Here is a 144,179-nt window from a genome sequence, read left to right on the forward strand (position 1 = left end):
GAATACAAGACCAAAAATAAACTGTCTTTCTAGCAAAATATAATTCTTTGATTATTTTAATTTGTAACGAGTAACAAGGTGGCAAATGTCTAAGTAACGAAGTAAAAGTATATTTAACTTTTAAATGTAGTGAAGTAAAGTAAAAGTCCTGATAAAAAACTTTACTTTACGTTATTATACACCTCTGGTTAATTTACATGTGCAAAAAGGAGTAGGAAGAAGTGTTAACTTATTTAATCCTACCCTCATTCACTAATCATTTATAAAACAAGTATTTATATAACTATACTATAATTATACTCACACACTGCACTCACACTTAGCTATACATACTCACACGTGGTTGAATATTTCTATATATTTGTATTTTGTACACACATATAAATATGTATATAAATATACTTATTTACACCGTACTAAATCTCTATATTAACTCCATCTGCTCTATATCTACAGGACTGTCTCAGAAAATTAGAATATTGTGATAAAGTTCTTTATTTTCTGTAATGCAATTAAAAAAACTAAAATGTCATACATTCTGGATTCATTACAAATCAACTGAAATATTTAAGCCTTTTATTATTTTAATATTGCTGATTATGGCTTACAGTTTAAGATTAAGATTCCCAGAATATTCTAATTTTTTGAGATAGGATATTTGAGTTTTATTAAGTTGTAAACCATGATCAGCAACATTAAAATAATAAAAGGCTTGCAATATTTCAGTTGATTTGTAATAAATCCAGAATGTATGACATTTTTGCATTACAGAAAATAAAGAACTTTATCACAATATTCTAATTTTCTGTGACAGTCCTGCATATATGATGCAAAAACAAAAATGTGGGATTTTATTTTTTTATTTAAAAGGGCTAATCAACGTGTCCAATTAAAAAAAAAAGACTTTTCTGTTAATTATTTCATATTATCTTCAAAATAAAAAAAAACTAAAGGTTTGACGCTTTCAAAAGAACCAATTAAACGTTTTGGGATCCAGGACTTTTGTTCCTAGAAACCGGTCCGACCTCAGGAGGGCAGTGGGAAGATTTACAACAAAACTCCCCCAGACTGACGTCTGTACGATGTTGATTTCGTACAGAAAAACTCAGAAAATCTGGATTTGAGACTCGAGGAGAGAAAAGCGAGGCCTTAATCCTGGTTTCCATGGTTTCACCATCAATCCTCTGACGTTTCATCATCATCATCGTAAAAGAAAACACACAAGCAGATTAAAATCTGAACATTTTATTGAACAGTCAAGTTTCACATGAGACAAATAAATTAAAAGTCATGTCATGTTTTCAAACTTCAAGTTTTAATAAGATGCCACCAGAATCCGCCCTGACGTCACCGGCGGCGGTAAACTTTGGGTTTAACTTTCACACAACAATTATACGGAAGAGTATCAGGGCCAGGCAGGAGAAAAATAAAAATAATATTTAAGAGGAGGAAGATTTTCTTTCCATTACGCACTTCGAGAAAAAAGTCGATATGTCGAGGAAAAAGTTGAGAAAAAAGTCCAAATCTCGAGAATAATGTTGAAGTACAATTTCTAGAAATAAAGTCGAAATGTTGAGAAAAAAGTCAAGAAAAAAGTCGAGAAAAAAGTCGAAATCTCAAGAATAATTTCGAGAAATTTCGAGAAAAAAGTCTAAATGTATTTCAACTTTATTCTCGAAATTTCGATTTTATTCACGAAATTTCGACTTTATTCACGAAATTGTATTTCAACATTAATCTCGACATTTTTCTCAAAATTGTATTTCCACATTAACCTCGACATTGACTTTTTTCTCAAAGTGCACAATAAAAAAAATCTTCCCCTCTCAAATATTTTTTCTCCTGCATGGCCCTGATACTCTTCCGTACAATTAAACTAAATAGTCCGGTTAAAACGTTCCCGTAAAGCCTCTCTGTCAGGTAATACCACCTGTGGCCACGGGGGGGCGGTATATATCAGGGGCCAGGCCTAAATCACAGGAAAGTTACCCTCCAGTGGAATAAAGTGGTATTACAAGTCTGTGCGCCCCCGTGTGGCCACAGGTGGTATTACCTGATAGAGCGGTTTCAGCTGCAAACAGTGCAGATCATGAAAATAATGCCGTTTTATCTGCTTTTCTTCACGTTTCTTACAAATTCAGAAGGTCAGACGTCTGGATTGTCGGAGAATCAGTGATAATAAAAAGGTTAACAGTATTTAAATCATCCGTTTGCTGTGTTTGAATGTTGAAGTTAATGAGCAATAAAGCTGAAAAATAATAAGTCAAGTGTAAATAGTTTAATTTAAAGCAAACTGGGTCAAAGAAATTATGGAAGAGTATTAGGGCCAGGCAGGAAAATATTTTTTCATTATGCACTTCGATAAAAAAGTCGAAATGTCGAGAAAAAAGTCAAAATTTCGAGATTAATGTTGGAGTACAATTTCGAGAAAAAAGTCGAAATGTCGAGTAAAAAGTTGAAATGTTGAGAAAAAAGGCGAAATGTCGAGATTAATGATGAAGTACAATTGCAAGAAAAAGTTGAAATGTCGAGAAAAAAGTCAAAATGTTGAGAAAAAAGTCAAAATTTCGTGGATAAAGTTGAAATGTTGAGAAAAAAGGCGACATTTCGAGAATAATGTTGAAGTACAATTTCGAGAAAAAAGTCGAAATGTCGAGATTAATGTTGAAATGTTGAGATTAATGTTGAAATGTTGAGATAAATGTTGAAATGTTGAGATTAATGTTGAAGTACAATTTGGAAAAAAAAGTCGAAATGTTGAGAAAAAAGTCAAAATTTCGTGAATAAAGTTGAAATGTTGAAAAAAAAAAGTGAAATTTCGACTTTTTCTCGACATTTCGACTTTTTTTTCAAGGTGCACAATAAAAAAAAATCTTCCCCTCTCAAATATTTTTTTTTCCTGCATGGCCATAATACCGTTAAAAAAAAAAAGACAAAAACCACGAGGAAATTAACAAGCTCGTTTTTTCCCACTACACCAAAGAACTTCGTGTAGTCGCCTCCACCTCTGCAACAACCCAGAAACCCCAATAACAGTTGATGAAAGCATCGCTGCTCCGTCCTCAGGTGTTCAGATTAAATGACTGAACCCGAGAACATCGGGAGTTAGTAAGTTAGACGTCTGACCTTGTGCATCTTAAGTTTCATCCAGTTGCCTTGACAACAACCACAAAGTTTTGTAAGATGAAGTACGAAGTGAATCAGCCTCCAAAATATAAATAAAATGCCCTTAAAGTGCAGTAAATGCATCCTACTGACCCATTTACCTCAGAGGAGTGTCTGACTCCGCCCCCTTTAATCAGATGCATTGACGACATCACACACGGCTGAAAACAGAGCTGTTGTTCTGATCTCTGATCTGCAGCAAACTAAAATGTCTCCTTTAAGTCCGTTTACTCGTCTGAACCGACCCCAGATTTAGAAATAAGTCCAGCTACCCTGCGGCGGTGCTGCGGGCCTCGGTTGCTAGGCAACCCGGGTGACAGCCGGTCCCAGCTGAGTTCCACCGGTCCTCGTCTCAGCTATTAGTGGCATCAAAAGTGAGGTTTGATCAGGATGAACTGAAGGCAGCGACGGTGATCTGCTGCCCCCCGGTGGACCGAGCTGGTACTGCTACATAGAGCAGCTCAGAGGGAGATGATTAAAGGTTTCCGTTCATTTTAAATGTCCTAAGAAGCTTAATAAATATACTCTAAACTCTATAAAAAAGCAAAAATATATATCCCGTCTTCCACTTTTTAAATATTCCACACAAAAAGCTTTCAAATGTTAAACATCTGCAGAGAAATTCAGTGCAAATAAAACCCCCAGCGATGCGTCTCGGTGACTCTGAGGGCAGAATAACGGCGCGGTGACGCCGTCACCGACCCGTCGGGGGGTTCACCTCTCAGGTACCGACCCGTCGGAGGGTTCACCTCTCAGGTAACGACCCGTCGGAGGGTTCACCTCTCAGGTATCGACCCGTCGGAGGGGTCACCTCTCAGGTATCGACCCGTCGGAGGGTTCACCTCTCAGGTACCGACCCGTCGGAGGGTTTACCTCTCAGGTACCGACCCATCGGAGGGTTCACCTCTCAGGTACCGACCCGTCGGAGGGTTCACCTCTCAGGTACCGACCCGTCGGAGGGTTCACCTCACACAGGTGAGGCCTGACGGCTCTAACGAGCTCTAACGAGGGTCCCGTGGAGCCGCTCCGGCGCTACTGGGTCAATGTTTCAGTCCTGGAGGAATATTCCTCCTGCTACGACGACGTTGACGTAAAAATGACCTGCTGACCCAAAACCCGGGAAGAAGCAGAACTGCAAGAGCTTTTCACGTCTGACTCCAACCAGGCCGTTCATTTGAAAGCCGGCCGTCTTGTGACGAGATGATGTTCATCCCTCATTACTGTCTGAGTGTGTAACATGTTGAATGTTGCATTTAGTATGTAGCATGTAGTATGTAGTACAGGGGTCTGCAACTTGCGGCTCTTCATCCTCATTGTAGCGGCTCCTTTGGCCTTGAAAAAAAAACCAAACAGGGAGGATGAAGGGGGATGGCATCCCCCCCTGAAATAAAAACGGTCCAAATCATCCCCCCTGTAAAACTGCCATCCCTCCTTTCCATCCCTTATGTCATTTCATCAATAAATGTGGTTTTACTGCTATTTCAACATTTAGAGTCATCACCAGAAAAATAACACCAGAAAAATAAACTTATTTGACAATTTTCACCTGTTTCAAGTACATTTTCAGTTGAAATAAGTAGAAAAATCTGCCAGTGGGACAAGATTTATCTTCTCATTACAAGCAAAAAAATCTAGTTCCACTGGCAGATTTTTCTACTTATTTCAAGTGAAAATCTACTTGAAACAGGTGAAAATTGTTGTTTTTTCCAGTGATGAGTCTTGTTTTAAGTGTAATGAGATTTTTTACCAAAATGAAACATTTTAACTAGAAATAAGACAAATATTCTTGTTAAGATTGTGAGTTTTTGCAGTGATCCATGTTACTTATCCTGTGAAGGACAGAGTCATATTGATAAGTTCAGAAAAGTGTTTTTTATTGTTGTGTTTTGATGTATTTGATGTAAGCCCAGTGGATATTTAAAGCTTACAGAAGGCTGCATTTAACTGCTGCTATGTCATTCCTGCAGTATTTCTGCAGGTGTTTTGGTCACTGCTATTATTTGTAATATATTATATTATTTGTAATCAGCACAAATTATCTGTCCCCATACGATCAAATCCACCATCCCCCCTGATTTTTTTTTTACAACTCGAGTACTGGTAATAATGTTTAGGTAGCACTAATAAAAATCTCACATACTATTTTTTTGCATACTCAGGGTGGAAGTGTGGGATTTCGGACGCAGCCTTGGTTTTATTTTACCATCCCCCCTGATTTTATTTTTACAACTCGAGTACTGGATATTTCTGAATTCATTTTTAGTCATATCATTAGTTTATTTTGTAGGGCAGTTATCTTGGAGTTTGAGTTGATGCCATCTAATTTTAAAATAACTTTTTAATTTCTATATTTATTTTTAAAGCTGCTTAGCTGCAGCTACATTTTTTATTTATATTAAAGTGGGGTGGTTTTTATTGTATTTTTACACAAATATAGACTGAAATAGTCCTACAGTTTGCAGTTTAATTCATTTCAAAGTTCGCCTACAAATGCACACTGCACTTCCGTTGTTATTTTAGGGGCTGTAACAGCTAAAATAAATAAAAGATGAAAACTTTTACAATCTCTTATTTCTTGCGGCTCCCGACAATATTTTTTTGTAGAAGTGGGGGCAAAATGGCTCTTTTGATAATAAAGGTTGCAGACCCCTGATGTAGCATGTAGCTAGTACCATTTAGCATGTATGTAGTATGTCGTGTGAATAGACATCTCTACGTAGACGCCCCATCGAGTGTTCTTGCCCGCTGCTGCGATACGTCAACGTCGCCGCCATATTGGATGTTCAAGACTGTAAACTAATACAAGTAAATGGACTTATTTTCATAAAGCGCCTTTCTACAAAGAAATGTACGTTTTACGTCTCATTTATTCATTCACACACGCACTAATATACTTGGGAAACAGTTAGGCACCAAATATAATATATTTAATTTTCTCAGATGGCAAAAATAAGAACTTTATTGATCCAAGATAGGAGTAATTCATGTTATATCAGCTATAGAGAACAAGGTAGTGCCGAAAAACAATATCCCCCCTAACAAAAATAAGAAAAATAGAGAAACATATTTTCTCATCAACAAAGCATATTTTACATAAAAAATTTTCAAGTAACAAAATAACATATTTGAACCATTTTTCAGATTTTTTCAGTTATTTTATTGTCTGGAAAATGGTTCAAATATGTTATTTTGTTATTTGAAAAATGTAAAATATGTTTTGTTGATGGGAAAATATGTTTCTGTATTTTTCTTATTTTTGTGAGGGGGATATATATTGTTTTTCGGCACTACCTTGTTCTCTATAGCTGATATAACATGAATTACTCCTATGTGGGATCAATAAAGTTCTTATTTTTACCATCTGAGAAAATTAAATATATTATATTTGGTGCCTAACTGTTTCCAAGTATATTAGTGCGTGTTTGGATGAATAAATGAGATGTAAAATGTAAATGTCTTTGTAGAAAGGCGCTTTATGAAAAAATGTACTTGTATTAGTCTTGCCACATCCAATATGGCGGCGACCTTGACGTATCGCAGCAAGAACACTCGATGTGGTGTCTACGTATATATATGTCTATGGTGTGTAGCATGTATTATCTAACATGTATTATGTAGCATTTATGTAGCATGTAGCATGAGCTGCTGTGTTTATAAACCGTCATTCTTTTATAATCCGTCAGTTTAAAATAAAATCTTCAACTTTGAGATGATTCCGTCGACCGTCGTCCACATCCAGCCCCAACCGTCCCTGAGCAGGTCGTCCTGGCCCGTCCCTCCTACCAGGGGTTGGGCCTCGTGTCCGGTGGGTCCTGGGGGGCGTGGTCTCCCCCAGGGGCCCCTCCCCCGGGGCCCCTGACCCGGGGGAGGGGCTCTAGCCCGCCCCCTGCTGCAGGTTCTGCTGGTAGTTGTCCTGGCAGACGGCGACGCGGCGGGTGAAGTATCCGCGGTCGGCGATGGCGCGGAGCAGGTCGGTCTGGACCAGGCTGACGTCGTACAGCTCTGCGGTGGCGGCGGTGCGGGTGTCGGCCCCGCCCGGCTGCAGGAACACCTACGGACAGGGGACATCAATGTTTCAGTCATATACGTCATATTCCAGCGTGACCCGAGTCTCTGGGTCCTCCTGCTACGACCTGGACGTGAAAATGACACAAACGACACAAACCCGGGAAGAAGCAGGACTCGAAAAGATTTTCACGTCTGACTCCAACCAGGCCGTTCATTTCAGAGCCGGCCGTCTTGTGACGAGATGATGTTCACCCCCATTACCGTCTGAGTGTGTAGCATGTTTCATGTAGCATGTATCATGTAGCATGTAGCATGTATCATGTAGCATGTAGTATGTATCATGTAGCATGTAGTATGTATCATGTAGTATGTATCATGTAGTATGTATCATGTAGTATGTAGTATGTAGCATGTAGTATGTAGTATGTAGCATATAGTATGTAGTATGTATCATGTATCATGTAGCATGTAGTATGTATCATGTAGTATGTAGCATGTAGTATGTAGCATGTAGCATGTAGTATGTAGTATGTACCATGTAGTATGTAGTATGTATCATGTATCATGTAGCATGTAGTATGTATCATGTAGCATGTAGTATGTAGTATGTATCATGTAGTATGTAGCATGTAGTATGTAGTATGTAGTATGTATCATGTAGTATGTAGCATGTAGTATGTAGCATGTAGTATGTATCATGTAGCATGTAGTATGTAGTATGTATCATGTAGTATGTATCATGTAGTATGTAGCATGTAGTATGTATCATGTAGTATGTAGCATGTAGTATGTAGCATGTAGTATGTATCATGTAGTATGTAGCATGTAGTATGTAGTATGTATCATGTAGTATGTAGTATGTTGTATGTAGCATGTAGTATGTATCATGTAGTATGTAGTATGTATCATGTAGTATGTAGTATGTAGCATGTAGTATGTAGTATGTAGCATGTAGTATGTATCATGTAGTATGTAGCATGTAGTATGTATCATGTAGTATGTAGTATGTAGCATGTAGTATGTTGTATGTATCATGTAGTATGTATCATGTAGTATGTAGTATGTAGCATGTAGTATGTAGTATGTAGCATATAGTATGTAGTATGTATCATGTATCATGTAGCATGTAGTATGTATCATGTAGTATGTAGCATGTAGTATGTAGCATGTAGCATGTAGTATGTAGTATGTACCATGTAGTATGTAGTATGTATCATGTATCATGTAGCATGTAGTATGTATCATGTAGCATGTAGTATGTAGTATGTATCATGTAGTATGTAGCATGTAGTATGTAGTATGTATCATGTAGTATGTAGCATGTAGTATGTATCATGTAGCATGTAGCATGTAGTATGTATCATGTATCATGTAGTATGTAGCATGTAGTATGTATCATGTAGCATGTAGTATGTAGTATGTATCATGTAGTATGTATCATGTAGTATGTAGCATGTAGTATGTATCATGTAGTATGTAGCATGTAGTATGTAGCATGTAGTATGTATCATGTAGTATGTAGCATGTAGTATGTAGTATGTATCATGTAGTATGTAGTATGTTGTATGTAGCATGTAGTATGTATCATGTAGTATGTAGTATGTATCATGTAGTATGTAGTATGTAGCATGTAGTATGTAGTATGTAGCATGTAGTATGTATCATGTAGTATGTAGCATGTAGTATGTATCATGTAGTATGTAGTATGTATCATGTAGTATGTATCATGTAGTATGTATCATGTAGTATGTAGTATGTAGCATGTAGTATGTAGTATGTAGCATATAGTATGTAGTATGTATCATGTATCATGTAGCATGTAGTATGTAGCATGTAGTATGTATCATGTAGTATGTAGTATGTAGCATGTAGTATGTTGTATGTAGCATGTAGTATGTATCATGAAGTATGTAGTATGTAGCATGTACATACCTGCCAACACTCCCGATTTAAGCGGGAGTCTCCCGATTTTCAACCATTTCTCCCGCCCTGCTCCCGATTTGTAATTTCTCCCGCTTATCTCCCGATTTTAAAGAGAAATGAGTCAATGGTGTTTCACGTGTCGGGGTTCCTGCATGGATGTATTATATTAACGGCTTCCTGACAAACCTGGCAACCCAACCCAAAAGCACTGCCTACGTCCAAGCTCCGCCCCATGGAGCTGCCAATACGTCAACGTCGCCGCCATATTGGATGTGGCAAGACTGCGCTGTAAACTAATACAAGTAAATGGACTTATTTTCATAAAGCGCCTTTCTACAAAGAAATTTACGTTTTACGTCTCATTTATTCATTCACACACGCACTAATATACTTGGGAAACAGTTAGTCACCAAATATAATATGTTTAATTTTCTCAGATGGCAAAAATAAGAACTTTATCGATCCCACATAGAAGTAATTCATGTTATATCAGCTATAGAGAACAAGGTAGTGCCGAAAAACAATATACACTGTGTTCCAAATTATTATGCAAATGATATTTTTCTCAGATTTTCCTAAATAGTCAATGCAAATGACAGTCAGCTTAATTTTCAAGTCATCAACCATTAGTTTAATGAATTTGAATGTTATTGAACAAACCTCCCAATGATAACAGAATTTCTCAAAAATAAAAAACTTAAAATGCACTGTTCCAAATTATTACGCACAACAGAGTTTTATAACATTTTATAGGTTGTTATGAACTGAAATGCTCATCTTTAGAATTTACAGCATTAGGAGGTCATATTTACTGAAATCAAAAGCTATTTCAATCAAAAACATCTTAACAGGTCAAGTTACATTTTAACATAGGACCCTTTATTTGATAGCAGCTTCACAATTCTTGCATCCATTGACCTTGTGAGTTTTTGGAGAGTTTCTGCTTGAATTTCTTTGCAGGATGTCAAAATAGCCTCCCAGAGCTGCTGTTTGGATGTGAACTGCCTCCCACCCTCATAGATCTTTTGCTTGAGGATGCTCCAAAGGTTCTCAATAGGGTTGAGGTCAGGGGAGGATGGGGGCCACACCATGAGTTTCTCTCCTTTTATGCCCATAGCAGCCAATGATGCAGAGGTATTCCTTGCAGCATGAGATGGTGCATTGTCATGCATGAAGATGATTTTGCTACGGAAAGCACGGTTCTTCTTTTTGTACCATGGAAGAAAGTGGTCAGTCAGAAACTCCACATACTTTACAGATGTCATTTTCACACCTTCAGGGACCCTAAAGGGGCCAACCAGCTCTCTCCCCATGATTCCGGCCCAAAACATGACTCCGCCACCTCCTTGCTGACGTCGCAGCCTTGTTGGGAGATGGTGGCCGTCCACCAACCATCCACTACTCCATCCATCTGGACCATCCAAGGTTGCACGGCACTCATCAGTGAACAAGACTGTTTGAAAATTAGTCTTCATGTATTCCTGGGCCCACTGCAGCCGTTTCTGCTTGTGAGCGTTGTTTAGGGGTGGCCGAATAGAGGGTCTACGCATAACTGCAAGACTCTGGAGGATCCTACACCTTGATGTTCGTGGGACTCCAGAGGCACCAGCAGCTTCAAATATCTGTTTGCTACTTTGTAATGGCATTTTAGCAGCTGCTCTCTTAATCCGATGTTTTTGTCTGGCAGAAACCTTCCTCATTGTGCCTTTATCTGCACGAACCCGTGTGTGCTCTGAATCAGCCACAAATCTCTTTACAGTACGATGATCACGCTTAAGTTTTCGTGAAATATCTAAGGTCTTCATACCTTGTCCAAGGCATTGAACTATTTCACGCTTTTCAACAGCAGAGAGATCCTTTTTCTTTCCCATGTTGCTTGGAAATGGTCATCTGCTTAATAATGTGGAACGCCCTTCTTAAGTAGTTTTTCCTTAATTGGGCTCACCTGGCAGACTAATTATCACAGGTGTCTGAGATTGATTTCAGTGATCCAAAGAGCCCTGACACACAATACCATCCATGAGTTTAATTGAAAAACAAAAAATGTAATCTTTATGACACTTAAATACAATTTGCATAATAATTTGGAACGCGGTGTATATCCCCCTCACAAAAATAAGAAAAATAGAGAAACATATTCTCTCATCAGCAAAGCATTACATAAACATATTTTAAAATTTTCAAGTTACAAAATAACATATTTGAACCATTTTTCTGATTTTTTCAGTTATTTTATTGTTTGGAAAATGGTTAAAATATGTTATTTTGTTATTTGAAAATTTGAAGATTTGTTTTGTTTGAGAAAGTGCTTTGAAAAAAGGCTGAGGGAAGAGTTGGTGGAGTATCAAGTCATAGCAAGCAAGGATCTCCCACAGGAAGAGAGAGTTGAAGGTTCTGGTTCTTCTAGGGAAAGAGGAGAGGTTTACAAATCTGGCATCACTGATGAAGGCAAAGCTCTGCATCCCTCACAGCAATGCAAGCTCAGAGAGCTCATTCAGCATGGTGAAAAAGATCCTCACAGAAAACACGATGAGTATGGATAATTCTACTCTTTGCGCACTCCTTTCTTGCTAGATTAACCATACCAGCCCTGGCCACAAGTATGTTCCTCCAAGAAAGTGATTGAAGCTGCAAAGTCTGACACCTACAACTACAACAGGTCCTTGGGGGACAAAGGGAACCTGGAAAATTCTACAAATATTGCATTTAATTGTTATTAATACTAAACTTATTTGGCTCCAAGAAGGCTGTAGAGTCATTTTGGGAGGTACATTTTAGCACATTTCATTGTAGCTATGGATTTAAAGCTCATTAAAAGTCGCCTTGTTTATATCAGGGCGGGGATGTTGTGAGTGGAGCATTCCAACCACTACCCCAGAAAATCTCTCTCTTTTTCACAGCCCAATGTTGGCAGGTATGCATGTAGCATGTAGCATGTAGCATGTAGTATGTAGCATGTAGAATGTAGTATGTAGTATGTAGCATGTAGCATGAGCTGCTCTGTTTATAAACCGTCATTCTTTTATAATCCGTCAGTTTAAATAAAATCTTGATCTGCAGGAACTCCTACGAACAGACGGGTGTGAGAGCGGGCCGGCCCCCCCGGAGACCCGAACCCCCCCAGACCCGGCTACCTTGGGCTGGACGACGGTGTCGGCGGTTGGATACCTTGGGCTGGACGACGGTGTCGGCGGTTCGATACCTTGGGCTGGACGACGGTGTCGGCGGTTCGATACCTTGGGCTGGACGATGGTGTCGGCGTCGTTCTCCCGGATGTTGTCGTCGATGAAGACGTGCTGCACCTGCGGGTCGAACGGGTCGATCCAGAGCGGCTTCCCGCCCCGGCTGGAGAAGGTGTTGGACGCCCACCTGGGGGGGAGAGAGAGGTCAGCGGGGGTCGGAGGTCACCGGGCCGACCTGAGGACGAGGTTCTGGTACCAGTCAAAGTGGTCCTGGAAGCCCCCCAGGCCCGTCACGGCGCTCAGGTACCGGTACAGGCCGCGCTCCCCGTCCCGGCTGGAGACCCGGTCCTCCCCCCGGGTCAGCACCACGCCGCCCCGCCGGCTGCAGCGGATCTTCCCCGGAGTCGAGTTCACGCTCAGCTGAGGAGAAGAGGAGATGGTGGTCACATGACCTGGAGACGCGGGCCACATGACCCGGAGAGACGCTGGTCACATGACCTGGAGACGCTGGTCACATGACCCGGAGAGACGCTGGTCACATGACCCGGAGAAGCCACTATGGCTGGGGATTCATTCAAATGTCAAGAATCAATTCGATTCCAATTCTTAAGATTCAGAATCGATTATCACCATTTGATTCGATTCAATATTGATTTGGGTTAGTGTTATTAAAAATGTTTTTTGAGCTGTCGCCTGAATTACAGGACTGTCTCAGAAAATTAGAATATTGTGATAAAGTTCTTTATTTTCTGTAATGCAATCAAAGATTTTCAGAGTTTTTCTGTACGACATCAACATCATACAGACGTGAGTCTGGGGGAGTTTTGTTGTAAATCCGACTCTGAAATCTTCCCACTGCCCTCCTGAGGTCGGACCGGTTTCTAGGAACTAAAGTCCGGGACCCCAAAACTTTTAATCAGTTGTTTTGAAAGCGTCAAAACCTTTAGTTTTTTTTTTATTTTGAAGATAATATGAAATAATCAACAGAAAAGTCTTGTTGTTTTTTTTTTTTTTTTTTTTTTTTAAATTGGACACGTTGATTAGCCCTTTTAAATAAAAAAATAAAATCCCACATTTTTGTTTTTGCATCATATATACAGGATTGTCTCATAAAATTAGAATATTGTGATAAAGTCATTTATTTTCAGTAATGCAGTTTAAGATTAAGATTTCCAGAATATTCTAATTTTTTGAGATAGGATATTTGAGTTTTCTTAAACTGTAAGCCATGATCAGCAATATTAAAATAATAAAAGGCTTGCAATATTTCAGTTGATTTGTAATGAATCCAGAATGTATGACATTTTTGTTTTTTTAATTGCATTACAGAAAATAAAGGACTTTATCACAATATTGTAATTTTCTGAGACAGTCCTGTATTTGTTGCTTTGTTTTATATTTTTATTTTTTATGTGTTTTTATTGTGCCTGAATTTGAAGTTGGACATGATCCCCTGACCCCCGACCCACAGAGCAGAAACATGGTCCAGACCCCTGTATCTGGGGGATTCAACCCCCCGACCTCCCCCATGTGGACGACGGCTCCTCACCTTGAGCTCCGGCAGGTCGGGGAACAGCGGGTGAACCCCGTCGCTCAGCGCCCGGGACACGGCCCTCAGCACACGGGGAAGGTCCGACCCGAAGGTTCGGAACACGATGGCGAAGTCCCGGCCGTCCCGGACCAGATCCTGCAGCAGCTGGAAGAACGAGGGCAGGATCCAGTGGTAGCTCCGCCCATCCTCACCCTGGACCGACAGCTCCTTGTCGCCCTGCAGGAAACACAGGGGGAAATCTCTAAATCAATAGCAATCATAAACAAAACCAAAGACATGCTGAAGCTTGAGTTATGGTTCTGCGTCAAAACGACACCGTGCCTACGGCGTGTGCTACGCGTCGACACGTACCACACGTGTCGAGGCGATGCAGACCACACGCAGACAAGAGGGCTGTGATTGGTTCACTTGGTAGCAACGCATTTCCGGTTTACGGTTTGAAGCAGTCGTGAACTTTCAGCGCTCTTTTCTTTGTGTTTGTGTGATTTTTTTTGGTTTTGTTTTTTTGCACAATAGTTGTCCTTATTTCTTTGATTCACTGTGACCGGAAAAGTCGGATAAACCATTCAGGAAAAGATCGCTAACTAGCGGTCACGGGGGGAACTGCACCGCGGAGAAATGGAGTGACGGAGAAGTCCGAAGGTTCACGGCGGCATCACGGCGACGGCGTGTGCTCTGCGTTGGTTTCTCAACTCAACTCAACTTTATTTATAAAGCGCTTTAAAACAACCACAGCTGAAACAAAGTGCTGTACATGAGAGGACACACAATCAACGATAAAAGACAATAAAAACAATTAAATAAACAAATCAAATTACATAAAACCACTAAAAACAGAGCGAGGTCTCATACTGGGTTAAAAGCCAATGCGTAAAAATGGGTTTTGAGGTCAGTTTTAAAAGCAGACAGTGAGGAGGCCTGTCTGATGTGGAGAGGTAAAATGTTCCACAACTTGGGGGCAGCAACAGAGAAGGCTCGGTCCCTTCTGAGCGTTCGTTTGGACCTCGGTACCCCAAGGAGCAGCTGGTCAGCTGACCTGAGGCACCGGGCGGGGGCGTGGGGGTGAAGAAGCTCCGAGAGGTAGGGAGGAGCAAGACCATTTAAAGATTTAAAAACAAATAAAAGAATCTTAAAATGGACTCTAAAACGCACAGGCAGCCAGTGGAGGGAGGCCAGTATGGGCGTAATATGTTCTCTCTTACGCGTTCCAGTTAGCAGACGAGCAGCAGCATTCTGAACTAACTGGAGACGCTCAAGAGAGGACTGGCTGACTCCAAGATACAGAGAGTTACAGTAATCCAGCCGAGACGTGATGAAGGCGTGGATTACTGTTTCAAAGTGCTCGTGCGATAAAAAAGGCTTCACCTTAGCCAGCCGCCTAAGGTGGAAGAAACCTGACCTAACTACTGCGCTAACTTGGCTCTCTAGTTTAAAATCACTGTCCATTTTAAAACCTAAGTTAGTCACAGAAGACTTTGCATGAACTGCCAAAGGACCCAGATCGACAGAGGAGGAAGAGCAGAAGCTGCTAGGACTAAACACAATCACCTCTGTTTTCTTTTCATTCAAATTTAAAAAGTTTAGGGCCATCCAGGCTTTGATGTCATTAAGACATGCCAGCAGGGGTTTGAGGGAGAAGGCATCACTCTTCCTAAGGGGGACATATATCTGGCAGTCATCGGCATAGCAGTGAAAGTCAATACCATGCTTTCGTAAAATCGATCCTAGAGGAAGCATGTATAAAGAAAAAAGCAGGGGTCCTAAAATTGAGCCCTGTGGAACCCCATATAAGAGCGGAGCAGGGGAGGATTCAAAGACCCCAAGACTGACACACATAGACCTTTCTGCTAGATAAGACCTGAACCAGTCCAAAGCGCTGCCATCAACACCCACTAGCTGCTGTAGACAATTCAACAGAATCTTGTGGTCTACAGTGTCGAAGGCAGCGGTCAAGTCAAGCAGAACAAGTACTGCGTAGTTGCCACTGTCATTTGCCATTAAAATGTCATTAAAAACTTTTAAAAGGGCAGTTTCCTCACTGTGCAATGTTTTAAGAAGCTTAATTCAGCCTTCAGTCATAAAAGTTTATACTTAAAGGGGACCTATTATGGCATCTAATACCTATTTTAAACAGGCCTTGAATGTTTTAAAAACAAGCTTTTGATTGTTTTTGCTAAATAAATTAGAAATTCAGCCTCTAAATCATGTCTTTATCTTCCCATTCTCTAACCTCATTATCTATGCAGGATTCTGAGTGGGCGGGGCTATGATAATGAGACTCTGTGCTGATTGGCTGAATGAATGACGCGATACACCGCTACGGAAAAATGGAGGAAGCTCCGGCCGGTGGAGTTAGTTGTTAGTGGTTTCACACATCGGAGGACAACTGATGTAAATTGCATTTTGGTTACGTAACGACGGGAGCAGAATCTTATTGGCTCGTAGATCCACATCACACTGGACGATCATCCGGGCGGCTGTACAGACACTGCAGAATTTGGTTGCTTTCCTCCTTCTCTGAGTTGGCAGGCTGAGGGGAGACCACTTTATATATGTTAAAGCAAGAAAAAACCTGGTTTCAGAATAGGTCCCCTTTAAACTACCTAACTAAAACTAACATAGCTAGCTTAGGCCTCGGTCACCACGCGGTAGCGACGTCAACACCGCGGTTCCTCCTCACCTTGACGCCCTCGGGCCAGCGGAGCAGGTCCAGGTGCTCGTCCAGAACAGCTTTAAAGCGCCGACCGGCCCCGGAGGTGAAACCCGCCGTCCGTCCGAACTGGGAGTAGTAGCTGACGGCGTCGCTGGAGGGAGGATGGAGGGACGGGGAGTCGCTCAGCCACTCCCAACTTCCTGCACGGAAGTAAAGACGATTAAATAAATACTCCGACAACGACCCTCAGATACCCCAGTGCAGCGTGGGTAATACCAAGTACCCCCTTTCTAGATGATACTGGCGGTGCGTCCAACACACCATACTAAACAGTATATACTCAAAAAGTATAACGTATTGTCCCGAATATAAGACGACCCGGATTATAAGACGACCCTCTTTTTCAAGACTCAAGTTTGAAAAAAGACTTTTTGAACACCAAATTCAATTTTTATACAGAAAATAATTTCAGTACATCTGAAATAAATGATTATAATAATATATTCGAGAGAAAAAGCATGTTATTTTGCCTCATTGAAATCATCATCTTGAAATTTGCATCATAACTTCTCCCGAGCTGCCGGTTCACCTGCCAAACTTCCACCCACTTTTCTCCAGATTGTCGCTACGTTTCTCCACTTTCTGTTATCTCTTCTCTTATTTCCTTCTCTTTTCTTTCTTATACTATTTTTTATTTTTCTTCTTCGTGACAGGGGTTCCTTTGGCCTGGGGAGTTAAATCCAGCATTCGCTTTAAAGATATCTGGCTCCATCTAGCGTTGTGAATGGGTATAACGTCTAGACCCCGAATGTAAGACGACCCCCACTTTTTCAGTCTTATTTCAATGCAAAAAACACCGTCTTATATTCGGGCCAATACGGTACTTAAGTTCGGCACACTTTTGAGTAAATATCAGTAGTGTGCATTAATTCGGACGTACTATTAAGAGCCACACGTCACTTCCTGCTGTAGGGATGTACATTTCCCGTTTATTCTGGCCGAAACAAGATGACATTATATAATATTATTAAATATGAATATTATAATATTATTATACTTAAAGGAGCTTGGGGCTGCTTTTAAGAAATGAGACTCTCTATCACCACGACGGCCGTTGGGGGTACTGCAGCCAACAGTGAAGCCGGCACAGGACAACGGGGAGAACGTGCATGCAGCGTCATGTGACGTCACATCCGCAGCCCAGCGCGGGAAAATCGGGACCGACTTGCATTACATTTTGCAAATAAAAAAAACAGCCTCAAGCTCCTTTAATATTATACTTATGCAGAGGTGTCAAGTAACAAAGTACAAATACTTTGTTACCTTACTTAAGTAGAAATTTTGGTTATCTATACTTCACTGGAGTAATTATTCTTCAGATTACTTTTTACTTTTACTCCTTACATTTTCACGCAATTATCTGTACTTTTTACTCCTTACATTTTAAAAACAGCCTCGTTACTCTATTTCATTTGGGCCTTTAAATAAAAACTATCCAGTTAAATTGCTCCATCCGGATAGAGTGAATTTGGTTGTGGTTGTTTCAGATGTTCTTGTCCAGTTTTGTTCTTACATCCGTTCCCTCAGATTCCTGCAACTAAACTTGGATGTACATTCCAATAAAGGTTAGGATAAATGATAACATGAACATGAAGTTTGACTTTTTGCACCATTACAATACTTATAGGCAACTAGTCATCATATCTCCTGCTCTCTGAAACACATGTTAATGCTCAATAGTACACATATATGCTTCTTTCATATATTTATATTATACTAAGATACATTCATTTTCAATGGCTTTTGTCCTTAATGGCTTTTTTCCCCCTTACATTAATTTTACTTTTATACTTTAAGTAGTTTTGAAACCAGTACTTTTATACTTTTACTTGAGTAAAAAACTTGAGTTGATACTTCAACTTCTACAGAGTATTTTTAAACTCTAGTATCTATACTTCTACCTGAGTAATGAATGAATACTGAAGACACCTCTGTACTTATGACTATACGTATACGTGAAAAAAAAATACTTGATTGATAGTGTAATGATGTGCATAACTGACTTTATTTCTCTAATAAAAAGTTTAATAAAAAGAAAATAACATGAAAGCCAGAGTTGGGTAGTAACGAGTTACATTTACTCCGTTACATTTACTTGAGTAAGTTTTGGGAAATATTGTACTTTTAGGAGTAGTTTTGAATCACTATACTTTTTACTTTTACTCGAGTAGATTTGTGAAGAAGAAACTGTTCCTCTTACTCCGCTACATTAGGCTACGTTGAGCTGTTACTTTTCTTTTATCCCTTTTATCCACGTACACGTCAATCTCATGACATCACTGGGTGATTCTTTGGGAAAAATGTTTGTTTTTGCATGTTTTGTCACATTTACACAGACTCAAACACACACAGAGTTTCTATGAGTTCATGTTTGTTCTAGTTCTGGTTAAAAAAGAAAAGTACAAAGGCTGGAAATTTTGTGCTACTTGTGCTTAATTTATTTTTTTATTCTGTTATTATTTTATTATTTATTAAAGTACTTGAATTTACTTTAAGATTATTTTAATTTAAGCAATTTTTATTAATTTTAATTTATTTTATTGATTTAATTTGCCTGAAGATGATTATTTTTTACTTTTGTCTGCTTGAATGGTTGTGTTAAAAAAATAAATCAGACGTTACTCAACAGTTACTCAGTACTTGAGTATTTTTTTACTTTTACTCAAGTAATTATTTGGATGACTACTTTTTACTTCTACTTGAGTCATATTATTCTGAAGTAACAGTACTTTTACTTGAGTACAATTTTTGGCTGCTCTACCAGCTCTGATGAAAGCACAAAAAACCTTTATATTGGGGATAACTGTCACATAATTACAGGCTGCCCCCCAGGTCTCGCGATACTTCGCGGTAGCGTGCTGGTCCAGCCCCCTAGGTCTCGCGAGACTCCGTTACCGTGCTGGTCCATTCTGCCCCAGGTGACGGTGGTCAGAAAGTAGTCCAGCGCCGCCACGGTCCCCTGTCCCGTCACGGCGTCTGACACCAGGACGGTGTTGTTCAGATCCACGTGGAGGACCAGTTTCCTCCCGTCCCGGGCCTCGACACCCCGCGGAACCGAGCCGGCGAGCTCGGAACTGGCCGCAGCGCAGCGTCCCGGGCCGCCGTGTTCCTCCGCGCCGAGGCCGGGGTCCTTGTTGTTCTCCGCCACATCCTCCATGCGAGAAACGAGAGTCTCAACCGATAAAAGTCGTTATTTTACCGGCTTATCTGATTCGCGTGTTTGTGTTGTTCCGCATTCCCGGTCCCCGTCTTCTTCTGGAGGAAGAGAAAGTAGACCCGGCAGCGCCCCCTGCTGACGCCTCCGCCGGTGAACCGGTCGGACCTGCCGGATCTTCCTGCGACCTTAAACTGTAAACATCACTGTTGCTAGGCAACAAGTATGTGATGGCTGCGTTGGTTTTTACATTTTATTTATATTATAAATAAATGATAAAAAAATTAATATATATAAATAAATTATATTTATATTATTTTATTTATATATTTTTTTATTTTATTTTATTTTTTTGGTTTTTATTTTATTAGTCTAGTTTTAGTTTTGGTGACATCTTGGATCGTTCTATTTACTTGGAAAATTAGAATATTGTGATTTTCTGTAATGCAATTACAAAAACAAAAATGTCATACATTCTGGATTCATTACAAATCAACTGAAATATTGCAAGCCTTTTATTATTTTAATATTGCTGATCATGGTTTACAGCTTAAGAAAACTCAAATATCCTATCTCAAAAAATTAGAATATTCTGGGAATCTTAATCTTAAACTGTAAACCATAATCAGCAATATTAAAATAATAAAAGGCTTGCAATATTTCAGTTGATTTGTAATGAATCCAGAATGTATGACATTTAGTTTTTTTAATTGCATTACAGAAAATAAATAACTTTATCACAATATTCTAATTTTCTGAGACAGTCCTGTATGTGTGTCTGATTGAGAGTCTGCAGCTGCAAATGCTGGACAGAATTAATCAAAGATGTGTTGAGAAAATTAGTTCCATTTATTGAAACAGTACAAACTGTAGTTAACGAGCCTTTGGAGTAATTAAAGTGCAGTTTTACAATAACTGAAACAATAAAGTTGTACTGGATTTACAACCCGTTTGAAACATGATTTATTTTATTTTTTTAATTGATATTCATATTTTGAATATTGAATCGGCCAGAAAAGTATCGCGATTCATATTCTATTTATCCATCTATCCATCTGCTCCATCCATCTATAACTGGGTTTTTTTGACCTGATGGAGGGAAAGTAAATTATAAATGAGACAAACTATCATAAAAATTGTTAAAAAAGTTACCAGTCCACGTGATAAATAACCTATTTAATGTCGTCCAGCTCTACGTCACATACTGTATGCGCTGATGAAGCGTGATGTCACATGACCCAGTGGTACACAAGGAGGAAAAACCAGACCTTTTAAGTTGTTTTTGATTGAAGTTGATTATTATCTCAAGTCTCTTAAGTTAATTACAAATAAATGTATATCACTGATGGATATGCATTCTGAAATTTTCAATCATTAAGCTGTCACAAATATAATTCTCATTTTGTGCGAGATATTATGAAGTCTGTCACACCAAGGTTTTGTTTCTTTTATGCATTTATTTTTTTCTTTTTATTTATTTTCTTTCTTTTATTTATTTATTTTCTTTTATTTATTTATTTTTCTTGTTGCCATAATTTCTTGCCAGGATAAAGGGGAAAGAGCGGAGCTGCTGCTGCTGCTGCTGCTGTGACAGGAGTTGTTACCATGGTAACAACTCCCCCTCCCAACGGCAGGAAAGTGACGTGTGTCTTTGAGTAGTACGTCCCAATTAATGCATATTACTGATATTTACTCAAACGTGTGCCGAAATTAAGTATACTTTTGGAGTATATACTGCTTAGTATGGCATTTCTGACGCACAAAACTGACCTCAGTAAGCCCCGCCCCTCAACGGCAGATGGGCCAATGGGTGTTGAGCATCACCTGAACTGGGACCAGAACTGGCACACCTGTACTTTCAAAACAAAAGCATGACATATACCTATTACCGTATTGTCCCGAATATAAGACGACCCCGATTATAAGACGACCCCCACTTTTTCAAGACTCAAGTTTGAAGAAATACTTTTTGAACACGAAATTAAATTTTTATACAGAAAATAATTACAGTACATCTGAAACAAATGATTATAACAATATATTCGAGAGAAAAAGCATGTTATTTTGACTATTTGAAATCATTATCTTGAAGTTTGCACCATAACTTCTCCTCAGCTGCCGGTTTACCTGCCAAACTTCCACCCTCTTTTCTCCAGATTGTCGCTACGTTTCTCCACTTTCTGTTATCTCTTCTCTTTTCTTTCTTATACTATTTTTTATTTTTCTTCTTCGTGACAGGGGTTGGCTTTGGCCTTGGGAGTTAAGTTCAGCATTCGCTTTAAAGATATCTGGCGCCATCTAGCGTTCTGAATGGGTATAACGTCTAGACCCCGAATGTAAAACGACCCCCACTTTTTCATTCTTATTTCAATGCAAAAAACACCGTCTTATATTCAGGCCAATACGGTAAGTCCAAACTAGGAAAACATGTGATAGAGGAAAAAAGAAGTACAAAGTGTGGAATATTAATAAAATAGAAGAAACATAACTACTCACAGATCCAGGTACACGGTACCTGTATATGCTCAAACTACCATACAGGTCATACTGCACAGATTTGAGTTTTTAAGACATAAAAACTGAACATATTGGACAGTTTAAAGTAGAAAGGTGCGTCTCCAAGCGTCTAGTCTGCATTTATTACGTTTTCTTTGACTTACCTGTGAAGATAAACACAAATGAGGTTAGAAATGTGGCAGGAAACACTTTAATCTGAAAGTGTCCCTGCAGCATCCTGGCACCGGTGGACGATTTTACTTCCAGCTGTGCAGTAATAATACTTTTATTTTACTTTTTTACACTGAAATGTTATTCTGGGTGGAACAAAACCCAAAGTAAAAGCTCAGTTCTTCTCAGAAAATAAAGAGAAATCATTGCAGGCTTCCCCGACAGCAATTCTAAACAGTTTTTTTTATTTATATTAACCATTTATAGTTTCCACAGCAGCATTCTTAATGGATTCCAACTTTATATACGTAGTCGAAGACGAAGGAGTGGAGGGACCGGACGACTCACGCAGAAATAACAGAAATAAATGGAAGCAACATTCAGGGGGAGACGAGGGGGGGCATGCAGTCATGCACATTTCAGTTGATACTGAAGCCTTCTGATAATTGCATCCACGGGATCAAATATCTAAACAAAACAAAAAAAAGTACAAAAAAAATAAATTTCAAAATAAAAGCCTAACTCATTTTATTCAAATGTGTTCCCTCAGCGTTTTGGGGGGAAAAAGAAGGAAAATAAGAAAAAGAAATCTGAGGTCAGCGACCTCTCTTTAGTCCTCTCGATCCCACGTTACGGAAAACGCCACAAATGAGTCAAACCAGGCTTAAAAAAACGAAGGAAACAAAGAAATTACACACAATTAAACAACAACCTCCACTCAGACTCGTTAACAGTAGCTGCAGCCGGGGCGGCCGTCGGGACCGGTTCTGGTTCCTGGGGGGGAACCGGGTCCGGTTCAGGTTCCTGCACTGCAAAAACTCAAAATCTTACCAGGAATATTTGTCTTATTTCTAGTTAAAATGTCTCATTTTTAGTCAAAAAATTTCATTACACTTAAAACAAGCGACATCACCAGAAAAACAACTTCTTATTTGACAATTTTCACCTGTTTCAAGTAAATGTTCACTTGAAATAAGTAGAGAAATCTGCCAGTGGAACAAGATTTATCTTTTCATTACTAAAATCTTGTTCCACTGGCAGATTTTTCTACTTATTTTAAGTGAAAATCTACTTGAAACAGGTGAAAATTGTTGTTTTTTTCCAGTGATGAGTCTTGTCTTAAATGTAATGACATTTTTTTTTACTAAAAATGAGACATTTTGACTCGAAATAAGACAAATATTCTTGTTAAGATTGTGAGTTTTTGCAGTGTGGGGGGACCGGAGGAAGCGGACACGGTTCAGGCTCCTGGGGGGAAACTGGAGGAACCGGACCTGGTTGATATTTCCTGGGGGGAAACCGGACCTGGTTGATATTTCCTGGGGGGAAACCGGACCTGGTTGATATTTCCTGGGGGGAAACCGGACCCGGCAGAGTTTCTGAGCGCTGAGGTCGGCAGCTGAAGCAGCTGAAGCCGGAGACGGGAGAGTTTGTTAACGTTTAGCTGGTTCCGCTGGGCCCGGCTAGGCCCGGCTAGTCCACCTCCTCCATGTTGCTGTAGGACGGAGCCGTGCACTCGGCAGCGTGGGCGAACAGGTCCGACGGCACCTCGGGCGTCAGCGTGGGCGGGCCCTCGGGGTCCAGCTCCGGCCCAAACAGAGACTGGCCCGACGCCTGCAACACAAAACCAGCGGCACGAGGAAATTAATGAACGTTAGCTTTATTACGAACACGAGAAAACAAAAAAACAACACACAAGTCAAAATAACGACGGAGTATTAGGGCCAAACTAAGACAAAATAAAAAATAAAAATTGGAAATTACGAGAATAAAGTCATAATGTTGCGAGAATAAAGTCGTAATAGAATAAAGTTGTAATATTATGAAAATAAAGTCGTAATATAAAGAGAATAAAGTCGTAACATTACGAGAATAAAGATGTAATTTATGAGAATAAAGTCGCAATAGAATAAAGTCGTAACATTACGAGAATAAAGTCGTAACATTACGAGAATAAAGTCGTAACATTACGAGAATAAAGTCGTAACATTACGAGAATAAAGTCGTAATAGAATAAAGTCGTAACATTACGAGAATAAAGTCGTAATAGAATAAAGTCGTAATATTACGAGAATAGAGTCGTAACATTACGAGAATAAAGTCGTAATAGAATAAAGTCGTAATATTACAAGAATAAAGTCGTAACATTACGAGAATAAAGTCACAATGTTGCCAGAATAAAGTCGTAATAGAATAAAGTCGTAATAGAATAAAGTTGTAACATTACGAGAATAAAGACGTAATTTATGAGAATAAAGTCGTAACATTATGAGAATATAATTTATGAGAACAGGAAGTCTTCTCCCCGTGTTAAAATGAGGAATATTGAGCATCTTGTGAAGTTATATTTATATATTTATAATATATTTAATATTACGACTTTATTCCCGTAATTTTACGACCCTATTCTCATATTATTATGACTTTATTCTCGAAATTTCCTTTTTTTTGTCTTAGTTTGGCCCCAATACTCTTTGACTAATAGTCAAAACAAAAACAAAAAAAAACAATATTACCATGTCCGAAAAGGAGTAGAAAGAAGCTTGTGCTTATTTAATCCTACCCCTTCTCAGTAACTAACAATCCTCAGTTGATTTCAATATCCCGTCTTAACACATATTCACAAACTACTGCATACATTGTACCAACACCTCAGGAATATACATAGTTTACCCAAACTCTTCCACAACTTCACTCCACATATGGAAATAGTAAATGTTTTTAGAGTTGTGCGGACACAAAGGTGTTTTAAATTGTTCTCCCCCCTCAAATTATAATCCCCATCTCCGTTAAAAAACAATTTCTGAATATTTCCAGGACACGTTTTTTGCTTTGTACATAGTTTGTGCTGTTTGAAAGTGAACCAGATCAGTACATTTTAATGTTTTGGATTTTAAGAAGAGTGAATTTGTGAGCTGAAATGGGGCTGATGGGAAATCTCTCACAGAAAAACACCATGAAAACAGATTCAGATCATAAAGATGAGATTTTATTTCAGTAGTTCATATATTAAAGCAGCATTAAGACGGGAGATGTACATTATTGCAGAGAAATTAAAACAGCTTTTCAGTCCGTCAGAGTCCTGGCAGCTAGCGGAAGCAGTTCCACCTCCGACCACAAGGGGGCGAGCAGAAGAACCACCGACAACACCGTTAGCGACCGTCGTGAACCGGCGCCCCCGTGTGGCCGGAGGTCGTACTGCTTCAGGAGAGTCGTCAAGACATCCGACTTTATCCTTCAGCTCAAGCCACGAACAGAAACTCCCGAGAGCTAAAAGACTTCGGTTACCGGACGGACTTCCTCGTTTGCATTTATCCGAGTCAAAGTTAGCGGTCGGGGAATTAGCATTCGAGGGAAAACTCGGGGGAACCAGAACAGATTTCCCTGAGAACCGAACGTGACAACAGCGGGAAACACGACGCCATGCTGAAAACGGTTACGAGGAGAAACCGGGACGGGCTTTTCTGTTTCGTACATTTCAATTTTAAAAATCATCAAAATTTCAGACTACGAGATAAGAAAACCGGTTTGGTGGAGGAGGAGCCACAGGAGCTTTATAAAAGGCTAAAAGTTCCTTTTAAAATGAAAATTTAAATTTTTTGAAGCCTTTAAATCATCAAACTGTCTGAATATTTGTCCTCAAAACTGTAGCATCGAAAGGTGACAGTTAATCCATAAGTCATAAAAATCAACATTTTGTTTAAAAAAAAAAACCAAACAAATAAAAAACAAACATCACTTCCTCAACCTAGAATATTTCACTTGGATGCAGCATCGATTCATCAAGAAATAACAGCTTTAAAAACAACAAAGCAGCCACTGCAGGTTGCAGTACCACGTCTGACCACAGGGGGCGACAGATCTCTCTGCTGCCCCAGTGTGGTCAGAGCTGGTATCAACACAGAAAGAGGCTTTAAAACACTTAAATAAAATCAATACGGGATAAATAACAACTATGATTCGGAGCAATGATTCTACACAGATTGATCGGACGGAAAAAGGCAATTTATAGGTTTAAAAGTTGATTTTTGACATCTCACACAGAATAAAACATGAAAAATAAAAGCAGCCTCTTCTGGCGGACGGATCAATTACTTACAGACTGTAGTGCACAATTATCCTCACAATTATCAGCTTTCCCCCCGAAAACATGAAAATATCGAGCCTCCGACTTTCCCCTCCGACTCCGTATAAGAATAAAACTTTGGAGGTTTTATCTACACAGGTACAACAGGAAGTGTTAAGGCTGTCAATCATCTGGATAATAATCTCTGAATAAATAGGCTGAAAAGTCCAACGACGGAGAAACTGCAGCTCCCGGCGTTTCTAGAAGAGTTTTACGTAGGGTCGCCACCCGTCCCTTGAAATATTGAAATATGGAATAGTTACGTAACTGGGAAATAAAAGTAGCGTTCCGTATTGAACCAATACGGACATAAATTATGCTCTTATTTATTGATGTCATAATCTACAGGTGAAGGTCGGAAAATTTGAATATATTGCAAAACTTAATTCGTAGTAAATTAAACTAAAAGGTGAAAATATTATTTCCCACTACATTCAAAGTGAGATATTTCAAGCCTTTATTCGTTATAATTTTGGTGATTATGGCTCACGGTTTATGAAAACCCCAAATAAAAAATCTAAAAAAAAATTGAATATTTTATGAAATCAATAAACAATTTAATCATCAAAATTATACCAAATAAAGTTTTTTTTTTGTCTCTTTGCACATGTATATATTATTCATTTTTCGGGTTTAGTATTTCTTTTGTACATTGCTCATTTTATTTTTTTATATTGCTGTTTTTTAATTACTTAGCTATTTATTGGTTATTGTTTCTAGGATATACTTTTTTATACCTTTTCATACTTTCGTGTATATTTGTATATTTTGTAAAAATTGTTGAGCGTGTGTACGTTTGCTGCTGCACAGTGAAAGTGAATTTCTCCTCTGGGGGATCAATAAAGTTTTATTCTATTCTATTTTAACATATCTTGCTTTGCATTAATGAGACTATGCAATATTCACCTTTTAAGTTGAATTATTGAAATAAATAAACTTTTACACCATATTCTAATGTTCCGACCTTCACCTGTAGCTAATATTCTACATCCTGGCTGATGTTACATACGTAGCATAGACAGGGTTCCTACACATTTTTCAAGGCCAAATTCAAGCACTTTTCCAGCACTTTCAAGGGTAATTTTCAAAATCTTCAAGTAACTTAATCGCTGGGGTAAAATATCTACAGGAATATATATACTCATAATTATTTTTTCTGCTTTTTATCACAATTATTTACATTGTATCGTGCTGTAAACCTCTAATTATGTTTCATCTTACTGATTTTATTTCTCCTTGTAATAACTAAACTGTATAATCTCAATTTTGTGAAGAACACAGTTATAATTTCAAGCACTTTTCAGGCCTTGAAAACACAACATTGAAATTCAAGCCCTTTCAAGGAGTTCAAGCCCCCGTAGGAACCCTGAATATTAGTTTCACCTTTTAAGTTGAATTATTGAAATAAATGAACTTTTACACCATATTCTAATGTTCCGACCTTCACCTGTGGCTAATATTCTACAGAACTGTCTCAGAAAATTAGAATATTGTGATAAAGTTCTTTATTTTCTGTAATGCAATTAAAAAAAACAAAAATGTCATACATTCTGGATTCATTACAAATCAACTGAAATATTGCAAGCCTTTTATTATTTTAATATTGCTGATCATGGTTTACAGCTTAAGAAAACTCAAATATCATATCTAAAAAAAATAGAATATTCTGGGAATCTTAATCTTAAACTGTAAACCATAATCAGCAATATTAAAATAATAAAAGACTTATAATATTTCAGTTGATTTGTAATGAATCCAGAATGTATGATATTTGTTTTTTTAATTGCATTACAGAAAATAAAGAACTTTATCACAATATTCTAGTTTTCTGAGACAGTCCTGTACGTTGCATAGGAAGTTATTTCAGTTTCTATATGGTTGTCTGTCTGTACAATCATGCAAGTTCAATGCTATTAAAGCACTTTAAACTTTAAATCAAAGTATTTTGTTTTTTCACATAAAATAAATACATTTCTATGCAGTTTAGAGGTTTTGGCGCCTGCGCTGCTGAAATCGGGGCGTCCCTTATTTCTATTTGTGAAAGGTGGCGACCCTAGTTTTACGGGTCCAGTCTGAGCGGTCCGGTTCTCTGGTGGGGTCCGGCCCAGGACCGGCTCAGGTCCACCTGACGGCGTACAGAACCGGGTACAGCAGGTTGACCAGCAGCGCCGCCAGCGCCGCCAGCGTCCCCAGAACAAAGTATCGGACGCAGTCGTCGTCGGGGAAGTCCTGGCCTCTCCTCCGGCGGCGTAGCCGGCGCCGCGCCGCCGCCGGCCCGTCCTCCTCCTCCATCGCCCGCTCTTCCTCCCCGCCACGGCCCGTCCTCGGCGCCGGCTGCCGTCTCCGCGGCCCAACGGGCCCTTCGTCCAGACCCTCCTCTTCCTCCTCCAGTTCCCGCCATATCAGAGAGGCCTGCGATTGGCGGAAACCGGTGTCAGCTTCTGGGAACAGGCCACGGCTAACAGACATGATTACAGGGTAAAACCGGACACTCATCCACTAACGTCGACGGAGACGACGCACTTCCACCGCTCCAACAACCGCTTTAAACAGGAGACGTTTTCTGCAGAAATGTATCCATATCAAAAACTCTGCAAGTTCTATACAGAAAATTATGTTACCGTTCAGAAAATCATAACTACGGAACAAGACAGAGGGAACTTTACTGCCAAAAATAAAGACAAACTCTGGTAAAACGGTGATGTACAGAGCTACGTCTGCATGGAACTTCCCAAACTCTTTAAACTATTAACATAAAATAATTCAAATTGGTAGTAAAGAAACATCTCCTGAATAAACATATATATATATATATATATATATATATATATATATATATATATATCCATCCATCGTCCGCCGCATATATATATATATAAATATATATGTATATATATATATATATATATATATATATATATATATATATATATATATATAATATTTATTAAAGTGGTTATTGGTGCAAACTATGATAACTATACGTGGTTTGAATTTGTTGATGTTATAAAATGTATGAATATGTATTGTTCTTAATGCTTTAGTTTTGTCTAAATGGAATTACTTTTTATTTTTTCTTTATTTTTTGTTTTTCCTTTCTTTTTTTTATATGCTACCTCTTTAGGTTTGCTTTTAATTTTTTGTTGTAATGTTCTGTGTATTATGTGTCGGACCCCAGGAAGAATAGCTGCAGTTTTACTGCAGCTAACAGGGATCCAAATAAAACTATATAAAAAAAAAATTATTCTACACCTTCTCCACCTAAAAGTTGAATGTTTCAGAAAAGAAGTGAAACTGGATGGCTGGTCCTGCTGTGGTCTGGGTTTGTGATGTCACAGAACCCTTTGACTAAACTAAACTGGTTTCGTTTACACGCCCCTTCAGCTGATTTAGATCATTTTATGAACGGAAACCAAGGAGAAAAAGAAAAGCTCGGAATAAGACAGTCTTCATATCAGTGAACGCTTTAAAAATAAAAATGATTATAAAAACAGGACAAAAATAAATAAATACGCCGGATGAATGGAATAAATTACGCCTCTGCTAACGTCAGCTACGTCTCTGCTAACGTCAGTTACGTCTCCGCTAACGTCAGTTACGTCTCTGCTAACGTCAGTTACGTCTCCGCTAACGTCAGTTACGTCTCCGCTAACGTCAGTTACGTCTCTGCTAACGTCAGTTACGTCTCCGCTAACGTCAGTTACGTCTCTGCAAACGTCAGTTACGTCTCTGCTAACGTCAGTTACGTCTCTGCTAACGTCAGTTACGTCTCTGCTAACGTCAGTTACGTCTCTGCTAACGTCAGTTACGTCTCTGCTAACGTCAGTTACGTGTCTGCTAACGTCAGTTACGTCTCTGCTAACGTCAGTTACGTCTCTGCTAACGTCAGTTAAGTCTCTGCTAACGTCAGTTACGTCTCTGCTAACGTCAGTTAAGTCTCTGCTAACGTCAGTTACGTCTCCGCTAACGTCAGTTACGTCTCTGCTAACGTCAGTTACGTCGCTGTAAACGTCAGTTACGTCTCTGCGTTTGCGTGAAAGTTGCAGCAACAACCAGGTATCTGCTCTAACAGGACTTGGTCCACGTAGCTCCTCCGTGGACACATCTCTAAAAGACAGGTTGTCTCCTCCTCCTCCCATGATGCTTTGCTGCATCTAGATTCATTCTTATTTGAAAATGTCTCCGTCTCCCAGTCCTGCTGTTGCCGTTGGTCTAAATAACCCCCCCCCTCCGCTTACGTAAGCGGTTCTTTCCTCTAGTCCAAGGGTTGGCAACCCACGGCTCTAGAGCCGCCTTAGTGGCTCCTGGAGCTTTTTCAAAAATATTTGACCCTTTTTCCTTTTTTTCTTCTTTTTTTCCTTTTTTCTTCCTTTTTCCTTTCCTTTTTAATCTCGACATTTCGACTTTTTTCTCGACATTGACTTTTTTCTCGAAGTGCATAATGAAAAAAAAATCTTCCCCCAGTTATAACTAATATACCGTATTTTCTGGACTATAAGCCGCTACTTTTTTCATACCGTGCGGCTTATACAAAGGTTATTCTGTGGATTTTTCTTCCACCGCTCGGGCGCTCTAACCGGAATTAGAATCAAAACTAAGACAAAATAAATGCAAAGAAGAATCCGTTACTTCTTCTTTAGCAGATAGACGTAGGTAGACGCAGATTTCAAACAGATAAATAAATACTGGTTATTTTCTCTTGGTTCTGTCCCGTTCTAATCAGCAAAGTTGCTGCCGTGTTAAAAGACACTGTTAGGAAAGATCTATTTAGGTACAAACATGTACATCATTTACAGTTCAAAATCCTTCTGTACATGTAGTAAATATCTAATCTAACAACAGAAATATCTGCGGCTAAATATCTTTTTTTTTTTTTTTAATAGAGCAGGTGCGGCTTATACACCAGAAAATACGGTAGATACATGCAGCATGTGTTGTCTTCATTATAAGCCTTGTACAAGACTTTTAATTTTTTGCGGCTCCAGACATATACGTTTTTTGTTTTTTTGGTCCAATATGGCTCTAAAACACCGACCAACCGACCCCTGCTCTGGACCAGTAAAGAGTTGGTGCTACCTTGGACTCAGCACTGAACCAGAACCAGCCCAGGAACCAGTTTTGTGGAAAAGGGGTACCAGGGTCATCAATGATCGCCACTGGATCAGCCGTGGGGGCGGTTCCTTGTTCAGGCTACAGCCAATGAGAGAGCAGCTCGTGAAGTCACTGTGACGTTGGGAATCCAGAGAAGTGTCCGCCTTCGCTCTTGGCGAAGGCGGACACTTCTCTGCTCCTGTCCCTTCTCTATCTGCCCTGCTACTGCTTGTTGTCTCGTCTTCAGAGTCTCTCCTTTTCACTCCTCCGAAACTCTACAATCATGGAATTGATTAACTGGTCTCTCAGCACAATTGACCAAATTTTTGCGACGAGAAGTCTGGGGGTAAGGGAGCCCTCTTGCCCCGATGGCACATTTTTTGCCGGATACATTATGGATTCCTGGAAGCATTGGAGACCGTTGTGTTTGGCGATCCTGTCTGTCGAGGACGTTGAAGATGCTTCATAATTGGATTTATGATAGCAGGATTTCTCCTAATTGGAGCGGGGGGATTCCTAGTCTACGGACAAACGTGTAAGTTGTCGACAGCTGTTCTGGCTCTTTCAGAGCTGCCGGACGTGGCTGAAGGGATAAGCGCTGCAACTAACACTCTGACTTTAACGCTGGAGGAGCAAAACCGCAGGCTGGATGCGATTCTTGAACAGAATCGCAGGCTAGCGGCGGTCTTTGAGCTCATTGGCAAGATGGAGAGGACCTTGGAGAAGTTGGAAGCTCGGCTTGGCGGGAATTGATCACAAATTTGTCTGTTTGGAGTCGCCATTGATGAACCAGAGACTAAAGGCAGACGGAAAATTACTGGGATCTGCCTGTTCTTTTCAATAAAATTGTTGATTTCTTTAATCTGGCCTTGACACAGCGGTTTGCCTGATCGCTGTAGTCACAATCTTCCTGGTGGAATGTAAACAAGGTGACTATGCCCCCACTAGCCCTCCCCTCTCCAGATCATCCGCGGACCCGTTTTCAGAACTGACCGAGCCGTCTGATATCACCAAGGACATTGGCTGAGGCCGCTCTGAGCGTGTTCATGGACTCACCGCCACACATACATTTGCTGATAACCACCTCCCTATTTTCAACGCCTTCCTGGCTATAAGTCTTGTGAAGTTGATGTAAATGTGTCATGTGCTTTCTGTGCTGAGGTGTTTTTTTGCACTTTCACACTGTGTATATACACAGTGTGAAGATTCCTTTTTTTCCCTCCTCCCTCCCCCCCACCCCCAACGTCACCCTTTCTCTGCTTTGTTCCGGTTTCGGGTCGCTGCTCGTTGTGGTCGACCGGCCGGCAGCTGAGCAGATTTACTGTACTTGTATTGCTGCTTAGTTGTCCTGAATTGCCCCTCGGGGATGATTAAAGTTTCTCTGAATCTGAAAACCACGATAAACTCACCTTCGTTTCTTTGTAGCACAGAAGCTCTGCTACGTAAACGTCTCCTTTACCCAGAATATTAGATTTTACTGCACACCGCTCGTTTCCAACCATCCCACCATTGATTGTGTTTTTCTATCCCATAATAAAGCATCTGAAAAGGCCCCAGAACAGGTTCAGAACCAGATGTGTTGATGCAACACGAGGCTTGCTGAGCAGACAGGTAAACACAGGTATGTCCAGCCCCCGACAGCTGCAGAGATTAAACATCTCGGTGACTGATCTTTCCATTACACCCCCCACCCATCAGGCTGCAGCCAATTAAAATCCTTCCAGAGCAAGACCTCTCGTCAGGACTAATTATCTCCACTTTCTCAAGAAACAACCACCAATCCTTCTCTTTACAACCTGACAGATACAACCGACTTCCTGCCACCGACGGACTCGTCCATCACATCCCAGCGGTCTGGGAAAACCGGTCCCAACGGCACAATTAAGAAAAAAAAGTGTGAAGAGGGAAATCCGTCGTACAACAACCAACACTTCCTCTGAGGCGCTAACAAGGTCAAAAACCACAAACCCAGCTGAGCGGCTTTAATAACTCACACAAGTGAATAGTTTAATACATTTGGTGGATGTCACAAGAACGTCGGAGCGGCGTCTCTGAAACTGGACCTGGTTCTTTAGTAAACGTACGTCTGTGACCCCGACGGACCTGCGTTTAGGTGGTTGCTAGGTAACGGGGGCGAAGTCTGGGATGACACGATGCCCCCTGGAGGCCGGTCAGGGCAGTGCACCCATACACATTTATACATATGGTGCTTTTACACTCGTACCTACTCAGCCCGACTCACCTTGCCTTCGTTTCTTTTCAATATCCAGATCAGAAATAGGAGGTTGGAGAAGCTGCTGTGACGTATTTGATTGTGTATCTAAAGGAAGAAAACAACACTAAAGATGTAGAACCTGGAGGAGATGATAGATGTGCTGCTGGGTCTGTGGCTTGTGTTCAATATCAAGTTAAAAAATGAGTGAGAGAAGCTTCAAGTGGCAACGTTTTAAAAAAAATGTTTGTTTCAGCGCTGCTGAAAAATGTGTTGGTATCTGAGCAGCTATGAAGAGACAGAGCTCCTGGTGGATCTGGTCGTTCCTTATCTCCGTCTAGACCAGGGGTCGTCAACCCGCGGCTCTAGAGCCGCATGCGGCTCTTTAGCGCCGCCCTAGTGGCTGCTGGAGCTTTTTCAAAAATGTTTGACTTTTTTTTTCCTTTTTTTCTCTTCTTTTTTGACTTTTTTCTCGACATTTCGACTTTTTTCTCGACATTTCAACTTTTTTCTCGAGATTGTACTTCAACATTAATCTCGACATTTCGACTTTTTTCTTGAAACTTCGACTTTTTCTCAACATTTCGACTTTTTTCTGGAAGTGCATAATGAAAAAAAAAAAACCTTCCCCCACTAATATAGAAACATGCAGCATGTGTTGCCTTTATTCTAAGGCTTATACAAGACTTTTCATTTTTTGCGGCTCCAGATATATTTGTTTTTTGTGTTTTTGATCCAATATGGCTCTTTCAACATTTTGGGTTGCCGACCACTGATCTAGAATGAACAAGCAAGAAGACGTCTGAGTCAGGATGTGACATCAGAGAAAGAAACTGACGGAGATTCTGGTTCATTTTATTCCAGCAGCAACGGCAGCAGAAGTCTGTTTCATGATCCAACTCTGAGGTGCAGATGTTCATAAACCTGGTGCTGAGGAGAGAATTAAAAAGATCTAGACGGAGATAAAGAACGACCAGATCTACCAGGAGCTCTGTCTCTTCATAGCTGCTCAGATACCAACGCACTTTTCAGCAGCAGAGACAAACTAAAAACATTAAAAAGCGTCGCCGCTTGAAGCTTCTCTACAGAAGAGTATCAGGGCCACGCAGGAGAAAAAATATTTGAGAGGGAAAGATTTTTTTTCATTATGCACTTCGAGAAAAAAGTCGAAATTTTGAGAAAAAGTCAAAATGTCGAGAATAATGTTGAAATACAATTTCGATAAAAAAGTCTACTTTTTTCTCAAAATTGTATTTCAACATTATTCTGGACATTTCGACTTTTTTCTCAACATTTTGACTTTTTTCTCAAAATTGTATTTCAACATTATTCTGGACATTTCGACTTTTTTCTCGACATTTCAACTTTTTTCTCGAAATTTTGACTTTTTTCTCAACATTTTGACTTTTTTCTCAACATTTTGACTTTTTTCTCAACATTTCGACTTTTTTCTCAACATTTCGACTTTTTTCTCAACATTTCGACTTTTTTCTCAACATTTCGACTTTTTTCTCAACATTTTGACTTTTTTCTTGAAATTGTACTTCAACATTATTCTGGACATTTCAACTTTTTTCTCGAATTTTTGACTTTTTTCTCGACATTTTGACTTTTTTTCTCGACATTTTGACTTTTTTCTCGAAATGCACAATGAAAAAAAAATCTTCCTCCTCTAAAATATTATTTTTATTTTAACTCTTGCCTGGCCCTAATACTCTTCCGTACTTCTCTCACTCTCATTTTTTAACTTGATATGGAATACAAGCCACAGACCCAGCAGCACATCTATCATCTCCTCCAGGTTCTACATCTTTACTGTTGTCTTCTTCCTTTAGATACACAATCAAATACGTCACAGCAGCTTCTCCAACCTCCTACTTCTGCTCCAGGTGCTGATTGTAGTGGAAAAGAAACCAGGCTGAGTAGAGTTGAGTAGGTGCTGGTGGAAAAGCTCCATATGAGTGCGCCCCCTACAGGCCGGTCAGGGCAGACTGAACCCTGCCCTCATCTCGTGGTTTCCTCACCTGGCTGGCGGCGGCTCCGGCACCGGCCGGCGACTCGGCCCCCATGGGTCTGAGGAAGCGCGGCGGCCGCTCCACCGGGGAGTTCCGGCGTCGGTAGAAGAGGACGTAGGCGTAGCGCGTCACCACCTGACTCTCCTCCACCATGGTGACGGTGCTGTCGTCAAACAGACGCCAGCCTGAAGGAGAGAGGGAGGAGGAGGGGGGTCAGAGGTCAGAGGCACTAGCGACGCTGGCGCGGGTTTCCGGGTTATAAAAACCCAATGTCAACAACATTTCAAAGTAGAGGGCCCCCCCTCTGCCCTAAGGGGGGCCCAATGAGAGGGCCCCGTTTTGTGTGATACGTTCATATATAATCGTAAAATTTGTAGGTTATAATAACGATAACATGTGCATTGTGCGGCCAGTGTAGGTTCATTCTTACTTTACAACTGTCCTGAACGCATCAGGGCTGTGAGCCAACCTGATTGGCTGGAACTTAACTTGTTTCGTTTTTTTACATTTGAACTAACTCATCTTGTATGTGAGACTGCGGCATTTTGGAGGGAACTTTGAAAGAGGAAAAATGGAGAAGAAAAAGCACCAGTCTGGATCGTTAAAAAGAAAGGTAAAAGAGAGAAAGGAGAGGCTAGTTGCTTCCTGTCCGCCGCTCTCCTCATATTTTGCAACGGCGCCGGTGGCTGATGAGGAGGCTAGTGTTAGCTGTAGTGGCCGTTACATTGTTTTCCACGTTACTTGGAATATATTGTTCGAGCCGAGGTTGATGTTCTGGAGTTCGGAGTCTGTGAATTGGTGCAGCGGCAACAAGCGCAGAGACAGCAATCGGTGAGCACATAAATAATGATCAGAATGTTGTTATTGCCTTGACCACCTTAATGTACCTTGTGTTGTTGTCAACTGTAATAGACCGCCGAGTCTATTTTCTATTTTCTATTTGAATGCATATTGTGTGCAGTTGATACATTTTTAATAGGCTATGCGTTTTGTTGTGTTTAGACCGCCGTGTCTATTTTCTATTTATAGATCTCATTAATGGCTTATAGACAATTGTGTCTATATTCTATCTGAATAGATTGTGTAATTGTAGTTTACATTTTATGTTTTAAGTTGTATTAAAGTTTGGCTCAGACCCTGTGAGTCACCGTCACACCAGCACTGGACAGCGATGCGCTCAGAGTGACGGCTGTCAGGCTGCGTGGCGTGTGTGTGTGTGTGTGTGTGTGTGTGTGTGTGTGTGTGAACTGGTTTGTGGCACCTAGGCTTGCTTGGCTCAGTAAACGTGAGCATTTGTGTTGTTTGCTGGGTATGATGAGGTGTCCGTTATCTTTAAGTTGTTGAATAGTAAAATAATTATCATAAGGGCCCATTGAGAATGCTCCGCCCCCTCTGTGCTGAAACCCACGCTCTGCCACTGAAACGAAAAGATAGAAAAAGCCATTGTAATGGCACCTTAAGTTGTTTTATTGTTATTTTATTGAGTATGTCAATTTTATTTATATGCTGCTATGTTGGTCAGTCATGTGTTTTTTCTTATTTATTGTATTTATTTATTTTGCCATTTTGTATAAAATACCAGTCTGAGATGGATGTTTGTTTAGCCCTATATGATGCAGTGAGTTGGAACTTGGAGGTCATTGGTATTTTGCTGAATGCAGCAATAAAATGAGGATAATAATTATAATTGTTGTCATGACACTTTCTTTGGCTTTCTCGTTTCTCATTCAGTTTTTACTCCTTATATTGTCTAAAATTGAATAGGGGAATACACAGAGCTTTGCCCTGTTGCACTATTCACCACCCTGCAGTTATTATTATCCTGTGCTATGCATTCATCTGCTGATCTGGAATGGTCTTTTTTGTTATAATCATTGAAGCTGCTTGTGGCTGTCAATCTGTTTCTAAACGACTTAAAGTCATGCAAAGTTAACCAATCCGACCCGTAAGATCCCAAAAATTTTGCGCGCGCGCTTTGCGCGCGCACACAGTTTAGGCCTCCGCTATGCAGGGGCCCCTTTGGGCTCAGAACCCATAAGGGGTTACACCTGGCGACGCCCCTGGTCAGAGGTCGACCCGTCCCACCGGTGAGCAGAGACATATATACGTAGACGCCGCATCGAGTGTTCTTCCCGCTGCTGCGATACGTCAACGTCGCCGCCATATTGGATGTTCAAGACTGCGCTGTAAACTAATACAAGTAAATGGACTTATTTTCTACAAAGAAATGTACGTTTTACGTCTCATTTATTCATTCACACACGCACTAATATACTTGGGAAACAGTTAGGCACCAAATATAATATATTTAATTTTCTCAGATGGCAAAAATAAGAACTTTATTGATCCCACATAGGAGTAATTCATGTTATACCAGCTATAGAGAACAAGGTAGTGCCGAAAAACAATATATATCCCCCTCACAAAAATAAGACAAATAGAGAAACATAGAGAAATAGATCAACAAAACAAATTTAAAAATTTTCAAATAACAAAATAACATATTTGAACCGTTTTTCAGACAATAACTGAAAAAAAATCTGAAAAATTGTTCAAATATGTTATTTTGCTACTTGAAAATTTTTAAATGTGTTTATATACCGTAAAATATGCTTTGTTGATGAGAAAATATGTTTCTCTATTTTTCTTATTTTTGTGAGGGGGATATATATTGTTTTTCGGCACTACCTTGTTCTCTATAGCTGATATAACATGAATTACTCCTATGTGGGATCAATAAAGTTCTTATTTTTGCCATCTGAGAAAATTAAATATATTATATTTGGGGCTTAACTGTTTCCCAAGTATATTAGTGCGTGTGTGAATGAATAAATAAGACGTAAAAGGTACATTTCTTTGTAGAAAGGCGCTTTATGAAAATAAGTCCTTTTACTTGTATTAGTTTACAGCGCAGTCTTGAACATCCAATATGGCGGCGACGTTGACGTATCGCAGCAGCTCCATGGGGCGGATACGGATACATGTCTCTGCCGGTGACACCACAGAGCAGGCGGCGTCACTCACCGACGTCGCTGCGCTGGCTGTTCCTGTCGCTGGGCAGCCGGGCGTAGGCCGTGTAGTGGCCGCCGATCATCCCGCCGTAGTGGTTGATGACGGCGTACAGGTCGTACACCGGAGGCTGCTGCATCTCGTCCTTCTGGCCGATGCAGAACTTGCTCAGGTCCAGATTCCTGAAGGACAGAAACAGAAATACAAACCGTGAAAATGTTCTTATTTTATTTTTGAAGATCAATCAAAGGATTCTGAGAAATGAAGACGGATTATGAAGATTTCCACAGTTTTACTACTTTACTCTATTATGTGATATCTCAAAACGATTTAATGGATTAAGACTCTGGGACACTAAATGCAGGATATGGAAGTGAAACTCTTGTTTATTTGGTTGTAATTGTACATGTTGAAAATCAATATGCAAATGGAAGCGCTGGCGCTCCAGACGGTCTTAAAGGGTTAAGTGAGAATTAATAATTAACCCAGACTCTGCCTGTTCTGTTCTGTTCTTGCTGTTGGATTTTATAAAGTAAATTTCCCTCAAAAATGCGACATACATGTTTTTTCCTTCTTTATTATGCATTTTATGGCTGGTGGGACTTATAGTCGGGAAAATACGGTCGTCATGTTGTCATAAAGCTGTTTGTTGATGTATCAGGAAAAACTTGAGCAGCTTGTCCTGATGCATCATGGAACAAATTTAGGTGGTATTGGCCCGAATATAAGACGACCCCCTCTTTTTCAAGACTCATGTTTGAAAAAAGACTTTTTGAAGACCAAATTCAAATTTTATACAGAAAATAATTACAGTACATCTGAAACAAATGATTATAACAATATATTTGAGAGAAAAAGCATAACTTCTCCTCAGCTGCCGGTTAACCTGCCGATCTTCCACCCACTTTTCTCCAGATTGGAGAAACGTAGTTTCTCCATTTTCTGTTATCTCTTCTCTTATTTTCTTCTCTTATCTTTCTTACCCCTTTTTTTAAATTTTTCTTCTTCGTGCTAATGATATTTTTTTATTTTTCTTCTTCATGACGGGGTTTTGCTTGTACGGAAGAGTATCAGGGCCATGCAGGAGAAAAAATATTTGAGAGGAAGATTTTTTTTTTATTGTGCACTTGGAGAAAAAATTTGAAATGTCGAGAAAAAGGTCAAAATAATGAGATTAATGTTGAAATACAATTTCAAGAATAAAGTCGAAATTTCACCTTTTTTCTCAACATTTTGACTTTTTCCTCGAAGTGCATAATGAAATAAAAATCTTCCTCTAAAATATTTTTATTTTTTCTCCTGCCTGGCTCTAATACTCTTCTGTACGATTTGTCCTGGGGAGTTTAGTTCAGCATTCGCTTTAGAAATATCTGGCGCCATCTAGCGTTGTGAATGGGTAACGTCTAGACCCCGAATGTAAGACGACCCCCACTTTTTCAGTCTTATTTCAATACAAAAAACACGTCTTATATTCAGGCCCATACGGTACCCTAGGGATTGATGAGCTGAACCCACCTGACGGGGAAGTCCACCATGTCGTTGATCTTGTCCCTCCAGATGAAGCTCCTGAAGGAAAACCTCTTGAGCTGGATGATGAGGACGTTGGGCAGCCGCCACAGCAGCAGCTGCTTGGACGCCTCGCGGTGCTGCTGGCACTTGGGGCAGTACCTGCAACCAGACACAGAACCGTCAGGACGGAGCCAAACCCTCGGATTCACCTAGGGCTGCAACCATTCGTCCACTTTGTCGACAAAAATCCATAATCTAAATTGTCAACTATGAATTCCATTGTCGACAATTGTCGCCAGACGTGTTTTTCCAGTGGAGTGAGGCGTTTCACTTCAATACAATCTCTGCTGAGAGTCGTGCAGCACGATAGCGTCTCAGCAGCTGCAGGTAGTAAAACTTCAAAAGTTTGGGAGCATTTTAGCCTCGATACAGCGAATAAAAAGATGACTTGCAAGGTTTGCAAAGCCGACCTGCTTTTCACGGGAGCACGTCGGTAATGCATTTGAAGAGAAAGCACGTCGGGGTGTCGAACGAAATGGACTCGCCTTGGTAAGATATTAAGCCTATTTTCATTTGTTAAATTAATTTGTTTCATTCGTTAACTTTGTTTATTTCATGTTATTTATTAGTATTATTTGAGCCACTCACAGCTACTCTCACTTTAACCTCAATCATAATTGATGATGCGCGAAAGGTGAAAAAGCTTGTGATGACAATGATGGATTTGCATCTAACTTTCAGTCAGGTCTATGAACTGTTAATTATCCATCAAACTCCACAATGATCATGTTAACATTAAATCAGATAGATTTGTCCAGGACATTTCTCTTGCGGGGCGAGAGAAGACACTAAATCAATGCATCTCTATTATTGTGCAGCATGAATTCTCAGAGTTTAGCGGAGGCAGGCGGGAGCCGGATGAAGAAAACAGTCCTGCTATAGCAGTTTATTATCATTTGCCACATAATTAAAGCAACCTCATACTAAATGTAAAAAAATTTACTAATTATCGGATGGTTTCAATAGTCGGTGACTAGTCGACTATTAAAATAGTGGTTAGTTGCAGCGCTAGTTCCTACTGTGTTTCACCGGGACTCGTACCAGGCCTCCTCCGGCGCCAGCACCTCGGGCCGGGTGAACATGTTCAGACACTGCTCCAGGGTGAAGTGTCCGGCCCGGGCCGTCTCGCTCAGGGAGCCCGGGTCCTCCTCGTACTCCAGCTCCTTGGAGCTCACCAGCACGTACTCCTTCAGACGCTCGTTGTTCTTCCACACCAGCTCCAGCGTGGCCTCCTCGGGGAAATCCACCGGGAAGTCTTCTGCAGAGACACGTGGGTCACCAAAACAAACACTTGCAGGATGGAGACTGAAACTACGACCTCCTCACAGCAACAAAGTTCTGCAAAAAGCCCCAAAAAACAGCTCTAAGTCATCAAAAGTATGTGAAAACTTTAAATTTAGTCCCAAACAACTTTGGGAGTTGATCAGACCACCATCTGTATCAATCATCAATAATAATTGCAGAAACGAACGTCACATGACCAAATTATGGTCTGCATCATCTTTGGATCCACTTTCCTACATAGATGTGGAAAAGAAAACCCAATGTGTCGTGGAAAAAGAAAAAGACGGAGAAATGCGGAAAAATAAATATGTTGTAAATTCAAATTAGAGTCTTCTGTATCTGGAATGAATTAATTCTTGAGTCTATAAAGTAACAATAATATCATAATAAGATAACCTTGTTTGAATTGTAAAATGGGTTTGGCTAAATACAATCTTTAACTAAAGCTAGGAGACGAAAATATCAGTTTTCATCGAGTAAAATAAGACTAAAATGACTTTTAGTCGACTGAAACTTGACACGACTAAAAGGAGAATGAACATGACTAAAACTAATAAAAACTAAAATGATAGCTGGACCCAAAGACTATTTTTTATATTTATTTGACACATTAGTTTTTATTAATCTAACAGAAAAGTAACCGTCCAATTACTCCTTAGATTAGTCGACTAATCGATAAAATAATGGTTTACCCCCAGATCTACCAAACAAACAGTGTGACTGATGTTCCGACACCAGAACTGAAGGTAAGCGGGTTTCCCACCTCTCTCCTCCAGACGCGTCTCCTTGTTTCCGGCGTCCAGCAGAGCGATGTAGAACTGGCTGGCGTGAGCCGACGCCGCTTCGCTGGGCTGCTGGTAGCCCGTTACTGCAGCTGCAGAGAGAAAACCCGTCAACTCCAGGTTACAGTTGAAAAAGAGCTTAGACACTGAAAAAATGGTTTGACAATAAATCAATAAATTGTCATAAAATCTGAGCAAAACAAAATTAATCATCTTTGGAAACCACAAGATTGACAAACGGATCAAAATCAAGTTTGACGGTGTTGAAATCGATCAAGTGCATGAAAACACATTTCTGGGCGTCATAATTGACAGCAAACTAAACTGGAAACCTCACATTAATAACTTAAGATCAAAATGATCCAAAACAATAGCTATACTAGGGCTGCACGATTCTGGACAAAATGAGAATCACGATTTTTTTGCTTAGAATTGAGATCACGATTCTCTCACGATTTTTTTCCAATATAAAATGTATTGCACTTATTACTTTAACTTTGCAACAGCTGAACAAAAATATAATAACAATAAACATCTCTTGTCTTCTTTACACAAACCTTTGAATAATTTAAACAATAATAACAATTTTGAACAATATTTGTTCCTCCCTGAGTTGAACACCCTTTCAGAAAGGGGACTTGTAACAGATCCTGTAGTTCTGAGGCAACAAATTATTCCTCTGGCTGGGATGAACCCCCCATTGCCTTTTGCTGCTATTAAGAAGCTGCCGATACAAAAGGTAAACGTTACAAAAAATATGATGGTGCCTGATAAAAGACTGGCATCAACTTTGTAACAGCTGACATTGAACATAAAAAATAAATAAATAAATAAATAAATAAATAAATAAATAAATAAATAAATAAATAAATAAATAAATAAATAAATAAATAAATAAATAAATAAATAAATAAATAAATTAATTAATTTTTAAATCGGCGTCATTTGGAAATGAGATCGCGTTCAAGCATGAATCGAGATCGCGATTTTTTAACGATTAATCGTGCAGCCCTAAGCTATACTGTACAAAATGAAAGCTAATTTGGACCAGAACTCACTGTATCTACTGTATTGTTCCCTCGTACTTCCACACATCAGTTACTGTGTGGAAATATGGGGGACCAACTATCAAACAAATATAAATCCAATATTTCTACTCCAAAAAAAAAGCAATCAGAATTGTCAACCATGCTGAATACTACACACCAACAAATCCACTTTTCATCCGGTCAAACACCATAAAATGATACGATTTAATCAAATTCAAGACAGCAATAACAATGTACAAGGCACACAACCAGATGCTCCCACACTGTATCCTGGAGTTGTTCCAGGTAAATATTTATTAACTAACTAACTAACTAACTAACTAACTAACTGGTGATGGAAAGTAACTACAACCTAAGGGGCTATGGCATTTTTGAGCAGAAATGGCCAAGAACAAATAAAATGTTAAGGTGCATCAGTGTCGAAGGTGAAACTAGGAACCGCCTGAATGGGGAACAAAAAAAAAAGCTGCTCGATTTACAAATTAAAAAAAAATTATAAATCTAAAATAATAGATAAATATAAAACACTAATATAAATTATCTTCATATTAAACTGTCTAAATTATGCAACTTTCCTCCTGCAGCTGTCCTCAATCGTGAGTGACCACATTTATTTTCTTCTCTTCTTTGTTTTGTTCGTTCGTTTCGTTTTCTTCTTATTAGTATATTTTTGTTTCTGAAGTCTGCCTTTTGTTGAAAAGGATAGGCAAAATAAGTCATGAGGCTTCAGCCGTTACCTTTTTGGTCAAAAAAAAAAAAAAGGAAATGTGTACATACCGTAGATGACCAAATAGTCGCGCGCGCGCAAATACGCGCCTGTGCTCTAATAGCCGCCGGGGGTCCGAGCCCATTTGGCATAATAAACGCTGGTTCAATTAAACGCCCGGGCGACTACCGGTAATAACCTGGTAATAACAGTGTATTTGCATTGTATTGTGTACAGTATCGTTCATACTGCTCTGATCAGCTCTGATCAGCTCCAGTTCATCAGTTATGGGGATTCTTTATTATTTATAATTTTATTTTTTTATATATTAAAATCCCAAAATATCTGTACCGTTTCTGATTGGGTCGGCACTGCGAATCATTTTTAGACACAACAAAGAACGTGTACCGCAAAAGTTGTGTCTCGGCGGAGGAACCCGGCGTCCAGCAAAATGAGAAGAGAAAAAAGAGGTTTTCTGAAGAGCAGACAGCGCACGCACTGAAGGCTGTTTTATGGTTCCGCGTTACACCAACGCAGACCTACGGCGTAGGGTACGCGGCGACCCGCACCGTACGTGGAAATGCGCTCTTTTTTTTGCTATTAAAACATGATTTGTAATGTGAATTTGCAAAACTTAAACTACGAATAATAGTTTTTGATGTAACATCAGAGATTGTGCATGCTCTCTGTGAAAGGATGAGTCCAATCGGGTCGCAGCTGCTTCAGCTGTGATTCCTTCACGAGGAGCGACCAGGATTTCAAACACGTTTGATTTTCTTGCGACCTCACGATTTGTGATCGGGAGCTCGTCGTGAGGTGTTGTGTTGTGTACAACTTTAGTTCCAGTGGTACTATGGTGATCTCATATGTTCTTTGTAAGTAATGGTCTGGTGCTGCTCATTGCAAAAATAAATTGTAGCCTGGTGCAAATACCCGCCTGGTTCTTATAAACGCCTGGGGTCCAAGTGGATTTAGCATATTAAACGCCCGGGCTACTAAATGGTCATCTACGGTATATATATATATGTATTTATACCTGTGTGTATACATATACAGTGTGTATATGCAAACAGCTTAAAATGTAAATGACCAAAACAAAATAAACTAAAATTAAACTAAACTCATCACCGGCTACAGGGAACAGAAAAGCGTTTTCCTGAAGCTTCGTACCTTCGGGCCGCACCACCTTCTCGCAGGACGTCTCCTTCTCGGCCTGCGGGTCCAGGGAGCAGCAGGACGTGGAGGACGTGGACTCGGAGAAGCCCGAGTCCTTGGTCTGGGAGGAGGGGAGGGAGTCCGGCTCCTCGGGCAGGGCCGAGGCCTCGGGGAGGAGGGGGCGGCTCTCCGGCCCCGGGTCTCCCGCCCCGGAGGGCCCCGTCCCGCCCACGGCCTCGTCCCCGGGGCCCGGACCCTCGGAGCAGCCCGCCGGCACCGGGGGGAGATCCAGCCGGGACTGGGACGCCTCGGGAGACGCCCGGCCGGACTGGAACGGAGGCTGGAACACGTTAACGGAAAACCTGCAGGAAGACGCAGCAAAGAGGTTAAATAACGAACGAACGAACGAACGAACGAACGAACGAACGAACGAACGAACGAACGAACGAACGAACGAACGAACGAACGAACGAACGAACGAACGAACGAACGAACGAACGAACGAACGAACGAACGAACGAACGAACGAACGAACGAACGAACGAACGAACGAACGAACGAACGAACTTTATTTCGGTCTTAATCCTTGTGCCACTTTTACGAAACAAAAAATTAAAAAGTAAAATAAACATTGCTTTTGCTGAAAAAGGTGCAGCTGAAGCCGAAGCTTCTACCCTTTTTATCTTGTGATCAACTTAAATCTTAAACATTAGCATTAATCCTTGAAAACAAACATGCATAAAGAGGACAAAAAATAAATAAGACAAAATATAAAGTTGACGTTTCACATTCTAGAATGTTTTTGATAATATTCTTTATAGTTATAGTGTTTTATATTTATTTACAATATTTTCTTTAAACATTTCCTTAAACTTGAAGATAGAACTGCACATTTTTTAAGGTCGTTGTCACAAATATTCCATATTTCTCTAGCCTTAATTGATGTCCATCTCTTTTTAATATTTGTTCTTACTGTCGTCGTATCAAACATGAGTTTCCCCGTCAGGTCATAGCGGTTTCTTTTATTTGGAACAAATCCTGAATGCAGTTTGGAAGCAGTTTCGGCTTTAAATGGCAAATAAAACAGTTTTCTGCTCTACTATATCATGGAATTTTAGAGTATTATATTTAATAAAGAGATTATTTGTTTGTTTATAATAGTCAGATTAAATAATAGTCAGGTTAAATAACGTTTCAGAAGCTTCGAAAAGAGATTAAATATTTAAGTTCTTACTATGATTCAATGTCTCAAATCAAATTCATATCATGACAGACTTTGTGACATCACACCAACATCCAGTTAACTGCTGTTTAACCCTTTATGGCCGGCTGGAGCGCCGGCTCCCGTTTGCATATGGATTTTCAACATGTACGTCCAACTACAACCAAATAAAACAGAGCAATAATTCTTTCTGCAGGTTAAACAGGAAGAGTTTCACCTGCATATCCTGCATTTAGTGTCTCAGAGTTTTAAACTGTTTAAGATTTTCACGAAAAATTACTCAGCGACACACACACACAACGGTTTACCGCGAGCTGAGCTGAGTTCAGAGCCGGATGAAGACGCAATCTCTCTTGTTTTTTTTGTCTGCATATATATTAATGGTTAATACCATGTTGGTAAAAATCTAAGGCATATATATATATATATATATATATATATATATATATATATATATATATGCATTTTTAATATATAATATATTAAATATATCATATATATGCATTTTAAATATATAATATATTTATTATATAAAATATATATATATATATATATATTTTTTTTTTTTTTTTTTTTTTAATATCTAAAAGCGATATATAAAATGATTTATCTCAAAAACTAAAGTAAAAATTAATTTCCTGTGGTCTGAAAGGCTCCTGTGTTACTTTTTTCCATTGACAGTTTTGAGGGATCCAGCTCTGGGATTTCTGTATTTAGAAAAATTAAAAAGATTTACATTTTTTTGGTAGTTATTTGCACTTTTTAGCAATTTACACATACATTCATACAATTTACATACATACATTTATTTATATTTAATTCCAATGTATATACTGTTTATATTTTGTAATTATTATATATTTTTTACCTTTTTTACCCTTCCCTGCATGTGTGTGAGAGTTTACTGCTGCTGCACAAAGCGAATTTCCCCATTGAGGGAGAAATAAAGGACAATCTAATCTAATTTACTTAGTATGGACTTGTAACATACAGATTATTAAAGATTGGCTTATATGGGTTGTTTTGATGCATAGCAAATAAAAAATACTCCATAAAATGGCAGTATAGCCTGCAGAAATGTAAAAACTTGTTCTGTGGTAGGTTTTGAAGGTTACGGCTCGTACCGTGAGTATCCCTCCAGCAGCTGGGCCAGCCGGGCGTAGCAGAGCCGCGACTCCGGCACGCTGACCAGGAAGGGCAGGCCCACGTGCTCGGTGTGGGGCCGACACAGGGCCTTGTGTCCGGGCCAGTGGCTCTTCTGACAGGCCCTGGGGGGGAGAGAACATGATCATGGAGCTGCTGCTGACCCCCCGACCCCCCGATCCCTGGATGAGCTGCTGCTGCCCCCCCGACCCCCCGGTGCTGCTGCCCCCCCGGCCCCTGGACGACCTGCTGCCCCCCCAACCCCCCCCGTGCTGGGTACCAGCAGGACTCACTGGTTGCAGTATCCGACCCGGTAGCAGCGCGTGCAGCGCTTCAGCTTGTCGTCCTCCGACCCCGGCGGCTTCAGGCAGGCGGCGCACTTGGAGATGGGGATGTTGGGAACCTGCAGTTTCTGAAAGCAGACAGGAGCAACGTTCAGTAGGCCTGTGTTGAAAACAATTCTAAATCAATTGTCATATTAATTCCTAAAAATCGATTTGTATGTCTAAAGATCAATTTTTTTCACCATTACATTTTTGCCCGGTGAACTTTAATCCCATTTAATTCACACATGCGCTGTTGAGCTGTTGCAATTTCTTTTTTTTTTTTTGTAGTTTAAATGGATAATATTGAAAGGCATATTTGAGTTATTTACTTCTTAGTTATTTATTTCATACAACTAACTTTTGGAATTCTTTTTTGGTTTATGCCCAAACAAGGAATGTTTTGTTGGACACGAGAATAACTGGTGCCATGTTTTTGCCTTTAAATACGTTTAAAAGTATGAAAACATTAAAGTTTTCAGTTGTCATTGGTGTATAAAATTTGTTGGGGTTAAATTTGCATAAAATGCTAAAAAACTAATTCTCAAAAATTAAAAACCGAAAAACCCAGAAAAGGGAAAAAATAGACATTCCTAAAAATCGATTTGTACGACTAAAGATCGATTTTTTTTTCATCATTACATTAAAACTTTTGGTATTTTTTTGTTTATGCCCAAAAAAAGAATGTTTTGTTGGACACAAGAATAACTGGTGCCATGTTTTTAGCTTTAAATATGTTTAAAGGTATAATTGCATAAATTTTCTATTCTTCATTACTTTATATACTTTCTTGGGGTTAAATTTGCATAAAATGCTAAAAATCAATTTCTCAAAAATTAAAAACCGAAAAACTGAAAATGGAAAAAATAAAAACAGAACGTGGGAAAAACTAAAACCGATTTCATACGTCTCTGTTTGGTAATTCTGACCCACGATGTTTCTGTTTCAGTTCTATCAGCATTCTGGGAGCTGATTGGTCCTTACAGCATCATTAGCTGCAATACTTGCTGTTGAATCTCAATATAATACTAGTATTAATATGTTGCAGAACTACAGTCATATAATTCATGCAACAGCTCAAAAAACAGTTTTAATAACACTAACCCAAATCAATATCGGAATTGAATCGGATCGAATCCTGATAATCGATTCTGAATCTTAAGAATTGAATCAATTCTTGACATTTGAATGGATCCCCAGCCCTACGTTCAGCGCCTCGTAGCGCCTTGGTCTGCGAGCCAGAACCGGGGTCGGTGCCGTGGCGGGTTTTACCTGCTGGACCTTGAGCAGAACCACCCTCTCTTTGGCCAGATCTTTGGAAAGAACCTCGAAGCAGAACAGCATGTCGGAGGGAGACACCGTGTCCAGGGAGTGGGACGGCAGGAAGACGCGCTGGAAACGGTTCTTTCCCACCTGGAAGAGGAAGTAAAAACACACGGATGTATCTGTTTGCAGTGAAACGATCACAGCTCACCAGAGAGCTTTAATCTAGACACCTAAAAACCACCAACCGGCCCAGAAATCTGGGTGTAGTGAATTCATTTCATTGGAATAAGATCACCACAAATTTTGCAACAGTAGAAATATATAAAATCCTTTTTTATAACCTTTAAAAACATCTCTCACCTCTGCAAGTCTGAGGTTCTCGGGTTTGACCCTGACGCTCCTGGAGACGGACTCTAGGACCTCAGCGGTGCTGGAGTTCTCCTTGCTGACGCTCACCAGGAACTGACAAATACACAATAAGTGAATAAAGGTGTCACATGTGGATCTTAAAAGTGGACTAAAAACCTTTTTTAGCAAAGCATTTTATCACTAAACAATGCTGTTGTTTTTTTTCCCTAGTTGCTGTTTTTAATTGTTTTATTCTCTTTTCTGCCTTGTCTTGACTTTTTATCCCTTTTTTCCCGCTTTATTTTGTGTAGAGGGACATCGTACATTGATAAACATTTTAAAATGTAAATATACCTAATTGTAGCCAAAAGGCTGATTTGCATTGGCAGTAAAGACTCAGTAAAAAGATACAAGCAACATTACAGGACACACAATATCAACAATTAAACATCGCACAACACTGCAATTGTTAATACAATAAACAATGAATGATCACAGATTTGAAACGTTTTAAGCTATTCCTTGAGATTCCCCTTAAAGGAAGAGTATGAGGGACAATCCCTTATTGTAGATGGATTTTCCCGCCTACAGCACATTTTTTTATCCCTTTTATATCTTATCTTGATTTTATTATTTGTTTCCTTTTAATTATCAAACTGTAGCACTTTGAGATTTTCAATAATGTAAAGTGCATTATAAATAAAATGTATTATTATTATGATCATCATCATTTACATATCCTGAAATATCAAATCCCTTAACCGGGTTACAGGATCCACCCTCTCACCTTGACGGGTTTCTTGTGAGGCTCCTTGGCGAAGTAGAAGACGGAGAGCACCTTCTGTTTCTGGGGCAGCGGGACGGGCAGGTAGAGGAACGGGTCGAAGGTGATGGACACCTGAGAGAGGAGAGAGAGGGTCAGACGGGTCGGGGGTACATGTGTATGTATATATGCGTATGCATATGTGTATATGTGAGGGATAATTATCACGGTCACTTACCAAAAAACATAAATATTAAATCAGTTATTCATGCTTTAATGTGTTTTCAGTGTAAATCATTAATTTTATAACAAGCCACAGCTGAGCGACTATTTAATCTCTCGTCTGCAGCCGTCGCAACCTGCAACTAAGTTACAAAGTTCTTTAACCAGCCATAACTCAGTTTCCTTGGTAACAGGAGATATTCTAGTCCGCTCAGCTATTTTCTTGTCTCTCCTCTTCTGCATCCTAGTCATCTAAATTGTTAAATTCACCAAATAAATTAAAAGAAATGACAAAATCCCTCATGTCTCCGTCCTGCGGTAGCCGGCTCTTCTTCTCTGAATCTCTGTTGCCGTGGTTACCACCTGGCAGTCGATCCATCGCAATGATATTAAAGATATCAGGCAATTTGACCGAACTTGTTTTCTTGGTGTAGATTATCACTTTTAATGGACACCTGCCAGCCAATCAGAATCCAGTATTCACACAGACCGTGGTATAAATGTATATGTATATATATATATATATATATATATATGGATTGGACACCCACTAATAGGGAACGTGAGCTGGGTTTAGATGTAAGACAGGTTAGTTTTATGATGAGTTTTATGATTACTGATGATGTGTTTTTATATATATATATATATATATATATATATATATATATATATATATATATATATACATATACATACACACACACACACACACATATATACACACACACACACAGTATGGAATGGTATTTAGTAATGACGTGGAATATGCTGTATGTCTGTACAGTTATTTTGTTTATACTCGGGCAACTTCTCATTTGGATTTATTTATGTATTTTGTTTCATTCTCTAAATCCTAAATGCACTAGTTTATAAAAGCTAACTTTTTTTTGTGAAAAGGGTAGGCGTCATAAGCTTAGGCTTTAGTCTACACCTTTTAGTCCTTGGTTTTTTTGTATTTCACTTTGTGTTGTGGAAATTGAAAGGACAAATAAACTAAACTAAACTTCACGACGGCGGTCTGGAAACTCACCTTGGAGCAGGTGGGACAGACCAGCTTGGACTTGAACTGGCCCTGGAACAAATCCACCACGAACGAGTCGTTCCTCATCTTGTGCCTCTGCCAGGCCTCCTCCGCCACCACCTGCAGACAGGTGAGACGCCGTCAGAGCTGGCCTTAGCCCCGCCCCTGGTCTGGAGCCCCGCCCCCAATCCCAGGAACACGATAGACATATATACGTAGACGCCCCATCGAGTGTTCTTGCTGCTGCTGCGATACGTCATCGTCGCCGCCATATTGGATGTGGCAGCGACGATGACGCAGCAGCTCCATGGGGCGGATACGGATACATGTCTATGAGGAACCCCCCTCACCTCGTCCAGCCGGCCGTCCGAGTCCACCGTCTCCGTGTACGGCTTGTTCTGGATGCGGTTCAGGTCCTCGTGCAGCCCGTCCAGCAGGAAGGCCATGAACTCCTGCGCGTCGTGCTGAGCGTAACCCGTGAACTGGCTGGCCTTGCTGGCCACGATCGCCTGACGGAAACAGATGAGGAGAAACACGTTTACACTCCCAAGAGTTGGAGACATGTCTTAAACATCTCACCTCATTAAAGGGGGTATCTCTTCTACTTATTTCAATATCTATAAACTAAATCCAGGCTCTTCTACCGTACTTAAAATAGTTTGGGAGACAGACTTGGGGGAGGTTTGACCGAGGTAAATTTAAGACTTTTTAATACCATTTTCAAACCAAATTTAAGACCAAAAAGACACTAAGTCACTAAGAAATCCAGCGCTGAGGTCGAGGTTGCCAGATCTGACAAGTTCCAGCCCAAACGTGATGTAAAACCCGCCGAAATAATGAAAAACCAGCCCGAATCTTACTATCTCTTTATGTTAAAACCGTTAATTATTAAATGCATAATAGATTTCAAGCTTCACACCACCACTAAATAGCCCCCCAAAAGAGTTCAGGCTCCAAACAAAGACTACAATTAGATTGAGTAGATTAAAGCAAATAAAATGTCAGTGAGTTTATTGTGCAAGTTTCTACTTTTCTCTGCTATAATGGAAACCTTTTTGTTAATAATTTCTCCTAAATATTTTGTAAAAACCAGGAAAATCAGCCCAAATGTATATTTTTCATAGAAACTTGCCCAACCTGGCAACTCAGATTTAGAACCTCTGCAGCAGATTCTCCTCAAAACGATGAAATGATTGAGAGAGACAAATTAAGACATTTAAAGGCCTTATTTTTTGGTTTTATTTTGAAAAAACGAATGAACGCCCCTCCGTCTCATAACAAACTGGATGAAGGAGGTACTTTGCTTTATGAAATTGGAAAGAATTACACCGTTTGACGGTAAGGGCATCTCATTTGACAAGACCTGGACCCGTGTTCTGACCCGTGTCAGTGAAATTTGAACTGAACTTTTTCCCCTCTCTTTGGTATTATTTACTTATTATATTTGATTTAGTGTTGGTATCTATGTCTATTATGTGAGGTTAGGTACCAATGGGGGGGGGGTTCTGTGTTAGGTTGAGTTTATGACTGTATTGTATGGAGAACAGCTGTTTTATGTAAAAACTTAATAAACAGATTGTTAAAAAACAACAAATGAGCAGTATTAGAACTAGGAACAGGTAGGAAGACTGAGGAAAAGGCGCTGCGTACCTTGAGCTTGGAGGGCTGGAAGGCGTGGTGCGTCCCTTTCCAAAGCGCCCGGAGCAGCACGGCGAAGGAAATGGCGAGTCGTCCTCCGGTTCCCAGAGGGTTGCTGCAGTTGATCTCTGCCTCAAACGCTCGGTCTGTAAAGAGATGACAGACGTGAGAAAAGAGGAGCTGGAAGTCGTCCTCAGATCTGACTGGAGGACACCGGGAGGTCGCTGTAACCAGAACAACCTGGGAATGACATCACATGGCTGAACAGAACAAGAACAATACTCCCAATAATGTGATAAACGAGCTACAGAGCCTGTTCAAGTCTCCCATCCAGGTTGTGTCTTGCAGCAACTGCATCTAGCAGAGCTACAGAGGACGTCATAGCAGAGACTAAAGATGGGTTTCCATGAGCAGAGATCCAGGGAAGCTCTACGGATCCCGACCCTGCAGGCCTGTAGCGATGCGTCCATGACATCGAGTTCAAAACATCGTCAACGTCATATTTTGTCGTTGACGCATCGCCAGGCCCACGTCTCTCACCCACAACAAACAGATTGCAGAATGGAGACTGAAACTGTGACCTCCTCACAGCAACAAAGTTCTGTAAAAAGCCCCAAAAACAGCCCTAAGTCATCAAAAGTATGTGAATACTTTAAATTTAGTCCCAAACCCCTTTTGGAGTTGATACCAGACCAGCATGTTGAAGCCCCCTTTTGTCTCTTGTGGGCAGAACAATAATAATTGCAAAAACTAATGTCACATGATCAGATTATGGTCTGTATCAACTCCTACATTTGATGTTTTTTGGTCATAACTCCGTTTACCGGTTTGCAGAAGCTAAAGTGCCACCGGAAAATGATTCCTACGGAACACTTTTTTTTTTTGTTCCATCCCCCATAGAAAGGTTCCTTTCATGATTAAACTTTCATGAAATAAAAATATGTTCCCTATTTTCTGGACTATAAGCCGCTACTTTTTTTTATAGATTTTCAACCATGCAGCTTATACAAAGGTGCGTTTATTCTGTGGATTTTTCTTCCACCACTCGGGGCGCTCTAACCGGAAATAGAATCAAAACTAAGACAAAATAAATGCTAAGAAGAATACACTACTTCTTCTTTAGCAGATAGAAGTAGAAGCAGATTTCAAACAGATAAATAGATAAATAAATACTGGTTAGTTTCTCTTGGTTCTGTCCCGTTTTAATCAGCAAAGTTGCTGCCGTGTTAAAAGACACTGTTAGGAAAGATCTATTTAGGTACAAACATGTACATCATTTACAGTTCAAAATCCTTCTGTACATGTAGTAAATATCTAATCTAACAACATAAATATCTGCGGCTTGCATATCTTTTTTTTTTTTTTTTAATGGAGCGGATGCTCTAGAAGCTTATATTCTGGAAAATACCGTAATTTAGTGTGAAACGGTGCTGTTTTGTCCAGATGTTATTTTTAACACATTTGGATAATATGCAGTGCAAAACACTGCATGGCCCAGTGTTTTACATTTAACTGCATTTTCCTTTTTACAGGAGAGATTTAAGAATAAACTGGCCTTTCTATTTGGTGTAATTTTATTCTATATTTTTATTTTGCTGTGCAAATCGAGGTAAACTGCCCAATTTATGGTGATATTGATTTGAGGTCATGTCGCCCAGCTCTAAAACAGACATGTTTTTTCTTAAACAGACAGATTAAAAGTATTAGAGTGCAGGATTTACCGTGGAAGTAGTCCCGCAGCTCCCTGGTGTTGGACAGCGACTGGATGACGCTGTTCATGAAGCAGGTGTTTCCCAGGTTGACCAGGCCGGTGAATCCCGGCAGACAAACCTTCTTCTCCTCCTCCTCCTCGTGCCGCTCCATGCTGGCGGGCGGGCCGTGGCTCATGGGCTGCACCATGCAGGTCGGCTTCGGCTGGAACAGCAACACGGACAGAAACAGAAACATTACTTTATTCTTTATTCATATTTGGAAGAAATGTATCCATATCAAAAACCCTGCAAGTTCTATACAAAAAAATGATGTTACAGTTCAGAAAATCATAGCCACGGCACAAGACGTGCTCTCAGAGGGAACTTTTCACTGCCAAAAATAAAGACAAACTCTGGTAAAAGATCGGTGATGTGCAGAGCTACGTCTTCCCAAACTCTTTAAACTATTAACATAAAATAATTCAAATTGTTAGTAAAGAAACATGTCTTGAATTACGGAAGAGTATTAGGGCCATGCAGGAGAAAAAATATTTGAGAGGGGAAGATTTTTTATTATTGTGCACTTCAAGAAAAAAGTCAAAATGTTGAGAATAATGTTGAAGTACAATTTCAAGAATTCTTTTTTCGCCTTTTTTCTCGACATTTCGACTTTTTTCTCGAAGTGCATAATGGAAAAAAATCTTCCTCCTCTAAAATATTATTTTTATTTTTCTCCTGCCTGGCCCTAACACTCTTCCGTACTTGAATAGATACATATAAAAACGTATTTCATTATTATTAAATAAATAAATAAATAAATAATGTAGATAATATATGGGCATGTATGTATATATAATATATATAAATGAATATTTATTAAAAAAGGTTATTGGTGCAAACTATACATGGTTTGAATTTGTTGATGTTATAAAATGTATGAATATGTATTATTTTTATTTATATCTAAATGTTAAACGGAACGACTTTTTATATTTTCTTTATTTTCTGTTTTTCCTTTCTTTTTTATATGCTACCTCTTTAGGTTTGGTTTAAGTTTGTTGTTGTAATGTTCTGTGTATTATGTGTCGAACCCCAGGAAGAATAAGCGCAGTTTTGCTGCAGCTAATGGTGATCCAAATAAAACTATAAACGGATAAGTCACGAAATACAATTTTGAGAAAAAAATCGAAATTCTGTGAATAAAGTCGAAATGTCGAGAATAATGTTGAAATACAATTTCATTAATAAAGTCGAAATTTCGAGAATAAAGTTGAAATTTCGAGAATAAAGTTGAAATTTCTAAAAAATAAAGTCGAAATTTCGAGAATAAAGTCAAAATTTCGAGAATAATGTTGAAATTTCTAAAAATAAAGTTGAAATACATAGCATCCAAATAGGGATCCAAATAAAAGTATAAATTATAAAGGGATCCGTCCTCCGGTCCCCGGTCCTTTTCATTTATTTGTTGTAATATTCTGTGTATTATGTGTCGGACCCCTGGAAGAATAGCTGCAGTTTTGCTGCAGCTAATGGTGATCCAAATAAAACTATAAACGGATAAGTCACGAAATACAATTTTGAGAAAAAAATCGAAATTCCGTGAATAAAGTTGAAATGTCGAGAATAATGTTGAAATACAATTTCAAAAATAAAGTCGAAATTTCGAGAATAAGTTTGAAATTTCGAGAATAAATTCGAAATTTTGAGAATAAAGTTGAAATTTCGAGAATAAAGTCGAAATTTCGTGAATAAAGTCGAAATTTCGTGAATAAAGTTGAAATACATAGCATCCAAATAGGGATCCAAATAAAAGTATAAACTATAAAGGGATCAGTGCTCCGGTCTGTCCAGTCCCTGGTCCGGCCGGGTTTCTCCCCGGGTTTCTCCCCGGGTTTCTCCCCGGGTTTCTCCCCGGGTTTCTCCCCGGGTTTCTCCCCGGGTTTCTCCCCGGGTTTCTCCCCGGGTTTCTCCCGGGTTCTCACCGTGGTGACGGACGGCTCCGTCTTGGTGATGTTCACGTGCTCGGAGACGGTGCGGGAGGCCACGGAGTCCAGGGCGTCCTCGTCCCCCCGGGTGGAGGCCTTGGGGCCCTTGGGGGCCTTGGGCGGGTCCTCCCCCACCCGGGGGGGCTCCTCCTTGGCCGGGAGGCTGAGCTGGCTGCTGCCTGGCTGGCTGCTCTCCATGCAGGCAGGACCGGAGGGCACGGCCACCTTAGCACCACCCACTGCACCTTAAACAGGAGCACAGAGCCGTGGTGAGAAGGAGAGTCAGCACTGAGCAGGGTGTTCCTGTCAGACGGGTTCAGTTTTAGTTTCAGTCTAGTCATTTTAGTTTTTATTAGTTTTAGTCACTTCATTCTCCTTTTAGTCGTGTAGTTTCAGTCGACTAAAAAGTCATTTTAGTCTTATTTTACTCGACGAAAACTAATGATATTTTAGTCTCCATCTCAGATGGATGGAAGAAAGGATGGATGGATGGATGATGGATGGATGGATGGATGGATGGATGAAATGATGGATGGAAGGATGGATGGAAGGATGGATGGAAGAAAGGATGGATGGAAGGATGGATGGAAGGATGGATGGAAGAAAGGATGGATGGATGGATGTACTAGTGTTGTTCCTGTCAGCCTGTTTCAATTTTAGTTTCAGTCTAGTCTTTGGGTCCAGCCAGAGCCGCCTGGGAGATTTGCGAGGCCCTGTGTGAAATGGCTGGGGGGGCCCTCGCGCGTGAGCGTAGCGAGCGCCGCAAAATTTTGGGGTTTTTCGGGTCGGATCGGGTGTCTATATGCGCAATTTTAACTCTCCAATTATCAAAATACTGGATACCTTCCCCTGCCTCATCATCATCTCTTACCTCGACGCGGGGCCCCACGGCTGCTTGAGACCCGGTCGGATCGGTGATTTTTGTAACAAATTTATCAAACGAGCCTTTCAGAGAGGCATTAAACTCTTCCATTTTCTTTAGTTTTTTTTCTTTTTTCATCCCCTGATGGAAATTTCCTGAATCTGTCTCGTTCTCTCGACATTGTGTGACAGTTTGTTCCAACTCCACCGTCTGGATCAGAGCAGCTTGTGTCTGCGCTTGGTCTGATCAGTTGTATTGAACAACAGACACGCGCATCATTGCACATGTATTTATTGATATGCACAGACTAGTACACATTTAGGTCTCTAATGGAACGTGACTGTTGATATTTATAAGGGAAAAAACGAAAAAAAAAAAAAAAAAAAAAATTGAATTTAAAAAAAAAAAAAAAAAAAAACGGCCCATAGCGCGAGGCCCCCTGGGGCGCGAGGCCCGGTGCGGTCGCACGGTTCGCACAGCCCTTGCGGCGGCCCTGGGTCCAGCTATCATTTTAGTTTTTATTAGTTTTAGTCACGTTCATTCTCCTTTTAGTCGTGTCAAGTTTCAGTCGACTAAAAGTCATTTTAGTCAGAATTGTCCATCTTAGTCTAGTTTTAGTCAAAGATTGTATTTATCCAAACCCATTTTACAATTCAAACAAGGTTATCTTATTATATTATTATTGTTACCTTATAGACTCAAGAATACATTAATTCCAGATACAGAAGACTCTCATTTGAGTTTACAACATATGTATTTTTCTTTATTTCTCCCCATCTTTTTCTTTTTCCAACGACACATTGGGTTTTCTTTTCCACATCTATGTAGGAAAGTGGATCCAGAGATGGATCTTCTTCTTCTCCCCCCCAGAGCAGACCCCCTTAGACCCGATTTTTAGGAATTAATATGAGAATGGGAGAATGTATTTTTTCCCCACAGGCGTGGTGAGCTGACAAAGGTTCCGGGTAGAAGCGCGGCAGCAGGTCACATGACCAAACACAGAAAGGTTCCGGGTAGAAGCGCGGCAGCAGGTCACATGACCAAACACACAAAGGTTCCGGGTAGAAGCGCGGCAGCAGACCTTGTGTGGCGGGGGCCACCAGGCCCCCCCAGCGCTGGCTGTGCCTCTTCTTCAGGGTGATGTCCAGGCGGGACGGCGTGAACGAGTAGCTGCTCTGCTCCGGCTGGATCAGGTTCCTGCAACACAGGAAGGTCGTTAGAGGACGTTGGTGGGCGACCGGCCGGCGCTGCAGCGCAGGAATCACATGATCACCAGAGAAACCTGATGTAGGCAGCGATGGATGGAAACAAGCGGGGAAACGGGTTGGCAGAAGAGGCCGGTGGTTGCAGGGCGTCTACAGGTTGGATTGAGGTAAATTTAAGACTTTTTAATACCATTTTCAAAACTAAATTTAAGATCAGAAAGAAAGGTCACTAAGAAATCCAGTGATGAGGTCGAGGTTGCCAGATCTGACAGGTTGCAGCCCAAACCTGATCTAAAACCCGCCGAAATAATGAAAAATCAGCCTGAATCATACTTTCTCTATGTTAAAAATATACATTTTTAAACGCGGAATACATTTCAAGCTTCACAACACCACTAAATAGCCCAAAAAAGTTCAGGCTCCAAACAAAGACGACAATTAAAGCAAATAAAATATCAGTGAGTTTATTTTGCAAGTTTCTACTTTTCTCTGCCATAATGGAAACTTTTTTGTTAATAATTTCTCCTAAATATTTAGTAAAAACCAGGAAAAGCAGCCCAGATTTATATTTTTCAGCCCCAATTGGGCTGAAACTTGCCCAACCTGGCAACACAGATTTAGAACCTCCGCAGCAGATTCTCCTCAAAACGATGAACTTTTCAATGACTGGATACATTACCTCTAAAATCATTGGATTGACATTTAAGACAAATTAAGACATTTAAAAGGCCGTATTTTAGCAAAAAGTGAATTTAAGACTTTTTAATACCCTATTGATTCCAAGTAAATTTAAGACCAAAAAGAAAAGTCATCCAGTGCTGAGGTCGAGGTTGCCAGATCTGACAGGTTCCAGCCCAAACGCGATGTAAAACCCACCGAAATAATGAAAAACCGGTCGGAATCAGACATTCTCTACGTTAAAACCGTAAAATTAATTATATGCGTAATACATTTCATAATTCATAACACCACTAGATAGCCAAAAAAAGTTCAGGCTCCAAACAAAGACCACAATTAAATTGAGTAGATTAAAACAAATAAAACATCAGTGAGTTTATTGTGTACATTTCTACTTTTCTCTGCCGTAATGAAAACTTCTTTGTTAATAATTTCTCCTAAATATTTAGTAAAAACCAGGAAAAGCAGCCCAAATTTATATTTTTTAACCCAATTGGGCTTAAACTTGCCCAACCTGGCAACACAGATTTAGAACCTCCGCAGCAGATTCTCCTCAAAACGATGAAATAAAACTTTTTAACAATGACTTTCCTCTAAAATTAAGACCCTTGGATTGAGATTTAAGACAAATTAAGACGTTTGAAAGGCCTTATTTTAGCAATAATGGCCAGGCCGGTGACTCTATAAACAGTATCAGTAGCTTGTTGGGGGTCGGAGGGATTAGTCGGGTTATAATAACGCTCATCAACTCAGCAGACGATGGTTCAACGTTTGCAAATAATCAATATTGATTTGATTCAGTTCAGGAGCCGGCGCTCGATGGATCGATGTGATTTAGTTTAATATCCATTCATGTTGCAGCTAAACCGTCTCATCTTTGTAAGGTGAGAAAGTCCAGATGTCTGCTCGTCAACGCGGCCGTAACGTACTGAAGATAATACTTTATTAATCTCTATCAACCATCTGTTGTTAGGACTGTAATCCGTCCTCCTGGTCCTGCTGGAGTTTCAATCCGTCTGCAGATGAAAGTGGAGACGCTGGACTGGATCCATGACAGTACTTAACACTCTCGCCTCTCAACGCTTCTATCCTCACGGTTGCCCATGACAACATATGGAAGAGTATCAGGGCCATGCAGGAGAGAAAATATTTGAGTGGAAGATTTCTTTTTATTGTGCACTTCGAGAAAAAAGTCGAAATGTCGAGATTAATGTTGAAATACAATTTCGAGAAAAGTCAAAATTTTGCGAATAAAGTCAAAATGTCAAGAATAAAGTTGAAATACAATTTCGAGAAAAAGTCGAAATGTCGAGAAAAAAGTCGAAATTAATGTTGAAATACAATTTCAAGAATAAAGTCATAATTTCGAGAATAAAGTTGAAATACAATTTGGTGAATAAAGTATAAATGTCTCCTCTGGTCCATCAAATCCAGTTAGCAGAGCGACTGACAGCTCTGCAGCAGCAGCTGTAACTAACTAACTAACTAACTAACTAACTAACTTACATCCTTGGAGTGGAACGTTAAGGGGACGTTTCTGAAGTTATGCAACTGCATACGTGTGATATGTCTTTCAAATCAATATCGTAAAGCCAATTCTTGTATTCTGAACTTTCTCGACATTTCGACTTTCTCAACATTTCGACTTTTTTCTTGAAATTGTACTTCAACATTAATCTCAAAATTTTGACTTTTTTCTCGACATTTCGACTTTTTTCTCGTAGTGCATAATGAAAAAAAAAATCTTCCCTCTAAACTATTTTCATTTTTCTCCTGCCTGGCCCTAATACTCTTCCGTAACAGCTAGACCTAATCACCAGCAGAGATCCTGTAAGACCAGAACAGAAACCGGAGTTACCTGAGTTTGACCTGCCACTTGAAGACGGTGTTGGCTCCACAGTCCGAATGAAGCCGGAGAAAGTTCAGATCGCTGCAGAGAGATGAGAACCAGATCAGTCATCGTTAGTGAACGTTCAGACGCTTCGTTAGAGCATCGTCAGGTTTTATCACCTGGTCTGGAAGATGAGGGTGAAGTCCTGCTCCCTGAAGATGACCCGGGCCGTGTCTCTGCAGATTCCCTTGATGTAAACGTTCACCACCATCAGGTCCGTTCCCTTCTCGTACGAGTCGTTCTTCACCAGCTGCAGGTTCACCATCGGCTCCGGGGCTGCAGGATCGGAGGAGACGCCAAAAACAATTACTCACACGTCTGTGGTACTGAACTGCTTTCAGAGCCAAAGTTGACTGTAACTAACTGCTTTTTATCTTCTCGTAGTAAAAGACGAAGAGTTGGACCTGGAAGATCCCTATGGAAGGATCCTGCACCATAATTCAAATTAAAATCTATTAGCAGAAATGCTTTTTATTTTCAGAAGCTGCATTTTTTTGACTCAAATAAAATTAATAACGTATCCAAACTGCATTTAAATTTTCTCCTTTCAACTCAGTTTTAATAACACTAACCCAAATCTACGGTGGCCGAGACCCGCCAAATTAAAGAAACGCTGCAAATAAAAAGAAACGCCGCCGCAAATAAAATAAACGCTTTGCAAATAAAATAAACGCTGCAAATATAAATAAACCGCGCTGCAAATAAAATAAAAACAACCCAAATAAAAAAGCCACAATGTAAGTGAATTACCGGGGACTATTTTTGCTGATGCACCGGTGTTTTTTACGTGAGAGGAGAAGAAGACGACGAAGAGGACGTAAGTGAAAAGGAAGAAATAAGAAGAGCGAGGAATAAGAAGAACAACGAACGGGAAAATAAGTGAAAAGGTTAGTGTTCAACGTCGCTACGTGTAATTTTTAATGTGCAACACCGATGCATCGGCAAAAATAGTCCCCGGTAATTCACTTCCATTGTGGCTTTTTCATTTGCGTCGTTTTTTTCTTTTATTTGCAGCGGCGTTTGTTTTTATTTGCAGCGTTTCTTTTATTTGCAAACCGTTTATTTTATTTGAAGCAGCGTTTCTTTTTGTTTGCAGCGTTTATTTTATTTTCAGCTGCGTTTGTTTCTGTTTGCAGCGTTACTTTCATTTTCAGCAGTGGCGGGTCTCGGCCACCGTACAAATCAATATCGGAATCGAATCAAATCTAGATAATCGATCGTGAATCTTAAGAATCGGAATCTATTCTTGACATTTGAATGGATCCCCAGCCCTTGTTTACTTTATTCTGAAAATAAAAAAGCATGATTGCTAATCCCTTTTAGGTGCATAATTGTTTCCATAGATCCCAGACGTACGAACAGAAGTGGAAACCAACGGCGACCGACCTTCCTGGGGCTGGATTTCCAGCGGTGGCTCTTCCTTCGACTGGTCCCGCTTCTCCTCCCCGTCAGAACTGCTTTGTTTCTGGGTCGAACCCGTCGCCGGGCTGAGCTTGATGGGCGGGCTAGCGGGCCGGCCAGGAGCGGCGTCTGCCGGTCCCGTTAGACTGTCCCCGCCGGCCTCGGGGTCGGCCGGTTTCCTCTCCGGCTCAGAGTCTGTGTTGTCTTTAAGGGGTTGGGGAGACGTCGGGTCCACCTGGTTGTTGAGGCGGTGACCGGTGCCGGCCGGACTCGCCGGACTCACCGCAGGACCGTCGCCGCCGGGGGCCGTAGAGTCGGACCGGTCCGGGGACGGGCTTCTCCTCTCGGCCAACTAGAGCGGAGAAGGAAACGAGTTTAGATCAGTGATAGACGCATTCCAGAACCAGTCAATGTTGGATCTGAACAGCCGCCAATCAACTTCACTCTCACTTGACTAAAGATGATCTAGATCAGTGGTTCCCAACCTTTTCCAAATCAGGGCCCACTTTAATGTCTCAAAAATGTTTGCGGCCCACCTCCGAACTTTTGAATTCCCCCTGTTGCTAGCCAGCTATCCATCTTTATACTCCAGTTTCAGGTATCAGCATCAAACGTAAATAAGTCAAGTGCAATGTAGTTCCGCTGCAAAGTGGTCCGACCGATAACAACAAAAGTTCCTATCGCTAATTTGCTTGTTACATGTCTAATACTTCAAGGAAAACAAAACAAAATAATGAAAATAATATTTAAACATTTTTAATATCATTTTAAACATAACTGAGTTTTAACATTTAAAACATTATTCTGTATATTTTTATATAATTATATTCCCCCCCCCCCAAAAAAAAATATACTTTTTTGGAAATGATTTGGTGGCCCACTTGCAATACCTTCGCGGCCCACAGGTTGGGAATCACTGATCTAGATGAAAAATTCCAGCCCATTTCCATCTTCTCCTCTGAACTGCTTTAATAAAAATCTCATCCTCCTTTACCCCCTTTTCCACCAAACTGGATCCAGTGCTGGTTTTGGTTCACAACTAGTTCAACTAGGAACCAGCTGAGAACCGGTTTGTTTCTCCACAGCTCGGTGCTAAGGGGAGCCACGTCATTATGTCCCTGCGTTTGCGTGAAAGTTGCAGCAACAACCAGGTATCTGCTCTAACAGGACTTGGTCCACGTAGCTCCTCCGTGGACACATCTCTAAAAGACAGGTTGTCTCCTCCTCCTCCCATGATGCTTTGCTGCATCCAGATTCATTCTTATTTGAAAATGTCTCCGTCTCCCAGTCTTGCTTGCGTTGGTCTGAATAACTCCTCCCCCTCCGCTTACGTTACTCCCCCCCTTTAATCATCATCTTTGAGGCCACACTCATCCAAGTTCATTCCCATAAATCCCAGCCATCGCGTCACTTCTGGCGTTCCCCAAGGCTCAATCCTGGGCCCTCTTCCATCATCGTTACATTATTTTCCACCGTTATGACGGATAACACCTGGCTCTATAGCTCCAGTAAACCCAGCTCCACCTTCCTCCTTCACCACCTGTCTTAACGAAATCCATCCCTAGCTTTCATCCAACTGCCTCAAAGTAAACAGTAACAAGACCCAACTAATTTTAATTAAAAACATTATCCAACATAGTTGTACCATCTTTTTGACATCTCGTGTTTCCGCTCAGGTGAAGAGTCTGGGTGTCATCCTGCAGAGCTGTGACCTTGAATTCCACGAAAGGTGCCTTACAAATCAAATGTATTACTACTACATTTGTCTGAATGTCTCCTTTTCATCATACAATCTCCCGTCTAAATAACCAGCTAAACTATTATTAACCGGTACAGAATCACCAAGTCTTTCTGCTTCTGAAATAAAATTACAAATGTCTTCCAAGTTCTGACTTGGAAAGAAACAGAAAGAGCCCACACAGTCCAGATGGTACAAATGGTTGTAATCCAACATCGCTGCCAACGGAGATCGACACTCCTGCAGCCAAAACGTAGAGGAGGGTTGGATTCACCCAGTTTAAGGAGCTGCTACTGGACGGCCAATAACTGAACCACTAAATAAAAGCTGCAGATAAAGATGCAGTTTGGGATGGAGGAAAATAAAAGCCTGCATGCATGCATATATATATATATATATATATATATATATATATATATATATATATATATATATATATATATATATATATATATATATATATATATATATATTTATATATATATATCTGGAGATATGGAGAAATGATGTCAGAAGTTGATTCTGGGCTAGAATGAACAATGAAGAGGAAGATTCTAGGAGGCCGTGGGACCTTTTAACTTCACTAAAATGATAGAATAAAATAATCTTTTGGTAATCGTTTTAATTTAGATCTCATGAATTATAATCCGGGTTCAGGTCCTGATGAGCAGTTAGAGGCCGGAACTGTTTACTGAAGAGCTGGAGGTAATGAGACAGAGGGGTTTCCCTTCCCGCCAAACAAAAACAGCCACATTTCACCGAAGTTTGGAAGAAACATGGAGGAGAAAACAGATCCACTCAGACGGAGAAGAAAATAGAGGATTCTCAGACAGGAAACATCTGCTTCAAAATAAAGTAAACCTTTTGAAGCCATCTGCTCGCGCTTCAGTACAAAGAATTATTCTGGTTCCTCCGGATCAGACTCTGATCTCCAGACGGCGGAAACGAAGCAGCAGCTGCTTGAACGGCGAGGCCTCGTATGAACCAGTACTGTGTAACCGCTACGACTACCGGACCCGGCACCACAAACGTTTAGATCAGGGGTCGGCAACCCAAAATGTTGAAAGAGCATTGGACCAAAAAAAAACTAAAAAGAAATGTGTCTGGAGCCGCAAAAAATGTAAGGCCTTGTATCAGCCTTAGAATGAAGGCAACACATGCTGTATGTATCTATATTATTTATATTAGCCTACTATCAAAATGACTAAGTTGGCTACAAATACATGAGTTCACATACCTGCATAAAAGCGCAGTCTGATCAATATCGATCACATCACACGACTCAACACAATAATTGAGTAATGGCGCTGAATAAAGTCGTAAAATTTACGAGAATAAAGTCGTAATGTTGCGAGAATAAAGTTGCAATGTTGCGAGAATAAAGTCGTAATATTATGAGAATAAAGTCGTAATGTTGCGAGAATAAAGTCGTAATATTGCGAGAATAAAGTCGCAATGTTGCGAGAATAAAGTCGGAATGTTGCGAGAATAAAGTCGTAATGTTGCGAGAATAAAGTCGTAATATTACGAGAATAAAGTCGTAAAATTTACGAGAATAAAGTCGTAATGTTGCGAGAATAAAGTCGTAATGTTGCGAGAATAAAGTCGGAATGTTGCGAGAATAAAGTCGGAATGTTGCGAGAATAAAGTCGGAATGTTGCGAGAATAAAGTCGTAATATTACGAGAATAAAGTCGTAAAAATTTACGAGAATAAAGTCGTAATGTTGCGAGAATAAAGTCGTAATGTTACGAGAATAAAGTCGTAAAATTTACGAGAATAAAGTCGTAATGTTGCGAGAATAAAGTCGTAATGTTACGAGAATAAAGTCGTAATGTTACGAGAATAAAGTCGTAATGTTACGAGAATAAAGTCGTAATGTTGCGAGAATAAAGTCGTAATGTTGCGAGAATAAAGTCGTAATGTTGCGAGAATAAAGTCGTAATGTTGCGAGAATAAAGTCGTAATGTTGCGAGAATAAAGTCGTAATGTTGCGAGAATAAAGTCGTAATGTTGCGAGAATAAAGTCGCAATGTTGCGAGAATAAAGTCGCAATGTTGCGAGAATAAAGTCGCAATGTTGCGAGAATAAAGTCGCAATGTTGCGAGAATAAAGTCGCAATGTTGCGAGAATAAAGTCGCAATGTTGCGAGAATAAAGTCGCAATGTTGCGAGAATAAAGTCGCAATGTTGCGAGAATAAAGTCGCAATGTTGCGAGAATAAAGTCGCAATGTTGCGAGAATAAAGTCGCAATGTTGCGAGAATAAAGTCGCAATGTTGCGAGAATAAAGTCGCAATGTTGCGAGAATAAAGTCGCAATGTTGCGAGAATAAAGTCGTAATGTTGCGAGAATAAAGTCGTAATGTTGCGACAATAAAGTCGTAATGTTGCGACAATAAAGTCGTAATGTTGCGACAATAAAGTCGTAATGTTGCGAGAATAAAGTTGTAATATTACGAGAATAAAGTCGTAATGTTGCGACAATAAAGTCGTAATGTTGCGAGAATAAAGTCGTAATATTATGAGAATAATATTATTCTCGTAATATTACGACTATATTCTTCTAATATTACGACTTTATTCTCGTAAAATTACAACTTTATTCTCGTAATATTATGACTTTATTCTCGTAATTTCCCAAAAAAAATGTTTGTCTTAGTTTGGCCCTAATACTCCGTCGTACCTACAGAAACCATATTAAAACAAAAAATATATTTCCCTCCCCCATCTATTTCCATTTTCAAACAACACAAAAAGCTCCAGGAGCCACTGGGGCGGCGCTAAAGAGCCGCGGGTTGCCGACCCCCGGTTTAGATCCTGCACATCGACCAGGAGGTCTCACCTGAGCTCTGCTGGCAGCCGGCGTTGCCATGCCGATGTCGGCGCCGCTGCCTCTGCTGCGTCCGTCCCTGCGTGGCGTCTGCGGGCTCCGCCCGGCAGGCGACGGAGCGTCGGGGGCGTTTCCGTTGACGGAGGACGGCTGGCGTTCGGCCTCCTTCCCCGCCGACGGCGGCGGCTGCACGACGGCGCGCTTAGCGCTGGGTTCCTGAGGCTGCTCCGCCGCCGCGGCGGGTTTGCTGGTGGCGCTGGAGACGTCTCCGGCTCCGGGCTTCACCTCCGCCGACTCCAGCGAGGCCTTGTCGCCCGCTTTCTTTTTCAGGCCGCGCTTGACGCCCCGCTCGGCCCGGCCGCCGCGCCGCGACTCCCCGTGCGTCGGCGGGGACGGGGGCGGGGCCTGCGGCGAGGACAGTCTGTGTTTGTCAGACGACAGCGGAGCTGGTTTTGTGTCCTTTTTGGTCTCTTTGGGAGCCGTTTCCTTCTTGTTTGACTGGAGGAGTTGGAAAGATGAAGAGGAAAAATTAACCGCTGAAATCAGGACGTGAGAATCAACTAAAGTTGCTTTCGTCGAGACGCAACGAAATTGCTGGTCATGTGACGATAACGATTCAATTATAATCCAATATCGTAGAGGAATAAAACCAGACTAAAATGTAGATTACAAAATAAAAACTCTGCTAAAATTTGTCGTGTTATGTTTATAGTCTGTCTCTCCCTGATTGCATAGAGTTCTTGGCAGTGTTTGTTTTTTGTTTTTCCTTTTTTTTTATTTCTTAATATGTTTACTTAAAATGAAAAAACTGGATGGCGGATAAGAATATTACTGTTTTTACTTTGTACTATGTACTGCCATACCTAAATAAAGAATAAAAAAATAAATTAAATAAAATGTGTTCATTTTCGTTGACCAAAACGAGACGAAATGTTCTACCGAAGATCCTTAATCTTCATGTTTTCAATAGTTTCCTCTGGTTTAGTCTTTAAACCAGTTTAGTCTTTAGATCTTTGGATCCACTTTCCTACATAGACGTGGAAAAGAAAACCAACGTGTCGTGGAAAAAGAAAAAGACGGGGAGAAATGTGGAAAAATAAATATGTTGTAAACTCAAATGAGAGTCTTCTGTATCTGGAATTAATGTTTTCTTGAGTCTATGAGGTAACAATAATATAATAATAAGATAACCTTGTTTGAATTGTAAAATGGGTTTGGCTGAATACAATCTTTGACTAAAACTAGACAAAAATGCTCAGACTTTTAGTCGACTGAAACTTGACACGACTAAAAGGAGAATGCACGTGGCTAAAACTAATAAAAACTAAAATGATAGCTGAACCCAAAGACTAGTCTAGAACTAAAACAGGCTGACAGAAACAACACTCACCTTGAGAGACGGCCAGATGTGGAAGGGAATCTTCTTTTGCATAATGAGATGCAGGAATCCTCCTTTCTCCTTGTACTGGACTCTGCTGCACGACGCCTCGATTTCCTGCTGCAGCTGGCAGCTCCACTGACGCCCGTCTGGAAAACCACACAGTTACAGGACTTAAAAACACGGCTGAAGTCCGGCTGGACGAGCTGGGACAATAGTTAATATCAGGACCGAAGAAAAAAACAAGAACAAGAACGTGTCCCAGGGTTCATTTTATCCTAGTTTGAGTTTAAGTGTCGTGGTGTTTGAACTTGACCATGATGCGGCACCGGTTAATCTGACAGGGCTCAGGCCCGGTACAATTTAATTCCTACTACACAGTTTATCAGTGCCGTGAACCCAGTCTTGATCACCATGTTGGAACCCCATTATTAGGGGAGTCGTGGCCTAGCGGTTACAGGGCCGGGGCCTGGAGGACCCAGGTTCAAGCCCCTGGATTGCATCTTTGCCCCATCAGGCGCACTGCATTATAAGGTGCAATATCAATGAACGGGTCTCTTTTCATACAAAAGCTGCATGAGAAAACAATAAGTCGAACTTTATTCAACTCATTCATAATACCACAATAACAATATCGTTCAGTTGTAACTTTATAAAAAAAAAAAAAAAAAAAAAAAAAAAAAAATTTAAAAAGGAGCTTGAGGTTCCTTTTAAGAAATGAGACTCTCTAGCGCCACCCTTCACCACGACGGCCGTTGGGGGTACTGCAGCCAACAGTGAAGTCGGCACGGGAGAACGGGGAGAACCTTTATGCAGCGTCATGTGACGTCACATCCACAGGACAGCGCGGGAAAAACGGGACCGAATTGCAGCACATTTTGCAGCACACAGCCTGTTCAAGGCAAAGGAGAGATACACTAGAGGGCTCATTGTTTTGGGTTTGGAACGCTTCATCTGACATTATTACTAGAAAACTTAAAATGTATACGGATTTTTTTCATAAATCCTGCCACAATCCGGCCTCAAGCTCCTTTAAATCATTCATCTTCCACTAATCCACCAATAAAAAGTGGAGGTGGTGAGTGTCGTACTACGTCCTGTTTTCTGATTGGTTCATCGTTGACACCTGAAGTTAGTGTGAGGTTGATGATTATAACTGGATAAACTGGGTTTCCTCTAAAAACCTGACGTTGATGTCTAATTACAGTAAGGCAACGTTGACCAGATGTTGGATGATTGTTGCTTGCAGCTACATAAATAGTTATCTAACGTTGCGACCCGTATCCAACCAAGGACCGACTTTAATGTGTCTGAAATATTTTAAAAGATTTTTGAGCACAGTGTACCACATAAAACTGGTTTGAGGTCAGTAAATACAGAATTCATACATAAAGTGGACAATTTTTACATAAAATTAAGGATTTTAAGTGCTTTACAGTGCAGAAAATACAGTATTATTATTGTACATAATACACACACACACACACACACACACACACACACACACACACACACACACACACACACACACACACACACACACAAGTGATTTTCCCATTTTAAATTCTGCTCGTATTCTCCTTTTCAGGCAATGCTCCCCGTCTTTATCTGGTGGGCTGAAACCTGCTCAACCTGGCAACCCTGACTGAGGCGTATTCAGATTCAGAAAACTTTATTTATAACAACTGTAAACACATTTATTTCTCCTCAAAACGATTAAATAAACTCTTCCTTTTCAAAGTGTAAGAAAACGTTTTAATGATGACGCTGGACATGTTAAGACTGTGGTAACACGGCTCTCAACAAATAATCCCAGCGTGGATGTGCTGCTCCTCTTCTGGACTAAAGTTTCAGCTGATCCAGGTTCAGACCGGTCCGTCGGGCCACAGACTAAATCACGAAAAGTTGAAGCAGTTGAGTTCCTGCTCTCGCCTCAAGTGAAAACCCGATTAATCACTCACAACTGGAAAAAAAAAAAAAAAAAAAAAAAAAAAATCGCATTTACAGTGATATAATGTGTGATGAATCGTTCAGCTCTACTCTGAAGTCCACCCGTGTTTATTTCTAAAGTTATTCCGGCCTTCATTCGTTGCTCCGAGGTGGTGTAACTAGGAGGTGGTGTAGCTACCAGGTGGTGTAACCGTGTTAAGCTCCTACCAGGGAAGGAAACATGGCAGTGCGTGTCGGTGAAGGTGGTGTCGATGTCCTCCGTCCTCTGGACTCCTTCCCCGCAGCGCAGCCGCACCGTCACCTCGTTATCGTTCTGCTTCCAGTCCACAAAGACGTCTGGAAACAAACAAAATACTATTAATCACCAGTATTACTTTAGTTAACAAATACTGCAGTTTGTCAACAATACCGTCGACTACCTCCTGCAAAAAACAACAATCATGAGCCCGTTTTTAAACAGAGAGGAGGAAATATCCTCAGGTCCTGCACAGTAAACCAAAGGTTATTGATAAATGCTCAGATCAGAGTCGTCGCGTGGTCTTGTTTACTCGCTGAGCCAAAGTGAAGAGTCTAACACAGAACTAGAGTATAAAGTTTCAGATTTAGTCTCCATCTATAAAAACTAGGTTTATACAAACAAACCAAAGGCTAGTTTTAAAATAAAGCAGACGTGAACAGAATGAATCATGTGGTCGACACACCAACACAAAAGGAAGTGGCTCCTGTCAATTATGAATTGATTTCCATCATCCCATAACAGATTATTCATAAACATTTCAATTGAAATGTAAATAAGATCCCAGAAATTAAAGATAAATAAAAAAAAAAAAAACGCATCATCATTGAACTTCATCTGGCTGGTGGAATTGAATAATAAACACACATATACATATTACAGACCAACAGTTTGGACAGACTTCCTCATTTTTTTGAATGAGAAGGTGTGTCCAAACTTTTGGTCTATACTGTGTGTGTGTGTGTGTGTTATCTATATCTATCTATCTATATACACACACACACACACACACACACACACACACACACACACACACACACACACACACACACACACACACACACACACACATAACATATATTAGGGTTGAACGATTAATTGCATTTGCGATTATATCGCGATGTGATAAAACGAGATTTTCTAACCGCAAAGGCTGCGATTTGACCAGTCACGTGATCTGGTCACGTTGCCGGCAGGGAAAAAAAATCTCATCAGGAGGTTAAACAGCGGGGCTGCGAGTTGTTCATTGCTGGTTCGTTTTGTTAACTCTGAGCTTTGTTGGTTTGTTTGTTAGTTTGCTGGTGGTTTTTTTTCTCTCTCTGATTTTTGAGTTATTTGTGAAGAAGTTCTGAGTTCCCTGTGAGGAAGGTTTTTTGTTCCCTGTGGGAGTTTTTCTGTGTTTTTCTATTAAAATACGCCTCGTTTTGTCTAAAGTTTAACCTGGTTTGGTGTCGTGTGATTGGGTTCAGAGAGAACGACCCATGTGTAGACGTGTTAAAGAGGTAAAGCCACAGATTTGTTTTCTTTATTATTGTAATCTGTGCTTTAAATAAATCTGACATTGTTTATTATAAAACAGACTGATTTATTGCTTGTGTAGTTGAAAAATACACGAGAACAGGACCTTGAAAAAATAATCGCATATTAAATCACAATCGCAATATTGAGGAAAAAAAAAATCGCAATTAGATTATTTTCACAAATCGTTCAGCCCTAACATATATACACACATACATACCATATATAGACACACACACACGATTCAAATTAATGTAATAATTATGAAAACGATCAAGATAAGCACTGTTTTCCTCCCTGTTCATCTCTCCCACAAATATATACAGACTGTAAATCCAGTAGCTCCCGTCCTAACGAAGGAGTCGACTCCGCCGGCCGACGTAAACGTGGAGCAAACCTGAAGCAGCTCCTTGGCATTTCAGAAATGTCAACAACTTTGAAATATTACAAACTGGATAATGAACGCAGCGCTGAGGCGGCTTCTACCGTTCGCTGTTTGGGAACTGGTCGGACAGAAAGACAGAGCTGCTGCTTTTATCTTCTTCAAACAAACAAACAAACATGCTATGTGATCCCAGACCATCTTAAGTACTTAAGTATGGATATTACGAGCTCATGATTATCAGCAGGTCTAGTGCACTCACACTAAAACATATGTATGTGGAGGAGGATGTGGTTCTTCCTCAGGATCATTTATCAGGACGAAGGTGTAACCTATAAATCCACAGATGTGAAAGGAAAAATAAATGAAATAAAAACTATTAGAGCAGCAGCGATGACTGTAGGAGGGAGGACAGCTGTGTCTGGGCACCGCGTGGTACAACCAGACCCCTTTTACACCAAACCATTTTTTTTAAACTTTCAACCGTGCATGAGACTCTGCTCCTGTTTTAGTGTTTTTATGGTTTGTTCTTAGTTATTTTTAATAAAACGACGTAACTGACGTTAGCAGAGACGTAACTGACGTTAGCAGAGACGTAACTGACGTTAGCAGAGACGTAACTGACGTTAGCAGAGACGTAACTGACGTTAGCAGAGACGTAACTGACGCTAGCAGAGACGTAACTGACGCTAGCAGAGACGTAACTGACGCTAGCAGAGACGTAACTGACGCTAGCAGAGACGTAACTGACGCTAGCAGAGACGTAACTGACGCTAGCAGAGACGTAACTGACGTTAGCAGAGACGTAACTGACGTTAGCAGAGACGTAACTGACGTTAGCAGAGACGTAACTGACGTTAGCAGAGACGTAACTGACGTTTGCAGAGACGTAACTGACGTTAGCAGAGACGTAACTGACGTTAGCAGAGACGTAACTGACGTTTGCAGAGACGTAACTGACGTTAGAAGAGACGTAACTGACGTTAGCAGAGACGTAACCGACGTTAGCAGAGACGTAACCGACGTTAGCAGAGACGTAACCGACGTTAGCAGAGACGTAACCGACGTTAGCAGAGACGTAACCGACGTTAGCAGAGACGTAACCGACGTTAGCAGAGACGTAACCGACGTTAGCAGAGACGTAACCGACGTTAGCAGAGACGTAACCGACGTTAGCAGAGACGTAACCGACGTTAGCAGAGACGTAACCGACGTTAGCAGAGACGTAACCGACGTTAGCAGAGACGTAACCGACGTTAGCAGAGACGTAACCGACGTTAGCAGAGACGTAACCGACGTTAGCAGAGACGTAACCGACGTTAGCAGAGACGTAACCGACGTTAGCAGAGACGTAACCGACGTTGCCCTGAATATTATGGTTCTGCGTTAAATCGGCGGCGTAGCTTACGTAGCTACGGTGTGCGTCGCCGCGTAGCCTACGCCGCAGGCTCTGCGTTGGTGTGACGCGGAACCATAAATCAGCCTTGACTGCCAGTTACTTCCAAGATGAACGAGTCTTGTTCAGCCGAAAATGGCAAAAAAAAACACTTTCGGTGTAAGTGTCATCGAGATAAGTGGGGAAAAAAACCGAACAATTAATAACGGCGTTGTAAAATAAGGAATTAGACTGGCCGCTCCGTCCCGTAACGTTGCGCACTACATAAATCGTTGGTCAACCAAAAACTAACCCCATAAGAATTTTACCTAACATTCACTAGGAGGTGGAACCAAAACAACATAATGCTGGGAAATTTAATTTTTTTTTTTTTTTTATGTTCAATAAATATTTTCTACCTTGTAATTTTGTAAAAGATTTTTTTCTTTGAAATGCATGCCTAAATCAAATGTATTTGATTTATGCAATGGTGAAAAAATTGTCAAAATAAATGAAAAACTGCTGAAGAACCATGTTCGGTATTATTCGGTATTCGGCCAAGTGTTTATTATTATTTTCGGTTTCGGTTTCGGCCACAAATTTTCATTTCGGTGCATCACTAGGTAAAATACAAGAAAATATTGACGGTGGCCAAACAAATTGTAAACACAGGTCGCACAAATGACGCTGGTGACGTTTCTGTCTCATAATGTGACGTTCTGAAGCCTAAATCTCCACTTTGGCCGGAGTTTTCAGAAATTATGGTTTTTGGAGAATTTGAGCTTCGTTTTCGTGTAAACGAACGGCTAAAACGCATGAAAACGCCACCGTTTTTGCTCCGTGTAAACGGGGCCTAAGACTTATTTAGTTTAAAAAGACCAATACTGGCAAAAATGGTCCCAGTTTAGACACACGTTCTGATGCTGCAGCAACTTTAAAGTAAAAGTATAAAGACAACGTCCTGTCCTGATAATTTGTCCCTGCAACGCCGACCCAGACACTCAAGTTCACCGTCCAGACTGCTGCACTTCACGCTCCAGTGGGCCGGTCCTGAGCCCCGCCGGACCCACCGGCGTCTAAATTTATCCGCAGCACATCCAAATCAAGTGCATGAAGACAAACGGTGGGTTTATTTTTAGAAGAACATGCTACCAAGCCATGCTGATGATGGAAAGCTCCAGAAACGTCGGAGGGAGCACCTACCATTTCTCATAGCGACCTAAAACACCGAGCTGCGGTTAAAGAGGAATCAGAAAAGTCATTATAATAATTATAATTCCCTGTGGCGCGGCTCCCGAGTCTCCGACGACGACTGCAGCTTCAACTTTCCCACACTGACCACTCGACTCCCCCTGTGACTCCAGCCCCAGAAAGGTCAGGAGCAAAACCCAATCCCCCTCAGCTGGCCACGCTCGTATCCCCCGTAGGATTCACCGCGGCTGACAGCTTAATCATTGATAATGATATTCCTGATCATTGATAACGATATTCCTGATCAGGACACCGATAAGACGCTTCAAGTTCAAGCAACACACGCCATCCGGGTTATTATACCGGATCAATAATCGTACTATACTTAAAGGTCCAGCTCCCTCTTTATTACAAGGCGTCTACAGGTTTGACCAAGTTAAATTTAAGACTTTTTAATACTATTTTGAAACCAAATTTAAGACCCAAAATACACTTTAAACCCAAATCTTAAATCTGAAATTAAGATTCAAAAATTAAGACCCTTGGATTGAGATTTAAGACAAATTAAGACATTTAAAGACATTTAAACGCATCCTGTCCTCTTAAGGACTGTTGGAAATGATCCAAATTAACGAAAGTGGTCTTGTGTTGACATTGATCTTGTGCCAGGAACCATTTAATCCCTAATCTGGTTTTTTCTACTGCTGGTTGACGGCGAGCACCTAATCTAAGACTTTTTTTTTTTACCACATCAGGGGAATTTATAATAAGCAATAAATGTATTTCTACCTCAACCAATACAATAAAATTTAATTTGCTAATTCTTTTCATCGAGCAAGACATTTTTAGGTTTTTTTAAATCACCTGACATGTTTCGGCAATTCTTTTTGCCTTTATCAGATATCACCTAAAAATTTCTTGTCCAAAAAAAAGAATTAGCAAATTAAATTGTAAATCCATGGACAAAATCAACTTTATTAAATCAATAGAAGCCAAGTTGCTGCACACGACTCAAGACTTCCCCCTGGTGGCAAAGACGTGCTACAACACGTAGCTGCAGCGCAGCCGCAGCAGAACCGTGATGAAGGCCATGAAGTTTGTCCAGAAGACTGAGTTCAGACAGGTGTAGTTCACTCAGGTAAAACCAGTACTGGAGTTGAGGGGGGATGAGGGGGGATGGCATCCCCCCTGAAATAAAAACGGTCCAAATCATCCCCCCCTGAAATAAAAACGGTCCAAATCATCCCCCCCTGAAATAAAAACGGTCCAAATCATCCCCCCCTGAAATAAAAACGGTCCAAATCATCCCCCCCTGAAATAAAAACGGTCCAAATCATCCCCCCCTGAAATAAAAACGGTCCAAATCATCCCCCCTGTAAAACTGTCATCCCTCCTTTCCATTCCTTATGTCATTTCATCAATGAATGTGGTTTTACTGCTATTTCAACATTTAGAGTCATCACCAGAAAAATAACACCAGAAAAATAACTTATTTGACAATTTTCACCTGTTTCAAGTAAATTTTCACTTGAAATAAGTAGAAAAATCTGCCAGTGGGACAAGATTTATCTTCTTATTACAAGCAAAAAAATCTTGTTCCACTGGCAGATTTTTCTACTTATTTCAAGTGAAAATCTACTTGAAACAGGTGAAAATTGTTGTTTTTTCCAGTGATGAGTCTTGTTTTAAGTGTAATGAGATTTTTTTTACTAAAATGAGACATTTTAACTAGAAATAAGACAAATATTCTTGTTAAGATTGTGAGTTTTTGCAGTGATCCATGTTACTTATCCTGTGAAGGACAGAGTCATATTGATAAGTTCAGAAGTGTTTTTTATTGTTGTGTTTTGATGTATTTGATGTAAGCCCAGTGGATATTTAAAGCTTACAGAAGGCTGCATTTAACTGCTGCTATGTCATTCCTGCAGTATTTCTGCAGGTGTTTTGGTCACTGCTATTATTTGTAATATATTATATTATTTGTAATCAGCACAAATTATCTGTCCCCATATGATCAAATCCACCATCCCCCCTGATTGTTTTTACAACTCAAGTACTGGGTACAACCTAATTACTCAGGTGTGGCGTTGATACCACCTCTACTGTAATCCAACAACACACCCAAAACAAACATCAAGAGAGACCAAGAGCTGCTTTAAAGTAAGTTTAAGTTCGGCCATGTTTGTTTGGTGTTGTTCAAATGTGTAAACAGCAAACCTGCGAGTGAGCAGAACGACACACGGCCACCGTTTAGCAACGACAAAACCAAACTAGGGCTGGGGGTCCATTCAAATGTCAAGAATCAATTGAATTCAGATTCTTAAGATTCAGAATCGATTATCAAGATTTGATTTGATTCGATTCCAATATTGATTTGGGTTAGTGTTATTAAAACTGTTTTTTCATCTGTTGCATGAATGATATGACTGTAGTTCTGCAACATATTAATACTAGTATTAGGGCTGGGCGATATGGACCAAAAGTCATATCTCGATATTTTCTAGCTAAATGGCGATACTCGATATATATCTCGATATTTTTTCTGTGCCTTAATTGGGGTTTCCCCCAAAGCATTATAGCATAGCATCTCTGTTAGCTTCATTTTTTCTGAGGCAAACCCTTAAAAAAACAGTCAGTTTTAATACAAAGCCTCGTGCCAAATGTCACACAAGTTCCTTTATTAACAGAGGTCTGCACAATATCAACATGTATAAAACACATGAAATAAAAATAAACTGCCTGCATATATGGAATAAAAATGCTTCTTGAATAAAATAAAACAAATATCCCTTTCCTGCATAACAATTAAATTAAAATACACTGTACAATGTAGACAGTCACAGGCAGACTTTTCCACTGAGGTTGACAGTTGTGCAAATAACAAAACATTTGTGCAAATCTCAAATAAAACATTCAAGTCAATTTGTCACAAAATAAGCTATATCAAAATCATTAAAAAAAAAAGAAATTCTAAAAAAAAAAAAAAAAAAAAAAAAGAATTTTTTTTTTTTTTTTTTTTAGAAATCGATATAAACGATATTGTCTCGTACCATATCGCGTTTGAAAATATATCGATATATATTAAAATCTCGATATATCGCCCAGCCCTAACTAGTATTATATTGAGATTCAACAGCAAGTATTGCAGCTAATGATGCTGTAAGGACCAATCAGCTCCCAGAATGCTGATAGAACTGAAACAGAAACATCGTGGAGCAGAATTACCAAACAGATCCAGGGAGGAAACAGAGACGGATTAAATCAGTTTTATTTTTTCCCCACATTCCATTTTTAGTTTTTGCATTTTCTGTTTTTTTCGGGTTTTACATTTTTGAGAATTTAGTTTTTATCATTTTATGCAAATGTAACCCCAAGACAGTATATAAAGCAATGAAATATGGACAATCTATGCAATTATAACTGAAAACTTGAATGTTTTCATACCTTTAAACATATTTAAAGGCAAAAACATGCGAGTAGTTATTCTCGTGTCCAACAAAACATCCTTTTTTGGGCATAAACAAGAAAAATACCAAAAGTTATTCGTATGAAATAAATAACTAAGAAATAAATAACTCAAATATGCCTTTTAAGTGCAAAAAAAGAAAGAAATTGCCAACAGCTCAACAGCGCATGTGTGAATTAAATGACTACTGAGATTAAAGTTCACCGGGGGAAAATGTAATAATGAAAAAATACATAAAAATCAATCTTTAGACATACGAGTCGATTTTTAGGAAATATGAGAATCGATTTAGAATCGGAAAAATCATTTTTTTCAACACAGGCCTATCCAAAACATTTTAAAAAGCCATCCCACAAACTCCCACAAGCTGCCAACTCTAAAGACAAATTAATGGAAAATAACATGATCTCCCTGCTGTACATAATCTGTTGTTTTACATCCCTGACTGTGTTTACGACACTCAAGACCCTCGGAGGAACAAGCAGCAGCTCACAGCTCTACGGAAGAGTTTTAGGGCCAGGCAGGAGAAAAATAAACATAATATTTTAGAGGAGGAACATTTTTTTTTCATTATTTCATTCATTTTTCTTTGAGAAAAATGTCGAAATGTCAAGAAAAAAGTCAAAATGTCGAGATTAATGTTTAAGTACAATTTCGGAAAAAAAGTCAAAATTTCATGAATAAAGTTGAAATGTTGAGAAAAAAGGCAAAATTTCAACTTTATTCACGAAATTTCGACTTTTTTCTCAAAATTGTACTTCAACATTAATCTCGACATTTCAACTTTTTTCTCAAAGTGCACGATAATAAAAAAATCTTCCCCTCTCAAATATATTTTCTCCTGCCTGACCCTAATACTCTGTATACTCCGTATTCCGTACAGCTCAACAAGATGAACGTGGAGAATAATTAAAACACAACTTTACTCACTTCAGTGCATTTCTAACAAACTGTAGATATATTTACTGAAACTAATACCGGCTGAATGATACTTTTTAGTGTCCTACATTTCAGTATCAGTCCCCGGTGCTTGTGAGGCTCCAGTTTTGTCAACAAGGACAAACGTCCTGCACACAGAGGGCGTGTTGTAATGCAGCAAATAAGAAGAGGCCTTTGTTTAGCCGCCGCCGCTCATCTTTACCCGCCGGACTGACCAAACAGAGGGGAGGCGGCGCTACCAAAGTTCACGCTTCACAGCCGCCAATAAAGATGTAAACAACATATTAAACACTAGCAGGCTCGGGACAGACCACTTCCTAACCGAACCCATTTTTGAGATTCCCGGTTGAAAATGACAAAGATCATTTAAAATGAGAATCTTACCAACTACAAGGTGTATTTAAATAGACTTTTCAAAATAAAAAGGGTGTTATTATACATCTACCAGGACGAAGTAAAGGAAGAGGGAACAAAGTCAAGAGGAGTTCGTATCCCTTTAGATTTAGATTCATGTCCTGAACACATATGGTCCTTTTCCACTAGTATCTACTCAGCTCGCTTCTACTCGCCACGGCCCCGTCCTGCGCTTTTCCACTACGGGCCGAGGCGGGTGGAGCCGCCAAGCAGATACTTTTTCTGTATCTATTCTGCCGAGGTTCTGAGCGTGCTGAGTCGGCCCTGGATCTGACGTCATCACAATACACGCCACTGATTGGTCGGGGGGCGGGGCCGTCAGCACGAGAGTGATTTTATTATACAGGACTGTCTCAGAAAATTAGAATATTGTGATTTTCTGTAATGCAATTACAAAAACAAAAATGTCAGCTTAAGAAAACTAAAATATCCTATCTCAAAAAATTAGAATATTCTGGGAATCTTAATCTCAAATTGTAAGCCATAATCAGCAATATTAAAATAATAAAAGGCTTGCAATATTTCAGTTGATTTGTAATGAATCCAGAATGTATGACTTTTTTTTTTTTTTTTTAAATTGCATTACAGAAAATAAAGAACTTTATCACAATATTCTAATTTTCTGAGACAGTCCTGTACAGCGCAAACATCTGTTTGGTGATCCAACTCTGAGGTGCAGATGTTCATAAACCTGGTGCTGACGAGAGAATTAAAAAAGGGATGTAGACGGGCGATAAGGAACGATCAGATCCACAGGCGCTCTGTTTTACTCTCAGCCGCTCGCGGCTCCAGCTGATTTCTGACCAGCGGAGACACAAACAAAGGGGTTGCGCAATCGAGTACGTCACAGCAGCTTCACCCCAACCCCCCCCCACTTCTCATCTGGCTGTGGAAAAACAAACGGGGACAAAACGGGTAGAGGCGTGACGAGGTGTCCCGAGCCAGGGCGCGCTGAGTAGGTACTAGTGGAAAAGCGCCATTAAACAGTCTAGAAATCCCCTCCAGAACATCCCAACATTTAGAGGTTTTCCTATAGAGGGTTAGCATTGACGTCTCTTCCCCCCTAACCCTAACCCTAACCCCCCCTTACTCTCCCTGAGTGGTAAAAACAGCTGCAACTAGTGGAGAAGACGGGATAACAGCCGATTATGGGCTTAAATTAGCATCAGTTGGACTTGACAGTGACCCGTACAGTTACCCCAAGAACCAGTGGTCCATGGACATTAATATTTGGTACAGTTACCAAGAACCAGTGGTCCATGGACATTAATATTTGGTACAGTTACCAAGAACCAGTGGTCCATGGACATTAATATTTGGTACAGTTACCAAGAACCAGTGGTCCATGGACATTAATATTTGGTACAGTTACCAAGAACCAGTGGTCCATGGACATTAATATTTGGTACAGTTACCCCAAGAACCAGTGGTCCATGGACATTAATATTTGACCACGAATCCAGTTTCCTGATATTTATATGTACCGTATTTTCGCGACCATAAGGCGCACCTTTTTTTTTTTTTTTTTTTAAATGTGCCGGGCGCCTTAAGAAACGGTGCGCCGTGTCTATTACCTGAATTACGGTAATGTCAGGTCGGCCACCATGAGAACGGTAAAGGGAGAAGGGGGCGGGTGAAGCTGAATGAGACCATCCACTGAGCTGTTTAATGCGAAACAGATGATGAAAACTTTTAAGGATTTGCTTGATGTGTAAAGTGAAATAAAATACAATCAAACTAAGTTTTGCTCCGCTCTATTTAAATAAGCACACTTGTGTGTGAGTGTTCTGCAGCGCCGGCCGGTCGGAACCGTCCACATTCCCCGGTTAAAGCAGCGGCTGCAGCAGCGCGGTGATGGTCGCTGCTGCAGCCGACTTCCTGGTTCCCCAAGCGGGTCCGATGACCTGGTTCCCGGCCGCTTTAAGAGCAGAGATTTCTGGGGTCTGTCTCAGGTCAGATCAGCTTCACTTTCCGAGATTTGCAGCCAAATCTGTCGGTTACAAACCCGGTACCGGATCCCGACATGCGCGTGTGTGTATTCGTGGCGCGACACACAGATTCTCATGTAGGCTATGTGGTGCTGGACTGGCGCAGCTGATGGACAGAAACTTATGGTGATTTTTAAAAGAAAAACTTTGCATAAGACGTTTCCAGCCGGAGTCATTTTAAGGGTGAATGAAAAGAGGGGGCTGGATGAAGGGATGATGATGATCAAGAAGCTGAGACTGTCTGGAAATTCGGACTGGCGCAGCTGAATTAACGGAGCTCCTGTCGGATACAAACCCCGGTACCGGCTCCCCGACAGCGCGTGTGTGTGAGCGGGTCCAGCGCGAGGGTCCCGGGACGCGGGACCCGGGACCCGGGACCGCCGCGGGACCAGCGCGGGGGGGGGGGGGGGGGGGGGGGCGGACCGGGACCCGGGACCCGGTCCAGCGCGAGGGAGCAAACGGGGAGCGGGACCCGGGACCGCGGTCGGGATTTTTAAAAGAAAAGCGTTCCCTAAAGAGACTTTTCCAGCCAGAGTGAAATGAAAAGGGCTGGATGGATGAGGAGATGATCAGTGGCTGAGACAGGTTTGTGCAGCAACCCGGTGGTTTCTTTAAATTCTTTAATGCAGAAACAGAATATGAACCTTTGAAGGGTTTGATTGATGTGAAAAGTGAAATAAAATATCAAACTAAGTTTTGCTTCTGCTGTATTTTTAGCGCGTGTGTTTTGCAACGCGTGGGTGTGCAGCTCCGTCTCCGTAGACGGCGCGCCGTATGTGTGTTTTAAAACCAAAAATGACACACAAAACTGAGGGTGCGCCTTTCCACACAGTGCGCCATATGGTCGCGAAAATACGGTACTTAATTTCTACGCCGGGGAAATACACGAAGCAAAGCTTGAAGATACAAAAGTCTTGACGCTTGGTCCGACTTCAAGGCAGGATTTGTTGTAGAAATTAAAGTGATGAGGACACGGAACTTTATGATTTGACCGTTTAACGTTAGATACCCAAAAATCCAACATTACCTGATACAAAATGGGAACCGCAAATCCACGTTTTGGTGTCTGAAATCCAGTTGTTTCTTTGAATTGCAGCGATCCATTTGTCTCTCTTAAGCTTATTTTTCAGCAGTCTGTAAAACGATAACTCCGATTTCTTGCTAAATCTATGAGTACAGTCGATCGCACAACAGCTCTTTCCCATTTTAGATGTTTCCCAGTTGCTCAAACTGAAAGTTTACACTGCCACTCAGTCTTTCTGACACTCAAGCCTTTTCCGACACTCAAGCCTTTCCCGACACTCAAGCCCTTCCGACACTTCTGTGACGTCATGCACATTCCCTCTATAGGCATATTTGGTACCAGAGGTCAAGTAAGTGTCCACAGTAGGAACATCTGAACCTCTATTCATAGTTTAACCCCAAAGTTCATTCATAAAGGACATGTTTTTGTGCCGTTACCTTTCTTGACCTCGGCCAGGACTCCGTCCACAGCAGCGACGGCTGCGGCCGCCGCCCTCTTGGCCTCCCTGCTCTCCTGGTTGGCCCGGTCCTTCTGCTTCTTCTTGCTGGTGCTGGAGGGCAGATCCGAGCCTCCTCCCCTCTGCTGAGCCCCCCCGCCGCGGCGCCCCCCCGCCTCCCTGCCGGCCACGCCGCCGCCGCTGCCCCCGCCTCCTCCGCTGCTGGCCATCTTCAGGCACTTGGCGCTAACGGGCCGCCCGTCGCTGGAGTCGCTGCCGCTGCTGGGGTCTGGATCTGAGGTGTGCCGCTTCCTGCCCGGTCCGGCTATCTTGGCGATGATACGGGTCGGAGCTCTCCCAGAACAGAATCAGGAAGGTGGGAAAGGGACCTGAAACAAAAACGTAACAAATGATGAGACACCTCACGAGTAGGGCTGAGGACCAATTCAGATGTCAAGAATTGATTCGATTCTTAAGATTCAGAATCGATTATCAAGATTCGATCCGATTCCGATTATATGACTGTGTAGTTCTGCAACATATTAATACTAGTATTATATTGAGATTCAACAGCAAGTATTGCAGCTAATGATGCTGTAAGGACCAATCAGCTCCCAGAATGCTGATAGAACTGAAACAGAAACATCGTGGGGCAAAATTACCAAACAGATCCAGGGAGGAAACGGATGAAATCGCTTTTATTTTTTCCCACATTCCGTTTTAATTTTTTCCATTTTTGGTCTATTTCGGTTTTTAATTTTTGATAATTTGGTTTTTAGTATTTTATGCAAATGTAACCCCAAGACAGTATATAAAGTAATGAAATATAGACAATTTATGCAACTATAACTGAAAACTTGAATGTTTTCATACCTTTAAACATATTTAAATGGCAAAAACATGGCACCAGTAATTCTCGTGTCGAACAAAAAATTCCTTTTTTTGGGCATAAGCAAAAAAATACCAAAAGTAGTAATAATGGGAAGAAAAAAAAATTATAAAAAAATAAATAAATAAAAAAAATCGATCTTTAGACATACGAATCAATTTTTAGGAATTAATGTGAGAATCCATTTACTTCTTTAGAACTGGAAAATCGATTTTTTCAACACAGGCCTAAATCACGAGTCCATGAAAAATATTAACTTAAATTGATGTCAGAAACACGTCTCAAAACAGTTGGAGATGGAGCTGAACAGGTGAGTGTTACTGAACAAAAACACCCGGAGGAACAACAACCAACTACCGTATTTATGGGACCATCAGGGATTATAAAGCGCTATATCAATGTCACGGGTCTATTTTCATACATAAAGGCACGCTGGGTTGTAAGGAGCATGATGAAACGTATAAAGTCTTTATTCTTTATTTGATTCATTAAAAGAAAAACTAAACAGTTCAATATAAGTACAACAAATATCTCTTTCCTTGAATGAAAGGGAACAGAAAGAAGACTAGGCTTATTTTATCTGTCCCTTTTTTCTAAGAAATCAAATTTCAATTAATGAATTAAAAATCAAAACAAATTACGCAATTAAAAAAAAAAACAACAAAGTCATAAAATAACAAAATAAACAGAAATAGTCGTATTCTTTTTTGATTAAGAAAAATGACATTGGAGCTAAAGAGAAAAAAAAAGAAAACCCACCTAACTTAATTATCATATTTCTTCATCAAACTGACTTTTATTATTCTTTTAAATGTAATGTTTGATTTGCATTACATAACTAAAGCAAAACAAAACAGTCTTGTAAGGCGAACTTTAGCTCAGAATATTGTTCTGTTGTTACTAAAACAGAAAGGCCGCGTTCAGACTGCAGGCAAATATCCGATTTTTAGCCCATCCAGATTGAAACTGGATGACTCTTTTGAAGTCTGAACAGTCCCAAACCACATGATATCCGATTTTTGCAAACCAGATGGAAACCACCTCAGGAGGTAGTTTCATATCCGATCCTTATCTCATTTGGGCAGATGCGTGTCAGTCTGAACATCCAAACACTCAGATCGGATATGACTGTCCCAGACGCTCCAAACCACCCGCCCATTTCCAGTTGTGGAGCTACTCATCCTTTCACAGAGAGCATGTACAATCTCTCATGTCACGTCAAAAACTATTATTTGTAGTTTGAGTGTTGCAAATTCACATTACAACATGTTTTAATAGCAGAAAAAAAGACAGCATTTCCACGTAGGTGCGGGTTTCCGCGTACCCTACGCCGTAGGGTCTGCGTTGGTGTAACGTGGAACCATAAATCAGCCTTCAGTCGCGCCGTGAGCCTGCAGCCCGTCACCTCATCAGGAGGAGGTTAAAGAGCGGGGCTGCCAGTTATTAATTGCTGGTTCGTTTTGTTAACTCTGAGCTTTGTTGGTTGGTTTGTTAGTTTGCTGGTGGTTTTGTTCTGAACACTTTTCTCTGTTTCTCATTTTGCTGGGACGTCGGGTCCCTCCGATCACACAACTTTTGCTGTATGCGTTCATTTTTATGTCTAAAAATGATGCGCAGTGCCCACCCAATCAGAAACGGTACAGATATTTTGGGATTTTTTATATATATAAAAGAAATACATGACTTCACACAATACACGCGCTGGGTGACGCCTCCGCTCCGACGTCGTTGCTACGGCAACCCGTCAGATCAGTCAATGATGTGGCCCAGTCTGAACAGAGCCAGATCCGATATGGACACTTGCTAAAAACAGTGTGGACAGTCAGCCCTGAAAATCGGATATGAGAAGGAATCAGATATATATCCGATTTGCCTGCAGTCTGAACGCGGCCAAAAGATACTTTCACATTTTAAATCATTCGTTTTCCGCAAATCCATCAATAAAAAGTGGAGGTGAGAGTTGTACTACGTCCTGTTCTCTGATTGGTTCATCGTAGCCAGCGATAGACACCTGAAGTTAGTGTGAGGTCGGAACAACGTTGGATTCCAACATTTATAATTGGATGATGTAAATTTGAAAACTTTGACGTCTAATTATACTAAGGCTGAACGGTCCGAGCATCGATCAAGCGGAGCGGCTTCATCACTACCAAAGTTACTAAAACTCCTTTGACAGATTTCTGAGTTCAGTAACCACAACAACATTCATACATAACGCACCCCTGATTGTAAGGCACATTGACAATTTTTGAGAAAAAATTAAGGATTTTAAGCCTCAAAGTACAGAAAATACGGTAAATTAAATGCCAACGTGTCAGAGACATAAATGTGTATCTAAAAAGTGAATTTCTTTACCACTTTTTCACAAAATTCTGAAATTGCTCCAGTCTGCAATTTCGAGGTGATTTGAAGGGAATCCCCACCAGAAGGTTTTTCAAAGGTGATTCAAATCCGAGGGTAAAGCCCTTATGTAATGCAGTAATGCTTAATAATTAGGTTGGTGTTATCACATCTATAATCGTATAAATGAGGCCCAAAACAGCTAATAACGAGGCAGACGACTTTAGATTGACCCGCTATGGCAAATCCAGTGATAGGAGGAAGAAAAAAAGTGTTTATTTTGAACGTTTGCACAAACTAGATCGTTCTACATCTGAAAAACACCATCTGATGAAAGTGTAAAAAGGTTTTTGCAATATTTTACAGATATTTTTTTCAAATTCAAGGCGTTTCCATTACACATTTCTCTTTGCAATATTTAGGTTTTGTGCAATTCAACCGGTAATGGAAACGCAGCTTGAAAGAGTCTTTCAAAAGTCTCTACAAATTATGAAGCAATTCCATGATAACTTTCCTCGGTGTAAAATCATGGAGAATTAAAACATGTCATCAGCCACGGTGCATATTATCAGAGGATGAAATCAATAGTGAACGCCTTTGACCTCCCGGCCCTCAGACACGGTTCTGCTTTAGAAATCACTGCATGAATCTGGGAAAACCTCCAGAAATATCTGTCTAAGACAGAAGACGACCGTAAACATTAAACAAGCCAAATATCTGGAGCCGGTGGGGGAATCCCCCAACTCGAGTAATTAGAGAGCGGAGCGTCAATGAGGTCACACCATCGGAGTAGGCGGCTACTTTTGCATGACAAAAGATTGTTTAACTCATTTTCCAACTCTCTCTGTATCCTTGTCTTTTCTTTCTTTCTTCTGAATAAGTAAAAGCACAAACCGCTTGCACCGTTTTTGTTCTTCCACTGTAGTTTTGATAAAAATCAACTGTGTTTTGAGTAGTTGCATCTAATTTTCCTTATGTTTTGTTATTAAAATGTAGTTTTAGAGGCCAGTCAGATAACTGAGTTGGATCGTGTAGAATGTACGTGACCATGATCCTCCATTGGCGATCAATCACGTCACCTGAACGGAGAAATTATGAGTCCTGATTACAAATCAGCACATCATAAAGTCTTAACGGACGAACAACTCGCTGACACGGAGTCGGAAACAATCGGAAAGTAGGCCGATGTAAATGTGGAAAACTGACACTATTTAGATAGCATTAGCATGACTGCTAATGAACATTGCATGGTTGCCCTTAAATATTTTTAACTTTGAAATTGTATGTTTTAAAATTGTATGTAATTGTATGTTTTTTATTGATTGCTGTAAAATTCTGCTCTTTTTTCAGTGGAGCCCTGGATTTCACTGCTAGCTGAATTGAATAAAATCAAATAAAAAAATCAATCAAATTAAAATGTCCTGCGACCAGAGAAACTGAAATTAGAAATTCTAGAATTTGCAAACTATGAACAAGAAAGAACATAAATCATATTCAAAACCTGCATCTCTGATGGTGTTGGAGGTGCATTAGTGTGAATTGAATGATCAGAAAAACAACATCTGGGAAAGAAACATCAATCCAGATTTCTTTTTTAGGGAATCTCTCAGCAAAACGATGCTCAAACACCTGCATCCCATGACAAACCGAGGGTTCCAGGTAGGGGCGGAATTATCAGGTAAAACTAGGCGGCTGCCTGGGGCCCCCAGTTCCTCAGGGGCCCCGTAAAAATCATGATACACTTATGGTTAATACAGTTATTTTGCGCATGTTAGTTATATTTATGATTAAAATCCTCTGGCTAAAATGCCAGCAGAATGTATTATTGTATTATGTGTGTGTCTGGGCCACCGCTTCAGTGTCATCAGTCCATCTTACTGAGCATGTGCAGAACGGATCCAAGAAAACAGTGGCAAAACGAAAACAAACGACGCAAAGTGGCGAGAAATAGGAGAGATGAAAAGAAGCTACACCAGCGGTGCTGAAAAGACGAGGAAGAAGTGAAGAAAACAAAACCTTTACGTCGATTACTATAGAGGGAATGCGCATGACGTCACAGATGAGACTTCACAGCGGGTTATGCTGACTGAGTGTCAGAAAGACTGAGTGTCAGAAAGACTGAGTTGCAGCGTAAACTTTCAGTTTGAGCAACTGGAAAAAATCTAAAATGGGAAAGAGCTGTTGTGCGATCGACTGAACTCATAGATTTAGCAAGAAATCGGAGTTATGGTTTTACAGACTGCTGAAAAATAAGCTTAAGAGAGACAAATGGATCGCTGCAATTCAAAGAAACAACTGGATTTCAGACACCAAAACGTGGATTTGCGGTTCCCATTTTGTATCAGGTAATGTTGGATTTTTGGGTATCTAACGTTAAACGGTCAAATCATAAAGTTCCGTGTCCTCATCACTTTAATTTCTACAACAAATCCTGCCTTGAAGTCGGACCAAGCGTCAAGACTTTTGTAAGCCTTCAAGCTTTGCTTCGTGTATTTCCCCAGCGTAGAAATTAAGTCCATATAAGTATCAGGAAACTGGATTCATGGCCAAATATTAATGTCCATGGACCACTGGTTCTTGGTAACTGTACCAAATATTAATGTCCATGGACCACTGGTTCTTGGTAACTGTACCAAATATTAATGTCCATGGACCACTGGTTCTTGGTAACTGTACCAAATATTAATGTCCATGGACCACTGGTTCTTGGGGTAACTGTACCAAATATTAATGTCCATGGACCACTGGTTCTTGGTAACTGTACCAAATATTAATGTCCATGGACCACTGGTTCTTGGTAACTGTACCAAATATTAATGTCCATGGACCACTGGTTCTTGGTAACTGTACCAAATATTAATGTCCATGGACCACTGGTTCTTGGTAACTGTACCAAATATTAATGTCCATGGACCACTGGTTCTTGGTAACTGTACCAAATATTAATGTCCATGGACCACTGGTTCTTGGTAACTGTACCAAATATTAATGTCCATGGACCACTGGTTCTTGGGGTAACTGTACCAAATATTAATGTCCATGGACCACTGGTTCTTGGTAACTGTACCAAATATTAATGTCCATGGACCACTGGTTCTTGGTAACTGTACCAAATATTAATGTCCATGGACCACTGGTTCTTGGGGTAACTGTACGGGTCACTGTCAAGTCCAACTGACGCTAATTTAAGCCGATAATTGGCTGTTATCCCGTCTTCTCCACTAGTTGCAAGTGTTTTTGCCACTCAGTGAGAGTAAGGGGGCTGGTCCAGTGGGGAAGTGACATCAATGCAGACCGTCTGTAGCCATCTCGTGAAATCAGTGGCCAGTGAACCAGCACTGGACCAGAACCAGCCCTGGAACCAGTTTGGTGGAAAAGATCAAGATTCCTCCCCCAAACCTCCAGCAACTGCTATCCTGCATGTTATGTTGATCACATCATATTAAAGACTTTAGTAAAAAAGGTATAAAGTTAACCAACTCTGGTAATCGTGTCTTAACTAGATTAGAAGACGCCGCAAAAACAAACAAGCAGGGCAGCTTTCTGCTTTAAGCCACTCGGGAGCAGGTTTCTGCGTTTTTAAGCCACTCGGGAGCAGGTTTCTGCGTTTTTAAGCCACTCGGGAGCAGGTTTCTGCTTTTTTAAGCCACTCGGGAGCAGATTTCTGCGTTTTTAAGCCACTCGGGAGCAGCTTTCTGAAGGTTTCTGCTTGTTTAACCCACTCGGGAGCAGGTTTCTCCTTTTTTAACCCACTCGGGAGCAGGTTTCTCCTTTTTTAACCCACTCGGGAGCAGGTTTCTCCTTTTTTAACCCACTCGGGAGCAGGTTTCTCCTTTTTTAACCCACTCGGGAGCAGATTTCTGCTTTTTAAAGCCACTCGGGAGCAGGTTTTGGCTTTTTTGTGCCACTCGGGAGCAGGTTTTGGCTTTTTTAAACCACTCGGGACCAGGTTTCTGCCTTTTTAAGCCACTCGGGAGCATGTTTCTGCTTTTTTAAGCCCCTTGGGAGCAGGTTTCTGCTTTTTTAAGCCCCTTGGGAGCAGGTTTCTGCTTTCTTAAGCCACTCGGGAGCAGGTTTCTGCTTTTTTAGGCCCCTTGGGAGCAGGTTTCTGCTTTAAGCCACTTTCAGGTTTCAGATGACAACAAAGCAGAAAAGGGAAACTTGGACGTTAGTTCTCCCAAAAGCGGCCGTTCCTTTAACGTTTACCGGGTCACGTGGGCAGATAAACGTTAAATTGCAGGTTTAACTGAAAATATTACCATATATTCGGGACTTAAACCCCCTCCAGGTTGAGTTTGTTATAGTTTTTAGCCGCGGAGCTGCGAGCTGAGAGAATGAAGGGGTTCGCTCGTTTTTGCACCGCGGTGTTCGGTGGGACCACGTGACCTCCGTCTTGATAAACACAAACGCTCCCTGACGGGTTACAGACAGAGGCTCTGATTTGATATATCTCATATTTTTTTCTTTATAGATAACTTGAAGTCGAATGTATCTGACATAATAAATATAGTTATTCTCATGGGTAAATATCATATTCATTGTAGTAAGTGGGGGAATAACAAACCCTCCTTTGATTGGTTTTTAAATGATTTTAAATTATTATTATTCTTATCCCTAAGAAAAATAGACTCCAACAAAATGGCTAAAAAGATTTGTGACGATATATCTTGTTTTTCTGCTTTTTTGGTGCCTCAAAAAAGCATCTTTTTGGCACTTTTGTTTGCCTGATTTTAAATACTGTGATACTTTTGTAGTTTGCACTTTATAAAAACCCCTGTTTGTCTTTTATTTCAATATATAGTTAATAGTTTTTTTCTATTTAGCTCTATATTTGACAGCATCTCATATTATGTCCTTAGGAGAAGATGTTTAATTACTGTTCTATGTTTTATTGTGTTCAATAAAGAAGAAAAAAAAAGGTTGGGCTCTGATTTGACCAGAAAAGCCTAAAAGAAAAATAATTTCATAGACATAAACCTAACCTGGGCATGATTAAACGTTTTTGTTTCGTTTTTTAATCCAATCTGGCGTCATATTTAAGGTTTAGGTCCCACACCGCCCGTTTCCGCGGGAGGCGCCGGACAGTAAACCAATCGCACCTCTCCGCCTTTGAGCCGCTAATGTCGTTAAGCCTGATTTATGGTTCCGCGTTAAATCGTCCAGAGCCTACGGCGTAGGTTACGCGGCGACGCGTGCGGTACGGTGTGCGTCGCCGAGTACCCTACGCCGTAGGCTCTGCGTCGATTTAGCCACATCCTGCTACATGCGCTATTATTATCCAACAAAAACACATGACAACCGTCCGAAACCCGCGGAAACGTCGCGGCGGGAAACTTACGGGTGTTTTGGCCGCGGGAATAACGAAACTAAAGCGGGCTGACGGTCCGCGGGCCGCTGCTGCCGCCGGGATCCGAACCCGCAACCAGCTTGTTCTGGAGGAGTCCAACACTCAGCCCGGTCCCATCTCTGAGTCCGAACAGCAGAGTACCGGTGGGGAAAGAGGGGTAGGTATCAGGTGGAAGCGGGTTCGGTTCGCTCCGCCGGTGTCATTCGGCCTCTGCGGGGCGAGTTACGGCTGGTTCCGAGCAACCGCTTACTTCCGGGTTGCAGCAACCACGTGACCTAACCCGGCTTCCATTACTTCCTGGTTGCGGCAACCACGTGACCCACCAGGCTTCGAACGAAGGCGAGACCACTTACTTTCTGGCAAGGATTTGTTGTTTGCTGTTTTTGACCATGTAACGATTAGAACAAAGCCAAAAGAAACATTTATTATTAATTTGTTGATTATCCTTGCAAAATCCAAATTCTTACACGAAAAACCCTCTTTTTTTACTTTTCATTGTGAATTCAATCAGTATCAGGGGCCGGATTCACAAAACATTCTGAAGAAAAAGAAATCTTCTTAAGTGTCATTTTTTTCTTAAGTTCAGTCTTAAGAAGAAAAAGTGAAGAAGTCATATTCTCCAAAAAAGTTCTTAAGTATTTTCCCAACTTTTTTCTTAAGTTTCTTCTTAAGAAAAAACTTAGCAATAAATGGTATTCTTGAAATAAAAGTTCTCAAATGTGTTCTTGACTTTTTTCTTAACTTTAAGACAACAGAGCCTGTTAACTGTTTATTAGCATGTTAGTTAGCGTTATTATTAATTTTTCCCAATAGTAATTTTTTTTCGCACATTAATCTCATCCACCATAACCTTGAAAAGTTCCTGCATCTCTTTTTCTCCTTCTCCATGTTTAGTGAGTGACTGACGGTTAAAACCCAAACTACCTGTATAATATATTTATATATATGTGTTGTTTGTTGGCGCGTGCAATGCAATGACATATTTTAAGAAGTTCTTAAGTAGGAAAAATAAGAAATTCGTAAGAAATGACAGTTCTTAAGACGGTTCTTAAGAAAATATTGAGGAATTTCACTTAAGAACTTTCTTATGAACTTCTTAATTTTAGATTTTAAGACATTTCGTAAGATCATTCTTAAGAACATATTGGTGAATCCGGCCCCTGGACTGTATTAAGTTTTCTACAAATTCAAAAGCAATCAAAACCTTAAATGAATGTAAATGTTTTGGCTTTCTGTTATAATTTCATCCCCCCCCTGGCTGGTTATAATGTGTTTTGCTTTTTGTTTTGTATTTTATTTGATTTATACTCTTTATATGTTATAATTCAACTTGAAATTGCATAATGTGAACATTCGTAATCATTGTACTTTTTGCAAATGTTAAATTAAAAAAAATGTAAAAAAAACTTACGTCCTGGCATGAAACGCAATCTGGCTCCATGAGAAACAGACATATCTCCAAAAATATTAGATTAGTTCTGGACTTAATTGACTATTCAGATTTGTTCCCTGATGAAAGTTTTATTCTTTTTGTAGATTTCTACAAGGCCTTCGGCACAATAGAACATAGATTCATTCATCATGCCCTGGAAAAGTTTGGTTTTGGGTCATATTTTATTTAGCAGTGCTATCAGAACAATGTACACTAACGGAAACTGTTCAATCAACTTTCATACCGGAACTTCTCCTCGTTTCTTTCTTAAACGTGGGCTTCGGCAGGGATGTCCGTTATCTCCGTATCTTTTTTTGCTTTGTACCCAACTACTCACTGACTTTATAAAGCTTAGTCCACTAAAAGGAATCTCAATTGCAGACAATTAACTTATCATCAGCCAGCTGGCTGATGATACAACATTATTTTTAAAGACCTTTCTCAGATACCTTTGTCTATTGATTTGATTAACACCTTCTCTAATAAATCCGGTCTTTGCTTGAATATAAAAAAGATGTGACCTTTTTGCTCTCAAACATTGTGACATCCCTGCCGTATGTAATATACCTGTAAAAGACTGTATTGCTCACCTTGGTATTTCAATCACCAAATATGGAAAGGCTGCAGGTGCAACTTGAACTTTGATTTAATTATCGACAAAACACAAAAAAAACTGAACCAGTGTTTGCAGCGAGACCTAACACTAAGAGGTAGAATTCTACTCACTAAAGCGGAGGGAATATCCCGCCTCAAATACGCTGCTTTATCCCTGGATGTAAACAAAAAGATTAAAAACAATATTGACAAATTACTTTTTAATTTTATTTGGAGGAGCAAAAATCACTATATCAAAAAATCAGTAATAATGAACTCATATGATAAGGGTGGCCTTAACTTTTTAGACTTTTCTACTTTGAATAACACATTCAAAATTAATTGACTAAAACAATTCTTAAAGAACCCATTTTCAATTTGGAATTTTATACCAAATCTTGTTTTTTTTTTAGATTGGAGGCCTACATTTCCTTTTACCGGTATTTTGTAACTATAATATCAAAAAACTCCCAACAAAATTATCCAACTTTCATAAACAGATGCTTCTCTCATGGTCATTAATTTATTAACATCATTTCTCTCCACATAGATACTACTTATGGAACAATAAAGACGTTATATAACGAAAAAAATCCATGTTTTACCCTCACTGGTTTTCTAATAACATTCTTTTGGTTGGTCAGCTGTTTAATTCCAATGGCTTACTCTTGACATATCAAGAATTTATGTTGAAATTCAATATTATTTTCCCATTTAATGAATTTAATGTCATTATAAATGCTGTCCCTACTGGAGTCGTTGTGTTATTGAAAAGTACGGCGGGACAGAACTTGAATTTAAATTTGTCTTTTGATCCGACCAAACTTGAAATTGATGAGATTTGTTTCTCCTCAAGACGCAATAATAATCGTCATTTTTCGTCAATTGTTTCAGAAGGATGTATCAATTCCATATGTGGTTTCTTATTGGAATAACTTTGTTAACAATCTTGACTGGAAAAAGATTTGGTAGTTACCTGCAAAATACTTAATTACTAATAAAATGAAGGAAGTATCTTTTAAAATAATTCACAGAGTCGACCCATGTAAAGTTTTTCTTCAACGTTTCAAAAAAGACATAGACCCTGTCAGTTGTTTCTGTGAAGGATCAATGAAGATGTTTTTCATTTATTTTGGAGTTGCTCTTTCACTACAAAATTATGGAACAATATCTGTAATTTCAATGGCTTCATTGAATATCCATCTGTTAAAAAAAATAAATTATATCATTAATCTTATTATATTATTGGCAAAATGGTTTATTCACAAATCCTGTTATATTAATCAAAAGCCTCTTTTTTGTATTTTTGAAAATGAGGTCAAACAATATATTAGAACCATCAGACTCTCCACCAATGCAAAGCCATCAAGGCCTTAAGTTTGTGTCTCTTTTAATGTATTTCTGTAGTTCATTGTTTCATTGTGTCCTGATTTCCCCCCGCCGAGTGTGTGTCGCCCCCTGGTGGTGGATTGTGCTGTTTGCATTTTGTCTTTCAATAAAAAAATAAATCAAAAAGACACTTACTTCCTGGTTGCAGCAACACGTGACCCGCTCTCTCTTCAAAACATACAGTCAAAAGTCTTTATTGTCAATTTTAATCATCCATCCATCATCCATCATCCATCATCCATCCATCCATCATCCATCCATCCATCATCCATCCATCCATCCATCCATCATCCATCCATCCATCCATCCATCATCCATCCTTCCTCCATCCTTCCTTCATCCATCCATCCATCATCCATCCATCCATCCATCATCCATTCATCATCCATCCATCCAACCATCCATCCATCATCCGTCCATCCATCCATCCATCCATCCATCCATCATCCATCCATCATCCGTCCATCCATCCATCCATCCATCCATCCATCCATCCATCCATCCATCCATCCATCCATCATCCATCCATCCATCCATCCATCATCCATCCATCCATCCATCCATCCATCCATCCATCCATCCATCCATCATCCATCCATCAGCTTCTTCTTCCGGCTCTCGACGAAGGTGGACGCTTTTTCTGCTCCTCTCCCTTATCTATCTGCCCTGCTACTGCTTGTTGTCTCGTCTTCAGAGTCTCTCCTTTTCACTCCTCCGAAACTCTACAATCATGGAATTGATTAACTGGTCTCTCAGCACAATTGATCAAATTTTTGCGGCAAGAATTCAGGGGGTAAGGGAGCCCTCCTGCCCCGATGGGACATTTTTTTCTGGATACACAATGGATTCCTACAAATACTGGAAGCCTTTGTGTCTCAAAATTCTGTCTGTCGAGGATGTTGAAGACGCCTTCATAATTGGATATATGATAGCAGGATTTCTCTTGATCATCCTCCTGATCGGAGGGGGGGGGGGGTGGTTCCTGGTGTATCGACAAACGCGTAAGACGTCGACAGCTGTTTTGGCTCTTTCAGAGCTGCCGGACGTGGCTGAAGGATCAAGCAAGGCGATCAACGCTCTGACTTTAACATTTGGGGAGCAAAGCCGTAAGATGGATGTGATTCTCGAACAGAATGGCAGGCTAGCGGCGGTGTTCGAGCTCATTGGTAAGATTGATAACACCCTGGAGAAGTTGGAAGCTCGGCTTGACGGGAAGTGATCACAAATTCGCCGATTGGAGTCGCCATTGATGAACCAGAGACTTGAAGGCAGACGGAAAATTACTGGGCTGCCTGTTTTTCAATATAATTGTTGATTCTATAATCTGCCCTTGACAGAGCGGTCTTAGGCCGATCGCTCTGGTCACAATCTTCCTGGTGGAATGTAAACAAGATGACTCTGCCCCCAATAATACCTCCCCCTCTCACACGAACACCTGTGGATCCCTCTCAGAACTGTACGAGCCGCCTGATAACATCAAGGACATTTGGCTGAGAGCAGCTCTGGGCGAAGGTTCACGGACTTATCGCGTCACACACACTTACTGAAAAACACACACACTTCCCTTGGCTCCTCCCTCTTATCAGCCCCCCCAACAGTCTCCGGGTTTCGAGCACCACGACGGCGATCACTTGGATGTACTGTGCGGGTACATCCATCCATCCACCCATCCATCCACCCATCCATCCATCCATCCATCCATCCATCCATCCACCCATCCATCCACCCATCCATCCATCCATCCATCCATCCATCCATCCATCCATCCATCCATCCATCCATCCATCCACCCATCCATCCATCCATCCATCCATCCATCCATCATTCATCCATCATCCATCTATCCATCCATCCATCCATCACTGGATTCATAGAGACTGAAGTGTTTAAGAAGTTTCTCTGAACATTTCTAAGTTTGTTAACTGATTTCTAGAGAAACAAGTTGTGGTGCAACTAGAACAGGAAGTTCTGGCAGCGTCAGACACTCGTCCTGCTGTCCGGCCGTCCTGCTGGGAGCTGCAGCATCACAGGTTTGTAGTTCAGGATCTTTCATCTCCATCCTTATCGCCACTCACGCTCAGGTCAAAGGTCACTGTTCATCTGCTGAGTCGGCACATCCGCCTGTCACTAACCACAAGTTTTTCTAGACCACAACATTCTCAGAACCCAACCCTCCTGACATCCAGCAGTTCGGAGGAAAAGAGGGGGAAGTAAAACTAGGACATCTGGATGCTTCTGGCTACAAACCTGCTTACAGGGTCATTTGTGAGGTCTTAGAGTCCACATCTGAGACACGGTCGCACAGAAATACAGTTCACTTTCATTCAAATTTAACTCAATTCAAATAAAGTGATTATTACAACACAAGTTGTTCCCAGAGACCAGAACGTGAGCCCCATCAATTATTACATAAACAGGTAAAAACTCCCCTTTAGGAGGGAAGAAACCTGGACCAGGACCTGCATCAAAAGGGGGGACCTTCCAGGTAGAGCATGAAGAGAGAGAGGAAAGAGAGGATGAAGAACAGAGAGAGAGAAACAGATTTTTTGTAGATATTTTAGTATTAATGATCGTTAACTTGAGAACTAAGAGTTTAAATTATTACTCATATTCTTCTTTTTTCAGTTGTATATATATATGTATATAAGTCTAACTTTTATTTTTGTTTTATTCACAATTTCTACTTGTTTCTGTAAATTAATGTGCTGCTAAAACGCTATAATGTAATATATAACCCTCCATATCTATCGGAGGAGGAGGAGATCCTGGGAGGAGACGGTTCGGGTTCGATGCAGCTTTGGATTCTAATCTGATGCTTCGACAGAGTTCTGCAGCATTTGGATGCTTCAGAGGTTATTTTAAACTTATTTAAAGGTGGAAGCAGCAGTGAAAAATCCCCCCGAATGTTCTGTGTAAGGCTTTTTGAAGGATTTGGCAAGGATTTGGCAAAGATATGATTAGATTTCCCATGAAGGGCAAAAAATAGTTTGAGGAAGTAGAAGACATTGCATAAAGAAGAGCTGCCTTCTCAGAACTCTGCATAAATTAGGTGCGGAGATGTCAGCAGAAGAACAACATGAACACTCTGGTGACCATCGGGCTCCTCGTCTGCTTCCTGGGTCACATCTCTGCCAGTGAGTAACTGCTGTCATTAGGGTTGGGGGTAGGGTGTAGGTTAGGGTTAGGTGTGTTAGGGAGTTACTGTAGGGTTAGGTGTGTTAGGGTTAGGGAGTTACTGTAGGGCTAGGTGTGTTAGGGTTAGGGGTTAAAGGTAGGGTTTAGGTTAGGGCTTGGTGTGTTAGGGTTAGGGAGTTACTGTAGGGCTAGGTGTGTCAGGGTTAGGGGTTAAAGGTAGGGTTTAGGTTATGGGGTTGGGGTTAGGGGTCAGCTTTGGGCTAGGTGTGTCAGGGTTAGGGGTTAAAGGTAGGGTTTAGGTTATGGGGTTGGGGTTAGGGGTCAGCTTTGGGCTAGGTGTGTTAGGGTTAGGGGTTAAAGGTAGGGTTTAGGTTATGGGGTTGGGGTTAGGGGTCAGCTTTGGGCTAGGTGTGTTAGGGTTAGGGGTTAAAGGTAGGGTTTAGGTTATGGGGTTGGGGTTAGGGGTCAGCTTTGGGCTAGGTGTGTTAGGGTTAGGGGTTAAAGGTAGGGTTTAGGTTATGGGGTTGGGGTTAGGGGTCAGCTTTGGGCTAGGTGTGTTAGGGTTAGGGGTTAAAGGTAGGGTTTAGCCTAGGGGGTTGGGGTTAGGGGTTAGCTTAGGGTTAGGGTTAAGGTTAGGGAGTTAGGGATTTAGGGAGTTAGGGTTAGGGTTAGGGGTTGGCTTAGTGTTGGGGGTTGGGTTAAGGTTAGGGGGTTAGGAATCAGGTTAGGGAGTTAGGGTTACACCCCCTACTTTCTACCACTAGCCCTAAAAATGAAGCCACAGGCGTACGGCCCTTGTAATGTTCCCTAGGGATTGGGACACCACTTGCTACGTCACTGCGTGGTTTACGTTCGGGTACGTACGCGACTGTGTAGTTACGTTTGCACATACGTCACACCATATCAGGAAGCTGAGAGATAAAAGCTGTTTTAATTTCAGCTGTAGCGCTGTTAATATGCCACTTAATTAAGTTTTCATATTTTTTCAGGCGTAAAAGTAACCGTTAAGATCCCCAACCTGGGCTCAGTATATCCAAATAACGCCTGTTAAGAAATTTTCCTCCAACGTTTTCGGGATGAGAACAGCTTGCCGGCTCGGGAGCTGATTTATGGTTCCATGTTAAATCGGCGCAGAGCCTACGGCGTAGGTTACGCGTCGCCGCATAACCTACGCCGTAGGCTCTGCGTTGGTGTAACGCAGAACCATAAATCAGCCTTTATTCTGGCGAGATCTTCGCGAACAACGGGAAAACGAGTGATTATGTACATTCACTGAGTGAATATTATGAAAGTAAAATATATATTTCTCGTTAGAAATGTAATCAAAACGCATTTTTATGCAGAAACTAACTCAAAATATTGATTTCTAAAAAATAAGAAATGTCCGCCATGTTTTTTATATTTATTCAGTCCGCAAATGATGACGTAAAGCATTCTGGGAAATGTTTCTAGCCCTCGGTCAGCTAGTGTGCATCTGAAAACCTTCGCTCTGTAGGGACAGATTCATATCCACTAGCCCTCATTTTCTCCACTCCCCCTAGGTGAAAAGAGGAATTGGGACACCGCTACCCTCACGGGAACGCGCAAAATTTAGGGGTAGTGCTGAAAAGTAGGGGTAGTGGGGTATTGGGACTGGGCCTTAGGGTTAGGGAGTTAGGGTTAGGGAGTTAGGGTTAGGGAGTTAGGGTTGGGGAGTTAGGGTTAGGGAGTTAAGGGTTAGGGAGTTAGGGTTAGGGAGTTAGGGAGTTAGGGTTAGGGAGTTAGGGTTAGGGAGTTAAGGGTTAGGGAGTTAGGGTTGGGGAGTTAGGGTTAGGGAGTTAGGGTTAGGGAGTTAGGGTTAGGGAGTTAGGGATAGGGAGTTAAGGGTTAGGGAGTTAGGGTTAGGGAGTTAAGGGTTAGGGAGTTAAGGGTTAGGGTTAGGGAGTTAAGGGTTAGGGAGTTGGGGTTGGGGAGTTAGGGAGTTAGGGTTAGGGAGTTAGGGTTAGGGAGTTAGGGTTAGGGAGTTAGGGATAGGGAGTTAAGGGTTAGGGAGTTAGGGTTAGGGAGTTAAGGGTTAGGGAGTTAAGGGTTAGGGTTAGGGAGTTAGGGTTAGGGAGTTAGGGAGTTAGGGTTAGGGAGTTAGGGTTAGGGAGTTAGGGAGTTAGGGTTAGGGAGTTAAGGGTTAGGGAGTTGGGGTTGGGGAGTTAGGGTTAGGGAGTTAGGGTTAGGGAGTTAAGGGTTAGGGTTAGGGAGTTAAGGGTTAGGGAGTTAGGGTTAGGGAGTTAAGGGTTAGGGTTAGGGAGTTAGGGTTAGGGAGTTAGGGTTAGGGAGTTAGGGTTAGGGAGTTAAGGGTTAGGGTTAGGGAGTTAGGGTTGGGGAGTTAGGGTTAGGGAGTTAGGGAGTTAGGGTTAGGGAGTTAGGGTTAGGGAGTTAAGGGTTAGGGTTAGGGAGTTAGGGTTAGGGAGTTAGGGTTAGGGAGTTAAGGGTTAGGGTTAGGGAGTTAAGGGTTAGGGAGTTAGGGAGTTAAGGGTTAGGGAGTTAGGGTTAGGGAGTTAGGGTTAGGGAGTTAAGGGTTAGGGTTAGGGAGTTAGGGTTGGGGAGTTAGGGTTAGGGAGTTAGGGAGTTAGGGTTTGTGGTCAACGGCTCCCTGCGGGAAACCAATACGCTACTGCCTCCTAACGCTCGTTAGCGTTTCCAGAGATCGCAGAAGGTAGTGTTGCACTCTCACATCGTACATCCAGTTGAGATCCGTATGCACTAAAGTACTTTTGTCAGTAGCGTATGGTGCGAGACCTCTGAATAGTTTCAGAGTTTTGATGTGAGATGTGCTGTATGGTGTATTAAGGTAACTGGGTACCCCTTATGTGTGCAGTCGGATTTGGAGGATCCGGTGTCTTCGTAGGTGGCTAGTGGGTGCACTTTGAGAGGATAGTTGTGAGTTTTTTAGAAGGGGAAAAGAGGGGGGGGGGGGGGGGGTGGATTGATAGTTCAGAGGGGAGAGGGGTTTTCTTAGAGCGGTTTTTAGGATTTGGGGTTAGGGTTAGAATTTGTTTGTGTAGTTTAAGATTAGGGTTAAGGTTAGGGTTTTAGTTTAAGTTTAGGGTTTGGTTTTGAGGTTAGGGCTGAAATTAGGATTTGAGTTAGGGTTACGGTTGGGATTTTGGGTTTCTGGTTACGGTTATGGTTTGGGTTAGGTTTCGGGTTGTGTTTTAGGGGTTAGGGTTAGGGTCAAGGGTAGGGTTAGGGTTAGGTTTAGGGTTGGGGTTGGGGTTAAGGGCTAGGGTTAGGGTCAGGGGTCAGGGGTTAGGGTTAGGGTCAGGGGTTAGGTTAGGGTTTAAGGGTTAGGGTTAATAATAATAATAATAATAATTCATTTTATTTGGAGGCGCCTTTCACGACACCCAAGGTCACCTTACAGAATAAAAACACAAGAAATACAATTAAAAATACAATAAACATCCATACAAGCAACAAGACAAATAATAAACAGTAGACAAACAACTGGTGGGAAGTAGTGCGTGATGTCCGGTTATAGTGAATGGGCAAGTTTGAACAGGTGGGTTTTGAGTTGTGTTTTGAATGTGGTGATGGAGTCTATTTGTTTTATGTGTGGGGGGAGGGAGTTCCAGAGTCTGGGTGCCGAGCAGCTGAAAGCTCGGGCACCCATGCTGTTAAGGTGTGAGGTCGGAGTGTAAAGGAGTCCAGCAGAGGTTGAGCGGAGGGTGCGGGAGGGGGTGTAATCTTGCAATAGGTCACAGAGGTAAGTGGGGGCTAGGTTGTGAAGGGCTTTGTGGGTGAGGAGGAGGTTTTTGTAAATGATACGGTATTGGACTGGGAGCCAGTGGAGTTGGATGAGGACGGGGGTGATGTGATCAGATGACTTGGTGCGGGTGATGATCCGGGCGGCCGAGTTCTGTATGAGTTGCAGTTTGTCGGTGAGTTTGGTTGGGAGGCCAGTGAGGAGGGCGTTGCAGTAATCAATACGGGATGTGATGAATGAGTGGACCAGGATTTCTGTGCTGGATTGGGACAGTGCTGGACGGAGTCTGGAGATGTTGCGGAGGTGGAAGAAGGCAGTCCGGGTGATGTTATGGATGTGAGGTGCAAATGAAAGTGTGCTGTCCAAAATGACGCCGAGGCTCTTGACGTGGGGGGAAAAGGGTACCGGGAAGCCGTCGATGATGATGGGAGGGGCGGGAGAGGGTTGTGACTTGGTGAGGGTGGATTTGGAGCCGATGAGAAGAGCCTCAGTTTTATTGCCGTTGAGTTTTAAAAAGTTATTGCTCATCCAGGTATTGATGTCGTGTAGGCAGGTGGTGAGGGAAGTGGGAGGAATGGCAGCGGTGGGGTTGGAGGAGATATATATCTGAGTGTCATCGGCGTAAGTGTGAAAATGGACCCTATGGTGACGGAGAATTGAACCTAGGGGTAGGAGGTAGATGGTGAAGAGAAGTGGACCCAATACTGACCCCTGGGGTTAAGGGTTAGGGCTTAGGGTTTAAGGGTTAGGGTTAGGGGTTAGGTTAGGGTTTAGGGGTTAAGGTCAGGGGTCAGGATTAAAGGTAAGGGTTAGGGTCAGGGGTCAGGGTTAGGGTTCGGACTGGGGTTATGGTTAGGATTAGGGATGTATCTAGTGAATGTGAGGGAGTAATGAGGGTCCGTGGTAGCCGGACTGTGTCCAGTGTGTGCCATCGAGGTCTGAAACCTTGTTGAGATGTATTAGGTGGAATGCAATGAGGCATGCAGCCCCTTGGAATGTGTCTGGTGCGTGTAGTCGAGGTTTAAAACCCCGTTGAGATGTATTAGGTGGAATGCAACGAGGTATGCAGCCCCTGGTGGCTGGAATTCGTCTAGTGCGTGTAGTCGAGGTCTAAAAACCCCGTTGAGATGTATTAGGTGGAATGCAATGAGGTATGTCGCCCCTTGGAATGTGTCTGGTGCGTGTGTTTTCTTGTTAGTACATCGGGAGTTATTAGGAAAATTAAAATGATTTAAGATCTAAAAAGGGTGTTTAGAATTTGAGAGGGTGACCCTGTTGGAGTTCGGTTTTAAGTGTATTAATTCCTAGTTTAAGATAACCTTAATTATTATCCCTCCTGGAGGCCCGGGAGGAGATAGTAATTATTGGTACCTAATATGAATTTCTGGACTTTTCATCAGTGGTATGCCAATGGATCAACAGACGTTTGGGATAGGGGGAGTTAGAGATAGGGAGTTAAGGGTTAGGGAGTTAGGGTTAGGGAGTTAAGGGTTAGGGAGTTAAGGGTTAGGGTTAGGGAGTTAGGGTTAGGGAGTTAGGGAGTTAGGGTTAGGGAGTTAGGGTTAGGGAGTTAAGGGTTAGGGTTAGGGAGTTGGGGTTGGGGAGTTAGGGTTAGGGAGTTAGGGTTAGGGAGTTAGGGTTAGGGAGTTAGGGATAGGGAGTTAAGGGTTAGGGAGTTAGGGTTAGGGAGTTAAGGGTTAGGGAGTTAAGGGTTAGGGTTAGGGAGTTAGGGTTGGGGAGTTAGGGTTAGGGAGTTAGGGTTAGGGAGTTAAGGGTTAGGGAGTTAGGGTTAGGGAGTTAAGGGTTAGGGTTAGGGAGTTAGGGTTAGGGAGTTAAGGGTTAGGGAGTTAAGGGTTAGGGTTAGGGAGTTAAGGGTTAGGGAGTTAGGGTTAGGGAGTTAGGGTTAGGGAGTTAGGGTTAGGGTCCAGGGTTAGGGTTGTTGAGGAATTTACCAAACCATTTCAGAAGTCCGCTTTGTGGTATATGAGTTTATTCAGCCGGCGGTGAGCACGTCGACACAGATCAGGGGTCTGGTTGAAATGCTGACCCAGATTGATTTGGCCGCAGGGTTTTTATACAAAAGTTCAATCAACAAAGACAGGAATAAACAAGTAGAGTGAGAGACAAAAGTAAGATGTGATATGTGGCCAAATGTCATTATCAGACATTTGGCATGACTGTCACAGACTTCTAAATTACCCCATGGGGTGCTCTAGTGTTCCGAGTCTGTTTGAACCAACTTCCAAGGTGTCATCTTCTACATGGGGGTAGGAAGTTTGAAGCTAACACAAAGGTGTTGGGTCCTAGTTCAAAGCCCTGCAGGAGGTAGGACTGGGGCACGGCGTCGTTGTCCCTGCAGGGGTCACGTGCTGTTGGAATGCTTCATCAGGGTCCAGGGTTTTGCCCCCCCCCCCAACAGTTTCAGGGACAGATAATCTCAGTAGTCCTGGTTCAGTTTTAGAGACCTGGGGCCTGTACTACGAAGCAAGTTCAACATACCCAGGATATCTTTTCCTTATCCAGATTCACTAACCCGGACAATTGCAATCACGCTAAGCGGTCACACGACGGCGGTTATCAACTCGGTATATCAACCCAGGTTTCTCCAATCTGGATATGAGCGCGTGCACATAAAAGGGGCGGTGTTTTCAGCGCATGACCAATCGCAAGCATGGAGAAGTCCGCTGTCAGAGCCGCTTATTTCAGTAGCGAAGAGCAAACAATAATTTTACGGAAATATGATGAGTATAGGCATATAATACAGGCAAAAAGCAACACAGTTGCAGCTGCAAAATGCAGGAAAGACAGCTGGCAAAAGATCGCTGACTGTATAAATGCGTAAGTTCATAGGGATATAAACATCACTGCCCCATCATTAGGGCATAAGTAGATCTGACTATAATTACAGTTGTCTATTCTGTTAAATGCATGTGTTGCTTAGATGTATTCGTATGGCGTGTATGACAATTGTAGCCTCATTCCTTCAGCTGCAACCCCAGCGGAGTGAAACGCACATGGGAGCAAATAAAAAATAAATATAAAAACATAATTCAAAGCGGTAAGTAGGCTCACTTTCATATCTTAGAAGTACAACAAGTACAAGGCTTTAGTGTTTCTATCACTCTCTTGTTCATACAGGTACTCATCAGGGAAAGCAAAGGGGTTTTGGTGGTCCCTGAATACGCGTTCTCTTCGGAGGGATCCTCTCACGATCCGCGCACCGAGCTCCACTGGATTCTCTTCGAAAGGGCATGCCATTTTCCAAGAGAGCTGATTGGTCAGTGGGCGGTGCTTTTATACCCGGCGATCTGTATCTCGAACATAACCTGCTCCGGAGCAGGTTAGCTGTTCAGCATAAGTTACCATGGCGATGTGCCCCGGTAAGAAGTGAACCACCGTCGTAGTCCTGAAAACCCAGGGTTAAACCTGAAGTTACCTCGCTAACCCCAAATCCCGCTTCGTAGTACAGGCCCCTGGACTGGTTGCTGTTTGTGTCTCTACTTGTTCCTGTGTGTTTGTTTGTTTTCTCTCTTGCAGATTCCAAAGGCTTGTGGCCCGTTGTGTGTTTTCCTGTTTCTCTCATTTTACACTTGCAATATTTCTGAGAAATACTTGAGGTCAGAGTCGGTATTTGCAAAAACAACCAACTCAAGTTTGGACACAATGCAAAGGGACAGTGAAGTTTTTCTGTTGAATGTGCAGTTTAAGGTTTTGACCTGATTAGACCTTCTTGTTTCACGCAGCAGAATAATCCTCTGAATTTATGTGGGATCCTTTGTGCTTCTTATTTTTGATGCTGAGTGTATAAATGGAAGTGAAAGTGATAACAGGAAAACCTCCAGAGGTTTCCAGAGAACTATTGGGCAGGGAGAGGGTGTGATGTTGGGGTCGTCTCCAAGTTATTTTTTATTTTGCTTGTTCAACAAACTGTAACAGATGGAGGTCATGTGACCTGATCATCTAAAACTCCACCTTCGTTAGTGTCGCAGAGAGAACCGATATAAAAGCTGACGGTTCGCTCAAAGCTGCATCAGAGGATCCAGTACCGTTGGATGCTGCACCATCACTAAGACGCCTGAACCAGAAATCAGCAGAACAGGACGATGATGATGATGACGATGGTAGGTCTGCTTCTTCATTTTTATTTTTATTTTATTCTATTTTATTCATATGCACAATGATAAAACAGTAATTATATTAACAATTCAAGGACAAATAATTGTGCAGGAGAGGAAAAGAAGCCCGAAGGGCTTATAAAAAATCCTCTCCCTCAACACAAAAATCACAAAAACAAATCATTCAATACAAAAAGAAAAGAAAGGAAAAAAGAAAAGGTAAAAAAAAACAAAGAAAAACACAATAAACACACAAACAAAAAATATCCATAAAATGGCAATTTCATTTCAATTAGAATAGCCTATTAATTTTGCCTAGATAAGAGATTCCCCACCAAGCTGGTCCTAAACATTTTTAAGGATGATGCAAACTTAAAAGACCGATCTAAAGAGTTCCAGAGTTGAGGGCCATGGAATTTGATAAAGGATTTGTGACTGGAGGTAAAAGACAAAGAGGTAAATGAAAGTTCTTCCCACCTCTAACTGAATAAGAGTGAATATCTGATGATAACAGAAAAAAATTATGAAAAGTGCCTGGAATGTCTTGTTTGGAATGAATGAACTTAAACATAAACAGGCATGTTTGAAATATATTAAAGGAGCTTGAGGCCGGATTGAGGCAGGATTTATAAAAAAAATTAGTATACGTTTTAAGTTTTCTAGTAATAATGTCAGATGAAGCGTTCCAAACCCAAAAGAATGTTTCCTCTAGCGTATCTCTCCGTTGCCTTGAACAGGCTGTGTGCTGCAAAATGTGCTGCAATTCAGCCCCGAATTTCCCGCGCTGGGCTGTGGATGTGACGTCACATGACGCTGCATGCACGTTCTCCCCGTTCTCCCGTGCCGGCTTCACTGTTGGCTGCAGTACCCCTGACGGCCGCCGTGGCGAAGGGTGGCGCTAGAGAGTCTCATTTCTTAAAAGGAGCCTCATGCTCCTTTAATAGAAAGAATTGATAATAATTTAAATTAGCTAAATAAGGGTGCAGAAAGTGCTTGATGAGTAGAATATGAAATCATTCTCAAAAATCTTTTCTGAATTAAAAATAATTGGTTAAGGTACGAAGAATAAGAAGCGCCCCAAACAATGTTGCAATATGTCAAGTATGGATAAATTAGACTATAATATAATATCATGAGACAGGACTGATTAACTAAGAAAGAAACTCTTCTAATAATGCCATAGGACTTCATAATTGTTTTGCATACATACTCAATATGTTTTCCCCAGGACAATCTTTCATCCACTAGTACCGTGATTCCCAACCTCCGGTCCCCGGACCGGTACCGGGCCGTAGAGCCGTTACTACTGGGCCGTGGAATGGCTTGTGTTCCGATCATAATTAGGGCTGCAACGATTCGTCGACGTTGTCGACAAAAAGGGATAATCAAAATTCTCGGCAATTGTCACCAGACGTTTTTTTCCCAATGGAGTGAGGCATCTCACTTCACTTCACCTCATACAATCTCTGCTGAGAGTCGCGCAGCACCACAGCGTCTCAGCGCAGCTTTTTTTTTTTTTTTTTTTTGCGTCTCAGCGCAGCTGCGGGTAACAAAACTCCAAAAGTTCTGGAGCATTTTAGCCTGGATACGGCTAATAAAAAGATGACTTGCAAGGTTTGCAAAGGAGACCTTGCTTATCACGGGAGCACGTTTGTTGGTTTCTTGGTGTACTAGTGACTAGTACACCAAGAAATTTTACACATGAAACTTGTTGGGTTTCAATATTCATCTCACACAGACCAGGATGGTTCTGGCTAGAACCAAAAAACAACATACAAAAGAAGTGAAATGATTGGCTTCAGGTTTGTTTCTTCCTTTAGCTGGCTGTTCTTCAGGAGGGCCCCCTTTATGGTCCAGGTCCTGGTCCAGGTCTCTTCCCCCCTTTATGACCCATACTCTTAATGTCATCACATATCAGACTTCTAATATAGTAGCGCTAATCGTTTCCCTCTGTGTTTGGAGCTCAGCGTCAGTCAGGACTCTGGTGCTGCTGGAGCTGCAGCTGCGGTGAGTGGGCTCGCCACCCGTCCCTTGAAATACGGAATTGTTACGTAATTGGGAATTAAAAGTTGCATTCCGTATTGAACCAATACGGAACGCAGTTTATTCCGTATTTCACAATTGTCCCATAGACGTCTGTCACACACGCACACACTAGTTAAGCCTAATTATGCCTAAATTATGGTTCCACGTTAAATCGACGCAGAACCTACGCCGTAGGTTACGCCGTAGGGTACGCGGCGACGCGCCATGTACCGTGCGCGTGGCAGCGTAACCTACGCCGTATGCTCTGCGTCGATTTAACGCGGAACCATAAATCAGCCTTGAGCAGCACTGAGGGGAGGGAGGAGGGGGAGCGGGGCCATCGCCTTCGCACAGGGTGTCTTGATGATTTGCAATTACAGGCTGAGCTTACCGTTAGTTCTTAAACTGTAAAAAGTGGGGGAGGGGGGGGGAGAGGGGGGGACAAAAACATGATTTTGAAAAGTGGGGGGGCATGTCCCCCTGTTCCCAGTGGAAATTGCGCCCTTGCGCCTCACGCCGTTTTATTTTCGCCTCGCTTTATTTTATACTATTTATATACTATTTATACTTTTACTGTGACCACCAAATAATGTCGTTTTCCTGTCCTCCACCTCATCCTCAACATCTCCATCTCAGTCTCCGTGAAATGTAGTGTCACGGTGGCTCGACACGTCTCATTCATCCTGACGCGCAAACAGGCTGCAGGTGGCGCTGCACATGCTCAGCAGGCTCATTCATATGCAAATATTACTTTGCATTGACCATTTATGGTAGAAAGTGGGCGTGTAGAGGGCGGGATATGAGCCGAATTCAGCTGCGCAACCTTCCAGCTGGACTGTGATTTATAAAGCGAACATTGCGTGCAAGTGTGCGTGCACACGGTTTTATAAATCCAGATTTTTTTTTGCGCATGCCATTTTCGGCTACACAGTCTTTTATAAATGAGGCCCCTGGTCTCTAGTGTGTATGTGTATGTATGCATGTGTGTATATATATATATATATATATATATATATATATATATATATATGAATGATTATGTGTGTAAGTAAATATATATACATAGATATAGAGCAGATACAGCAGATACAGTATAGTGTAAATAAGTATATTTATATAAATATTTATATGGGCATGTGTGTACAAATATATAGAAATATTCAACTATGTGTATGTATGTATGCATGTATAAGTATATGTGTGAGTATAATTACAGTATATAATAATAATAATAATAATAATAATAATAATAATAATAATAATAATAATAATACTGTTATTTAGCAGTGTGAGTACAGTGTGTGAATATTTATAAATACAGGTTAAATGATCAGTGAATGGGGGTAGGACTAAATAAGTTTACACTTCTTCCTACTCCTTTTATGGCACATGTAAATCAAGTTAGCAAGTTTTAAAGGATGAAATTCTTTGTTTAGTTTTCTTAAATTTCTCATGAAGTGTTGTTTCTTTTTTTTTTTTTTTTTTACATGTACAAAAATAAAATAAATCAAATCAAATCGAATCTAGAAAGATCCTGGAAACATCTTGTGTTGTAATACATGTAATACTGTATAACAATCAACTATATAACTATATAACTATATAACTCCATCTGATACTTCAGTCACTACCCACAGTTCCACAGGTGAGGGGGAACATGGATCCCAGTCAGGTGTCTCTTCACTACAGCAGAACAGAGTCCACATGACTACAGACGCTGATCCACGTGTAGCTTTCACCTCCCAACGGTTTATTTCTGATCCACCTGTAGCTAATGGTTTATTTCTGATCCACCTGTAGCTAATGGTTTATTTCTTTGTTCCTCACAGCTGCCAGTGATGTTGCTGCTGCCTCTGTCGTCTGCCAGTCTCCTGGTGGGTGAGATCCAGGGCAGGAATGGTGAGAAGAAAGTGGGATTATGAATGTCTTTGCTTTTACATCTCCTGTGACTGATACGTGTGATTGTGCTGGTCTGTCTAGAGGTATTTCATGATCCACGCTGAGATTTGAGATCAGCTGGACTCAAACATTCCTCAACCTTTGCTCTGTTTTTGCACTTTTATTAGGGCCGAACACTGACAGTGCGAAGGCCCTATTGTATCTGTAGGAATTCTTCTTCTTCTTGTTCTGACAAAACAAGGGCCTTTTTTCCCCCTAAACGTGCCCCAAAAGTCACCAAATTCTGCACCAAGCCAGGCCTGGCGAAAAATGTGATATTTAATGGTTTGCATTAATGGGCGTGGCCTAATGGCTCAACAGCGCCCCCTAGAAAACTTTGTGCCTCAAGCCCCACAATACGGTTTGACGTACATGCACGAAAATTGGTACACACCTGTATCATAGCGCAACTTAAAGAAAAGTCTCTTGGTGCCATGGCCGAAATTGAACAGGAAGTCGGCCATTTTGAATTAATCGTGTAATTTTGGCGCAATTTATGCCATTCCTTCGGCCGCTTCTTCGCCCGAACCGTAACGTGCACCCAGGTGTGTTATACATCAAAATGTGCGTCTCCATCCTGCGACTACGCGCATTACTTTTCTCAGTCAAAAGCGTTACCGTGGCGACACTAGATGCCAAAAGCGCGTCCGCCCCTTCATCGGATTGGTCCGTATTTGATAGTTCCTACTTTCTGCCATAACTTTTGAATAGTTTGACATAAAAACTCGTGGTGGTGTCATCGGACTGATGTGTATTTTTGTAATTGAATGTGTTTAACGCTTTAATTACAGCATGTGCATATTTCTGCATGTGTCTTCCAGACTTGTCTGTGAACACAGATCCTGCGTCCTCCACCTTCGACTTCAACGGCAACCTGAAATGGAAGGTGTGGACCGGTTCTCTTCCAAAGGGAGCGGTCTCCATTGACAACACCTACGCCACACGCACCGACTTTGTCTGCAAACGCGAGTGTCGCGCCGGCTTCTACAACGCCGACATGGGTGCGTACTGCCACTACCCTGAAGACGGGGAAGAGCAACGCTCCTCCTCCTTTGAGATTCTCGTGAACGAAGACGACTTTGAAGTGGTTGAGTGGAAGGCGGCTTCATACGCTTCAGTGCCAGAATTCTCAGTCCGAACCTGCTCCACTGAAAGGATCTACGTAGGGAAGGACCAGTACGGTCTCGGGATGGTAGACAAGAGAATCGGAGCTTTTATTCTCCCTTGGAAAGGTACTGTATATCAATACACAGCCTACGAGGCCCTGACCATCACTCACGAGTTTGAGAGCCAGCACATCTTTGACGTCAAGTACCAGACCAAAAACTCTGAAATCGTTCAATTTGCTCCAAAGAACCTTCCGACCTCCACCCTCGTCAACAACGAATGCAGTCCAGTCACAAAGACGGTGACTGTCTCCAAGTCGACCAGGGAGGAGAGAAGGTTTGTTTTGTTTGTTTGTTTATTTGTTTTCACATATAAAAAACATTTGTAACATTTATAAAAGTAGAAAGAAAAGTGAAGGAGAAAGCCTAAAAACCCTCCAGGGGCTTGAGAAGTGGCTTTCTCCATTTACATCCAGAGCATTGGAAAGCAGATACAATTTATAACAATGGGGGGGGGGGGGGGGGGGGGGGCAGTATAACTAAATACAGAAACATTAAACAAAAATCAATACAAATGATAAGATTGGGTACACCTGGTTAAGTTGGAAGACCGTATGGGAAGTATTTATTGTTTAAAAGAGTTGATTTTAGAGCTTTTTTTAATTGATTGGATGAGAATTGCCATAGGTATGAAGGTAATGAGTTCCATATTTTTGATCCTCTGAAACCAATATTAAACTGAGATTGATTATCGATATATATTTTAGATGATTTGTTCAAAGAATGTGGTTTAAGACCAAAACATATGAAGTTAGTTTTTTTTTATGTTGAGCGATAATTTATTAGACCGAAACCAAACAGACAGCTTACCAAGTTCTTCATTCAGGACGTTTATAATGGTGTCGGGACCTTTATGAGAATAAAGGACACTTGTGTCATCTGCAAAAATGATTTTAGACAGTTTATCGGAGACATTTGAAAGATCATTAATATATATCAAAAATAACAAAGGCCCCAGAGTCGAACCTTGAGGCACTCCGCATTGCAAGTGAAGGGGTGGAGAATTAATTCCATTGTAAAATACAAATTGCTGTCCGTCTTTAAGATAACTCTTGAACTATAGAAATGCATTATTTTTTACTCCAATATGCGACAGTTTCTGAAGAAGAATATGATAATTGACTGTATCGAATGCCTTGGACAAGTCCAGAAAGATACCAATAGTATTTTCCTTTCTATCTATAAGGTGGGACATCGCCGGCTCCCTGGGGTTTGGAGTCAGGGCCACGTTCACCGGAGGACTGCCCCAGTTTTTCTCCGGCAAAGTTGAAGTCAGTGCCGACGTGACGTTCCCGTTCTCCGGAGGACAGACCATAAAAGACGAGTCCTCCAACACCGTCTCTACGACACTCACCGCCCCAGCAAACCACCGCTGCAAAGTCCAGATGCAGGGCATCATGTCCAAGAGCAACGTCCCCTTCACCGCACGAGTGAGCCGTTACTACGGAGACGGGGAGACCAAGTCCACGGTCGTCTCCGGGATGTTTCACAGCACCAGGATGGGAGAGATCCAGGCCGTGGTGGAGCGGTGCGAGCCGGTGGCCGACGCCAGACCTTGCTCTGTCCGGAAGTCGCCAGAGTCTAGTTAAAATCTTTGAATCTAAATCAATCTGATCAGGATTCACACGAGACCCAAACAGGAAGTTTATACGATACGTGCTAAAATCACCTCATGTATGAACAGTACTCGAGCTGTAAAAAAAGAATCAGGGGGGCTGGTGGATTTTATCATATGGGGACAGATAATTTGTGCTGATTACAAATAATATAATATATTACAAATAATAGCAGTGACCAAAACACCTGCAGAAATACTGCAGGAATGACATAGCAGCAGTTAAATGCAGCCTTCTGTAAGCTTTAAATATCCACTGGGCTTACATCAAATACATCAAAACACAACAATAAAAACACTTTTCTGAACTTATCAATATGACTCTGTCCTTCACAGGATAAGTAACATGGATCACTGCAAAAACTCAACATCTTAACAAGAATATTTGTCTTATTTCTAGTTAAAATGTCTCATTTTAGTAAAAAAAATCTCATTACACTTAAAACAAGACTCATCACTGGAAAAAACAACAATTTCCACCTGTTTCAAGTAGATTTTCACTTGAAATAAGTAGAAAAATCTGCCAGTGGAACAAGATTTTTTTGCTTGTAATAAGAAGATAAATCTTGTTCCACTGGCAGATTTTTCTACTTATTTCAAGTGAAAATTTACTTGAAACAGGTGAAAATTGTCAAATAAGTTATTTTTCTGGTGTTATTTTTCTGGTGATGACTCTAAATGTTGAAATAGCAGTAAAACCACATTCATTGATGAAATGACATAAGGGATGGAAAGGAGGGGAGGACAGTTTTACAGGGGGGATGATTTGGACCGTTTTTATTTCAGGGTGGATGCTATCCTCTCATCCCCCCTCAACTCCAGTACTGTGTATGCCTGAGATTTCAAAATGTTTTCTTCTCCCTGCAGAGAACAAAACCTACTTTCACCAATATGAGAAGAAGTACGGTACTTTGTCCGCTGGAACAGTCAATGAATTTGACACTTTTTGTTAATTACTGTAGTTATCAAATGATTAATGCTTGGCTGAATCATTTACCTTTTTATCGTTAACATATAAAGCATCATAGATGATTCTTATGATCAAATCATAAAATAGCAACGGACAGACTTTTTGCTGGGTGTTTATGCTTGTTTCATGATTAAACTCATTTTACCTTTGCTTTATATGTGATTGTGATTAATACATTGTAACAATAAAAAACTATAATGAACACCAAAACATGCTTTCTGTGTGGACGCTTTTCGGATAAGCTATGCATTTAACAAACCGAGGGTTTGTTAAATAACTATCCAAAGGAATAACTCAAGTAGCTCGACAGGATGTCAATTCATTAAACGTGTGGCTCATTCTTTTTACATTTGTATTACAAATAAAGACAGGTAAATACTACAAAATATATATCCACAAAGCTGTTCAGAAACAGACCAAAACAGCTTTTTTCTTTTAAACCAGGCTGTAAATATATTTATTTCTCCTGCAAAGTTGGAGATCAGAGGTTGAATCGCGTTTGGAGCCACCTGGTGGCCGGTAGGGGAACTGCAGTTTTTCTTACTTCAACGTTTTATTTAATAATTTATTTAATCTTTTGTAAGATGATTCACTTTGTAATGATTATTTTTGGAAATATTAATAATTATATAAAAGCCAAATGTGTAAAAAACACATTTAATCACAGCAGGAAGGAAAATATTCCTGACTGAATTGCAAAGAAAATAATTTCTGCACTCTTATTTTGTTAACTCCTTTATTTTATTAGCATATTATATTAATTATAATGAATCTTCAAAGGGAATCCCTTCTTTTAAGTCATTTCTACCTGAAGTTAATTATATGTGAATATATTGCGTGTAATAAACGAGTTAGTCGTTAACCGTTGCTCAGATTCGTGACCGTTATGACAGATGCACCTTTTTTAAAACACACCTTTACCTTCCAGGTGATGCGGTTATTAGGGTCCTGTACATCTTTATTTAAACCATTTCACCCTTAAAACACAGAAAGTGTTGAAGCAAATTAACTCCAGATGGAATCTCCAGAATGAGCCGATGAACCAGGACTTCAGGGCCGACATGTTTCCTCAGGAAATGTCACACCAACGTCGCCACGATGGATCCCAGTCAACTCAGAAAAACATCCAAAAATGACATTTTAAACCCAGAAAGAAAGACAAACCATGTTCAGAAGAAAGAAGCTGCAGCTTTGAGCTTTATTCACAACAGCGTACAGCGTGAAACCTGACAGGTTCTTTTGGTTTCTGTGTTTTTGCTTTGGTAGTTTTCAGGTATGTTCCTGCAGCTGAAACTGATAAAAAAAAAAACTTTTTGGTTTATTATATTTTTATCAAACACAAAGTCTCATGCACAACGTAAATATCGTATCAAATAATAAAGAAAATACCGTCACTTCAACAGAGCAACGTTTCTTTGCCGATCGTCTCAGAGAGGTTTGTTTCTGCCGCCACCGATCCGGTGAATCCGGATTTCAGCTCCACGGAGGTTAAAATATGTTTCAATTCACTTTAAAAGAACATTTTACTAATTTTGGGAAGCGTCGTTTAGCGACTGTGACCTCTCGTCGCCACTAGCGGCAAAAAATCATCTCTGGGGACTTTGTCGCCTCCTCCTGGTCGCCCCTGGCGACGGCTGCGTTTACGGCACCGTATCGTCCCGCGAACCCTCCAAACCTATTTGGACTGATTCCAGTTTTAAAAAATATAATTACTGGAAGCTTCAAATAGCGGCGTGGAAAGTTTCTGTAGACGCTGAACGAACATTTGGACGCGTTGGAGTGAAGGAAGTCGCTGAAATGTACGACGGAGTATTAGGGCCAAACTAAGACAAATAAAAAAAAAATTGGAAATTACGAGAATAAAGTCATAATGTTGCGAAAATAAAGTTGTAATGTTACGAGAATAAAGTCGTTATATTACGAGAATAAAGTCGTAATGTTACGAGAATAAAGTCGTAATGTTACGAGAATAAAGTCGTTATATTACGAGAATAAAGTCGTAATTTATGAGAATAAAGTCGTAATATTACGAGAATAAAGTCGTAATGTTACGAGAATAAAGTCGTAATTTATGAGAATAAAGTCGTAATATTACGAGAATAAAGTCGTAATTTATGAGAATAAAGTCGTAATATTACGAGAATAAAGTCGTAATATTACGAGAATAAAGTCGTAATTTATGAGAATAAAGTCGTAATGTTACGAGAATAAAGTTGTAATTTATGAGAATAAAGTCGTAATATTACGAGAATAAAGTCGTAATTTATGAGAATAAAGTCGTAATATTACGAGAATAAAGTCGTAATATTACGAGAATAAAGTCGTAATATTACGAGAATAAAGTCGTAATATTACGAGAATAAAGTCGTAATTTATGAGAATAAAGTCGTAATATTACGAGAATAAAGTCGTAATATTACGAGAATAAAGTCGTAATATTACGAGAATAAAGTCGTAATATTACGAGAATAAAGTCGTAATTTATGGGAACTCTAACAGGAAGAGCATCTTCTCCCTGTGTTAAAATGAGGAATATTGAGCCTCTTGTGAAGTTATATTCTGGTTACGACTTTATTCTCATAATATTACGACTTTATTCTCATATTATTATGACTTTATTCTCGTAATTTCCAATTTTTTTTGTCTTAGTTTGGCCCTAATACTCAAAACAAACAAAACAGAGGAAGTTCTTCCGAACAAAAAAGGTCTCGCCGGCGCCGGTCGACCTGGCAGAGCTGCACCTCCCTGAACGAACACCAGGGGGCGCGTTGGGCGTTTCTCATAAAAACGGGGCGCGGCCGCGCGTCTCCGAGTCTAAACGAAGGCGAACCGCGGCGGCGATCACGCGCTCAACTGATCCACAGTTAAACGGCCTGGAGAAAAAAGCGGTTGCGCCGGATTCGGATCTGCAGCTGACGTGAAAAACAAACCTGCAGCGTCGCTAACGAGAGTTAGAGTCGTTACGCCGAGATAACCGTCTCCTGCAGCAGAAGCAGCGCAGGAATCTGGATTTACTTGTGTTTGTCTAATGCCGTTGCCGTGGCGATGGCGGCCCAAGAAGTTTGGATTATTTGAAAGTCAGTGACAGTATAAATAATAATTATAATAATGATGATGACGATGATGATGATGACGATGAGCGCCTGCTCTAAAACAAACACGCCGACGCGACTGTTCACATGATCAACGCTACTGTTAAAAAGATAAAAAAACTTAACAGATTCAAAACAAAAATCAACCCGCAGATGGTTTTAAATCTGTGCATTAGTGTTTCATCTGAATATTAAAACATTTAAACATCTCCATTCAAGATTCCTTTCAAAATAAAAGCAGAAATAATGTGCAGACATGAATTTCAAAGTAAAATATGTGCTCGTTGACAGACGACACGCTCACTTCTGGTTATATTCACGGATTAAACGCACGCCGGCTTGCAGAGTGTCTTTAGTTCCAGCTGATTGTCGGTTAGCTGCGTGTTTGGGGGGTGGGTTTTACTGGCAGGTGTTGTAGATCCGGATCTGCTTGTTGATGTCGTGCAGGATTCCCCTCATCTTCTCCTCCAGCCCGTCCAGCTGCCGGGCCTTTCCCTCCAGCCGCCGCTGGTTCTCCTCGTAGCTCTTCTCCAGCTCTGCAGGGAAAGCAGGAAACGTTACGCTGCTGGACGATCAGGAGCTGCTGGAGCATCAGACGCTGCACTGCGCTACTCTGGGATGCTTTTATTCTGAATTAACAAGCTGATAATGTTCAGTTTGGGATGAAACTGGACAAAACCTGGATGGAAGTTGTTTAAAGTTTAACCTGCAGCTAACACGCACCACAATATACCGTAAAACTTCAAATAATGGCCAAGTCCCTAATTGACAATTTTTCACCCTTCTGACCAATCAGAAACATCTTTCTCCTTCACTGGATCCGGTTTATCCGGTTGGACCAAACAGCCGCGCCTCTCGTTTTTACTTGCCTTGTATCAACATTTAAATCACTGGATTATTTTTTTTAAACATTATATTAGTAAAAATGAACACTTCTAGTGTGGTGAGGATGTATTTTTAGCGTATTTTTATCACCAAACTGGCAGAAATCCGATCCGTTCTTCCAAAACAAAGTCGGCTCGGCAGCAGCTACAACCCATAACTACAACAGAGAAATCTTTTATTTATTTATCTTTAAATGGTTAAGTGGTGTGGTCGGGGCTGGTAAAAGGAATAGATTTAATCCCAAAACCAACTGTAAATCATGAAAAATGTCTGATTTGGATAGAGCTATGTGGACGGCCGCACCTTCCACCGTTCTATCAGCTAAACTCATCAAAAGATCTAATTTTCTAATCAGTTTTTTAAACTCACTCCACGGTACCTGAAGTACTTTTTATTTATATCTAGTTGCTGTTGATTTTCTTTGGTACAATAATCAGAAATAAAGTGATGTAAAACCCTGTTTTTACCATGGAAGTGGACGGAGAGATGACAACCACCTAGCAACGGGGGCGGGGCTTGATAAAGGTTCAATTATCCGCCAGGTGTAGCAACATATTTTTTATATTAAACATCCCAAATAAAGGCCAATAAAGGTCAAACATTGTTTTTCTGTTGGCCAAAAACATATTCATACATACAGGTCAGAACCAGTCAGAGCTGATGGGAGAACCACGTATAACTAGATATTTCTTCTTCTTGTCACTAAGGCCCTGTCCCAATACTACCACTACCCCTACTTTTCAGCACTACCCCTAAATTTTGCGCGTTCCCGTGAGGGTAGTGGTTCCCAATTCCTCTTTCCACCTAGGGGTAGTGAAGAAAACTAGTGTAGTGGATATGAATCTGGCCCTACCTAACCCCCTAGTGCAGTGGTTCCCAAACTGGGGGGCGCGGCGCTATTGTAGGGGGGGCGCGGCGAGGTTGGAAGGTAGATTTATTTTAAAAAAATAAATAAAATTAAAGATTTTTTATTTCTTTAAGATTTTGCCTTCAATACATATGTGCAGTGAGAGAGAGACAGGAAATAGGGGGAAGAGAGAAGGGGAATGACATGAAGTAATGGTCTGGCCAGTGGGAATCTAACCAGGACCTGCTGCTTCAGGTCCCACAACTACCCGGTGCTACTGGAAGGAAGATGCATGTGGTAATCTCTCACCTGCAACCGGTTTGAGAGGATCTGTAACATGAACAAGCCCACCCCACTCACTGAAAAGGTGTGGGGATTAAAACTGACATTTTTGCAGAGCAATTGTTGAAATTTTGATTATTTGTTTAACTGTTACTGCTGTTTTTCAAAAATATGTTGAAAGTAATGCATACTGTTGTACAGTAAAAAGGAAAAAAAAAAAGAAATGTGTTGCACACATGAAGCAAGCCCACTCACATCACTGAAAAGATGTGGGGATTAGGTGTAATTTTTGAAGAGCAAATGTTCAGATTTTGGCTCCTGTTTGTATTCTTGTTGTTGTTTCAATCTCTGGGAGCTGGTCAGGTTGAAAATCTATTTTTACAGAGATGGACAGTTTTTTCGCACATATGTTCAATATATTAAATAAATTGCAGTCGCATTTGAATGCAAAAGATGTTTTGTGTCTGTGTTGGGGTCGGGGGGGGGGCTCGAAAATTCTGTTACGTACAAAAGGGGGGCCTGGCAAAAAAAGTTTGGGAACCACTGCCCTAGTGTTTTCCGATGCTGACTAGCTGATCTAGGGACAGAAAAATTTCCCAGAATGCTCTTCATCGTCATTTGCGGACTGAATAAAAAAAAAACAACATGGGACATTTCTTATTCTTTAGTGAATAAAATCAATATTTTGAGTTAGTTTCTGCATAAAAATGCATTTTGATTACATTTCTAGCGAGAAATATATATTTTACTTTCATAATATTCACTCAGTGAATGTACATAATCACTCGTTTGCCCGTTGTATCTTCAGATGTCGCCAGAATAAAGTCTGATTTATGGTTCCGCGTTACACCAACGCAGAGCCTACGGCGTAGGTTACGCGGCGATGCGCGCCGTACGCCGTACCCTATGCCGTAGACTCTGCGTCAATTTAACGCGGAACCATAAATCAGCTCCGGAGCCGGCAGGCAGAAATCCCGAAATTTTCGGAGCAAATTTCTTAACAGGCATAGCTACAACTGTTAGATTTCATCTATTAAACCAACATTTATCTTCCTAAATGATTTATTTCAGCCAGCGGTAATTCTCCACAGAGTTGGAGGTTTCTCCCCGGGACGACGGCGCAGCGCGATCACGTCTGTACTCCGGCTGCTGCTCCGAGCCGGCGGCTCTTCTCATCTCCGAAAACATAGGGTCAAATTTCTTAACAGGCGTTATTTGGATAAACTGAGCCCAGGTTAACGTGCGACTAACGTGCGGCTAACGGCGGTACCTGCTAGCCGCTGCAGCTTGTCCTGAGCGTCCTTCAGCAGCTCCTTGGCCTCCTCCCGGATTCCCTCGGCCTTCTTCTTGGCGTCCAGCACCACCTTGGCCTTGGTGTCGACCCGCTGCTGCACCTCGTTGAACTTATCCATCAGCTGGCCATCCAGGATCTGGGACGGAGGAGGGTTTTAGTTTCATCAGGTGACCCGTGGGTGCTCTGAACCAGAACCAGAGCTCGTAGCCGTACCTGCACCGCCTCGTTGGCCTTGTCCCGGGCCATGGTGGCCGTCTCCTCGGCCCGGGCCGCCGCCATGCTGTTGTTGGCCCGTTTGGTCTTCAGCAGGTTGATCTGGTGGCCCAGCGTGCCCAGCCGGCCCACGGCGTCGTCCAGGTCCTTCTCGCTGGTGGTCGTCTCCGACTCGATCTGGGCCAGAGGAGGGAAGAGGAAACTGAGACCCGGGTTTCCTTCTGGCCCGACGGCCTCACAGGTTTAGTCAGACCCGGTTCAGCCCAGGGACGGAGGTTCAGCTCATCTGTCATGGTTATTATTGTTGTTTTATAATAATAAAAACAACAAAAATAATAATTATCATTATCAACATTCTTCTTATTATTATCAGTTATAATTATTATTGTTTTTATTATCATTATTGTTATAATTATTGTTAGTAATTATCATCGTTATTATTATTATATTCATTATTATTGTCATTATTATTATTAGTGTAATATTTTTTTATTATAATACTACTAATAATTAATAATTATTATTTTGTTATTATCATCATCATTATTATTATTATAATTATTAGTATTATTATAATAATAAATAATTATTATACATTTTTATCAGGGATGCCCCGATACCGATACTGGTATCGGGGCCGATACTGCTCTCATAAACTCGTACTCGCAAAAATTCTCCGATACCAGGCACCGATACTTCATTGTTGTTGTAGTTACTGGTTAGCGCCACTAGGGGGAGATGTTCCCCGGGTCAGTCTGCAGCCTGGCTGAGCTACAGCAGCTCTGTAGCTTTTCCATGTTTCAGTCAATTCTATCTTCCTTAATTATACAAACTGGATGGTTGAGTATTACCCTTACTCACAGAGAACTTTATTAAACACTCCACGTAACTCACAGTACAACATAAACAATCCCATTGTTACATTCCGGTTAGCCGCATTAGCCTGCAGTCTGTTTTGCTTCTGTCGTCGTCCCTTATTTTGAAATATGTCCACCCTGCTGACGTCCTGCTGCATTAATTGTCTTCTATCTTGCCTGAAACGGCTCTGCCAGTCTCACTCACGGGTATCACTCTATATAACCGGACTGTAACAATGGGATTGTTTATGTTCTTCTTCTTCTCTGTTTTATTGGCGGATCGCAACCAACTTTAAGGTGCATACCGCCACCTACTGTACAAGAGTGTGTATGATTTCATTTAGCCTGTTTTTTTAATTCTATATGATTGTTTATGTTGTTTCACACGGACGGCTTCAGGTGAAGCACCGCACATGCTCAGTTGATGTTCCTGCAATGAGACTAAAGCGCGGAGGAAAGACCGACTGGCCGAGTTTAGTTTAAAATTGAATTTCTGTTGCAAATAAAACCTGTCTTCCAATTCATTGCATTTTTAGCCTAGTTATTTTTGTGGTAGAAGTATCGGATCGGTACTCGGTATCGGTGAGTACACAAATTAAAATACTCGTACTCGTACTCGGTGTGAAAAAAATGGTATCGGGGCACGAGTTAAATTATATTTTCAAATTTTATAAAAACAAAGACATCAAAAAGGTTTTTTATGTCAAATTGTTATAATTGATACCAACATTTATCTTTTAAGACCTACATGTCTTAATAGCCATGGTTCCCTTTAAGGACGTGGTGAAACGATGCAGCGACTGTGACACCGGTGGCCAGCAGGGGGAGCTACGACCAGAAAACTGAGGTTTTTGTTTATTTGATTTGACTTAAAGCTCAAATATAATAACTTCATAATCACACATTTGATTCGTTTGCTGTTATAATCTCTCCTGCATCCTGGCAGGAACAGGAAGTGATCAACCTGGCCCCCGGTCCATCACCTCTGCCAGCCGGTTCTCCGTGTCCCCGATGTCGGTCCTGGCCCGGGCGATGGCCTTCTCCGCCGAGGTCTGGGCCGTCTGGGCGTCCAGCAGGGCCTGGGTCACCGTCTCGGCGGCCGTCTTCACGCCCTCGGCGTGGTGCCTGCACCGCAACAACAACAACAACGAGGTGTCATTGAGAAGAGCATTGCAGTACTTAACAGAGAAAAACAGGCCCGTCCACATTCTTTACTGTCACTAGTTCTTCCATATTTCACTTACTGTGCAGAAATTTAGAGCAATAACTATAAAACCAGGTTCCACTCATTACTCAAACTTCAAAAGAGAGAAATACGATACATTCATAAGGCTGGATATGGATCACACTAACTCACTATTCTTACAGTCTAAAGTACTAAAACTCATGGATCTAGTGGCATTTCAATCTGCACCAGTAATGTTTAAAGCTAAAATCATTCACTACCGGATAATATTCAGAAATTATTCATTGGGAGGGAAGGGGGTTATCGTTTAAACTTCAAATCTTTATTCATGCGTACAAGAAAAATACGTTTTTGTGTATCAGTTTGTGGAATTAAACTGTGCAATGGTTTGATTTTGGAGTTAAAAGAATGTACAAAGAAACAATTTAAGATTAAATATAAAGAAATAGTTTATTTGAGGTATAAAAGTGAAGACTGTTTTTAAAGATCAGCAGCTGTGTGTGTTCTGATATTTATCATGTTGTCTTTGTGTGTTTATATACTTAGATATACGTATTATATTTATATCATAGTTATATTATATTTATGATAGAGCTTACATCTTGAATTAAACTAAATTAAAAATAAAATTTTTGTAAAAATGATATATATTTATACAAATTAGTGTATAGTACAAAAATAAATACAGACATATAATTTATGTTTAGTTGTGTAAAGGGGGTGGGATTAAATAAGTTTATACTTCCTCCCACTCCTTTTGGAACATGTAACTGAAATATGTGTTTTGATGTGTTTTTTTTCTTTACGTATGCCCACCTGGATTTGTTTTCTTATCTTTTTTCTTATCTTTTTTATACATGTTCGAAATAAACAAAAACGAACGAAGGAATTGACAGCCCCCAGACCCCCCAGACCCCCCAGACCCCCCGGGCCGGTACCGAGCTCTCTTGGCGTCCAGCAGCAGCCGCTCTGCCCCCCTCACGTCCTCCTCCGTCTCCTGCAGGATGTTGTTGACGTTGGCCAGACTCCGGACCCGGTCCTTGATCTCGTCGGCCAGGAGCCGGATCTGCAGCGGCGACGCCGGGATGGAGAGTTCCAGCACGTGGTTGGCTATCGCCTCGATGCTGTCGGGGTCGGCCCCCTCCTCTACGGGGGGAGAGGAGGAGAAGAGTCAGGGGGGAAAGTTGCTTTCTCAACGAAAATTAGGACTAAATATCGTCGTCAATGAACCTTTATCACCTGAGGAAAACCAGACGAGACGAAAATGCAGGTCATGTGACGATAACGTTGATTAAATATATAATGCAATATTGTAGAGGAATAAATACCAGACTAAAATGTGGATTACAAAATTAAAACTCTGCTAAAATGTGTCTTAATTTTCGTTGATCAAAACGAGACAAAATGTTCTAACAAAGATCCTTAATGTTCATACACTTTTCCTTTGAATTTCGCCTAAACTGTAAACAGCAGCCTAAAGAGACCTCGGTATGTTGTAGTCCACAGAGTCTTTTAACGTTGGATCGACGTCTCTGTGATATCGCGTTGCTGAGCCACAAACATCCACATTCCGTTAGCATCAAATTAGCATAGTTGATGAGACTAAAATATGTTGTAGTACAACGCGTCCCGGGTTTGCCAACGTTGTAACGATGTCTCTACAATAACCTGTTGTGTAGCAACAAGCGTCAAAATTCGAATTTACATTTTTTTTTTTTTCCAAAGTTTTCAAAGTTTTTTTCAAAGTTTAAAACCTCCAAAACTGTAATAATTAACATAACGAGGTTGTACGGTCCTTTAGTGCCAATCGGGCCGAGTGTTTGAACTTTTGAATTATTTCCCTACGATAAAGTATGACTGAGTAAAAAGGGATGGAATTTTTGCCCTTTTTTTTGCTTGCTAGCCGCTAGCGTTGCCATGGTAACACTTTTGACTGAGAAAAGTAATGCCCATCGAGGCACGATGGAGACACATGTAATGATGTATGCCATGCATGGGTGCACGTTGCGGTTTCGCATTAACAGACGAAAAAGCGTGCAGAATAATAATAATAATAATAAGCTGAGTATTTTCTGGATACTAATATATTGCCTTCATTTTCATGTTTTTCCTCGTTTTTTCGGGCGTGTTTTATTCTTTGGGGATGTTCGAGGTCATGCTGTACACTTTTGCGACAGTAGCATTAGTCGTCTTGGGCCGTTAGACTCACGCGTGAGGAACTCCCGGATCTGCTTGATCAGGTCTCTCAGCTGGTTGTTGGATCTCTCCACCTTGGTCTTGGTGGCCGAGGCTTTTTCCAGCGCTGCCCGGGCTCTGCTCCGCGCATCCTCCGCCTGGGACTTCGCCTCGGCCACCTGGAGGGAAGAAGGAGGGGTGAGACCGGCCCGAACACCTGACCCGACCACCGAACCACCCGACCAACTGAACCGACAACTAGAGATGCACCGATCGATCGGCAACCGATCGGGATCGGCCGATAATGTCAGTTTGGATCAGAGTTCTCAAAATAATAATTCAAATCCAACCTGATGATGTTTACAACAACAAACCGCCTCCACCGCTGTGTTCCCAAACCTGGGACCTGAGGGGGCGTGGCCGGCCTCACTGGTATGGGAGTTTTAACTAGGGATGGGAATTGATAAGATTTTTTCGATTCCGATTCTCTTATCGATTCTGCTTAACGATTCGATTCTTTATCGATTCTCTTATCGATTCTCATTTGGAAAAAAGGAGAAGAAACAATTTTAGTATCAACTTTGTTTTAATAAAACAAAGTTGATACTAAAATTGTTTCTTTGTTTCAATTTCTTTGTTTCTCCGATCTTTTTTGTTCAAAGATATAAAACTTATATCTTTGAACAAAAAAAATATAAGTGAGGTCCAAAGACGCCCCCAGCCTTGGGCTCCTCGATGGTGCCAGGGGGTCCCCACAAAATGATTTGTAATATACAGTAAAATATGTATTTAATATAAAATAATAATAATAAGATAAATATTCCTCTGTAGAAATTAATGAAAAACAACAAATTACTTTGTAGCAATTGCACAAGAATGTCCAGTAACATGTTCAACACCACAAACTTAGTCCCTGCTTGGTAACATTCATCTATTCTGGCCAGATACTCTTCCCTGCCTTGATGAAAGGAGAATCTAGTGGTAGATGCTCTTTAACTTCTCCATAGATGAGCTGACGAGCTGCAGCTGTGTCAGGAGCTCCGCCGTCCGCCGGAGCGCAGCTCTTCTAAAGCATGATTTATGGTTCCGCGTTAAATCGACGCAGAGCCTACGGCGTAAGGTACGCGGCGACGCGCGCCGTATGGTGCGTGTTGCCGCGTACCCTACGCCGTAAGCTCTGCGTTGGTGTAACGCGGAACCATAAACCAGCCTTACCACACACCGGCTGACTCCGCGCTCCCAGCGCATCAGCCGGCCGAGTCCTAACAGTTTCCACCCTCTGTTGAAATGTCCACATTGCAAGAATTGTCGCCCTGTTGTCATCCTTTTTGGTAAAATGTAACCAAACTTTCCAGCGTTTATGCTGCTTTGTCCCCGTGTTTTCCTGCTGGGCATGTTGCGCTACGTGCTTGGTGACGTCATTCGCACCCACTGGAATCGATACGGGAATCGTTTGGGAAAAAGGCAAACGATTCCAAGGAATTGAAACACTGGGAACCGGTTCTCAACAAGAACCGGTTCTCGATTCCCATCCCTAGTTTTAACACAACAAAGCTGATAGGGAATTTGAACGTTTCTCAAGTCAAGGACTATATAAAGAACAGGAGGTGATGTAACACCGCTAACTCAGCTGTAACAGAGAACTATAAACGACAGCAACAACAGCAAGAAAAATAAAGAACTACATCGTAAGGTAATGAACATCGGGTCTAAATGTGTCGTTAGCTGATCCATGGTACATGCTGTGTACCGTATTGTAAATATTTCACTGATTAATGTCCGTCGGAGTGAAACCAGACTATAATCAGTCACATCCAAACCCTCACGCAGGACGACAGTCGTGTCAGTCGCTTCACGAGAGACATTTGGAGTTTATAGTGTGAAGAGTTTCCTCACGGTTGCTATCGCTAAAGCTTTAGCAAACCTTAATAATTCATAATACATTTTTTATTGTAAGATTTATTCCTTTTTCCACAGGAAAACTAAGGTTTATAGTTACAACTTGTATCAACTTTTAGAGAGTGACATGTCTGCTGTTGTCTGTGTTGCTGCACATGTTGTGTTGTAAACATATTACCAAAGGAAAGTAAATGAGCTACATGAGTCTAAGTCGTTTCTAAGAGTCTCTAGAGTGAAATATTGCACATCAGCCTGCAATAAAACAGACAATTCATGATACTTTCTCATCTCCTCATTTTTATACCTAATAATACAATGTCAGTGTTGTACATGAGACAACAATATTGATGAATTTATGGATTTCACGCTGTGATCGGTGATCGGCAGATACTGATTTTGGAGATCAGTGATCGGTGCATCTCTACCGCCCCCCGACCCGGCCCGGCCCCCACCTTGCTGAAGAGTCCCTGCATCTCCTCCACGGCTCGGCCCAGCTTGGTCTCGGCCCGGCCGGCCCGCTCCAGGGCGTTCTCCGCCGCCGCCACGGCGCCGTTGCAGTTCAGGCCTCCGCAGTGGCGGTTCCCCTCGTCGTCGCGGCAACCGGCCCCTCCACACGGGCTCTCCCCGCAGGGGGCGTCGCCGGGCTCTCCGCAGACCTGGGGGGGACAGAGGCCCGGTGAGGCGGCGCTGATGGACCGTGATTCTACCAACCCTGGCCTCTGAACGCGCTCAGACCTTCTCGTTGATCGTCTTCAGGTCCAGTTCCTGTGCCCGGACGCTCAGGTCTCCCAGCGCCCGCTTGTTGGCCGAGTTCTTGCGGTTGAAGTCGTCCTTCTTGGCGGCGATGAGGCGCTCGGTGCGGCGGCGCGTGTCGGCGGAGCGGCTGACGGTGCTGGGCCGGGCCACGGTGGACGCGTTGGCGCGGCGCTCGGCGTCGCGGGAGACGTTGTAGGAGCTACGGATGCTGTCGAACGCCCCTGGGGAGAGAGACAGAGTCAGCCCAGGTGCATCATGGGAACCCCGGTGGTCCCCAGACCGGACCAAACGGAGACCAAACGGAGACCAGTGGTCCTGATCTCATTAACGTCTGTATCTAGTGTTTCCTGATATGACGGGTCCAGGCCTCGGCCTCACCCAGGAAGTTGGAGTTCTTCAGGACGTCCAGCTGCCGGTGCAGCAGCGCCGAGCTGAGGTTCAGCTCCCGGGCCTCGCGCTCCAGCGCGCTCAGCTCCTTCCCCGCCTCCGAGCTGCCGTCCTGGACCAGCGTCAGGTCGCCCTCCAGCCGGTTCAGGGTGTCCGTCGTCTCGCCGATGTGAGCCCTGGAGGAACACGATGAAACCAGCTGATCGGAGCGGGAAACAGACAACAACAACAACAACACGCTAGTGCTGGGCGGTATACCGGTTCATACCGAATACCGGTGTTTATTTTTCTTATGATATGAATGTTTCATATACCGTAATACCGGTGAGTATGTACAGTAGCGTACACAACGTTGGGAACGTAGCGCCGCTGGACACTGTTTGTGAGGGGACTGTTTAGCAGCAGTGATGCACCGATTGTTCGGTAACCCAAATTGTTCGGCCAAAAATGGCAAAGAAACACTTTCGGTGTTCGGTGGAATAAGTGGGAAAAAACCGAACAATTAATAACGGCGTTGTAAAATAAGGAAATAGACTGGCCGCTCCCATAACAGTTGCACCACAAACATAAATCGTTGGCCAACCAAAAACTAACCACATTAGAATTTTACCAACATTCACCAGGAGGTGGAACCAAAACTACATAATGCTGGAAATTAAAACATGTTCAGTTTTTTATCTTCAATAAATATTTTATACCTTGTAATTTTGTAAAAGATTTTTTTCTTTGAAAAGCATGCCTACATCAAATTCATTTATACTAGTGTGGACATTAATGTTTTTCTACAATATTTCCTCCTCATGACAGTAAAATAGGCCACTCTAAGCCAATTTACTGCAGCAATTCCTTTCCAAATCATTAGAAAATGTGGTTAACACCCAGTTTTGCATGAAAAAAAAATACCGTGATATACCGTGAAACCGATATAATTTTGAAAAATACCGTGATGTAAATTTTTGGTCATACCGCCCAGCACTACATCACGCTATGGGCAACACTGTTGCAGCTCGCCAAGACGGGTCCTGGCTGTGCCGGGTCGGGTCTGTCGGTACCTGAGGTCCTCGATCAGCTCCATCAGGGTCCCCACGGCGGCGGCGGTGGCGTTGCGGGCGTTGACGATGCCCTGGGCCCGCGCCAGCTTCTCCTCCAGGGCCTTGAAGAACTTCTCGTAGGGCCCGGTGAGGCCGGTGCTCTGGATCTCGTGGGCCCGCTCCGCCAGGGTCTTGGTGCGAACCGCCAGGTCCTGGAACAGGGAACGGTGGGGAAAATAAAATATTTTAGAGAAGTGCACTTCGAGAAAAAAGTCGAAATGTCGGGAAAAAGTCGAAATGTCGAGATTAATGTTGAAATACAATTTCGAGAAAAAAGTCGAAATGTGGAGAAAAAAGTCAAAATTTCGTGAACGAAGTAAGTTAGTTAGTTAGTTACAGCTGCTGCTGCAGAGCTGTCAGTCGCTCTAACTGGATTTGATGGACCAGAGGAGACATTTACACTTTATTCACCAAATTGTATTTCAACATTAATCTCTTATTAGGGCCAGGCAGGAGAAAAATAAAAATAATATTTAAGAGGAAGATTTTTTTTCATTATGCACTTCGAGAAAAAAGTCAAAATGTCGAGATTAATGTTGAAGTACAATTTCGAGAAAAAAGTCTAAAAATTTGAGAAAAAAGTTGAAATTTTGTGAATAAAGTTGAAATGTTGTGTGACTTTATTCACGAAATTTCGACTTTTTTCTCGAAATTGTATTTCAACATTAATCTAGACTATACGACTTTTTTCTCGATATTTCACTTTTTTGTGCACTATAAAAAAAAATCTTTGCGTGTCAAATATTTTTCTCCTGCATGGCCCTGATACTCTTCCGTAAAGGACAACTGGACCACAATAGTTGAGGATAAACGTTGCATTGAAAAACTGAGCTTCTCCTTAAGATTACAGGCTGAGCAGAATATAAAATACTGGGAAAGGTGGACTTTAAATTCTGTGGAATGTAACTCATTGACTCATTGATTTTATTTATTTATTTTTTTTACTTCCTTTATTGTTGGAAAAACCTTGAAATCACCAATAAAGAGAAATCACCTGCACGATGCGGTCCCAGTCCCCGAAGCACTGGTGGCAGGGCTGGCAGTGGGGGAACTGGCCGGAGAACCCGCGGGCGCACTGGTCGCAGCGCACGCCCGACACGCCCGGCTTGCAGGCGCAGTGGCCCGTCGCCCGGCTGCACTGCGGCGTCTCGATGCCGCGCCAGTCGCAGTCGCACGCTGGAGAGACCGGGAGAGAACCGTCAGTCATGGTGGGGGCCCGGCCGGACCAAACGGGGACCGGTGGTCCATGTTTGGGGTTACACGCAACATAAAATAAAACAAATAACTGATTAAAACCAATACAACATTTAAAAACACACAATCCCTCGTATCAGTTACAGTTTGTTTTTGAGTAGTTTGGTTACAGCTGAAGGATAAAAACTGTCCCGCTCTTGGTAACGTCTGTATCTTGTATCTTTCTTACCTGATATGTCTGATCTGTGGCTTCATCATGTGATTGTATGTTAGTCTCTTTGTCTTTTTAATATTACTGGTTCTGTCTGTCTGGATTCATTACACAAATCTTCACACATTGGAGACTCTTCAGGACTCGAGTAAAAAGCTCAGTTTAATGATCGATGATCACATCCTTGATGATGACGATAATTTGTGTGTGTGTGTGTGTGTGTGTGTGTGTGTGTGTGTGTGTGTGGTGAAGCAGCCTGCTGGAGACATCTATTGCCAACATTTAATCACTAAACTACTTATCAACCACAGGGATGATGTGAACCGGCTGCTTCGCCAAACGCTGAATTAACCGCCAGCGTTAATCATGGCGGCTCACTCTCCTCCCCCCATGACTCTCCGGTCTCTGACCTCTGCACTGGATCCGTGGGTCTCCCCAGAAGTTCTCCTGGCAGTCCCGGCAGGTCGTCCCCCCGAAGCCGTCGCGGCACTGACACTGACCGCTGAACTGCAGGAGACAGACGGTAAAACCTTTATAACAGTCAGGTTGTACGTCACATTCAGAGATTAAAACGATGTAAAACTTTGTTTCAGACTCAAGACGACACAGCAGCACCTCTGGTGGGACGACATGTCGTTATAAGATGTAACAATCCACTTATTAGCACTGTCTTGGCAGTGGTTCAGCATCTGTGCGCCCCCATGTGGCCATAGGCGGTATTACAATGTAAAGTGGCCTTCACCTGAAGAGACTATAAATCACGTTTTTTTTCATAGTTTGGCCGGGGGGGCGACTACTCTGGAGCGACTTATGTGTGAAATTATTAACACATTATTACTGGTTTATCATTTAACATGTTATTTTCACATTAAACCTCAAGAGGGCAAACTGTAACTGACGATGAGTCTGACGTAAGCGTCGTAGAAGAGGAAGCGCCGCATCTTCTACCTCCGGAGTTAGTGGAGTTGTTTAAAAGTGACACCGAGGGGGAAGATTTCACTGGATTTTAGTTATTTGGAGACACGGATGGTTTGGTAAACTTCTTAGTGTGTTATTTCTGCTATAGTTATCTGAATAACTCTTAATATGTTGTGTTAACATACCAGGCACATTCTCAGTTGTGTCATGAACGTAAGCAAACCGTACAATTATTCAGCCTGTTGTTGCCTCTATTCTATTTTTATTTTAAATTGCCTTTCAAGATGACAAGTCTGTTCTTGGTGTTGGATCTTATTAAATAAATTTCCCCCAAAAATGCGACTTTTACTCCAGTGCGACTTATACCATGTTGGCCCAAATATAAGACAGTGTTTTCTGCATTGAAATAAGACCAGATATCTCTAAAGGGAATGCTGAACTTAACTCCCCAGGCCAAAGCTAACCCCTGTCACGAAGAAGAAAAATAAAAATAGCGGTAATAAAGAAAAGAGAAGAAAATAAGAGAAGAGATAACAGAAAATGGAGAAACGTAGCAACAATCTGGAGAAAAGTGGGTGGAAGTTCGGCAGGTGAACCGGCAGCTGAGGAAAGTTATGATGCAAACTTCAAGATGATGATTTGAATGAGGCAAAATAACAGGGTTTTTCTCTCAAATATATTGTTATAATCATTTGTTTCAGATGTACTGTAATTATTGTCTGTATAAAAATTTAATTTGGTGTTCAAGCATGGTGACGTAGAATTGTCAAATTGGTTTAATTTACCGTGCGAATTGTTACAGATTGCTTTTGTAATACGGTATTTGACCTGGTCTCGTAATTCTTGCCATTGTAAGAATGAGATGAACCTGCTGGATCTACTGCCCTTACTTTTTAAAAACTTGTGCTTTTTATTATTTTATCTCTTTTCTTATCATTTTATTTCAATTTATTTGTTATTTACTGTTTAATTGTGTATTGCCACTTTTAATGTTGATGTAAAGCACTTTGAATGACCTTGTGTTGAATTGTGCTATATAAATAAACTTGCCTTGCCTTCAAAAAGTATTTTTTTGAACTTGAGTCTTGAATAAGAGGGGGTCCTATTAAAATCAGGGTCGTCTTATATTCGGGCCAAGATGGTATGAATGTTTTTTCCTTCTTTATTATGCATTTTATGGCTGGTGCAACTTATAGTCCAGAGCGACTTATAGTCCGGAAAATACGGTAAGTGATTGTTGGCGGCGTGTCTTAGCTCAGCCAGCAGACAAGCCCCCACGGAGACAGAGAGGGAGAGCGAGAGCTAGCAGCTTCGTACCTCGTTGCACGACGACGTGACCGAGTTGTTGGGGTCGCAGTCGCAGGGCTGGCAGCCGGCGCCCCCGCCCATGTTCCAGTGGTTGGGGGCGCAGTGATCACATGACAGGCCCACCACGTTGGGCCGGCACTGGCACTGGCCCGAGGCCCGCTGGCACACGCAGTCGCCGCGCTCCATGCACTGGCTGAGCTCCGTCCCCAGGAAGTTACACGTGCACTCTGAGGGGGGGGGGGACATCCCAGAATGTCAGGGGGTATATGTAAAATACAATGGAATGCATTTAGAGAAAAAAAAAAAACAACATAAAAGAAAATGTGCTGGAGAAAGAGAGGTTAGAAACCTGAGAGTTTATCAAGTGGCCTCCCCTCTATAATTCACTTCAGACAGTAAAACAAAAAATATTTTAGAAAAACAAAGCAGATTTTTTTTTCCCAATTGAATGCAATACGCTTCCGTACTATTTTAACTATTATTTAACCATCTTGTGTTTTTTTTTTCTTAATGAGTTAATTATCTCAGAATTCAGAGAAAAATTTTAATAAAAAAAAAATCTGCTCTGTTTCTGAATTAATGAGTTAATTGTCTCACAATTCCAATAAAAATTTGAATTAGAAAAAAAAAATCTCTGTTTTTCTGAATTAACGAGATAATTATCTCAGAATTCTGAGAAAAGTTTTAATGAAAAAAATAATTCTGCTGTTTTTCTGAATTAACAAGTTAATTATCTCAAAATTCCGAGAAAATTTTGTATAAAAAAAATAAATCTGCTCTGTTTTTCTGAATTAACGAGATAATTATCTCAGAATTCCGAGAAAAGTTTGTTTTCGAAAGTGAATGCAATACGCTTCCGTAGATTTGCATTTTATTGATATCAAAAATATTTATAATCTTGAGTTTAGAGAAAAGGGGAACAGATGGGGCCTGGAAATCTGACCTTGTGACTGTTCTAACAAATCTTTTTTGAAGTAAATAAAGTTTGTGGAGATATGTGCGACAGGTGCTGCCCAGACAACATTATATGGATAAACCAGACTGTAATATTGTCGGTATCCCCCCCCACTGCGTGCTGACTCACTCCTGCAGTTGCGCCGCGCCGCGTCTCCGAAGTATCCGCTCCGGCAGACGCCGCAGGCGTCGCCCTCCGTGTTGTACAGGCACTTCCTGCAGGCGCCGGTGCGCCGGTCGCAGGACTCCATGTCCGACATGTCGATGTTGTTGTTGCACTGGCAGGGCTGGCAGCGGCCGCCCGGCTGGGACGGGTTGCCGTAGTAACCGGGAGCACACTCCTCGCACCGGGCCCCTGCGGCGGGAAAATCAGAGTCTTAGCCAGGAGATGGAGATGAAATATGAAACATTTGACTTCAAGATGCTGCAGACGCTGCGCTGCGTTGCTGCTGCGCTGTAGCTGCGCTCTAGCTGCGCTGCTGCTACATTGCTGCTCCATCGGCAGGAAGCAGAAAGCTGCAGCAACAAAGCCTAAAGGACGGACGACCCCGATGATCCTAGTTCTGAGAGTCCACAGAACCAGGACCGGACACTTTAACCCTCGTCTGAAGAATATTTAATTCACTTTATCTTCATATACAGGACTGTCTCAGAAAATTTGAATATTGTGATAAAGTGCTTTATTTTCTATAATGCAATTACAAAAACTAAAATGTCATACATTCTGGATTCATTACAAATCAACTGAAATATTGCAAGCCTTTTATTATTTTAATATTGCTGATTATGGCTTACAGTTTAAGATTAAGGTTCCCAGAATATTCTAATTTTTTTTAGATAGGATATTTGAGTTTTCTTAAGCTGTAAGCCATGATCAGGAATATTAAAATAATAAAAGGCTTGCAATATTTCAGTTGATTTTTAATGAATCCAGAATGTATGACATTTTTGTTTTTGTAATTGCATTACAGAAAATCACAATATTCTAATTTTTCTGAGACAGTCCTGTAATTTACTTTATCTTCATATAAGTGTAAATAAACGCAGTTTATAATCCATCAGAACCCAACAGAATCCAACAGAAGCAATCAGATCTTCATTTCAATCATGCAGGAGGGAACCTGCAACCATTTGTTACTCAGATCAGTTTTGTTACGAGTCGTCACTCATGGGGGGGATGGGTTAACCAGGTTCCGTTAGTTAAGGTCCGATCGGGTCACCCGTCCATTTCCAAACTGTGTTTCTTGAATGTTCCCTTCAAGAAAAAAAACACATCCTCAGAACCAACCTGGACTTAGTTTCTGATATAAGACGGTTGGTACAACGCAGAACATGAACAGGAATCTTCTCCTTTCACTCCCCTGTTTGTCACATCCAAGATGGCCGCCGCGTTGACGTGACTCAGCGCTCAGTGAGGCGTCTACGTTTATATCTGTGGTCTGGACGGTGTTGGACAGACAGACGACCAACCAGAGAGAGGAAGCATGAGCAGCAACCAGGCGAGCATCCACTAAAGACTAGATCTAGAGCGTCTGCAGCGGCGCGGGAACGCAGCACTGCAAAAACTCAAAATCCTAACAAGAATATTTGTCTTATTTCTAGCTAAAATGTCTAATCTTTTCGTCAAAAAAATCTCATTACACTTAAAACAAGACTCATCACTGGAAAAAACAACAATTTTCACCAGTTTCAATTAGATTTTCACTTAAAATAAGTAGAAGAATCTGCCAGTGGAACAAGATTTTTTTCAAGTCAGGTCAAAGTCAAGTCAAATTTTATTTGTATAGCACATAAACAAACGGCTGAGCTGCAACCAAACTGCTTCACAGAAAGTGCTTAAAAAGCGAAAAAGGGACAAGAAAAGGGCTAAGAGACAAAATCTGAATAAGACAATATAAAAAGACACTAATTAAAAGCAAGGGAAAAAGGTGGGTCTTTAACTTTTTTGATAAATTTTGTTCCACTGGCAGATTTTTCTACTTATTTCAAGTAAAAATGTACTTGAAACAGGTGAAAATTGTCATATAAGTTATTTTTCTGGTAATGATTCTTGTTTTAAGTGTAATGGGATTTTTTTTTACTAAAATGAGACATTTTAATATAGAAATAAGACAAATATTCCTGGTAAGATTTTGAGTTTTTGCAGTGCGGGAATGCTGGGAAGCTGGGAATGCTGGGAACGCTGCCTGCTGTGGTTCTACCGTAAGAACCTGGAGGTCGGGACTCTGCAGACTAGTGGCTCTTGGTCCCTCCCGTATATTTCATAAACCCCACCCCCCGGGGTCTGACCTATGTGTAAGCCCCGCCCCTCAAACGCAGCAGTGGCTGCTGGGTAATCGGCTCCTCAGGGACCAGAACTGGGACACCTGTAGTTTCACCATCACAGAGAAACTCTGGGTCCTGAATCTTCTGTTTCAGGGAGTTGATGCTGGAAAAGGTTTTAAAAGATGTTTCTGGGGGAATAACGCCGGTTTCAGGACGTCTGACATGGGAGTTTATTCTCTTCTAATGGAGATCCAAACTAAACAGAGTTAAATCTGCTTCCAACAAGGAGGTTTACATCTGTTCTGAGATAAATCAGGGTAACGATGACCTTAACTCTGCTGATGTTAAACTTTAAACTTGTGGTCCGTTTCACACCAAGGTGACAGAATCTGGTATCAGCATCTTCCTCTGGTTAATGTAAAGTTTTGTAATAGTGTAGAAATAGCGGTAGTGCAGTCGCCACACAGATCTGATCTCAGCTGATGGATGAAAACATTTCTAGTGAGTTCAACATCATCATCCACTTCTCAGTGTTATTGAGCTGCAGTTGAAAACAAGTTCATATGGAAACTAGAACCAGGATGATTCTACAATAAGTGAGTTTACATGGGAAATGTAATTCCTCTTTAATTCAGAATTAAAGTTAAATCCGATTTAAAATGAGTAAAAATGACCATGTAAACACCTAATTCTGAATGAAAATGGCCATTCCGAATTAAACTTAATTCCGAAGTAAGTTGCTGGTTTATTCTTAAATTTTTTTTTTTTATGATTTTGATATAGCTTATTTTGTGACAAATTGACTTGAATGCTTTATTTGAGATTTGCACAAATGTTTTGTTATTTGCACAACTGTCAACCTCAGTGGAAAAGTCTGCCTGTTACTGTCTACATTGTATTAATTGTACAGGGTATTTTAATTTAATTGTTATGCAGGAAAGGAATATTTGTTTTATTTTATTCAAGAAGCATTTTTATTCTATATATGCAGGCAGTTTATTTTTATTTCATTTGTTTTATACATGTTGATATTGTGCAGACCTCTGTTAATAAAGGAACCTGTGTGACATTTGGCACGAGGCTTTATATTAAAACTGACTGTTTTTTTAAGGGTTTGCCTCAGAAAAAAATGATGCTAACAGAGATGCTAACAGAGATGCTAACAGAGATGCTAACAGATATGCTAACAGAGATGCTATGCTATAAAGCTTTGGGGGAAACCCCAATTATTGCACAGAAAAAATATCGATACATATCGAGTATCAACATTCAGCTAGAAAATATCGAGATATGACTTTTGGTCCATATCGCCCAGCCCTAATTCATTCCTCTTTAAATTAATTCCGGTCTTTCTTTCTGCTCGTTCCCTCCCCGTCTGTCTCCATGATCTTATATTCCACTGGGCTGGTTTTCCTAACAAAGTTTCAAGATGCAGCAGCAGTAAACGCTGGTCAAGAGCAGAGACCATTTATTTAATCAATAGAAATCATTAAAAGAACAGATGGAAACAGGAAACATCAAAATGGTGATCTTTTCAAAGTTGTAGCTGCTAAGTTAGTTTTTCTTTCGGTAGTTTAACTTCCGGTCCCCCGCCCTATCCAATCAGAACCTTCCCAACCCCCAGACCTGGAAAGGAATTGGAGAAAGACCAAACGTGTTTCCATGGAAACCTCAATTCAGAATTACTATTTCCATGTAAACTCGAAGGAAAATAGTTTAATTTGGAATTATCTAATTGGAAATAATTAATTCAGAATTAAAAAACATCATGTAACCGTGGCCAGTCACGCAGGATCAGGAAATAACTGGGTTTGTTTTTGGTCTCGTCTTGAGCTGAACTGGTCCTGGTCTGGGTTTAGTCTTGACTACCAGTCTAGCTCCCAGCACCGTCAGGGTTGGACATGCTTAGGGCCGGGTCTCACACGGGGGGCGGTGCATGGGGGGGCTGGTGGAGGAGGCAGCAGGGGGGGTGAAGGGGAGGAGCGGGAGGCGGGGGGAGGGAGGAGGGGGAGTCAACCATCTTTACTCACGCTTAAAAACGGTCACCCCGGAGCGTTTAACAATCCCTGCGCCGCCGCCGCCGCGGGGGGGAGGAAGGAGATGAGACACGTTACCATCCACTCAAGAACAGCAATCATCTAGTCCGTCGCCAGGGCGACTAACGGTTGCTACGGTAACTGCTGGACGGAGCGAGGCCTCCGTGCTGGATCATCCAAACCGGTCAAAACTAAAGTTGTGTGAAAAAGTGTTTGCCCCCTTCCCTGATTTCTTATTTTGTTGCATGTTTGTCGCACTTAAATGTTTTGCTGCATGTCATCCCCATTCTCTCTCTACCTCCTTCCTGTCCGCAACCTGAATAAAGGGCCACTAGAGCCCAAAAAAATCTTTAAAAAAAATAAAAAATAAAATAATAATTACCATATTTTCTGGACTATAAGCCGCTACTTTTTTCATAGGTTTTCAACCAGCAGCTTATACAAAGGTTTCTATTCTGTGGATTTTTCTTCCACCACTCGGGGCGCTCTAACCGGAATTAGAATCAAAACTAAGACAAAATAAATGCAAAGAAGAATACGCTACTTCTTCTTTAGCAGATAGAAGTAGAAGCAGATTTCAAACAGATAAATAGATAAATAAATACTGGTTATTTTCTCTTGGTTCTGTCCCGTTTTAATCAGCAAAGTTGCTGCCGTGTTAAAAGACACTGTTAGGAAAGGATCTATTTAGGTACATGGCTCAATGACGTGACGCCTATATTTTTTGAAAAACAATCAATTAGAAAAAGGTTTAAATGGATATAAAAATACCAGATATATGATCTACCTGTCCTACATATGGACTCACTTGAATTTTACAAAAAATACTAGTTATTTGGGATTTTGTTGTTGTTTTAAGCGTCAAAATGTCATGTGGTCCGACCGTCCGACCAGGACTCTTGTTTTGAAAACTTATTTGAAATCACTCTAAATGCATTTAAATCAATCTTCTGCCCTATCTGGCATGATTTCCAAAATGTCTTGTAGTGTATAAGATTTATACACATTTATATTTATATTTCCATCATAATATACAAACAGTTTGACTGATGTCCATTTTATGAAATATCATGTGACGCGACCATTAAAATAACCATTTTTGTATAATATACTGAAAACTTGTGAAAAAAAAAACCACATGACTTTTTTTAAGGCTAGTGCCAATTCATCTTGACAAAAATCACTTAATTTAAAAGTTTTATATGAATTTATGTGTACACAACATTCTTAATGTTTGAACGACTGCAATAGATTTTTTTTTTTATTATTTTAAAATTGACCCACATACATGTACATCATTTACAGTTCAAAATCCTTCTGTACATGTAGTAAATATCTAATCTAACAACATAAATATCTGCGGCTTTCATATCTTTTTTTTTTTTAACTTGTCTGCAAACATATCACGCATATCTTTTTTTTTTTTTTAAATAGAGTGATGCGGCTTATATGCAGGTGCGGCTTATAGTCCAGAGAATATGGTACATAAAAGTGGATCTAAACCAGAACCATGCGGGAGGTTTACCGGTGTAGCCCTGGTTGCAGTTGCAGATGATCTGCCGGTTGCGGTTGTCCTGGTAACAGGACGTGGCGAAGTGTCGCCCGCTGTCGGGTCCGTCGGGGCAGGGGCAGGGCCGGCACTGCCCGCTGGAGGCCCCGCCCAGAACCGGGTTACCGTAGTAACCGTCAGCACACCTGCACAGAGAAACACAGAGCAGCTCAGGTACGAAGCCGGATCCTGGGGGACCTGAGTCTTTGTCCCCAGAAAACTTTTTATTTCCATTTTCAGATTCAGATTCAGACGTTATTGATCCCTTTGGGAGGTTCATATACAAACCAAACACCCCAAAAACCAAACACCCATATAAAGATAAAAAGATAAAAAATTTAAAATAAAGATAAAAATAAAAACAAAATTAGAAATAAAAAAATTTAAATAAAAAGAGTAGTGCCATAAATAGAATTATATGGATTATTACATTATTGTTACCTTATCGACTCAAGAATACATTCATTCCAGATACAGAAGACTCTAATTTGAATTTACTTACTTACTTAACTTTATTTATTTATTTTTCCGCATTTATCCCCATCTTTCTCTTAAAGAAGAGTATTAGGGCCATGCAGGAGAAAAAATATTTGAGAGGGGAAGATTTTTTTTCAATATGCACTTCGAGAAAAAACTCGAAATGTTGAGAAAAAAGTTGAAATGTCGAGATTAATGTAGAAATACAATTTCAAGAATAAAGTCGAAATTTCGTGAATAAAGTCGAAATTTCGTCTTTTTTCTCAACATTTCAACTTTATTCACAAAATTTTGACTTTTCTCAACATTTCGACTTTTTTTTCGAAGTGCATAATGGAAAAAAAAATCTTCTCCTCTAAAATATTATTTTTCTCCTGTCTGGCCCTGATATTAAACTCCTACTTTATGTTCAGTTTTCTGTTTCCACTGCAGCAGAACTGAACTGCTTCACTAAAACTAGGACCAATAAGCCATTATTGTTGGATGGTTAAATTTTTCTAAATTGAAGGACCAAAATATTATTTTCTACTTTCTTTTTCCCCGTTGTACCGAGCTGGTACCTGACCGTGCGTCCCGTGTACCGTTACACCCCCATGACGTCACCTGTGTACCGTTACACCCCCATGTATGCCAAGGACCAGACCTGTCACACTTGTCTCCTCCGGTGTTGTCCCTGCAGCCGATGCAGGCTCCGCTCCGCTGGTCGCAGTGGTCGGCGTGGCCGTTGCAGTGGCAGGCCCGGCAGCTGGGGAAGCCCCAGTGACCCGTCTGGCAGCCGTCGCAGCGCGGCCCGAAGGCCCCGGGCCGGCACGGGCACTGGCCCGACGACTCGTCGCAGAACCGGCTCACTGAGCCTTCCAGGCTGCAACCGCAGGCTGGTGAGGAAGGAAATAACGGTTACAGGGCGTCTACAGGTTTAACCGAGGTAAATCTAAGACTTTTTAATACCATTTTCAAACTAAATTTAAGAACAAAAAGACAAGGTTTTATTCTCTTTTCTGCCATGTCTTGACTTTTTATCCCTTTTATCTCTTATCTTGATTTTATTATTTCTGTTTCCTTTTAATTAACTAACTGTAGCACTTTGAGATTTTCAGTAATGTACAGGACTGTCTCAGAAAATTTGAATATTGTGATAAAGTTCTTTATTTTCTGTAATGCAATTAAAAAAACTAAAATGTCACACATTCTGGATTCATTACAAATCAACTGAAATATTGCAAGCCTTTTATTATTTTAATATTGCTGATTATGGTTTACAGTTTAAGATTAAGATTCCCAGAATATTGTAATTTTTTGAGATAGGATATTTGAGTTTTATTAAACTGTAAGCCATGATCAGCAATATTAAAATAATAAAAGGCTTGCAATATTTCAGTTGATTTGTAATGAATCCAGAATGTATGACATTTTTGTTTTTGTAATTGCATTACAGAAAATCACAATATTATAATTTCCTGAGACAGTCCTGTATACGAGGGTCAGAGAGCTCTGAGACACTAGGGGGCGCCAGCGTCACATCCCAGCGCAGAGTTAAAGGCCGAGCTACAGTAATACCAGGTTTACATTCCTGCGGCTGCAGGGCCGACCTGCGGAGGATCTGAGGAGGATCTGAGGAAGATCTGAGGAAGATCTGAGGATCTGAGGGGGATCTGATGGGGATCTGAGGAGGATCTGAGGAGGATCTGAGGAGGATCTGAGGAGGATCTGAGGAGGATCTGAGGAGGATCTGAGGAAGATCTGAGGAGGATCTGAGGAGGATCTGAGGAAGATCTGAGGGGGATCTGAGGAAGATCTGAGGAGGATCTGAGGAGGATCTGAGGAGGATCTGAGGGGGATCTGAGGAGGATCTGAGGTGGATCTGAGGAGGATCTGAGGAAGATCTGAGGAGGATCTGAGGAGGATCTGAGGAAGATCTGAGGTGGATCTGAGGAGGATCTGAGGAGGATCTGAGGGGGATCTGAGGAGGATCTGAGGAGGATCTGAGGTGGATCTGAGGAGGATCTGAGGAAGATCTGAGGAAGATCTGAGGAAGATCTGAGGAGGATCTGAGGATCTGAGGAGGATCTGAGGAGGATCTGAGGAGGATCTGAGGAAGATCTGAGGGGGATCTGAGGGGGATCTGAGGAGGATCTGAGGGGGATCTGAGGAAGATCTGAGGAATATCTGAGGAAGATCTGAGGAGGATCTGAGGATCTGAGGAGGATCTGAGGGGGATCTGAGGGAGATCTGAGGATCTGAGGATCTGAGGAGGATCTGAGGGGGATCTGAGGAAGATCTGAGGGGGATCTGAAGGGGATCTGAGGAAGATCTGAGGAAGATCTGAGGAGGATCTGAGGAAGATCTGAGGAGGATCTGAGGAAGATCTGAGGGGGATCTGAAGGGGATCTGAGGAGGATCTGAGGAGGATCTGAGGAGGATCTGAGGGAGATCTGTGGAGGATCTGAGGGAGATCTGAGGAGGATCTGAGGGGGATCTGAGGGAGATCTGAGAAAGATCTGAGGAGGATCTGAGGGGGATCTGAGGGGGATCTGAGGGGGATCTGAGGAAGATCTGAGGATCTGAGGAGGATCTGAGGAGGATCTGAGGAGGATCTGATGATCTGAGGAGGATCTGAGGAGGATCTGAGGGGAAATGAGAGTCTCACCGGAGCAGCCAGACGGTCCGAAGCCGTAGGTTCCCGGGGAACACTGGTGGCAGCGCCGGCCGATCACGTTGGGCTTGCAGCGGCACTGACCCCCCCGGACGTCACACAGAGAGCTGAGGGAGCCCTGGGGGTCGCAGTTACAGGCTGGAGGGAAGAGGAACAACAGTTAGAGACGGGGTCGTCATGGAAACAGCCCTGGGGGTCGCAGTTACAGGCTGGAGGGGAGAACAACAACATTTCAACTTTTTTCTCGAAATTTCGACTTTTTTCTTGACATTTCAACTTTTTTCTCAAAGTGCATAATGAAAAAAAAAAATCTTTCTCTTCTAAAATTCTATTTTTATTTTTCTCCTGCCTGGCCCTAATACTTTTCCGTAGCTTCCATGGTCTTAATCCCTGTGGATTACAATCTAACTACAACAAAAAGTTCTTCCATCTAGTTTTACAAGTGTATTTGTAATGACAGGGAAGAACATGAAATCAGTTTATAGTGGTGAATGATCAATAATCAGGATTATTGGCAGTAATAGAGGGAGGCTTGGGCCGGGCCCGGCTGTGGAGACGGAGAGACATCACAGACGTCCAGCTGGGGTTTGTCCCCAAAACGTGATGTTTTTGGCAGCAGCTGCGACGTGATGGACACATTCCTGGGACTGATTTCCCGGCGGACCGACCGTCGCCAATGGAGACCGGCGTGTCGGAGTCGTTCAAACATCCTGGTGTGATGAAGGTCGTTGCCTTCTGGTCACAATATGAGGCCACGTTTCCACATAGCCGGGTATTTACAAAAACGGATATTTCCCCCTCTACGTTTTGAAAAATCCCATCATTTCCAGGAACCTGCATAAATATCTGTTAAGGTGCTATGAGCAGCCAAACCTACAGGGGGCAGTGTAACGAGAAGATAAAGTCATGCTAGCCCAGGGATCGGCAACCCGCGGCTCTTTAGCGCCGCCCTAGTGGCTCCTGGAGCTTTTTCAAAAATGTTTGCCCTTTTTTCTTCTTTTTTTTCCTCTTTCTTTCTCTTTTTTCCTTTATTTCTCTTTTCCTTCTTTTTTTCCTTTTTTTCTAATTTTTTCTTCCCTTTTTAATCTCGACATTTCGACTTTTTTCTCAACATTTCAACTTTTTTCTCAACATTTCGCCTTTCGCCATTTGTCTTCATTCTAAGGCTTATACAAGACTTCATTTTTTGCGGCTCCAGACATATTTGTTTTTTGTGTTTTTGGTCCAATATGGCTCTTTAACATTTTGGGTTTTTCGACCCCTGTGCTAGCCAATCAGAATCCTGGAAAAA

At 41.2% G+C, this 144,179-nt stretch overlaps 4 protein-coding genes across 8 annotated transcripts in view; 1 reads left to right on the plus strand and 3 right to left on the minus strand.

Annotated features, from left to right (window-relative positions):
* Positions 1-6,602: 6,602 nt before the first annotated feature.
* On the minus strand, positions 6,603-19,782 carry si:dkey-32e6.3 (uncharacterized). The gene is made up of 6 exons (XM_061735093.1): positions 19,439-19,782; positions 16,511-16,683; positions 13,828-14,046; positions 12,535-12,698; positions 12,333-12,465; positions 6,603-7,216 (listed from the first exon to the last, which is right to left on the minus strand). Exons 1-6 carry the CDS (start codon positions 19,698-19,700, stop codon positions 7,040-7,042), a joined length of 1,128 nt encoding a protein of 375 aa, XP_061591077.1. The 5' UTR covers positions 19,701-19,782; the 3' UTR covers positions 6,603-7,039.
* Positions 19,783-23,441: 3,659 nt separating this feature from the next.
* On the minus strand, positions 23,442-75,539 carry usp19 (ubiquitin specific peptidase 19). Of its 4 annotated transcripts, none has more exons than XM_061736843.1 (25): positions 75,411-75,539; positions 71,124-71,252; positions 68,979-69,115; positions 67,601-68,086; positions 63,007-63,373; positions 61,740-61,896; positions 61,588-61,659; positions 58,928-59,043; positions 56,982-57,223; positions 55,030-55,222; positions 53,321-53,454; positions 52,021-52,179; positions 51,680-51,790; positions 50,452-50,562; positions 49,677-49,778; positions 49,323-49,463; positions 48,021-48,139; positions 47,709-47,852; positions 45,378-45,724; positions 42,434-42,544; positions 41,428-41,644; positions 40,333-40,485; positions 38,833-38,999; positions 35,818-35,993; positions 23,442-23,978 (listed from the first exon to the last, which is right to left on the minus strand). In XM_061736843.1, exons 1-25 carry the CDS (start codon positions 75,418-75,420, stop codon positions 23,838-23,840), a joined length of 4,242 nt encoding a protein of 1,413 aa, XP_061592827.1. In that variant the 5' UTR covers positions 75,421-75,539; the 3' UTR covers positions 23,442-23,837. The 4 variants fall into 4 exon arrangements, with proteins under 4 accessions (XP_061592827.1, XP_061592826.1, XP_061592825.1 ...); XM_061736842.1 differs by having other exon boundaries at positions 56,982-57,229; XM_061736841.1 differs by lacking the exon at positions 23,442-23,978 and adding an exon at positions 28,272-28,902.
* Positions 75,540-110,508: 34,969 nt separating this feature from the next.
* On the plus strand, positions 110,509-113,405 carry LOC133456432 (natterin-4-like). The gene is made up of 3 exons (XM_061734907.1): positions 110,509-110,569; positions 111,430-112,051; positions 112,961-113,405. Exons 1-3 carry the CDS (start codon positions 110,509-110,511, stop codon positions 113,361-113,363), a joined length of 1,086 nt encoding a protein of 361 aa, XP_061590891.1. The 3' UTR covers positions 113,364-113,405.
* Positions 113,406-115,527: 2,122 nt separating this feature from the next.
* Positions 115,528-144,179, minus strand: part of lamb2 (laminin, beta 2 (laminin S)) — a 90,225-nt gene continuing 61,573 nt past the window's right edge. The window contains exons 18-35 of one of the 2 annotated variants that reach the window (XM_061736844.1): positions 142,883-143,026; positions 140,879-141,110; positions 139,735-139,904; positions 138,204-138,239; positions 134,039-134,263; positions 132,964-133,181; positions 131,139-131,235; positions 130,318-130,499; positions 129,285-129,475; positions 128,224-128,408; positions 127,825-128,066; positions 127,542-127,745; positions 125,225-125,369; positions 123,954-124,161; positions 122,813-122,954; positions 120,973-121,149; positions 120,736-120,895; positions 115,528-117,987 (exon numbers count right to left, since the gene is read on the minus strand). In XM_061736844.1, coding sequence (XP_061592828.1) covers positions 117,851-117,987; positions 120,736-120,895; positions 120,973-121,149; positions 122,813-122,954; positions 123,954-124,161; positions 125,225-125,369; positions 127,542-127,745; positions 127,825-128,066; positions 128,224-128,408; positions 129,285-129,475; positions 130,318-130,499; positions 131,139-131,235; positions 132,964-133,181; positions 134,039-134,263; positions 138,204-138,239; positions 139,735-139,904; positions 140,879-141,110; positions 142,883-143,026 — 3,095 coding nt within the window. In that variant the 3' untranslated portion in view covers positions 115,528-117,850. The remainder of the gene's footprint in view (positions 117,988-120,735; positions 120,896-120,972; positions 121,150-122,812; positions 122,955-123,953; positions 124,162-125,224; positions 125,370-127,541; positions 127,746-127,824; positions 128,067-128,223; positions 128,409-129,284; positions 129,476-130,317; positions 130,500-131,138; positions 131,236-132,963; positions 133,182-134,038; positions 134,264-138,203; positions 138,240-139,734; positions 139,905-140,878; positions 141,111-142,882; positions 143,027-144,179) is intronic. The other variant, XM_061736845.1, reaches the window with a different exon arrangement.

Source organism: Cololabis saira, chromosome 12, assembly GCF_033807715.1.
Source record: "Cololabis saira isolate AMF1-May2022 chromosome 12, fColSai1.1, whole genome shotgun sequence".
Taxonomy (NCBI): Eukaryota; Metazoa; Chordata; class Actinopteri; order Beloniformes; family Belonidae; genus Cololabis; species Cololabis saira.

Coding starts and splice junctions, on each gene's coding strand:
- usp19 (XM_061736840.1), bottom strand. Junction 50,563..51,679: donor TCTGTCCCACCTGCTCCAAG/GTGAGTTTCCAG, acceptor CTCCTCTCTCAG/GTGTCCATCACCTTCGACCC. Junction 28,903..35,817: donor CCGGAGCCGCCGCCAGCCAG/GTGAGGAAACCA, acceptor CGCCAATCGCAG/GCCTCTCTGATATGGCGGGA.
- si:dkey-32e6.3 (XM_061735093.1), bottom strand. CDS start 19,700: ATGGAGGATGTGGCGGAGAACAACAAGGACCCCGGCCTCGGCGCGGAG. Junction 16,684..19,438: donor GGGCAGAATGGACCAGCACG/GTAACGGAGTCT, acceptor ACTTCCGTGCAG/GAAGTTGGGAGTGGCTGAGC. Junction 14,047..16,510: donor GCTGGCCCGAGGGCGTCAAG/GTGAGGAGGAAC, acceptor TGTTTCCTGCAG/GGCGACAAGGAGCTGTCGGT.
- LOC133456432 (XM_061734907.1), top strand. CDS start 110,509: ATGTTGCTGCTGCCTCTGTCGTCTGCCAGTCTCCTGGTGGGTGAGATC. Junction 110,570..111,429: donor TGAGATCCAGGGCAGGAATG/GTGAGAAGAAAG, acceptor TGTGTCTTCCAG/ACTTGTCTGTGAACACAGAT. Junction 112,052..112,960: donor TCGACCAGGGAGGAGAGAAG/GTTTGTTTTGTT, acceptor TCTATCTATAAG/GTGGGACATCGCCGGCTCCC.